The sequence below is a fragment of the Perissodus microlepis genome, chromosome 10 (genome assembly GCF_051167445.1).
Source record: "Perissodus microlepis isolate ML-2025 ecotype Zambia chromosome 10, ASM5116744v1, whole genome shotgun sequence".
Lineage (NCBI taxonomy): Eukaryota > Metazoa > Chordata > Actinopteri > Cichliformes > Cichlidae > Perissodus > Perissodus microlepis.
In genome coordinates, this window is record NC_140470.1 from 15268149 (window position 1) to 15409293 (window position 141145).

Sequence of the window (141145 nt, forward strand, 5' to 3'; positions counted from 1 at the left end):
GTTCTGGGTTCTTTTGTGACCTCCTGGATGTGTCATGGATGCACCCTTGGAGTAATTCTGGTAGGCTGGACACTCTTGGGAATATTCACCATGAATCAGAATCAGAATACGTTATTGATCCCGAAGGAAAAGGCTCTCATTACAGATTGCTGAATTCCTAAAGGGTTAGAAATGGTTTTGTAACCCGTTCTATACTGATTAATGGAAAGTTCCCCAGTTTCTTTCGACCTTGATGTGCTGCTTTCTTGACATCTTTTAGTCTACTTCACTTTGTCAGAAATGTTCTATTTAAGTGATTTCTTAATTCAGCAGGGCTGGCAGTAATCAGGCCTGGGTGTGGTTAGTAAAAGTGAAAAAAAGAGAGAGGGAAAAGTGGTTCATCACAGTTAATTCTTGGTTTAACAAGTATGGAGATGGAATTACTTTTTCGCACAACTCTCTTTCTCTTAAGAAATAAAATCATCATTTAAAAACTGCATTTTGTATTTTCTCACAAACGGAGCACTATATATTGTCATGGGGTGTTGTGCTAGTGAGAAATTTGTTGCACATTTATATCTTGCGAATGCCACGAGAAAAACATGCCCATGCAGGACGCATCGAGTATATAAATATCTGTTCTTCTTGTCATCTTTGTCAAACTGCTCTTGTCTTTGTGACGGCTGCACTTTGTAGCAATTTCTGAACTGTACTGAATTCCTGGGACTAAGCAATTTCCTTCCATTCTTTGTAAGATATTGGTCCATCTCACTGAATCATTATCCCAAAAACCAAGTCTGTCCATTCTACAGCGATTTGTCCACTGGCACTAGCTGTATGTGCTGGAGCAAGCTCCACTTCAACAACAGAAACATATCATGTTAAAACACCTCACCATCCTGTGACGTGAACAAAGACTGCCGGATCTTACAGCAACACGTAGGTGTCTTCGCTTCTCAGTGTCACAAAATAGCCTTGTGTTTTTATGAGAATGCATATGGGCTCCACTTTCAGAGGCCCATCGGACGTGTGGGTCTGAAATGCACTTTTTTTGTTGCATGCGACTGCATTCCAGCTAATTTAACGGTATCAACTAAATTAATGTATGAAGTTAATTGCCTGATCACATAAACACACAGCCACTTAATCATTCCTGAAATGGTGAACAGCAGGAATTCATGATACATCCCGCATTCATTCATGCATATAATCATAACATATTGCTTCAGCACGTGTTTGCCCTTATCGTGAAATGTTACTGATTTATGTACAAATGGTCATTGGCTCGTGTCTCCTTGGCGCAGAACAATGCTGATGAGAGGCCACATTAAGAGCACACTGAGCCGCTGACAGATGGAGAGCGACTAGAAATGACTGGGTGGGTAGAAAATTGTGCAATCCCTGAAAATTGAGAAGAAATCAAGCAGCAAAGTGCGGCTGCTCCCGCCGTAGCTCATGAGCTACAGATGATCCGGGGCCACCTAAGACCAAAACCAACAAGCAAACTGCAGCGAGACATCGGCCTCTTGTCATTGATTCTTGGGAGAATGTCACCAAATGACCCTAATTGATAGCCTGTGAAAGAGGTCACTCTATTTTTTCCCCTCCCACTCTTCTCCTGATTCTGAAACAAGCCAGAGCAAAGGAAGGAAGCAACAAGGGAGGAAGATGCAACACACCACCCTTTAATATTTGAGAAGGAAAATGGCTGTGTACCAGCTCTATCTCTACAATTTGCTCCTTTCATTGAGGAAAAGTACTATTTCATTCATGCCATTTCCGTTCATTCATCAGCTGGGGCCAGCCTAGACTCACAGTGCCATCTCCACACCAACATTCTTATCAATGGAAGTGACGTCAGCACTGCCTGCAGCTGGGGGGTGGCGGTGGGGAGGATCACGTGGTCCGCCGAGGGTATATACAATAAAGTTGCGCTGACCGTGGTGCTGAAAACATTCACTCAATTGTACATTAGCACCAGTGCTGCCGCCATACAAACACCTCACAAATAAATAAAGAGACGTTAGATTATTTTTTGATTGTTATTTTTTTTTTCCTTGATGCTGGTCACAGGCTGAAGAGTGAGAGAGAGAGAGAGAGAGAGAGAAAGAGAAAGGGAGGAAAGCTGAAATTCTCTCAGGTGCTTTCACTATTCATGAAATAATCTTGGCTTTATCCGTGCGTTGCGAGTTTCACCACTTCCCCACCCCCCAGTGGGACTTCAGGTAAGTGGAACGAAATCTGTCTCTGCATCATTCACAAACCATACTAACCAGGTAGATTAGGACAATTTCTGATTGTTATTCAGTTCGTTATAATTCTCTGTTCATAATCACGTTTTTTTTTTTGTTAAAAAAACCGAGAAATAGTTCGCGTTTTTTTTCTTTTAAATTTGCAACTTCATCGTTAGAATTAATCTATGTGCGACTGTTGCTTGTCTGATTATGAAGTAGACGTGAACTGTGGCTGTTTCTATATGGTGCTTAAATTTAGACTAAACTGTGTATGATTTCTATTCTAGGGAATCGAGCAATATATATATATATATATATATATATATATATATATATATATATATATATATATATATATATACAATTTTCTAATTTTCTTTTTTTAAAAAGAATGTTATTATTGTGACATTTACGAACAAACCCAGTTCTTATGAACGTATAGGCATGATAATAATTATTAAATGCAGTGTAAAAAATCCCCAGTAAAATATCTCATTTTGTATTTTGTTTATTTCACTCACTCAGTATAAATTAAGAATGAATCCCCTGCAATGTGAAGACAATAATATTTAATAAACATGTCTAGCTGCCTCTCAGAAGAGCTTGGGAAAATTTTCACGCAAGATTTTTTTTAAAAACCTTTGAAGAATTCGCACATTTGAAAAAATGTGCACATTTTTACGATTTCAGTATTTTTTCTTTTAACAAGCACGATTTAAACAGACGGTTTTCAGCTATTAATTCGAAATAATTTAGAATCCCAACCATTTGTGAGTAGGTAGTTGGCCCTGATAAGTCGAATAATTTCGTTTCTCTTGATTTAATAAAATGAAAAAAAAAAAAAAAATCAAATTGAGTTGTGCTGCCAAAAATTTGCGCTTGTCTGCATTCCACCGCTGCCAGTGAGGAGAAACATGCTCACGCCACACAAGGACAAAGCCCTGCATCCTCACTGGCTGCGCCCTCCTGTCTTTGCGCAAAAAGGCTTTATCCTCTCAAACTTAATGCCCGGTTAATTTACAATTTGGATGGACCACTCAGGAACCGTAGGGTTAAATAACTCAACCGTGGCCACCGGCTTTACGCATGACTTCCCCGAGCTTGCAGCTTTCTGTGCCAGTGTCTTGGTGACATCGCTTTGACGCATGGAATACCAAAATCACAGCAATTACGGACACGCGAGCTCGGACCAGTTTTTGTTCTCAGTATTTCCTTCCTTTCTTTCTTTTTTTTTTTTTAAGAACTAGACGTTAGAAAATGGGAGGTGCGCGCGATTTGGATGGGTTGGCTTGGAGGAAGAGGTGAGGCATTTTTAACATATACCAGAAAAAAGACGCAAATCAGTTACCGGATGCGCATTTTCGTTGCTGTTGCAAACAGTTTGCTCAGTTAAATCTCGTGACACTGACAAAATGCGCCAGGGGATGTATTATTCCAAACCAGGTGATTCGTGCGGCTTAAAGATAATGAGTAGGTAATGAGTGGGTTAACGCGCGACTCGAGACAAAAAAAGGCACGATGTTTAGAATCGAAACGCAGTTTCTTTGTGCAGATTATCCCCCATCCCTTCAAAGAAATGCGCATTTTTTTTTTTTTTCTCTGTTTTTTCTTGCGGTTAATTCAACGAGTCACGACCTGGTTTCTCAGAGCTTCATCTTCATGTTTTCAGTTGTATCCAAGCTGCACAGCAGTGACACAACTGGAGCTGGAAATGTTAGAAACCACTTTTTCTTCAGTCAAAAACGCTCTATATCGAAAATAAAAGAGAGGAGAATTTGTTGCATTTTGCTGCTACGTCTGCCTGCTTTTGTCCTCAATGGTTTCTACAATAACTGGAAAACGTTTTTTTTGTTGTTGTTTTTTTTATATGGTGGCCTCTTTGTGGTAAAAATGTTTTGTTTGAAAAACTGGTCATTTTTCCAGGTACATTTTCTTTGAAACTTTATGGCAGGCTGTGGACTTAATGACATTTTTCTTACCAGTCAGTCCTCTCTACGTTTTGGCTTTTTCACCAAAGCTGTATGTTATTTAAATGACACCAATGCTCACATTGCCACTGGGAGAAAACAATAAAGAAAATAAAGTAACAACAATGCAAAAAAGCAAATTTGTGATTCCAGAGATAAGAAATGATATGTGAATAAATTCTCATCCTTCTTCTGTCTTTCTTTCTCTGCCTTCTCTCCTTCTTCAGGTGCTTAACCTCCCTCCTGCCAGTTCTGCATGGTCATGACCTGTCATCACGCCCCTTCCACAGCCCACCTCATCCTATTGGTCCTGCTCATTGTCATTCCACAGTTAGCTGGCACCGCCCCTGTGTGGGGTGAGGCAGGGGAGGGTGGGGTGGAGGGGCGCACCCGGACAGATCGTAAAGAGGACAACCTTGCCCCCTTTCACTCGCCCCAGCCCCAGAGCCTCTCCAGCCCTGACAACGTGTCCCTAGACTGGGGTCGGGGCCCGGGTCAAGACAGCCAATTAGATAAAGTGACGGACCCTGCGCAGGTGCTTGCGGTTCTGCTTGAGGCCCTGGACCACCTGGGGGACAGTGAAAAACAGGCTAGCAAAAACAGAGACTGGGAAGGGGATCGGAGTCCGGAGCTGCCCTCTGCTGAAGGCTCTGAGGGTGGTGAGATAAGGAGAACAGAGCAGCCACAGGGAGAGAGGGGGGTGGAGGAGGAGAAGGAGGGGCGAGGGGCCGATAAGGCTATTGAACAGCTAAATGTAGGCCATTTGGCAGCTGCTCAGGGGGATGACTTGAAGGAGAGGGAGGGGGAGGAGGATGACAACACAAGGTCGGAGGATCAAGGGTGGTCTGTGAAGAATGTGGGAACAGATAGCGTAAGGGAGGATGAAAAGAAAGACAAAGGAGAGGGGCGGGAGGAGGGAAATTACTCGGAAAGTTTCTTAGATGAGGCCATGCCAGGCTCCACCTCAGAGGGAGATGACCCTTCCCTGCAGCGCAAAATAAGAGGCTACTTCCAGAACATTGACTTGGGTCTCCAAGATAATGAGATCCTGCCTCCTCTGAAGGGCTACAAAGCATACAACACTCAGTTAGCACGTGCAGGAAAGAAGCAGCACTGGCAGGAGAACCCGTCCCGCAACAGACCTGTGAAGGGGGGCAACTTCATGGATGACTTTGAGGATGAAGGGGAGGAGCTGGAGGAGGAGGTTGAGGAAGAAGAGGAGAGCCTCTCCCACATGGAGGAAGAGGCAAGAGCGCGGGCGGAGAAACAGGAGGTGCTCCGGCAGCAGGAGGAGGCCGAGCGAGCCAGAGAGGAAGAGCAGAGGCTGGCAGACATCGCCTCTGACATGTTGCTGCAGTACATGGGGAGGAAGCAGCAGTCCTACATGAAGCCCCGGCAGAAAAGCAGCATGGGGGCCGCCGGCAACACGGCTGAGGACAAACGCTCAGAGGAGGTCCTTCCTGATGAAGATGACCTGGACCAGCAGATGATTGACAGGCTTATTGAGATCAGCAGCAAGCTGCACCTGCCTGCCGATGATGTGATTGAGATTATTAGTGATGTGGAGGAGAAGAAGAAAAAAAGGAAAGAGTTACAACAGTTGCCAACCAACAGCAACCCTGTTGCCCCACGCTTTAGGCCTCTGGTACCTCCTCCTCTGGTTGCCCCGCCTGTTTATCACTACACAGCCTCAAAAAACCCCAAGAAAGCCCCTTATAGGTACAACAAGTCCAACAAGAAATGGCACAAGGATAAAGTCAAGTCATACAAGCAGGACTATTGGTATAAGCCTCAGAAGCAGCTTGACTACTGGTATAAGCCCCAGAAACAGTTTTTAGCCTTCCCCTCTTATCCATATTACCAAAAGCCATATCGAGCATACTACCCTGTTTATTTCCCATATCCCAAACCACAATATTATGGCAAGCCCGTCCCCTCCAGAGACCAGAGCTTCGGCCCCCAGGAACTTGACCTCCAGGCCCCGAGACGCAGACACAGGGGCGGGGGTAAGAACCGCGGACAAGGCTGGAAGCAGCAGCCACCACCACGCCTGCCTCTTACCCCTTATATCTCTAACTATATCCTTCCTCACCCACGGACCTACCAACCCCTGCCCCCTCCCAAACCGATAACCACACCCAGGAGAGGCAGGCGACCCCCCTACTACTATCCACAAATCACACCGGGAGATGACTATGAGGAAGATGGGCTGGTGCCTCAGCTGGACAGTGAGGAGGAACTGGAAAACTTTATTGAGAGGATCTACATGAAGCGCAGAATGTATTGAGAGACTTTTTTGGACACTGTCCGCTCAGAGGGACTCACAGATGTGGGATAGTTATACAGTAGCGGGAGGAAAGCTAAAGCAGAGGTGGGAAAAAAAAAGATTCAGAGAAGGTGTGTTTTGAGCCTGATGAGAAATTTCAGAAGTAAAAAGTTAGATTTATGTTGGTTTAATCACTGTATTTTTGTTGATTTTCTCAGTCAGGGAGAGGATGAAGGTGTCCTAGTTTAAGCTCCCTGTAACCATATTCAGCCTCTTGCTCAGTTTACATTTTGAAACAGAACATACCATGGTGTATGTCTGCCTCCATTCAGGTCAATCTCTGATGTTCTTGCATATTTCAGAGATCTATAGAGGACACACACAAACACACACACTACACACACACACACACACTTACATAGAATCACATTGTGACACATTCACAAGCAGATGTGGCCATTGTAAGAGAATCATGTTTACAACATCACTTTGTATCTTTTGTTTTATATTCTGTACGTCACATTACAAAACTAAAGTAGTTCAATTACTTCTTATCTACACACACACACACACACACACACACACACGCACACACGTCCACAGAGAAAAAGAGAAAGAACACGGATATTGTCAAATGTTGACAGTATACTTTTTGTTGTATTTGATGTGTGTAGTTGCCTTTCTCATTTCTGATTGGATCAACCTTAAACAGCTGCAACTTGCAAAGGTGCCAAATACACACATTTCAGTTCGTTTTTTTTTTTTTTTTTCAAACTCAAGATTCAGATTTTTGCCTTACAAAGCACCATGGTTCTATAAGGGAAATATCATATTGCATAATTCTCTCATCATCCCAATGTAGAAACCCTGTGGACTCCAAAAGCACAAAGTTAAACACTAAACACTTCCAACCTGGTGGACTAAGGGGTTTCAAGCATTCTGGGATCCAGAAGTTATTGTGTCAACATATTTACGGCAGATCCACCGTCGCCACATCCATGCAGCGCTCCGTGACTCTGCAGGAGTGCTTCATGTTTTGGATCATTTTCTCATTGTCCATCTCTAGTTCACATTTACTTTGTTTTACGCACGCGTCATATCTATTGTGTCTATTTTTTCCTTTATTTTTAAAAGAAAAAAAAATACTTGAAATCATGCTATCTGTTCTGCAGCCTTTTTTTTTTAAAAAACAAAAAAACAACTGATTTCCACCAAGAGGCTACAAAACATTTTGTTCATTTTTCAGAAGAAATTCATTGAAAAGTTTCAGGCCGGGGAGTCAGGGATTGTGCTTAAACCGTTAAATGCACGTCTTTCTACTTGCATCTTAAAAAATGAACAAAAAAAAAGAACAAAAAAAGAGGAAAAAAATAAAACAGTATGGAGAATTCAAAATGGTTGTCTTCTCTGAATAAACTGTGAACATAAAAAAAAGAGAAATCTCAAAGGAAGAGGGCCACTGTGTCCACAGTGAAGCCATCTGTCTTGTAAAAGGAGAGTGTTGTTGTTGATGTCACTTTAGCATTGTAAGATGTACAGTGTGAAATAAATATGCCCGTGCAATGTGTAAATAACAGCATGATGATTACTAGTTTTGCTATATGATAAAAAATAAAAGCAATTATTTTATTAAAGTTCAGTTTTTTCATGGCTTTTTGGCGAGTGCTCTGTTGTATTTGTGCCGAAGCAAAAACAGCACGAACACTTGGTTCTTTAGCTTAAAACAAAAAAATAAAACACTAAAGAGAAAGACAGTAAATCTCAGTGACAGCCACATCAATCAAGTAAAGAAAAACCCATAGAGGGACTTTATTCTATCTCAAAAAAATCAAAATGAAGAGTAAAAAAACAGGGAGGGAAAAGGCAACAACAGCCAGACGGGAATGAAAGAGAACTAAAGAAAAGGAAAATTTCAGAAGAAGGCAGGGAAATGGTAACTGCAGTGATTGATGAGTCACATGATTGGTGGATGAGTCATCCATCTGTACACTTTACTGCGCAGGACCACACACACATACACACACACACACACACACACACACACATACATATTCTCTTTGAGCTGTATAGTAATTTAGCTGCTGGCATTTAAGATAAAGATTGAGTCATGTTTGCTTCTGCCTCGAGGCTGCCAGTCGGCCGGTGGAAAGGTGTTTGGTAGATAGGTTTCCTGCCATATCTTGTTTCCACACCTCCCCCTCACTCTCACATCACACAGGCAATATACCCTTCTGGTATAATCCCTTGAAGTGCTTCTGGTCACCCGCTTGTTTGGCATCAAAACAAACTTTATGCATGCTGTCAGCGGCACAAACAGTGACAGTGATTAGCAGGTTGTCAATATGTTTTAATCACGTGTTATCTTGTGAGCTTGCGCTTCGGTTTATTTGAACAGTGCCTTTCATGGTGTTTCTTGGACACCATTTCATGAATCCAGACATTGGGTTACAGCTTGTAGCTTCTATCTAGATATTCACAGAATGATTGCAGGAATTATGTTTTCATTTGTCACTTAGCCACTTGCCTTTAGGCAGCAGTGCTAAAGAGACAAAGACCCTTGGACCCTCGATCCTAGCAGTGAGGTGATTTGGTGATCCCGGTGGTGGCGAGAGCGATGTGGGCATGCTGGTTGGTTGGTTGGGATGATGTGGGAGGATCAGTGAGTCACTTAATTCTTTGGCAAATATGACAATGAGATTGTAAACCAGTATGTTAGACAGGGCCCTCCACCACCACCACCACTACCACCAAAACAGCAGATGAGAAAACATCTGACTCTTAAAGACTGAAAATCAGGAGTCCCGGAGAATCAATGGCGAGGGCAACTGAAACTGTTCAGCACCTCACTAATGGGCTTCATGATGCTTTAAGAATATCAAAAGAATAGTTTGACATTTTGAAGAGTTTATTGCCTTTCTAATTTTGGCTAAACATAAAGAAGAAATCACAGTCACTTTTTATGACGCATTTTACACGCTATATTTTTATTTACGGGTCACGGGGAGTAAAACAAAGCTGTGTGAGGTCTGCTATGTCTCTCACCATTTCAGTCAGTTTCTGTTTAGACACATGTGAAAAACATTATTATAGCGATGCTGGTGAAGAATACAAGGAAAAATGACAGTTTGTTTGTTGAGTGCTCGTTTAAGCAACTTTAAGATGGATTAGTTTTATTTAAATGTAAAATGTGATTTGAATGAGTTTAACTCATAGTTTAAAGAAACATGGAAGGAAGTCTGAGATGGTTTTGACAGGGGGGGCGGGGTAGGCGACAAAGGATGATGAATATGGAGCTGCCAGGCACGAGGAAAAGAGCAAGTCCATCAAAGAAGATTCATGGATGTTGGGAAGGAGGATGGTTGGTATGACATGGTCAGGATAGGATAAGATGGAGACAGCCGAAAGAAGAAGAAGGAGGTAGTTTAAGCAGTAAACTACCTGCTTCTTGGAGGCAGCAGAAACAAACACTAAACACAACCTTCACATATTGTCTTTTAAACTGATATTTCCCTATTTATAAGCCCAGATAAACACAATGCAACACTATTATTCAGTTGATGCTTCTGGCCACCCGGCATTTAAACTGGTTTCTAACCTGAGGGTGTCACAGTTAGCGGAGAAGCCGACTGTGTGGAGAGAGGAGGTGGACCCAAGTGCAGACACACGAAAACTAAACTTGATCTTAAATAAGGGTTATTTTTTACTGGAAAGGACTTTATAATAAAGTAGGATTGAATTGGTTTGGATTGAAACTGTGAGTCGTTTATTGTAGGCTGGTAAAACAGTACAAAAACAAAAGGCAGAGACGAAACGAAACAATAGACTAAACTGGGAGAACGAAGTCTAAACATAAAAAACTCTGGAACGTGAACATAGAAACCTGACGTTTGGCATCAATTCATAGACCTTGAAAGATGGAATCACACAGCAGGATGAAGAGACAAGGAATGAATGAAAACACACAGACTAAATATACACAGGAGGTGATATGGGGAAGTGGAAACACATGAGAAAACAGCTGATTAGAATGAACATAATGACACCACAGGGGAAGTGAAACTAAACACACTAAACATGGAACACCAGACCTCTTCAAAATAAAACAGGAAACATGATGAGATGCAGACATGACAACACAAACTTGACAACATAGGACACGCAGACATGAAACATATAACAGATTGTCTGTGAAGGTTCTCAGTCATCCAGGGCCTTGTAGTCTAAGGAGGTTGGAAAGAAAACCGTCTGGACTTCTTTAAGATTCCTTGAAGACGTTTCACCTCTCATCTGAGAAGCTTCTTCAGTTCTAAGAGCAACTGGTGGAGAATCCCAGATTTAAGCCCTATGGGAGTGTCCCCAAGAGGGTCATGGACCCCCTATTGATCCTCTACCTAATCACATGAGCCAAGGTGTGAAAATGGGTGTGGGTCACAATCAGCCAAGGTTTCAGGTGAACCGATTGTGAAACTTAGCCTCACCTTATCATGTGATTTCCTGAGGTCAAATGGCCCAGGATGTGAGTTGGCGTTAAGGCGTCTGGGAAGGGATCTCAAAACTGGATTATAGATGGCAGACAGTTGGTGTCGTAAACCACCACCTGTGTTCAAAGATGGCCGTTCACAGTGAACATAGATGGCTTCTTTCACTCCTCTTTCAAACCATCTGTCCTCTCTGTTCAATACGTGAACAATGGCATCGTCGAAAGAGTGACCTTTGTCCTTTAGATGCATGTCAAGGTGGCTCTTCTATATATGACAGATTAAGACATGCAGACTTAACATGGCAAACCAACAAGGAACATGCACACTATAAATACATACAGAGGGAAAAGGGGACTGGGGATGAGCCACTGACACAACTAAGCACAAACAGAGCATGATGGCTGGGGGGAAACACACGTGACAGAAGTAATGGGTCACAAAGGGGAAACATGTAAACGAGTAAGAGACAGGATGAAGGGCGAGGGAGACCTAAACACCGAATAAACACTGAACTAAAATGGCAACCTAGGCAAAATAGAATGAGCTGAAGATAACTACATGATCTTAAACATAAACCATAAACATCAAAATATAAGAAAACTCAAAACACTGGGTCAGAGGGCTCTCGCAGGGTCCAGTGGACAAAAACAGTACACAGAAATATGGATGACAGCTGGGCCTGTCTCCCTTCTGCTATTAGATTGCTATTTTCAAATGCTATTTGTCATAATTTTCTTATAACTGCCAGAAGCAGACATCCCGGTTCTACTTTCAAGGGTGATTAGGCTCTCAAAGGAAGACTCCAAAGCTTGTAAGTAGTTTGAAGAAACCCCTAAAAATGTGGCACATGACATCTTAACTAACTCCTTTCAGTCATAAAGCATTTAGGCAATAGAAGTAGGCCCTAAGTGTTTCACTCATACTAATGGGCAGTATATGGGGACTGGCAGGACACATGACACCCCCTCGCTGTAATTTCTCTGCACGGTTACCTAGACCAGCGGTCCCCAACCTTTTTTGCGCCACGGACCGGTTTATGCCCGACAATATTTTCATGGACCGGCCTTTAAGGTGTCGCAGATAAATACAACAAAATAAAACTAGTACCGGTACCGAAAAAAAGAAAATTTATTCATAACACACGTGAAAAGACCAAGGAAAACCGAGTAAACGATAAAAACGATAACAAAATAACGCTGAAAACCGATAAAAACCCTGAAAACTATACATTTCACACCTGAGCCTCAACTCTCGCGGCCCGGTACCAAATGACTCACGGACCGGTACCGGTCCGAGGCCCGGGGGTTGGGGACCGCTGACCTAGACCATGGGCTTGACTGGCCACTGCACTGACTTTGCACCAAGAAGCTGGAGGGGCAAAGTCTGTTTAATATCCCATCTGACTGATTTGGACATTTTAAAAAATGTCGTTTGAATGTGAAAGATGATTGAAAGATGCTCAGAGGCTGTACTGAGGCTGTACTGAGGCCTCAGTGAGATCAGTAAAAAAGGTCAAATTTGCAGTGCAAGTTTGAGGTTTTTTTTAAAATGTTATGTCAAATATTAAATTCAAATACATAAATTTTTCAGTATGATCACTGATGCATGCTGGTCACCTCATAACCAGCACAGTAAGTAAATGAATTCAGAAAGATGACATCATCATGACACTCGGGGTCGATCTGACCCCAGAGCCCTGCCCTTTAAATGATCGATTTGATGACATCTAGCAAAGAACCAAGAGGGATGTCCTGTCCTCTGTATAGTGTTTTTTTTAAGTACATGTTTTTATGGACGGCATTTTAAGATGTCATTAGGACATTTTTAAAAAAACATCAGCATGTAGCATTTTTAAATTGGGAAGTGTGGCCCAAGTCCAGCATGATCGTTCCACAAATCAAATTTAATCTAACCTGATAAAGGCAGCTAATCCTCTCAGTGATTTTCTTCTGTGTTCCCATTTGTTTTACACTGCTCTATCAGAATTCAAGGCTCTGTGAGTTAGCTACGCTACATGTATGGCCTATAATAACTGCCACACATGCTGGCCCGTATTGGAATAATTGCCTAATACAGACAAACAGCTGTATAAAGTCGGTGTGATAATGTATAATTTACAATGTCTGAGTGAATCCAGTTCAGTGTTTCTCAGAACTGACACATGACGACGTGACTAAGCATGACCGCTCTGATCACGCGTTAAGTCTGTGCAGAGGATGCAGCTTATGAAAAAAAGGAAGCTTCCACAAAGTCCTCTTCTCCCACCTTGTTGCCAAGCGGCGGACAAAAAGAGCATTGTTGGGATGTGGCTATTTACATTCCCTCATTCATGTTTCTGTGACATACTACACAATTGCGATTTACATTTTTTTTCCAGCACAAAGGGATAATTGTGTGTCAAGCTTTAGATCACATTACGTCCTTATAGTAATCATTTATATGTTGCCTGGTGGGTGTGCTATAATTAAAATGCTATTTGAATCTTTCAAAAGGCTCCAACTCTCACAGGCACAAAATTTGGTATACATCCAGCTCCTGGCACGGAAGAGTCTGACAGCACAACAATTCATCAGCAATGGCCCCAAGAAGCCCATGCATTCACAGAAGCAGAAATGTGAGGAAAAATGTCAGCCACTGTGGTATAAATATTGAGTAGCCTTCAAAATCTGATTAAATAACGCTCCTGGAATTTCTATAACAGTCGGACTTTGATCCCACCTTTAACTTAAAATGTCAGCGTGGTATTAGCTAAACAGAATTCACAATACGTATGTATGTGAGGTGCAGGGCTTAAACTCTACAGTGTTTTAATGATCAAATCCCCTTTACAACCACTGATATTAAGCTGCTAACAGGACATGGTTTGTGTTTTCTTCTTGGGCCAATTAAATATTTCTATGCCTTATTTTGATGTATTTTTCTTCTCCCGTTGCTCATACTCATACTGGGGCTGTGCTTACAGTGAGGTCCATAATTTGTTAAACAAACACACAGTTGTTTTGTAGTTTTGCCTCTGTACACACCACCAGAAATCAAAAGATCAATGAGTGACTGAAGTGCCGACTTTCAGCTTTAATTCAAGGGGTTTTAATTAACTGTTTAAGAATTACAACAACGGCGGCTCTTTTAGGTATCTAATCTTGCCAAAGTGTTTTTGAGTGTAACCAGTGGTTTGCACCATGTTGTAAAACCATCTGTATTTCTATTCATCGAGATTTCCCTGGATTGTAGAGCTGAAAAAGGACATCTCTAATTCCTTGAGTTGTTTCTCTTAACAAAGGTAATAATTCTATCACCGTGCACTTTAGTTGTTTTCTGTGTTTTTTAGGGTATTTTGGTGTTGCTGAGCTAGCCACTGCATTCCTTCATTTTTAAAAATGTTGTCGATTTTTTAGTCAGCCGTGCCTTAAGTTTGCTTTTGTCTCTCTAATGTGTTTATTTCATTTTATTTAGTCTAATGATGGCCTCCCTCACTTGCACAGACATCTCTTCGGGTCTCATATTTAAAACTACAGTTAAAAAAAAGGCTCTAAAACTCAATTTCAACACTGTGAATCAACTCCATATATTATGTCTGCTTCATTTGACATTAAATAAGGAGGGACCAGACCTAATTATCCAATTAATTCTGAGCCTCTGAAAATGGGGCACTATGTATGAAATTGGCTGCAAATCCAAAAACATCTCATGCAAAAACTTTGTTAAACGCCTTGAATTAAAGCTGAAATTCTGCACTTCCATCACATCTTGATTATCTGATTTAAGAGCCACTGTGGTTGTAGAGAGGCTGAATTATAAAACTATAAACATTTCATTAGCCATCAAACTGTGGCCCTAACTATAAAAAACAAATTAAGGATTTTAACTGATTATATTCCGCTTTGCTAAGTTAAAAGGCACAAAAGCTGCAGGTTGTACCAGCATTCCCATTGAACATCTATTTCACCTTTCTCAATATGACTTCACGTCTTCTTTGGCTCTCGGAGGAGGCGGACGCATCTTTCCCCCCCTCCCTCCCTTATCTTCCCTGCTCCTGCTTCTATGTGTTTGTCTAGTCTCGTCTAACTCTAACCCTCAAAGAATTTCTCAGTCTTCTTCTCTAAAACCTAAAGATTTGATCAACTGGTCCCGTAACGGAATTGACACCCTGCTGGGCTTGGGAAAGCCCGATTGTCCTGCAGAGACGTTTGCTGCCAGACACTCGATGGTCGGTTGCGTCGTGTGTCTGGCGACACTCTCGATGCAGGACATTGAACGACATCTACCAATCTGGAACCACGATAACAGAGTTCGGGCTGATTGGAGCTGGCTTGGACCTTATCGAAGAACAAGAAGCGGCTACAGCTGTTCAAAATCCCATAAGGCTGGCCGACATGATAGACAACTGGCAGGGCTGTGAGTACTCAGACTGTGTTTTGAACACAGTATGGATAAGATCTTGGAGAAGAACAACGGGAATTGCGATAATTGGTGACCAGGGATGGACATTAGACCAACTGTAAAAATTGGATGCAGTTGTTCCACTAAACCCAAACATTCCCCATCTTCACTCATGCGGCCCCCCTGGCGCCAGCTGAAGACCTGCCAAGGTTGAAGCTGACTGGAACAACAAATTCTTCCCATGATAACAGGACTGTTATCAGAACTCTTTGTACCTCCTTCAAGGCCACCTTGGTCCACTGGAGACTGTTGACCTTTGCTTAACCGGGCGTGGTGACACTTTCTCTCAGCTGAACACGGGATACACACACACACACACATGCACACGCACGAAACATGTACACAGATACTGATACGCCCTCACTCCCCCGAATCCAATGCCTCCTCCCATGCTTACCTTCCATCCGATGTGGACACCGGATCAGCTGGAGGCGCAATCGAAGACTGCAGCGGTCCCAGATCAGCTGTACACACTGGAATACTCTCCCATGTGGCTTGTCTGTGTTTTATTGTGTTATGGTGTGTTGATATCTGTGCATTCCTGTATTATCCTTTTGTGTTACACGTTTCGATGTTTTTTTTTTTCCCTTGCTACCTAGCCTGACCTGTGTCCCCAATGTGATGTTTGTGCATTGTATGTACGGTCGGCAAGGTCTGTCATCTCGGTTGTGGGCAACAGCAACTGACAAATAAAGGCTATCTCATCTCTCATCATCATCACATCCGAACATGGGATGATGTGAAATTGCTGGAGGTCTGTGAGCTGCCTCGTGTTGCTTTTTTAAACTCCTATTAAGCTGCTGATTTCCACACCTCTTTTGAAACTGAGAAATGCCACTAATTAGAGTTTATCCTGTTACATGACCCCTTTGTCGCTGCGTTTGTAACTGTGATTTTGAATGGCTGCAGAGTTTGAGAGAACAAAGGCCTAATGGGGTGCCTCTTCTGACCTGGTGAGGTCTGCAGCTTTTTATATTTGACGGGTTGTTACTGAAAACCTGCGCAGCAGCACGAGGGAAATATGGGATGGTGACTCAATCAGGGCATTGCTGCAGAAATGGTACATTTAATGCGTTACCATTAAGCACCTTCTAACAGAACTATAATTATGGTGTGTGTGTGTGTTTTTTTAAAATGTATTGGTTACCACCACACTCACGGATCTGATCATCAACCTGTTGCATTAAATGGTCTCTAGCTGAACATTTACATCACGGAGCTCTAAACATCTTGAGCTTAAAATTCAATAAGCAGGCCTTTTAGGTCCCGAGGATCCGAACACTGCAATAAAAAGCAGAAGAAAAATAAAAAAATATATAAACTTACTGCTATCATAAATTTGCTTAAAATGCTGTGAATACAAATCACCATGCACAATAAATTTTCATGACTTTCATTTGCGTTTGACAGAATTATTTCCAAGTAGGCAAGCTGCCGATAAATAAGTAAAGGTAGGCAGATATTCAGGAAGGCTGCTCAAAGGGTTAACACACTCCTGACCTGGATGCTTTTTCCAAATTAAATCTGAATCTTGTCACTGTGACCCCCTTTTATATTGTTGATTCATCTGTTACTACCTACGCTGAACACAATATGGCCCATCAACAATGCTTTCACCAGCCATTAGGACAACAAAGGCAGAGCTGCCAGTACCTCTCCCGTGAAACGGCATCCTTTGTTTATGATCTTTGCAACCCTAGTCGTTTTTTTTTTTGTTGCTCACTCCTTTCATCTTTTCTTCGCTTCTCTTTGTCCAGCTCTCTACACTCATTTGCCATCTTCTCCCAGTTTTTTTCCTTCAATTATCCCCCCCCTCCCCCAAATCCCCCCTAATGCTTCCTAACACCCAATCTTCCTCTCCTTTTCTTCTTTACCCTCTCTCCATTTCTTGTTTTGTATGCAAGCCCCAAGGGAGAGAAATGGGTGAAAAGCACTCTCTCTGCACCACTGTCACAAAAGACTGGTGAGTCATCTCCACTTATGTTCCTGTCTCCCTCCTCCCACAAACACACACACACACACACAGGAAATACACTCACATTACCTGCCGTGCATTTACAGGAAGACGCGCACAGACACACACACAAAAGTGAGAGTGCTGGCATACAAGAAGCAAAATTGAGAGATACAAGTATGCATACAGGCACACGGACAGACAGACACACACACACACACACACACACACATTCCACAGCTTTACAAAAAGGCCTGAAATTAAAAACCAAGTCACATAATGTAGTTAATAAGGGTGGTTGAAAATGGCTTTCACCCATGTGTGCTGCTTTTTATACCTTACTGGATTACTTTGAATTTCTAAAAAGGAGAATTCATGTCAAATGAAGACGCCAGCCCACAGAATATGAAAGCTAAAAAGACAGAGGCTCATGCAAGAGATACTCCAGGACCGGGGGACACAAAATTAAATATGGATAAAAATGGATAAAATTGAAGGCAAACAAGTGTAGGAGAAATTCCAAGATTTAGTATAATGTGGTTTTGGTCTACCTGTGGTTTATGAACCACAGATGAAATTCTCTTCCTCCATCTGCTGGTGGACTGAGTGATTTACAATGCAGTCATGGTGCTGCTGTGTGAAAATACTTTATTACCAGAATGAATCCTTCTTAATTACTCATGAATGACCAGAGTGGCTGCTTTCAAATGGCATGGGAAAATGTTTCTGTCTGAAATGTGATATTATAGAAGTACAGTACTGTGCAAAATTCTTGAGCCACACTTCATTTTTCTTTATATTTTGCTAGGAAAATATGAAATAGGTACGACAGTTTGTACAATTCTAATGAGCTTTAATGCCAGTATTTGGCATGACCACCTTTATTCTTCAACACAACCTGAACTCTCTTGTAATTTAAGGAATAGTACTCCAAGGCTTCTTGAGGATATTCACAGATCTTCTCTGGATGTTGCTTGTCTTTTTCTCTATCAAGTTGATCCCACACTGCTTAAATAATGATGAGGTCTTGGCTCTGGGGAGGCCAATCCTTGAGTTCGGCCGTATGCTTTTACTGCATTGGCAGTGTGTTTGGGATCACCGAAAAATGCATGGTGTTTCATGGTGGATCCGCGTCTGACGGAACCAAAAATTCCGCCATTGGATTCATCACTCAATAAGTCCTGTTACCACAGATTTTTGATCCAATTCCTGTGGAATTTGGCACACCTCAGTCTCCCCCCCCCCCCCCCCCCCCCCAGTTTTTATTCCTTAATAATGTCTTCTTGAAAGCCATCCTTCCACTGAGGCCATTTCTGATAAAGCTTCATTGAACAGTAGATGGATCAACTGAAGGGTCAGATGCATCTCTCAGATCCTCTGTCAGGTATCTCTCACAGAGGATCTGGATTTTTTAGCATTTCATAAGCACATGTCTTCCAGATACTGTTCATCTGTAGACAGTATATAAGGCCGACCACCTATTTTGATTAGCCCTGCTACAGACTGGCGACCTGTCTGGGGTGTACCCTGCCTCCCGCCCTAAGACAACTGGGATAGGCTCCAGCCCCCCTCCGACCGTGACAAAGATAAGCGGAAGAGAATAGATGGATGGGGACTTTGTCCAGTTCCCTCAAAATTGTTTAGGATACACTGCACTCCATCCTGAGATGTGTCATGTTTTCAGCTAATAGCTCTTCTCTCACCTTGTGGGTGCAGATATACTATTTTATGTCTGTCAAACATATCTTTGACATTTTTCATAGATTCAAACAAATTTCTATATTTTTGCAACAGGCATCCAGTGACAAAGTGCCTATAGATATCATTTAAAATTGGTTATATGCTAAATTGTCTGGTTCATCCCTTGAGTTAAATTCCATTTTTATGCTTGAATGATTCATAGGTCAGTGTTAAGAGACAGGCAATGTCCAAGGGAAAGCTCTGAAATACTTTCAGAAAGCCTGGAGAACTATTGGTCAAGACCACTTTAAAAAGTCTGGCTCCTTGGAAATAAAATATATAAAAAATGAGCAGTTGCTTGAGACTTTTGCACAGTACTGTATAACAGGCTATCATATGGAAGGAACCCAAGTGGATTACAAGTACCTTGCTCAGTAGAAAGTAAGGTAGGGAATGAGCAGTTCATCTCCCAATGATGTTTCCCACTCACCTGCACCATCTTTCTACACGTTCACCAGGTCTCAGTCTAATTAGCCACACGCCAATCTGAAACCTAAATATGTGAATATTTAACCTGATATTTCATCAGCCGTCAACTGTCAAATCTGAGAAGCATAGTGAATAATTTATCAAAGCAGAAATCATACAGACGGACAAAGATCAAATAGCAGCTAATTTATTCATTGATAGTGACCTTATGTTTGAAAATAAACTTATTTTGTATTGCTTACTCGTGGGGAATAGTGGAATTACAATATGATGATGATGTTGGGGCAAAGCCGACTCCAACACTCAGAGAATCACCTGATCATGCTTTACAGAAACCTGCTTGTGAGCTATTCAGACACATCAAATATTGAAAGCCTGGAGTTTCCGTTTCACACACAGTGAGGGAGGGATGAGAGCAGTGAGAGAGCAGGCAGACAGAGCGGTGGAAGAGAGGGAAAAGCTAAAATAAATAAATAAATAAAATAGACCAAGTGGGATTAAGAGGAAAAACCCAGCAGTCACCCTGGGAGGGACACACGTGAGGTGGGATGGAGGGAGAGAATGAGGAAAAGGGCCAGAGCATCGAAAGGTAAGGCGAGGGGAGAATGAATGTTTACGACTAATCAGGTCGCCCTGACTGTAACAATAGAGGCTGATCCCTTGTAAGGCAGCTGGTGACTGATTGGCTGATAACCTTGTAGTCAGGCGGTTAGGAGGGCATGTTTTTTAATTCTTCTGTCTCTCTTTCAAACTTCAGTGGGATAACTTTTACTCAGGCCGAAACAGTGACTCAGAGTTGTGGCAAGGACAGCGATGAGTCACAAAGCCTCCAGGAACCAGATGAGGAAGACCAGACTGACGGAGGACACTATGATGGAGATGGAGAGCCAAGCCAGGTCAGATGAGACAAAACCACATAAATGAAATATAATATAAACAAAACCTCTATCCATCACAGTCAGTGCAACTCATATGAAACAGCAAATGAGCATTTAGCGTGTCATTTTGTTTGTGTGCTTGATAAAGGGTGCAGACGATCAGTGCAGCGGTGCAGAAGTGTTACCAGACAGCACCCTGGTAGCCACAGACACCCAGGACGATACTGGGTGCCTCCCATCGTCCTCCCTGCAGACAGAAGAAGAGTTGTCCCCCATTTCTGTGTTATCTCATCCCTCTAACACACAGAGTAGGTCACACTCCCAGCTGACAGATGCATGGGGCCAGCAGGGTGCATTTATTGAAAGCACTTGCTTGTGTGAGACTATTTAAATGTAAATGGGTTATAGCTAATGCTGCTTAAGTGTTTTTCTTTGCCATTTGTGTTTTTATAGATCACCCACCTGAACCCTGCTGGTACTGCTTGAGGTCTCTTGACTCAGAGTATCGCCCTGAAACTACAAAACAGGTTTTTAAATTCATGACAAAATATATTTTCCATTGGAGGGAGTGTTGAGAAAATGCTTCATGCATTCCCCATTCATTTAGTTTTCTCTAATGTAACACACACATATAAAATAATAGAGGATTTGTTATTGCTGTGCATTTTAAATTTAAGCCTGAAGTCACTGTGCACAGCTCTTTTCTCTACTGTAATGCAGACCTCTGCTTTTCTTGGGCAGCAGGACGACTCTGATTCGTCACCGCTGCCCTCTAGTGGTCAAAAAGTGAGCTACCAAACAGACCCTCGGCCACACTTTGGTGTAGCTTGGTCGTCCCACTCGCCGTGTCACCCACTGTGGGGAAGCGAGGGGCCCTGCTGGGGACAGAGAAACCAGGAAGTGCACTATCAGACACACACCTGTCCACACTGCCATCTGGACTTGCCCCCTGACACACTACGCTGGCATGAGGTTTGGCTAAGCTAAGCCCACGTAGACATAAATAGATCATCACTAAAGATACCGCAGTTTATGCCACTCTGCTTTCTTTCTGTCTGCACAGGCAAAGTGTCTGCTGTTTGAAGATCTGAGGAAGTCAAACAAATAGATGAAGAAAATGTTTCTTTTTTGTTATTAAAAATAGTGTCTGCTGTCTAAATTAGAATATTCTCAGGAAGCCTTTAGCGTGTTATTGTTGTGCAGTATCTGCTTGTGCTAGTAAATATCTATCTATTTACACTTAAGCTTTGTCATCACTATTCCTCACTTATTATTATATTATATATTATTATTTTTACTCAGTGTTGAACTTCTGTGACTTTCACTGAGCAAGGTGAAGTCATCCGCTTCCTTTTCCTGGTCTACATCCCTATGTTAAAATTGACTATGTGCACGTTAGCATATGCTACTTCCGGTGCGGAAACTCCTGTGGGGAGCTTTGTTTCCGGTGTCCTATTCACGCCCTGTTTACGGTTAAGCAAATGAATGAATCAAGCGGCGATTTACATTTCTATAGATGTCTTGGGCATTTACCCAATATATCTGTAAATGATGTTCATCGACTTGTCGATATTTTTTCCCCGTGCCTCAGCGCAAAAGAGAAAAGGGATTCAAATGTTATATTTCTCAGCTGTCCCTCGTTTATCGCGGGTGTTATGTTCTAAAAATAACCAGCGATAGGTGAAATCAAGTAGCCAATTTTATTTTTTGACGGTGCAAAACGTTTCGTGGACATCGTGGACATACAGTATTGCACTTCAGAGTCACACTGCTAGCGATCGATGCAGCGATTCTGTACTGTACAGGAGAGACATCACGAGGAGATCGTCTGCAGCGATCAGGACTCAGGACACAATGTGACGTAAAAAAACGTAAAAAAACGTAAAAAACTTGCACTAAAAAAATCTGTGAAACAACGAGGTGAAAGGTGAACCGCGTTATTAGCGAGGGACCACTGTAATTTTCAAGGTAAGTCACAACATACCCTTCGTAAATACTAATGTATAGAAACCCTTACCAACAATCATTCATTTTTTGTGTGGCTTTTTTCACGGTTTGTTAACATGCTGTGTAGGTGTGTACTTGACTAGCTGATATCGACATAAGGGGAAACATCTGGTTTGACTATTCTTCACCTGTAGTTTGAATGCTGAACATTTGCCTGTTTAAATCATAAGACCAGTCACTATACAGAGATGTGCTTCTGAATGTGGACGATGTGTCTTCTGCTGCAGAAGAGTGATGTAAACAACTGATCGATCTAAACTCTTTAAACGTCAAAATTGATCATTAGATTTTTTATGACACAACAGCGGTGAGTGTCCCCACCTTCTGCTCTTTGTAACTTAACGCAATCTTTCCGTTTTCGAGTTTTGGACATGATTTTGGAGTATATTTTCGCAGTAGCGATTGACCGCAAAGTAAAGCTACCGGAAATGTACAACCCCACATCCGGTCTCAAACCAGGAAGTTAGCATTTTCTCATGCACAGTTTAAATCTTTTAATTGTATTTTTTCAATAAATAATGTTAGAAATGGACTAAATGGCGCAAATATGCACTCACGTTCTTATTTAATTTTATTTTAATTTTAATTTAATTTTTTTTAACTTAAGATCTTTAGGCAGAACATTCTTATTGGATATTCATCAGGGGAATTATCATATACATGTCTTGTCTGTTGGATACACTGGCAATAAATTCACCATTAGCACTGGACAGGTTTAAACGTGACTTAATGAGTTAATAAGTGTTTATAAGTAGGGTATATCTCAGTATGTTCTGTCTTTTCACTTCTCTATTTTTTAAATTTCATCTTTACTACAAATCCCCTTTTGTTTATTTCCCCTAATTCCTTTTTTTCTTTGATTTATCACACTCATTTGAGGTTTTTGACCTCATGCAGTCCAATCTGATGTCAAGGGAGCCTAAAATGTAAAACTGATCAATAACAACCCATAAAAAAGTTTCAAAAACAGCTCAAAATCCCCCCATTGTGAACAAATAACATAGTTTCCGTTTTTCCACATTCAGTTTATCTGCTGTCATGTAAATGCTATATCATAAGTAAAAAACTGCACTGGCTCGGCTCTTCAACTTCCATCTTAGCTCCCTTTTCTTTGTGAACTGCTGTCACAATGTGATCTATTGGCTTGTTTTTTGGTGCAAAGTCCATCTTTTATGCAATTTTATCTTAGTTTACTTTACAAACCAAGACAATAAAGACAAGCTATCTGTGTCAGTCAGCCTGTGACATGGTCCGGTGTGAAATTCAGGCAGATAAGGGAGAGTTAGCCTGCTAAAGTATTATATAAATATGTCAACCCTTTACTATATGTGTGTGGTCAAGTACTACAACCAGACATGGTGCTGTTTTTCCTCTCCAGGATAACATAATATTTGTCACTTATAGCTAATGTCCATCAGGGTACAAGTTGGGGCACAACACAAAGACAGACAATCATTCCTGTTCACATTCATGTCTGCGGTCAGCTTAGAATCACCAATTCTAAATTGACCGCACGTCTTTGGACTGTGGGAGGAAGCCAGAGTACCCGAAGAAAACCCAAGCAAACAGACTCAAGACTCAAGGAGGGGCAGCCATCTGACTGGTTGGTGGGTGAGGAGAGAAAACACAGACTTAGAAAGAGAGGATATAAAGTTTAATGGCATGCTGCAGTGGTATATAAGTGTGGGGAGTGAAAAGAGGCCATATACTAATGTTAAAATGAAAATGAGTCAATTACTATTCATTATAACATGATTAGTTACAATTTATAAACCCTTCATAAAAGCAGCCTGTTTTAAAGGGAGTGAATGGAATGTTTTGAACAGAAAACTGAGCTGGTTCCATGTGATGTCACAATATTCTGTGCCAGATTCTTCTAGAATCTTATTGGCTGTTGGACTCCTTGTGGCTGTAGGTAGTCTCCCTGTCATTCCTTACATATTGATGTAACATTTTTCAATGTTTTCTTTAAACTACAGTGGGATTAGCCTGTGTCCTACACATCTACTTTCACTGAAGTCCACTGTGAGAGTACAAGCTGCAGAAATCTTGTAATCCAAATATTCAAACATGGAAAACCTAGAGGAGAGCATTGGGGAAGAAGAGAATTATGGCATTGATCAGGAATACAGTGATCCAGAGACAGGAGAATATTTCACTGATGACAGCTGTGACTGCATCTTAGACAGGAAAATCATGTGGCTGACACTTCCTCGTCTGTGCTTGGAGCGTGTATTCAGTTTTCTGCCAGACCGGGATCGCAAAACTGCAGCTCTTGTTTGTCATCAGTGGCACAACGTCATGCGCTCACCTTCTCTCTGGCGCCACCGCCATTTTCACTTCAGTGGTCGGATTTCCAAATTCAGGAAGCCAGATTACTCCTCTACCATTGCCTATGTGAGCCATCTGGGCGCCTACCTGGAGAGGTTGGAGGTGACTGTGTGTCCTCCAAGAAAAACCCAGGCAGCCCTGAGACTGAAGGGAGCGATCACTCAACTGTTTTCTGAGCTCATCAGGTAAAAGAGGCCTGTCTGAACCAACTCGTGGTTTTACACAAATTAGGGCCCCACTCTGTTACCCTGTGCAATACAAGTAAAAACTCACACTGCAACCTTATTATCATTGCGACCTCCACAGGGTGAGGGCCCCACTGCGCTCGCTAGCCGTCATGAACCTGGAGTTGGACAGAAGCGCTTGGACTTCAAGCCTCAGAGCCTCATTGGTGGGCTGCCTGATTTCATTCCTCCAGAGAGGCAGCTCAAAACTCAACTCCATTTGTCTGAGCGGGATGCGAAACTGCATCCATCAGGTGACTACAGCACACATCCTAAGATAATGTTTCAGCAGCTATATGTCACCACCCAACTTCCAGCTCTTCACTACAGTGCTAGAGTTATTTAAAACACAGAACAGATCTCATCAGCTGAGAACTGGAGTATTGTGTGTGTCAATTAATCAGTCTTCATATTAAATAGTAACTTAAATTTTGGTGAAAAGTTACTAAAAGATGTTCAAATTCAGCGACATAAGACTACATTACTGAACTGAATTGAAGCTAAGTAGTTTAATATTCTAATTTAAATCAAATATCTTCTTTGTGATGCTTGATTCTTCCCTTAATGTTTTATAATAAATGCCACAATTTTAGTTACCAGTTTGCAGGTCTCCATATAAAGCTGCAGTAAGTTTGTGTTTAAAGCCTCTCCTGCCAGACAATCACAAGCTAGAAATGTTGACTTTTGGGTTCACATCAATCACAAACTCCTAAATATCAAGCCCAGTGGAGCTGTAACACTCCTTATTACTTCCTAAATGGATTTCTGATAGTTTAAAGTCTAAGACCTCTCACTGAGCAATGTTTTCTTTCTAGGCTAGATTGATTATTATACTGATTGTGGTCTTCTTAATCTTTATATGGTTTCTGAACCTTTAACTTCTAGGGTGTGGAGCTGCTTTCTGCCTTGTTACATTATGAGACGCGCTTCTACCCCCGGTGCTATATTTCCTCTTTGGATTTGGAAGCATTCTTTTCTGGTTCGGTGAACGTCTACCTCAACTCCAGCGTGCCCGACAACCTGAGCCAGTTGCAGTGTCTCACCGATCTGAGGCTGAGTTACTCCTGTTTGTCAGATGAGCTGCTAATGGCACTCCAGCAAAGACACGGAGGAGGGAGGCGAAAGTCCAGCAGAGATGGCAACACCCTGCAAACATTTTTACTGCACTGCTGTCTTAAAGAACCACATCAACAGGTAAGCATGAAACAAACCTTTCAAGTGGCCTTATTTTATTATTGTGTGGGGATGTGTGAATGATGTAGCTGTTATCCCCAACAAAAACTGGATTCACTGCTTCTGTGGTTGGACACAATGTAATGGCAGATGTATAGATCCTGGGTAGGAAGACAGGGTTTAAAATACCCCCACAGGTCTAATTTCCATCTCCGCTTCTTTTTGTCTGTCAAGCTGATTTGTGGCAGCTCATGGGCAACTTTGGCATCAAGCTGCCCAGACCTCAAAGTCAAGATTTCAGTGAACCAAGTTGTTAACAATGAACGCCTCGCCAGGATGCTGCTGCCCGAGATTCCCCTGAGTGAATACTGCATGTCTGCTTTCTACTCGCCCAACGAAGACTGGAGTCCCAAGCCTCTCCTCAGCGACATACTGCCTCAGTACAGACACACCCTTCAGGTCAGGGTGCTGAGCAGGCAGCATTACAGAGTTCAGAGTGTAGATATGATATGTTAAAATGAATGCCTGCTCATTACAATCAGCACATTACTGTATGCTATATATATTACATCAGCTCATTTGAATTTGATCTGCAGAGGCTCTGAAGTTGAAATTAACAGACGTTCTCTCAACTTATGTCCACAAGCTTGGTTAGTCACAAGCAATGTCATTACATCTGCAACCAGGAATAACATTGCCTATTGGTCATTGTTTATGGCATTTATTGTGGATTATTGATGGGATTGTTACTAGATTTTTAAACATTCCCCAAGAAGGTTCAAATCCACTGGCTGGCTGGTGCCTTTCTTTGCGAAATCATTTAATGTGATACAACACATGAGTACTGTGTAAATGATGCTTCAAGAAGAGGGAACTGAAGGGCATGTGGCCTCGTCCCACAAACTTTACAAGAGATTGGCTGAGACAGTCTTTAGTAACACACTATGTTTAAAGAACTAAGCGTTGAATTAAAGAACAGCAGTTGCCTGATGGAGAACTGGCTTAACATGAACCTAGTTACTGAATCAAAATCATTATCCTGCAGCATCTAAACCTGGACTTCGGTGCAAACAACTTCGGTGAATCTTTGGATGAGGAGCTGTTGGAGCTGGTTAAAGTGTGTGAGCGTCTGGTGAAGCTGAGCATCTGCGCATTCTTGGAAATCCGAACTGTTGCGAGGCTGCTAGACATGAGTTTAACTCAAAGCTCTCTCAAGGAGATCCACGTAAGACGAAACAGCAATGTCAACCTGACTCTGCACACACAATAAAGATACACACACACTCACAATAATGCTTTTAAACATTTTATCTTGCAGGTAAGAATTCGCAGCTTTAATGAAGGTGCTGGAGAGGAGGAAGAAGCACTGGAGGAAATGCTGTCTTCCTACCTTCATCTTCCTCCTGATCTGTGTTTTTCTGCCATAATTTACCCGTTTGAATAACACTTTCACGGGGATTTGTCGACCAGCAAAGGACAAACAAAAAAAACAAATAAATGAGTGAAGCATAAAAAGCATCTTTTTTTGCAAATAATCAAACCAAAAGAGTAATAACTGGCCATTTTTATGTGGATTGCCCGCCCACTAGCTGTCTCTCACTCCCTCTCTCTGTCTCTTGACTGTTTTTCTCAGGGGTGGTGTGAGTGGCAGTGGGGGGTGTGCATGGAAACGCTGACCTAGTTTCTCAGTGAAGGGTGATGAGGGAAGCAGAGTGTGCACGTGTGTGCATGCATGCATATGTGTGTGTGGGAGAGCTCTATTTAAGGGAACAGGAGTTAAGAGGCAACAGCAACATACCAAACTCTTGCTTACACAGCTCACGCCTAACTGCACATGAAGTCAAGTGTATTGTGGGCTTTCAGTCATATTCGTTTAATTTTTTTCTGTTATTATCATTATCTGTGCCACGACACCTCACCTCATTATTATTACGTATAGAGCTCGTACATAAAAAAGGATGTGGGCTAATGTAACATTTATCTAAATGCTGGGGTATTTTAATTTGGTTACTTGAAACATCAAGCACCATATCTGTATTTATCTGTACAGTAATGTTAATTCACCCCTCTTTCAGATTCTTATATTATATTCAATAATTTATTCAGTAAAGGTTTATAGTCGGATGATATAAATTTATCTCCTCACATCAGGCAAACAGCATCCTGCACCTCATTGGTCGCCAAAAGCCTCCGCCCCCTGTAGATCACGTGACCAAATAATGACATTAGGCAGCGCGGCGGATCAGCCGATGGTCTGTCCAATCACCTGACCGCTGTTTGAATATTGATGCTCTGCCTGCCGCCACATTGCTACGCCTTTCCCATGCTGCTGCTGCTGTTGTTGTTGTCTGATATTGTTTGAGTGGGACCGTCGTAAAATCGAGAAAGAAAAATGTCCTCGCTGCTTAAGCCGTTTTCGGTGTGTGAGGGGCCTTGCGAGAGCTGCGGTGTGAGGAGAGGATGCCAGAGCTCGGCTCCGGATCGGCAGCCTCCATCCCAGCGTCCGGCGGCGGGCCTGGGCGCTGTGCCGGCACACCAGCGGTCGTACGCGGCGAGGAGGAACCTTGCGGCTGCCGCGATCGGAGGGAGGAAAATAACACATCCCGGAAAGGCCATCCTCGCAGGTTGATTTTACGACCTATTCAGCCGGCAGATCCCCACCCCTGCTCTCATAGCCGCTTAGTGCTTGCCACACACAACCAGCGCAGACTAATCTCAATCTGTCGCCCATTAAGGCTGGCCATGCAGAACTGGGTCAAAGCTGCAGTGATGCTACTGCATGATGTAGCTGCACGTTAGTGTTAGTCTTTAATGCACCTCTGAGGTAATCTAAAAACGATGTAAGGGATGCTGAAGGGATTGTGCTGCAGAACCATCTCATCTTTTTGTTTTTTTCTTTCATGCGGAAGTAGAAAATGCTGGCAAGGTCTCCCCCCCCCCTTTGCTGCCCTAAGAACATTCAAGAAGAGTTGTGCACAGTGAGTCAACAAACACCAACAGCAGCGATTCTCCCTCTCCCCTTGTCTCCTCATTCAGGTGGCATCGCAGGAGGAATCGAGATCTGTATCACCTTCCCTACAGAGTATGTCAAGACCCAGCTGCAGCTAGATGCAAGAGTAAACCCGCCGCGATACAGAGGGATTGGTAGGTCACTGGGACATACATGTGAAGTTGGTCTTGTGCTGGTCTACTCACTCGTGGGCATGCTGTGTACTTGCAGGTGACTGCGTGAAGCTGACTGTGCAAGACCATGGGCTCAGGGGGTTGTATAGAGGTCTCAGCTCCCTGCTGTATGGCTCAATACCCAAGTCTGCAGTCAGGTGAAGATGCATGCATCATATAGAGTAGTTTAATATAAAGATATTATGTGGGAACCCCCCCCCCACACACACACACACACACTCGAAACAATTCAAAAGGAAAAAAAGAAGCGCGGCTGTGATAGGGAAGCACTTGGGCCTCTTGCATCCTTTTGTTTTGCAGAATCACAGATGAGCTGGGTTGCAAACTTGAAACGGATGAAGCAGCTGACTGATGTTGAATCAGTGACACAGCATTTCTTAGTACTTAGCTAACCAGCATCTATGTTTTTCAAACTGTTTGGGCTTTTAAACATGAAAAGAGACCATAAAGAAAAAGCAGCAGTGTACACTCACTCTAGATAACGTTTTTGTCCTGTCTCCCCCCTCACCCCCAACCAGTAGCAGCAGATGACTGCCTCTCTCTAATCCTGGTTCTGCCGGATGTTTATTCCTGTTAAAAGAAAGTTTTTCCTTCCCACTGTCACCAAAGTGGTTGCTCACAGGGATCACCTGATAGTTGGGCTTTTCTCTGTAACTGTAGGGTCTTTACCTTACAATATGAAGTGCCTTGAGGCAGCTGTTGTTGTGATTTGGCACTGTATAAATGAAATGGAATTGAACTGAATAGATAAATTGCATTTCAAACCAGCTGCTTTATTTGTTTTGATAACTTTTGCCAGTATTGCTCTGGTGGTGACCCGGTCAATCAACCAATCTTTCTTACAGGTTTGGCATGTTTGAAATGCTCAGCAATCCAATGCGAGATGCGACAGGGCGGCTAGACAACACACGGAGCCTCTTGTGTGGTTTGGGCGCCGGAATAACAGAGGCAATAATAGTGGTCTGCCCCATGGAGACGCTCAAGGTTCGTTGGAGGAGCGTGTGTGCGACTACACGGGTCTGTCGTGTCATCAGTGAGTAAACTGGTCTTATGAAATCTTGCAGGTGAAGCTGATCCACGACCAGTGCTCCCTCCGGCCTCGCTACAGAGGCTTCTTTCACGGAGTCAGCGAAATTATCAGAGAGCAAGGTAAGAGAAGGAAATCTAAAGCAGCCGAGTGGTTGTAACTACAGATGTGCACGTGTGCTTGCGATTCACAATGAGTCAAACTGTTTTAACCCGTTCAGGCGTGAGGGGGACGTATCAAGGCCTAACGGCAACCGTGCTTAAACAAGGAACGAATCAGGCCATCCGATTTTATGTCATGAACGCACTTCGCAATTGGTACAAAGGTGAGAAAGTGTGCTTTGCTCCAATATCATGCAAGCGTACTGCCTGTTAGAGCAGTCACAGTTGACTGATGGGCTTCCCTCCCCATGGTTTGGACATTAATGCATGTTTGGATTTGACCTCTAAGGGGATGATTCCAGGAAAGAAATGCACCCAATCGTCACAGCCATGTTTGGAGCAACAGCGGGAGCGGCTAGCGTTTTTGGAAATACACCTCTGGATGTCGTTAAGACCAGGATGCAGGTAGGGAAGCATAAGTTCTAATGATTTTCTTGCTGTTGTCTGGTTATCTTTTTGAAAACCATTGTTTTACTGGTTTGTAGGGTTTGGAGGCTCACCGCTACAAAAACACAATGGACTGTGCCTTCCAGATCTTGAAACAAGAAGGACCGCAAGCGTCAGTAACTGATATCCTCCTTTTCTAGCTTGTCTTAGTTTTGTTTTTTTTTTTTAATCTTACATCTAACCTCATCTCGCCTTGTTGTCGTCCCCCTGCAGGTTTTATAAAGGGACAGTTCCCAGGCTTGGCCGCGTGTGCTTGGATGTGGCCATAGTCTTCGTCATCTATGAGGAGGTGGTCAAACTGCTTAACAACGTGTGGAAGACCCAGTAGACGGGAGAGGTGGGGGGAGCACAGACCAGTGCCTCATGCTACGCACAACTGAACACCTCTAATCTCGTTCTTGATCAATTTGATGGCCACGAGCAGATGACATGTCGTCTCGGCCAGTCTCCACACTGTTACACATTCTAAATAAATTAAAAGACTCTAAACAAAGTGACTGAAAAGGAAAAGCAGAGACGTTAGTTGCACTAAATAGTTCAATGTCAGACTAACAGGAGATGATTTGATTTTGAAGGGCGAGACGAGGGAGATGAGGGGAGGACGTGTTCGGTGCACCTGACCTAACTTGTAAGCTCGGTTTTGTAAATCTCATCATCACAAACATGATATAACAAATGGAAACGTTTCGACTCAAAGGTCCAAATTTAGAAGGGGAACAAAAGGGAAGAAAACACATGACCACTGTTTTAGCTTTTGATGACTGTTGTTACCTTACATGTTGTAGAGTGAACACTTTGTAACGAAACCATTAATGTGTCTTTTGACTCACTGAGTACTTACTATACTGAGCAGAGAACGACAGAGAGGGCGATGCTTTAACACATCTGTGCAGTGTTTCAACACATCATAGCGTTGCCGTTGCTTACCCTGCTGTGCTTGTGGCATCATCGCACTGTAACATTCACAGGATATCTTTTCTGTGTCTCTATGATGAACTCTGAGATGAACATTTTACAGCCGCTGCTGTGTACAAAGTATTGCTGCATGTATGTTAATGTGGCATCAGTCTAACACACTGACAGTGGCTCGCAGGCTGCTCAAGGCTACACAAACTGGTCTGGAGCCTGTGCCTCTCCAGCGGATCATTTCAGGGTCTCAACCTGTCAGAAGTGATGATTAATCTAGTGATGTAGGAAACAAATCTGTATGTAGCGCAGTCTTTACACGGGGATTTGGTGAGCTTTTGGTTGCTAATCTGGTAAGATTCTTAAAGCTTTGAATTCTCTACAGCAGCACATGAAGGCTTCATTTGGGAATATTTGATCCGTATTGCTTTATTCTGACCCTCAGTCTGAACCATTTTCAAGCAAATGCAGGCGTGAAGCATGGGGGGAAGAAAGGTTGTGCCAAGCTGAAAATAAGCCATATTTCTTTAATAATCTTCAGCTGTTCTGCTTATGGATTCACTCATCAAAAGGACTAATTGGACATTAAGCAATTTTAAGATTCTTTAACTGAAGGTCAAGCATCTCAAAAGCTAAAGATTGCTAAAATTGCTAATTAGCTCCTCTAATTTACTTCAGTACTACGAGTTTTCAAAATATTGGCGCAATTTATAATTTTTAATCTGCAACATGTAGTAAACAGATTTTTTTTTTTCCCATATCACATCTACAGCGCCTGAAACTTCCACAGTACCATGTCAGAAGCTCAATCAATGGGGGAGGCTCAGATTTGATTGACCTGGTGGCACCACAGAAGCCTTTCTGTCCTCTTTGCCAAACTGCTTCAGCAGGATCTCTAGCATAACGTCCTCAATAGCAGAAAATCTTTAAACCAAGAGCAGCAAAATATTGTTTGTTTAGGTCTCTACCACCGTTTTCACTTATTAATGCACTTTTTTTTAAAAAAACTGTTTGGACTTTGTGTTTAAGGTTTACTGCTTTTCATACGTAGGGGAAACAGCATTTGAGATTTGGCAGTCATTGTTGATCCCTGCTGGGCACATTAAAGGTTTGGTGTTTTTGTTGAAAACCATCAATGCTCATGTATGATGCATATAACCAGATATTACTAATAAACTTGTGATTATTATGCCTGAGTGAGTTTGATTACTCTAGTCTACCAAAAAAAAAGAAACGTTTGCTACTGGGAACTTCAGACCAGATCTTCATCTACTTATTTTAAATAATTACAGAAAGTTTGCCCAATTTATGATGTTTCTCGACAGTTCAAAATAGCACAATATCTGGGTTTCAATTTCCCACTAAAGATGCTTTGATCCATTTGTTTTGAAAACAAACCACAAGATGATACCAGAGTCGTGTTTAAGCAGATTTCTGCCGATTTAGCTCAAAATAATATGAGGTCAGAGTGCTAAAACATGTTTGAGGCACTTGCTTTTCCGTTTGTACTGCACATCAATCTCACTTTGCAAGAACCAACAGCAGTTACCCATCATGCTCAGGATTAAAATTTCCCTGATATCAGCTTCCATCACTGTTAGATCTTGATGAAATCTTTGCCCGTGCTGATCACAGAGATTTGGTGGAAAAAGTCGAGAATGTAAAAAGCGCCCCTTCAGTAAACTGGCACTCATTAGCTGATAAGCTTTCAGGATGTTATCCACCAGCTCAGTATAAACCTCTGCTCAGTGATTGCCAAGAAAATTCTGGAAAACCTGCTGCTGATTCAGTTGGCTTTAGTTTCCTTTTGAACTCATCCTCAAACATTTATTCACAGATTTCAGGACCAACAAAAAACACCTTCCTTAAATTTGGCCTCACTTGAGAATAAACATATTTCTTAAATGCTTCTGTCCGGTCATCATTGTCGTCCAATACTTCAATGTGCCACACAAAAATGACTTTCAGATGTGGAGTTGGCACGTGTTAAAGTTCAGGTGAAAGAATCCAAGCAGCAAAATGCTTGTTAACCAGGTTAACATCCTTCACTGCTGAATCCCAACAATATCCAACTGTTTATATTTTTATCAACAGTCATAATGTAAACAGTGAGTCACCAGCACAGTAGTCTGAATAAGTTCAAGTTCCAGCAAACAACCAACAGCCTAATTACATCAGAGGACAGTTTGAAGTGGCTTTAAAACCTGACACAAGGTTCTGTTGAAGGCACAAAACTGCTGCTTTCACTGATTAGAGTTAAAAATATTTATTTATACAGTAAGAACTGCCATTACATATTTCTGGAAATCTTGATTTTATAAACAAATCCGATGATTGGCGGTGGAGTTCATACCTAACAGAGCTCAATAGACTTCCCGGTTAGGTAAATAATGAATATATTTCACATGCTGGTTTCCACCAGTGCTTTTATAATAAACGATCACTTAAAGTGGATGAACACTTTAAGCTGATTCTTGAGTGGGATCAGGAAACTAATATAAACATGCTGATTTATATTTACATTCCTGTAACAAAAATGGTCAACCTGGCATTTCCAGTGCGGGCTGTGACTCAAACAGTTCAGAGTTGGTGACACTTGGCTTCACCACAGAGGCAGAAAAATCAGCAGATTGCAGCTTTGCTGGCAGGAGATTAAAGGCTGAAGGAGCACGGCGAGCACCATCTGCATTTACATCACAGAGGAAGGCTTCACTGCCCCCACCTGATACTCACAGTTTATCTAGTGAGGCCTAAGGTGACAAAGTAGCAAACATGGTCCTGAAAATATGCAGTTCCTTGCTCCAAAATAGGAAACCATAAACATGTGTCAGGATCGGTTTCAATAGATGCACAACCTCGTTTGGCTTTTAACCACATGTGCATGGCAACCGAGCAAGTTTCTGAAGCCATGTCAGAGCGTCTGATCTAAAATTGAATTGTAAACCAAGATGAGACGATAATAGGAGAAGGTATACTACACATTACAATCTACTTGCAATAAGTTTAAGAGGCAGATGATTTTACATTCTGGTTCATCTGATTGCTTTTAAGCTCTTGCACTGTTAATATTCCCACATGGGCATTTGTATTGTGACTGCATTTGCATTCTCTGACACTCCCACTAGTGACAGATACTTATGAAGTCAAATGGGTAATTAGATAAAATCTAGCTGCCCTTGTTCCAGCTGTCAGCTGTTTGGAAGGAAATGATGTGACAATCCTTTGTCAAAGTCCAGAAATAGAAGAGAACTGTGGTTATCTTCTCCATCTAAAGAAAGAAAGAAAGAAACAACGCAAGGTAGATGTTTTAGGTGTGCGGAAATGCTGAAACTCTGATAAACAGATGGATGGATGGACAGGTTTCCTGGAATCATACTCACATTCTGAGACACTTGTCTTTTCCGCCACTGGCCACTCTCTGCCCATCAGGACTCCAGTCCACAGCGTAAACCTGCACAGATAAGACTTAAGGTAATTCAGGAACAGTAATCAGCATTTAGAAGGAAGTATTTATATCAAATTTCCTTCCCCCACCTCATCAGCATGACCTGGCAGGTCCATGTTGAGCTTCCCACTCTTAATATCCCACACTTTAAGCGTGCTGTCACTGCTGCCGCTGACCAGCAGCCTGCTGTCTGCTGACCATGCTATTTGATACACTGATGCCACATGGCCACGCAAGGACATTAAGTACCTGTGGGCAAAAGGACACAAGCAGGTAGAGTCATAATCTCTAAGATGTACATCTTTGGCTGTACAGCACCATCGCCTGGACAAAAGTTGTATTACTTGCAAATTAATTTATTATTCCTTGTGATGGTGATTCTCTTACTTTCCAGTGCGTCCGTCCCAGATTTTAACAGACTTATCGAAGGAGGCAGAGGCAAGAAGCCTGGTGTCTGGGGAGAAGAGCACTTCATTGACCAGAGCGCTGTGGCCCGTCATCCTGGCCAAAGGCTTTTTGTCTTGTGCAGGATTCCACAAGAACAAAGTGAAATCATCTGAGCCAGAAACCAAGCGCTCTGGAGCTGAGCCCTGCAGCAGAAGATAAAGGTCAGGGTGCTAAAACAGGGAGGAAGGACATGTGACTTTTTACAAATCTCAACAAAGGGTACCTACCCTGACTTTATTATATCTCTCTAAGGCTTTCTCCTTCAGCTCTTCCACTGGAGAGAAGAAGAAAAACTTGTTATATGAAAACAACCCCCTTTAACTATGTGAGACCAGAAAGGTGACCGAACACACAGCAGCCATGCTAGCTGTATCTGTGCTGCCAAAACACTCTAATATCACACATTTTTTGCTACTAAAAAAACCTGTCTAAATGGTAAAATGTCAGACCGTGTGGTGCATATGTGACACTTTGTTTTCTGGAGTCAGACCTATTAAAAAGTAAATGCTAAAAAAAACCCAAAACAAAAACAAACAAAACAAAAAAAAAAAAAAACCTCACCATACATGGCAATGATCAATTACTAAAAATCAGAATGTTAAAGAACATGCAAGTGTTTTGGGTCTTACATGATCCAGTGAGATCCTGAGGGTTGACAGTGGCATTTGCGGGTTCAAAAGCTCCTGTACGCAGGACATAGTCAGTGCTGAGAGCCAGGGTGTTGACCCAGTGGGCGTGGCCCTGCAGAGTCCTGCATTGGACACCCTGCATCAAAGAGATGAAACTAAACACACGTTTCATCCAAACACTTCACGGATTTCTCTTTGCTCTTATCCTCATCCTCTCTGTGGCCATTAATATTTTAGTGTCTCAGCCACACATGAACATGCTGTTAATAAGTCTAATCATAAAACCTTTCAACTGACCTGCACAAGGGCTCTCTAAGAGCAACAATTTTTTTTATGTTAACAGTATGTATATACTTGAAATAACCAGCCATTTTGTTAGGTACACATGCTCAACTGCTTGTTACCACAAATATCTCATCAACTTCACAGCAGCAACTCAATCGGTTTAGGCATTTAGATGTGAAGTCATGGCCAGAACGACCTGCTGAAGTTAAAAACAAACATCATAAAGGGGAAGAAAGGTGACTTTGAAGGTGGTCGTTGGCGCCAAATGAGCTGATCTAAGTATTTCAGAAACTGCAGATCTGCTGGGATTTTCCCCACACAGCCGGCAGCAGCAGCTCTCTGGGTGAAAATGCCTTTCTGATGCCATAACATTTGTCTATATTAGCATTATTAGCCTACATTTTTTATGCACAAGGAACAAAAAAAAAAAAAAAAAAACTAAATAAAAACAGTGGATTGGATTACTCATGTTTCATGCACAAGAATACACACCAATATTGTTTAACATATTAATGAAAAAGAAACATACCATATCGCTCTTATAACCCTTTAATACCTTATATTTCACACACACACTTACATCTTTTGCTCTCCACACTTTGACAGTCCTGTCCTGGGACGAAGTGTACAGAAGTCCATCTCCTCCCCATTTCACGCATGTCACTGATTGAGTGTGCCCAGTCAGGATCTTCTCACATCGTCCCAGCACTGTGTCCCAGATACGTATTGAGCCGTCCTTAGAGCTGCTGGCCAAGTACCGACACTCTGGATTACTGAAAGGGATAAGAATAAAAACAACTATAAGACCACAAAGTTTAAGTTAGTCCAACACGATAATCAAATTATAATCAATACCTGCACAGTTGTAATGTAGTGACTTCACATTTAAGGGAAACTAACTTCTTGTGTCTGTAACTTTAAGGCATTTCTGAAACCTTGTGATTTATTTGTTTGCCATACCTACTCTGACAATTACAGCACATTTCCAACACAGTATTGTTTTTCCGGCAGCCTAAAAAACAGACACCCTCTCCATCCTGCTGTTGAATAAGTAGTTTAGATATATCTGAACATATATTGGCTGCCTGACTCAAAGGATGTGCCTCTTCCTGAATAACTTAAGAGTCCAAGGCTGATCTACAATATCGTTTGTATAACTGTAAATTACAAAATGCTTTTAAATTAAGTTTGGCTTCTTATGAAACAGAATTCGTGTGTTACAGTTTCATTTCACAGTGCAATATTTCAGTGGAGTGTTTTTGTAATTGCTATGCAACTAATTGCCATCTCTATAAACACATTTTTACAGATTATCAGGCAAGGGAAGAGATTTTTGGTAGCTTAAGTCGTTTTGCTTTTATTTGTAGTCCAGCTGTAGTTCACAAATCACAGGATTTATCTGCATGCAGATCCATGTGAAGAGCAAAAGACCATTTTTTTCCCTAAAAAACTCAATTTTTAGAAAGGAGTAAAAGTACTGTATATTTTTTAAAGTTTCGTATATAAAATGGGTCTGAATGAGAGGTCTGCAGTCAAATAACAGAGAAATTCAGGGAAGTGAAAAATCGATCGAGTGCTCACAGATGAAGAGGTTCCCAGCAGAGCCAAGTGATCCATTTGGTGTGTCCTGTCAAAGTCCTCCCTATCTGCGCACCCGTCACTGGATCCCACAGACATATCTAGAGAAAGAAAAAAATAGAAAGGTTTAATGAATGCATCTTTGAAACCTAATTATGGATCACGTGTGTTTGTTTTTGAAGCACACCTGACTGTTCTTGCATCCTGAAGCCAGCTTCTTTCCATCAGGTGACCAGGCGATGCTCAATACCCAGTGTGTGTGTCCTAAAATGAACAATGGTGTATTAAAGCAATCAGTCACTTGAAGTTCAATGATTATCAGATCATGCTGCCTTGTAGATGTTATTTTATACCCCTGGATGTGTGGTGGGGCGTCTCAGTTGTCAAGTCCCAGAAGCGCACTGTGGTGTCGCCTGAACCACTGGCCAGATATCTGAAACAAAAACAGACAAATGGATCAATGTTTAAATCTAATTAGAGGTGTGGTGTCACAACATAATTCCATTTTCATATACTGTTACACAACTCCGACCCAGAAGGTACAAGAGATTATGACAAACTGGCAGAGAAAAGCTGACATCTGTTCACTTTGTGTCAAAGGTACCCACTTGCCAGTGGGGCTGAAAGCGACTGAGATGACGGCCTCAGTGTGTCCCTGCAGTGTGCTGGTGCAGCGTGTCACAGCCCGAACCCTGAACAGAGCTTGAGGCTGGTACACCACAGGCAGAACTTGTTCGGTTTCAACCCCAAGAGCCTTAACGCATGTCCCCAGGCTGGACACCACCTCCATCTCCCCTTGCACAAAGAATGCCAGCGGGACTGGCTCCTCCTAGAGTGGATGACAGCAAAAAAAAGAAAAAAAAAAGAAAAAGCATGTTTACTAGATATTCAATTCAACATTGATATCATGACCATCATATTTGATTATTTCAATCTGGGCTATACATTTACACAAAACACTGTATACTTATGTTGTATAATTACCTTCTGAAGCAATGCATTGCAGACGAGCTGTAGTTTGTCTTGGGTAATGTCTAAAGGCACATCGAAAGGTGAACCCAGGATCTCCCCATTCTCGTCCTGAAACTGTATCAAAAGCCGCTCCACGTCCTCACTCGACATGTCTGCTTCAGGTCCACCTGTAAAGAGACCATATTTTAAAAATGTTTAACATTTCTACAAAAATACAATAACATTTCCGAAGAAATAACAAATGCAGATAGACAACGGGCAAACAATGTTTCAAAATGTGGAAGTCTTAGTGGTGCTGAATTACTAACATACACTGATATTGCTGTGCATCGCCCTAAACGTGGTTTAATTACAAAGCACTACTCAGTTTTTCAGCTAGCTAAAGTCAACGAGACAATGTCTAACATCAGTTCATTCAAGTTAATTTAAGCAAATGAAGCAACAGGCAGCATGTTGCAGAGCCATTTTAAAAAGTTATTACGAAAACTTCAACTGAATTGTCCTACCTGAATATTTGCTTTGGTTTACTGTTTTGCTAGCTGACTTCAGTCTGTCATGCTAACCGAGCTAGCTTGCCGTTAGCCAACAGTTTAACAATCTATATCCTTTCATAGCCGAGCCCAGGCCAGTAAGATAACTGTAACTTGTTTGCACAACTGCGTCCGGGTTTATACGACATTATATTATAAAATAACTGTGCTAAATCCTTACCTTTAGAGCGGTAGCGACGAGATTAAGATTCCCACGTGTGTACCACCACAGAGCCTTTAAATGAAAGATATGTAAAGAAGTCGTCGAAGATCACGTCAGTTAACGGGTTGACGCAATGAATTATGGGACGTAGCCGTGCTCCTTCCTTCTCCATAGACGGAGTCCAGTCATCTTTACTTTCATAACGTCTCTGTAAGATCGAGCTTTCTTAAATGTCCTATCTTATGAACTGGACAGGAAACTAACTTTCACAGGGGGGCATTTACTCAAATTTTCTCAAACTTTTTATTCCATATTTTATTCCATATTTATTTAGATATATAAAAAATGGATAGAAAAATATCCATATTTATTCAGTTTAAATAAATAAATGAAAAAATATTCTTGCACTCCCACACCTTATGCATAATTACAACTATACACGTAGTGTAGACTCGGAGAAATGTAGCCAGGATTTGAGACAGTAGAAAAGCATCTGTGTGTTAAACTGCAAATGCAAAGCAGGAGACAAACAGGAGAGACATTATCTCCAGGTGCAGAAGTGGATCAATGAACTCACCACACACTAGGGGAGCTGACTGTAAGTGCAGGATGTCCTCAACAGATTTCCATTTGTTGTGCACTTTTCGAGTAGGCTCATGCTTTTAAAACTAGCTGCACAGTTTGATGAATGACCTCTTTTCAGTTTTGCAAGGCAAGATGGGTACCTCCCAAAATCTGACCTGAATAAGACTATCCGTCCACTCACTGGCCTCCTAAGTAATGCTGGTTTACCATGGCAGTCGAATTGCAGAACCACTAAAGTAAGGTGATCCTAGTAGTTAAACTGAGCGTGCACTGTAATAACTTAAGAGAGATATGGGTGTTTCAGTTTTTCAGTACCAAACTATGTGAATTAGTGTAACTTATAGTTGGAAAAGTGTATCAGTATAATTCAGCTGGTGAGGCACAGTGTTATTATTATTATTATTATTATTATCAACAACAATAATAATAATAATAATAATTAGATTTATGATGTGAATCTTCTGTATCCAAAGTTGTACTGCTGGATTGAGATCTGGTGGCTGTGAAGGCCTTTTGAGTACACTGAACTCATCATCAAGTTCAAGAAACCAGTCTGACTTTCCAATTTTGGTCAGGCTGTGCAAACTGTAGCTTTAGTTTTCCAGTGTGGTTTTCTGCTGCTGTAGCCTGTCTGTTTCAAGATTTGACGTGTGTTCAGAGATGCTATTATGTATACACTGGTTTTAACTAGGGTTTTTGTTTTTTTTTAAATTACTAGTTTCTGGTCATTCTCCTCTGACATCTGCCATAAACAAGACATTTTCACACAAACAATTGCTGCTCACTGGATATTTTCTCTTGTCTGGACCATTTTCTGTAAACCCTAGAGAAGGTTTTGTGGGAAAATTGCACTAGATAAATATTTTTAGACAGACTATCAGCAAGTCTTGCACCAACAATCATGCCACATTCGAAGTCACTTAAATCACCTTTCCTCTCCATTCTGATGATCAGTTTGAAATTCAAAAGGCTATCTTGATTATTTCCACATGCCTAAATGCACTGAGTTGCTGCCTTGTGATTGGCTTATTAGATACTAAGAGAAATAGCTTATCCAATTTTACTACCTATGATGTATATATAAAATCTTTAATGACACTCAGATGGCCATAAATGGGTATCCTACAGTTCTATATGTTATCTATCAATGCAGAGAGTAGACAGTTCCATGTTTTCTTTGGAGTACACTCGGGACAATATCACCATAATCACTGTTGTGCTTATTACTATTGCTTTGTTGGTTAAAGCAAATTTGACTTTGCATATGAGTTAGTGCAAAATAATACGATCACTCTCAGATTACAAGCCTCCAGGCCTTTAATCACTGATAATTAAAGTGACCCACTGCCCATCTTTTTTCACTGATTAGTCACACATCCATATCCTGAAAACATACTGGATCTTTTTAAATAAACAAATTCACAAAAAATATTTAGTTTGTCTTGCAGTATATTTGTAGTGTGCTGATACGATTCATGTACGCAGTGTGGGAGATATAACACATTTTCATCAAGAGGAAAACAGACAACCTGCATTCACATTTTAAAGATAAGCCACTGCGATCACACATACATTTTCCCAGCACCGCCCTGCCACTTGTTCATTTGCACACATCCTACAGGTTGCTGCATCGTTCATTGGATCAACCAGCTGACCGTTGGATGATATTTTTCTGTGTCATGTTCCTCTCTAAGATTCTCATATTCAACAGTTTCTGCAGACAACCCATTGCAAGAAATTTCAGTTGCAGGGTGCATCGTTCTTCACTGAGACAGCACATATAAAACAAAAGAGCACACTCTTCTACACAATGATGTTTTGCACTTTTTGTATTAATCTGCACTGGCTACTATGAGCTGCCAAAACAAACAACTTTGAAACAAAACTCAAATGCAGTTTCTGTTTTCAAGCTGCTGTGCAGTTTGACATGTGTTCTCCGTATATCTGCTCTAACAGGGTCTGTGGATAGACTGAGGCTACTCATTAAAGTTTTTTTTATTAGAGATCTTGTTTCAGCAAGAGTGAGCCTGAACCTTAAAGGCAAAGTAGGAAATAACAAACTGGAGTTAACATGATGACAAATTGTGGGGGCCAACATGAATGACAGAGTCTGCTCATCCAGTAGATTAAGGAGTTAACCTTGGGGCAATTTTATACCCTGATTCAGATCTGTGTGACTTTGCAGCGGAGAGGAATAAGACGTGGCACTGCAGAGAATCTGTTCTTATTTGTTGACTCCATTGATATCCTCGGGAACCAGGCCTTCCATGACAGCACGCTTAGACTCCAGGATCTGTAAGAACCAAAGAGAGAGCAAAATAAAGCACACTGCCATGCTTGCTTCCTTCTCCCAACACAGCATGCACTCAGTAATCTCTTATGTAGGTACACCTGTATTAACAAAATTCTACATTTAAATAGTCTTTCGTGGATGCATTAAATTGTATGTTTAAGAGTTTAAAAAAATATCTAACTATAAAACTACAGATATGATAGTGAAGCAGTTACCTGGAAGCTATCACTGAGGCCAGTGATGCTTTGCATGTTTGTGCTGTAGTACCCCAAAACGTACTGTCCACCTAACAGAGGAATCTGACCTTTATCCACAGAAATCTGCAACAACACATATGTGCATGTTAATGAATAATGCATTCATAAAGAATCTGTTAATATGACATAAATGCTGCACTTCTACTTTACCTGTATGACTTCATTTATCTCTGGCAGTTCATTTTCTCGAACCCAAACAAAGGTTTCATAGTCAGACGCAGTCTTAAATCCCACCTGAAGCGCAAGAAAGTCAGTCCAAATCCACACAATTATAATATATAAGGTTTAAATGATTTATTTATTGATTTTTGTTGTTTTTACATGAGTCCTAGTACCTTGTATAGGCCGATCCAGTCCCACGTAGAAGACATAAAGTCCTCCAGGACAGAGTAGGTCAAAAGTGCATCCTGGCCTGCACTCCATATGCCCACAGGAGACACGCGCACCAGTGGTGTGTCAAAGACTTTTCTCAGCTGTGGGAAAGATAAGAGAAAAGAAAATATTTTTAAAGAACGTTTGAAAAAGCAGAGGTCTATGCAGTGCATCTGCTCTCACCTCCAGGCTGAAGGTTGCAATGACAGGCTTGTGGTCGCTGACTCCATAGCTCATGTCACTGGTGTATTTATCCTGGGTGACCAGGACTGGATACTCATCCTGTTCTTCATCTGTGGAAGTTGATGCCTTCTCATCATCTTCCTCTGATGGCAGGGGCTTGGGTTTGATGCGCCAGAGGATCCGGTCTGTCCATGCCGGCTTCCTCTTCTTTCCACTGAGAATAGAATAGAAGAACAGAATAAAATAGTCCTTTATTGTCATTGTATATCTACATCGAAATTATGGGTGCGCCACGCCGAGCATAATGAACATGGCTGTTGATTATACAACTTCTATCTAAAATGTATTTTTTTTTCTCTATTGCTTACCCTTTAACACATTTACATTTGTCTATCCATACAAATCTACATACTAATTCTTATGAAAAAATAAGTGCTGTTAAAGAATGCAAAACAAACACATACATATGCAGTACAAGGCTATACCTATAGTGTAGCATGCATATGAGAAATGATGTAGGCTACATGCTAAGTAGCAGATAGTACCATTAACAGGGTATTACAGCTTATGCACACACTAATTTGCTGTGAAAAGCAAAATGTGGATTACACCGGAACAAAAAGAGGAAGGAGTGCAAACAGTGGGGTGCTGGGTGCAGAAGGGAGTTCTGGTCTAATGAATATGCAGAACATGTCTGCCATTTATCAGTCATATTATGCTTACAAAACCCATTTGAATCTTGTTGCTTATGCCAGTGTCTCCATACACTTTGTGAATGTGGGTTATATCTAAGTAACCCTCAAGGTGCCTATCCTATACACAGGACCGAGACACCCACCTAGGCAGATCTAGCATCCAGAACCAGGCCCCCAACCATTCAGAGAGGAGCACCCAGGTGAGAGACGTGAGGAGCAAGAAGAGGGTGGTGCCACAGAGCTGCAGGGGCCTGGGTCTGTTTATTGTTAGGGAAGAGCCTCAGTGCTCTGGATATGAGTCGGAGAAAGAGCTGCTACCTTGTTCATCTATAAATCAGGTTTATAGATGCCATGGCTGCTTTGAGCTTCCATTTAGCGTGTCTTGTTTTGCTACAACTAAAGATGTGGTGGCAAAAGCTGATAAAGGAATGTGGGGGATGCAAAACACAAAAGAATTCTTACTTTAAACCCAACCATGTCTTTGGAGTGCTGTGCAAAATTAAAATGGAAACGAGGACACAAATAAGGCTTACAAAATTTGCCAATCATGTGTGTGTAATACAGATTTTTTAGCATGTTACCTGGTGTCATAGGTGTCGGAGTTACGGTCAAACTTGTAGGTGGGTTTAAAATTTAATGGTCCCTCCTCAAATTCCTGCAGGAAAGCTTCCTTCTTCTTCATCATGATGAGCTGCAGGAAAATGAAAATAATGAGCAAGTGTGTGTTATTATGTGTGTGTGTGTCCTCACACTAGTACAATACCTGGTCTTTGCCCCACAGCAAATTTAGCCGGCCGCTGTTGATGGATGAGCGGAGAAAGTGCAAACCGTGATCTGCGATGCGGAAGTTCAGATCACCAAACCAGAACACCACCCTGTGGAAAAGCCGCAGAGCCACATTTTACTTGCACAGCAGCCCATGTTGCGTATATGCATAGTATTTGTGTGCCTCTGTGAAGGAGTCCTGACTTGTGGTCCCGGATTTGTGGGGTGTCATAGATGTCAAAGTCTTGCGTCTCCAGTATGTACTCAAACTCGTCAACGCGCTGCAAAGCGTTGTTCATGTGAGCAGCTAGGTGGCAGTTGAGGAAGCAAATCATGTGTCCATAGAAGGAAAAGCGCACAGACACTCCTCCTTTGTTACCCTAACACAGACACACACAGGAGAACAAATACAGTCTGTGAAGAAGACTAATTATAAAAAAGTATCTCTTTTAACCTGGATTATGGATTAGACACAAGTTTTCTATCCCAGTGTTCTGACTGCTTTCAGTGTTCTTTGTTTGTGATTTCTTTCTGTCAAAGCTACTGCACATTCCACTAAACAAACACAATGGACCTTTCATGGTGCGTTTAAACCCTACAGCATCTGATGCCAATGGGATTCCTGGTGTGCACACAGTGTGGTTGTCTACAAGGTTCAGGGATAACCAGAGCTCCCATTCTAATTTCCTACCCAGTAGCCAAACACGCCGGTCCGAGTGTAGGTGGTCTGGATGTTTCTGATGTAGGGAAGATGAATCTGTTTGGCAAACAGCAGCAACAGCAAACCCTGCATCCTCACTGACGTGACCTAGACACAGATGGAGACAGTAAGATTGTATTAAAGTCAAAGTCAAAGTCCAAATTATTTATATAGCACATTTAAAACAACAACCGTTGACCAAGGTGCTGTACAATTAGGATAATTAAAAGAAATAAAAACATAGGGAGATACGATAAGAGTTAAGAAAAAGAATCATAAAATTATTAAATGTTGTAGATTATGCAGCGTTTCTTTTCTTTTTCTTTTCCTCTTTGAATCTCAAACAGTTTAACTGCAACAGTATAAAAATGTATGTAATAATATATTTTATGTCTCTTTTATGGATGAAAGAAAAATACAGCAGATTAAAGAGACACATAAAGACAAATATTTCTCCTTTTCCTTCTTCTGTCTTCTCCGACCTTGACAAAGCCTCTGGGTGCCAGTGAGTTCATGAAGACATGGCTCCAGGAGTCTTCTGATATCAGATCTGTGATGAACCTCACTGGGGTGGCATTTACCTCCTGAAGGCTAACACACAGAAATACAAAAAGAGACAAGTAATGACAGTCTAATGTCTTTGATTCCACTGCTGTGATTCATTATGAATATATATATATATACACCATAGATTATTAGCAACATTTGAAACTCCACTGTCAAAAATGTTATTTCTTACCCAATCACATAGAGATCTGGAGGCGGCTGGGCATCTAGTTGGAGCAAAGAGGTGGCATCTTCAGAAGGCTCTGCTGTGGCCACATTCCAGGTCACAATGTGGATCCTTGTGAGAAAAAACTCCCAAATATTATTTACAACGCTACAAAGCTATACACTGTGCATGCTCAACAGTTTGTGTCCTCAAACAGAGCAACACTTATACCATAAAAATACAAAAAAACCCTTGATAACATTTACTTTTCCAAAATACACACTTTTGTAATCTTATAAGTTAAGTGGAACCCACTTAGAAGCACAGATATTATTTTCACAAATACCACTTTAAGAGCCTATTGATCATTTCTGCACTTTTTGATATGAACTATATTAGTTGCTATGGTATGCCTGTTTCTTCATGATAAATCAAAGTTTAAAAGTGATTTTTCTTTTACAAGCTTTTTAAAAGCCCAAAGTGTTAAAGTCAACCTGAATGCATCTGTGGGAATGAAGCGTCCACAGAGCTGAAATGCTTCTTCCAGCGTGCGTGACACCTCTTCACTGGCTTCGTCGTCAGAGCTCATGTCCTCGATGCAGGTCAGCAGCTGGGACAAACGCTGGCGAAGAACCGTCTTCGACTTTGAGCCCTGTGATGCCGAGCTGCTCGTGCTGTCCGAGCGCACACGTGGACTGTCTGTTAAAAGTTCCATCTTTGAAGTTATGCCTTAAAAAAGGGTCTTCCCGGAGTATGTGACGTAGTAAAGTTCAGGAGGTTCTTCAGTGCACAGCAGTATTGAAAGTAACTACTTAAAATAAACATAAAGAAAGAGGGAAAATCCTACGGAAGACAGACCTTTGGCTTGACTTCTCCTCAGACTTCTGTGATTGGGATAGTTGTAGCCATCTGATGCGAGAGGCCACCGGTCCCTTTGTCCACTCGACTGAGAGTAATATGAACTGATTCCTAGTTAGTCAAATCTCTCTCTGCATGTGCTTCAGGCAGTTCTTCTTTAAAGTCCTCCAAAATAGCCAAGTTGAACAACTCAAACGCCGAGGGTGAAGGTTGCTGGTGGAGTCCTTTCTCTGGCAGAGTCTTGTGTGATCTGGCTCCGATGGAGCAGCGACTGACAAAGCAGTAGGGTTGACTCGGGAAAGCAGGCAAGAGTGAGTCAGATTTGGAGTATAATCGCAGGCAGGAGACAGGCATGTGAACGTGTGCGTGTGTTTTGCTGTGAGTGTGTGCAGCCAAAGAAAGTGCAAGAGGAGGCTGATCCTCCATCAGTATTGCTGCAAGACCTGGGCAAACCTTTAGCTTTTCTAAGAGGTTTACCACCGCTATTCTTCATCAGCTGAGCACATAGAACAATGCATGTGACCCACAATTACACCCATGCACTGGTGACGAGAGAAAATATCAGCTTTGGCTTCTTCTGGCGTAAATCTGGGCTCTTATTATATAGACGAAAGGTTATCTTTGTAAACCGGATAGAGGTCGGAGAGGAGTTACAAGCAGCTTTAGACTGACACAGTTTTATGACAAAAACGCAAATCATTCTGATTATCAAGTGTTACAGCACACTTAATAGATGTGGGAGCATATTAAGCAATCATTAAGCAATCTGCAGCTGCGGCGCTTTTTGCCTAATACTTAAATGGATTAAAGATTTAAAAACCATAAGTGAAGTGAGATAATTATTTAATTCCTAAAATTTTAACATCTAATTAGCCACTAAAACCCTTTTCTTTGCAAAACGACTCGATTAGAAACCGCTGGATATTTCCTTACACAGGACTTAAAATGATCCTGAACTATACACTGTACTATAAATGACAAACAAGTTTTTACTTTTCTGAAGCTAAAAGTGAAACTCAATTTGCTATTAAATTCTAAAAAATAACGTGCTGATTGTTGTGTGTAACTGAATAAGTGTATGTAGCTGAATGGTTTATTAATGGCTGTAAATCAGAAATATTAAAATATTTGGATGCCTGTGGAAAATACAAAGAAATGGGGACAGGAATAAAGAAAAGTATTTATAATCCTTGGTGTCCCAATCCTCCCTTTCAGTTCATGTAACAGTGTCACATGCAAAGACTTAGGGCAAATTCTTTAGCAAGCAGAGGTGTTAAGTAGATAATCAAGGGGCTCACTGGTCAGAAATGATGAATAGAATACTATTTAAGTTTTCTCCCAGATCTATTAATACTCAGATCCTGCAGCCACAAGTTACTTATAAAGACTATGAAAACTGATTATGAAATGCAAGCTGGGAGGGTTACTTTTTTTTGTTTTTTTGTTTTACTATCTCTACATGTGATCTGTGCTTTCCCTCACATTTATTTCCATCTCTGACTTTGTTCCTACCTACTTCGTATCCTTTCATTTACATTAGGAGACAAAGACAGAATTGTGCTGGTCTTACCTGCACTTGTCTGTTCCACCCCTGCCGGTGTTCATTTTCTCCCCTGTAGGCACACATACACACACAGGCTTGGGCAAAATGTAAGCAAATAGAAATGCCAGGCGCTTTATCCTTACTACATTCAGTTTGCTGGGAGCATAGACCAGAGCCGGGCAAAAATAACTAAACAGACAAAGCCAAACCTGACAGGGATGCCCTGGAGTCATTTCTCAAATTGCTTTTTAATCACGTCTAATCATGGTTAGCCTCAGCCGTGTTAAAGTGACAGTGCCCTGAAGATCACATGTAAACACAGGAAGACTTGAGAGTCATTTTTGGACATATTTTAAATAAAACTTTATCAAAAATGCTGTAGAAATTATTTGACTTTTTAAAGCTAATTATAAATACTGGGGGCAATGCATATTTGTTGCCGTTGGCTGCTCTGGCCTTTGAACTAGTTTTAAAGTAAGTAAAGAAAACAACAACAATGTCCTGGACTTGTGACTAGACTGTAACAGCAACACCTTGTCCTGTTTGTGTCAAAGTTGTCTAATAACTGTGGCTTTGTTATGATAGCTTAGATTATTTGTTTTTCCGTGTTTCTTCCTCACCACCAACCCTTGCTGATGGCTGTGATTGGACACATTAAAATAAAATGTAACTGAATTTCATTTGGCCACTTGGGGGCAACAATGTGCACAACAAGCTGCATGCTAACATATTTGTTATGGCTAACACTCTTAGCAAAGTAGTTGATGGTAGTTCATATAGATATAGATATTAGTCTACTGTTAAACTGGCAATATGACTACCCACATAACATATGTAAGTCCAGTGTCTTTACATTTTATCTCTTTTATTTTTGTTGTGCTCTTAATTTAGATCCACAGCAAAATATGTAATTTCTTACCTAGCTAACTGTTTAGAACATTAGCCAAATTAGCTAGTGAGGTCAATTTCATCGTATATCAGTGTAGATATTAACCACAATAACAACTTGTCACAATATAATAATCGAGGCTATGATAATATGCAAATTTTTATCAAAGAAGAAAAAAATACAATTTAAAAGGCAGAAATTATTTTATTTAGTCTTCTATTCTAGTGTCAACTTTTGTTATCGATATTATTTAATTTTAATTATGCATCAATTAAGTTAGTTGTTTTTCACTGACAAGTTTTTTGTTCTTTATAACAATGTTACTAACTTCTGTTTTCTTTACCCTTATTATAAGCCCCTCCTTGAAAAAGTAACAAAGTCCTAACTTTGGTATTTTAAATTGACCAGTGATTGCAAGAGAAACAGATTGTTGTGCCGTATTCATACTTGCCAACTGCTAGTGTGCTGTAACAAAAACCCAAAAAACAAAAAACCCCAAGCAAACAAGTTACTGAGATCGTTTTGCCTTATGAGAACAAAAGCATCCCTCTGTCTAACTAAACCATTACCTTTGTCTGTGTGTCTGTCTTGTGGTATCCGGAAAAGCAGTAGACCCTGTGTGCACAGATGACAGAGATGTCCAAAGGGAATCTGTTTTCCTGTGGTGAGGCTGGTTTGACTGTTTGATACTGTTTTTGGTTTCCTCACTTTGTTCTCAGCTGCTCCCCTCCTGGGTGCAAATTCCCACACACAGCCCACGCTGGACTTAAGCGTAACATCGGATCAAGCTATTATCCCAGGTTGGTTAACAACCCAGTGAGAAAGTGTTTATGAATAGACATGTCTGTTTATTGACATGCCATTTGTTGCACTAAAGCCTGCTTTGTATGAAACAATCCTTCATTTTCTTAACAGTATGGAATGTGAAAGGTGCTCTGCATTACACATTAAAATGCTACTGTAAAGGATTTTATTGACTGTGTAATGCTTTAATTACGGGGATTCATTCTGTTATTTTTGTGGTCTTGCACTGCAGGATGGTTGTGCATGATATAAAAAGGCCATCTATAGGAAGAAAGAAGAAAGGTTATCAACAGAACAGACACAAAGATTAAAACAAACAAAATCACAACTTAAAACTTGATTAATACTTTCTGATCTTTAGATTCAAGAACCAAAATAAATTTTTCATTCATATTTCTACTAGTAAGCTCAGTTTTCTTTTTACTGATAAGCTAAAATATCCTCAGTGGTTCATTAGTAAATTCAAATATTCCCTCTCAAACACCCATACACCGTGTAGTCTCATCACCATCTAACAAAATATGTAGCAGCTCGCAGCCCCGGCCCATCCTCTGCCTCATAATCAGGATTTAAAGTAATCTTTGCCACAAAAAGCCTGATTCATTTTACCCTGCCTACAGTGTTTGTGTCTGTATGTGTGTGGTGTCTGCTGTCTGTGTTTTATGGGTCCACCAGGGGCACCAAAGAATAATATTCAAAAGTCATACTTTGTAGCTTTAATTAACATTTGATGATTTCAACAACTGTTTTGATTTATTTTGCTAAGGCAAGTCAATGTTCATTTTTTAGCTTATATTTGAACCGTTTTTTGACTGTCTGTCTGTCATTTTTCCCTTGCATTTAGGAAACATACATTGTCTCCCATGTTTAAATAATCTCACACCGATGACATCCATTAAAATCATTTTTAAAAAAAGCATTCACATCAAACTTATGTACAGTTGCTTTGTTTCTTTTTATTTAGTTCTTTATGTCTCCAATGTACAGTAGTGTTATTAGAAGATAAAATGACAAAAAGGCACAAATTCACAATAAAAGAAAGAAAAACAGGAGACGAGTTAACAGGAGTGAGAGAGAGAGAGAAAGTAAGAGAGAGAAAGAGAGATTTAACGATTTAAAAACAGTTTGGGATTATTATGGAATCATTTGGTTTCATACTCTGATTATAAATCGAGGAATCTAACAACAGATAACTATGAGATTGTCTCTGTTAAACCACGTTCTCTCACAAGTTTGTAGGTTCAGACTCTTAAAAACATCGGTATCTGTTCTCAAACAACCACATATTTTTGTCCTTTCTCATGTGTAGCTTTAAGCTCCAACACTCCAGCACCCAGTTGAAGCTGCTCCGAAATGTAGAATAATTTCCCCTCGATTCCCCCACTGCTAACCACAGGAGGGCAAAGTCTAACTCGTGCCCCGGCGTCACGAAGGGCCGACGCCATCAGCTAATTATGTGGATCAATGAAGTGACCCAAGCTGCCGTTCCTTTGCAGAGAGAAGTCAGTGTAGTTCAGAGACTGACAACAGAGGTACAACATTCAGAACAAAAATATATATTTATACACTGTCCTGCCAATGAGACGTGGTACCTGTGAGGGAATAATGAAGGACAGGAAATAGTAAATAGGCTCTTTTTTTATTTTTTCCTCCAAATGTGAAGTGCTGCTTCACTTGAGCAGCCTAAACATCTATAACAATATGTAAGAATGCCTTTTTATGACTACAGTTGACAATATTCCTCAAAATGTCTTATCACTACTAAATTCAGCAACTAGAACTCAACATTTTCTGATTCTGATGGTGTGTAATGCTGAGTAGATAGCGATTAATTAAGAGGATCAAGTGTTAAGAGGTGTGCTGTAGGCTTTGGCAGGACAGTCTGATCTATATATATGTGTTCATCTACAATAATTTATTTACTATTTACAAAGTCAGTACATACAGTACATCCACAAACCTCCATGAATCAGTTGGTAGCCCCATCACAGACACTGAGTGAGACACTTGATGGACACAGAGGTGCAGGGATTGAATATCCAGGGCCAGTGTTTTGGAGTCAAAGAGGAGGCAACAGAAAAATGTTTGCCACGATGGCCTTATTCAAGTAATCTGGCATATGCAAACATAAAAAGATCAAACATTATCCTTTTAAAATTTATAGTTCACAAGGTTGATAATGATCCTCAGAACAGTCCCTTTTAATAATTCATCAGTAATGTGTGTGCACATTAGATTAGGCTCAAAGACAATGCTCAAATGTCTGTCAATCATTTGCTTTACCTTTCTTGTTAATTAGGGTTAGGGCTGAGCCAATTCAGCTCCACGTTTCCCTGTAAACTGAAAACCTGAATCTAACCAGATTCAGCGTAATAGTCCTTTAGATTAATGTAGCTTAACATGAGAGTAACTTCTGGAAGTCTTCTAGAAAACCTTTGCATTTTTAAGAATTTCTGCAAATGACTTATCCTAATTAAAGAGTCAATGGAAGAAATAATTCTTGCAATGCTTGGGACAGACGTCATTTTGACTGATGACAGTACTTGATCGATACCGTTTTTATTTAGTAATTGCAAATGAAAAACCCAATAGTGAAATTGATATTTATACTACAAAATTCAGTAAGTATGCATTATTGTACTTTAGTAATGATTGTGCATAAACTACAAAAAATAGGCTTTATTTATCTGTTATTTTAAAGTTTCTAAATTATTTTACATGAACTAATATTAGCTTGTTAGTGCAAAATGTCCATAATCATTTTCTTGTCTCGTTACCTGTTGCTTTCTCTTTAAGCTTTCCATACTGTTAAAACATGTGCAGGATGTGAAGTAGATGACGGGACGGAAGGAAGGCAAAGGAAGCCAAACAAACACCAGCAAGAAGAAAAACAAAATAGCGCCCGCTGTAGCTTAATTTGTTCCTTGTTTGTAACTAGGATCAACTTTCTACAAAGACACTCACTACCCTGCATGACACATTCACACTCATGCATACACCCAGAAAAATCCCCTCCAAAACAAAACACAAATTTAAATAACAACCTTTAGATCCCACAAGAGAAATCAACCCATGCAAAGACAATAAACATGGAATTTAATGATGAGTAAGCAACTTGAGCCCTCTTGAGTTGAGGCTTGCGCTCCAGTTTACTAAAACTGCAATGACCAAGGAGAGACCAGCGTGTCATGATAGTTATTGCTATTGCTGGATAACACCATTTATCCACTGAAGATGACACAACGGATGACAAGGCAAGACCTGATGCAGAATGACAGCACAGGTCACCAACAGAAGAATAAAAAAAGACACAGGCCTACACTTGTTTATGACTGTTCCAGTTGTCTGCTCTATATTTTTTATTTTGCAGGGTGACACATTTTACCAGTACCCCTCTCAGCTATTGCTCTCTCTGTATTTCTATTTATATGCATTACTGTATACTTGTATTCAGACACAATCTTCAATTACGGCAATTTCGAGCACCCCGAACAGCCAAATGAAACTGGGGAGGATCTGCTGAAAGAGGCATGAAAAATACAGCTGAAAAACTTGGTGACCTAGCAATGTTACAAAGACACACACCACTAAGCCCTGCCACAACCACACACACACATATATATATATGCAAACACACATTCACAAAGCAGCAGAAAAGCTAATGAACTTGTCAACATATTTACGGGGGCAAAAATCGTATCTGTTAGGTCAGATTTATAGCAGAGATAACACAAAACTCTTAGCACAATCCCAACCTTGCAGCTGGGATTTGTAGATTTGCAAATCGATTTCAATAAGAAAGGGAAACACTGCATGACACAAATGGAGAAAAGGAGATACAATGGCAAAAAAAGAAGAAATTAAAGGATCAAACAAGCAACACAGCACTGAGCATACAGCTTGGCTTGATCTGGAAAAAAATAAACATCCACTCACAAAATGTACTGAATCATTTTAAAAATCTTGTTTTTTTAATATATATATATATATATATATATATATGTATATACACATATATATGTACTTCAGTACAATTATTCAACTCTCCGATATACTTTATATATACACTACTGGGATATCCTAAATAGAAATAAATCCTAAATTGCAGAGATATATGACACTATTCTCTGTAGTTTAGAACAATTTAGACAGAAAGAGAGGACTGACTGACAAGATCTATAATTTTGCTACTGGAGGCCTCAGAGCAATTAACATGGGGACACTAGATCAAAAAAATAAACCAAAAGTACAGATGAGTGTGAGAGGAGGGAAGGACGGAGAACATCAGCTGAAAACTGGAAGTTTACTGGGTCCAGGTCCCTGAAACCAAATTGGACTGCAAGGGGTGGGTTTTGGACCGGCCGGTCGGATGTTGCGTCGGTTGAGACAAAAGGAGGATGTGAATCCGCTGGTGTCTGGATATTCTGATCTAAAAGAGAAGACAGAAAGACAGTCATCACTTACATTGTCTGCTTTTTTTAATTGCCTAATAAACAATTAATTTCCTTTATTGCAGAGGTGGGACCAAGTCATTGTTTTGCAAGTCTCAAGTAAGTCTCAAGTCTTTATCCTCAAGTCACAAGTCAAGTCTCAAGTAATGTCAGGCAAGTCAGAGTCAAGTCTCAAGTCACTGGTGTAAAAGTCCGAGTAAAGTCACAAGTCTGAAACTTTGAATTTCAAGTCCTTTAGAGTCTATATATGCTTTATATGCAGTTATATGCTAAATGTAAATATTAGACCATGTGATTTTTAAATCTGTGTTTTTCTCAACACATGACGAAATAGTGAACTTAGAAAATATACACAAATTGTGAAATTGCACCTCTATAAAATGCAGCTCAATTAAACTTAGCTCCAAGAATAATTTTCAACGACAATTCTGAGATAAGCTGCATGTTATTCTTGGATGCGCTTGTAGGACCGGCTTTAAAATAGCATGACAAAAATATCATACACATTAAAGTTATTTGACATCACAAAGTTAGATGAAGTCAGCTATCTCATCGTAGCAAAAGAGAAGCACCACCTACCGTTCTTTATGCAACTTCAACTGTCGGACAAAGTTGGAAGTTGTTCCATCTCTGTCTGTGATTCTGTGATTCTCTTCTTGCATGTTTTGCATATTGCATTTCGGTTTTTTGTTGACTACTTCATAGTTTATGTACCTGAAAAAAATAACTCCTTGCAGCATTTTTGAGCGTTTTTTTTTCTTCTTCTTAAAAAAAAATCTGGTTAATTTGATTGGCTGTGCTACAGCTCACGCACACATACGTACGGAGTGTGGTTTGAATAAATGAATGAATGAATTGAATTAATGGCGCACACTTTCTACATAATATACATGTTAAATTTTAGATTTGGGGTGAAATATCAAGTCTTTTCAAGTAAACCGGTTCAAGTCCAATTCAAGTCCCAGGTCATTGGTGTAAAAGTCCAAGTCAAGTCACAAGTCTTAGAACATTTTTTCAAGTCAAGTCTAAAGTCATAAAAGTAATGACTCGAGTCTGACTCGACTCCAAGTCATGTGACTCGAGTCCACACCTCTGCTTTATTGTTTATTGCATGCTAATTAAATTGCATGCAGTTAGTGGCATGCTAAAAGCATACTATTTAGTTAGCATGTAACTAAATATATATGTAAATTTAGTTGGATGCTTTTCTCAAATGTACTCAGATTTCAAGCCTGCCTGCTCTTGTGAACCTCATTTCCAGCAACAACATGCACGTGAACTAGCCGATAATCACAGCGAAGAATTTAGCAGCAAAAAAGCCTGTTGAATGTGTTAATTGGCGACTTATTAAGGTCACATTCTGCTGTTTTAGATTCAATAATCCAACATTTGTGACCCCTAATAACCATATAACTTCATTTACTGGCTGCAATTTCTTGTTACTTATACACTGTAACTGATATCTGAGATCATTTAAAGGGCTCTTGGACACTAAGGTTTAGCTTAAAACAAGACAAAGGTTTTGCTAATTGATTAATTTCTTAACTACGGAAGAAAAAAAAACACTGAGGTTTCTGGTCAAACAACGCAAACAATTTGAACACATCACCTTGGATTTGGGAAGTTACAATGAGCAGCTAGACTGGGGAAAAAATCCAGTATTCCAACAAACATGTCATGGCACAAATTTACGATCACACAAAGGACAAAAATAATTTCACCTGATGAGCAGCAGCATTCACGGTCCAATACAGCCTCAGTCCTCTAGAGCGACCATCCCTTTCACAGGGTCCTTCACTCTCATCTGACAAAAGAGAAAAATCACACAAGAAATTTTTAATTGTTTGCTTTAGTGTCTAGTAATCACAACATTTCAAGGCAACGAAATATGTGTGTGAAATACGTAGAAGTTGAGCTGCTGCATATGAAAGAACTGCATCTTCCAAGCAGACAGAAGTAGTATAATAAAGTATGTCTGTCTGCTCCACGGCTGTCTGTGTGTGTGTCTGCAAAGGACTACAATCATAGCCTTACTTATAACAAGGTGTTTACATGGTGTTGGCTTCATCAAACTGTGGCATGGCCTTGACCTGGTCTGTACTAAGTGTTAAATAGCAGGGAATAAGCACTTTTAAGTCTGAGGTCATGGTTTTCAGCCTGAAAAGATTGGGTTTCCTGTTCTAGATTGGGATTAAGGTGTCATCTTAAGTGGAGGGGTTCAAGTACCTCTTGGGCTTGTTCATGAGTGAGACAGAATGACAGGCAAATCTGGTACAGCACCAGTACAGCAGCTGAGTGCTGTACAGGTCTGTTGTTTTGATGACGGATGCAAAGCTACATATCTACTGGTTGATCCTGGTCAAAAGAATAATACACAAGCAGCATAAACTAGCTTGCTTTAAGGGGTGTCTGTGATCATCCTATGAGGAACTCTACATCGAAAAGAGACAGTCAAGGTCTTTTCCCAATTAGAAGAAAACTGTGCAGCAGACCCAGAACACGCCGGATTGACCATGTCTCACAGCTGCCCTAAGAATGCTTCTGTGTCCCCACAAAAGAATTGCAGGAGGTGATAGGGGAAAGCCAACTGTCGGTGTGTGCTAGAAAACATTAAAAGATACACTGTATCAAGTTCAATTTAATCTTGCCTGGCTTACCTCATCCAGCTCCCTACGCGTCTGCTCCTCCATGCGACGTATGTCTTCCATGTTCAGTTCAATCCATTTGTCAATCCAGCAGAACAGCTGGCGGTGAAAATTAGTGAACAAACGCTTCTCTTGCTGTGAGACAACAGAAACAATAAAGCGAAAAGTTATGGATTAGTTAAAGGAGCTGGATTTCTTAACGTAAGAGATGTGTAATTTCATCCTGTTTCCAATCTTTTACCCCGTTTATCGCGGAGAGGCTGGCAGCATACATGTGGAACATGATAGTTAGTCCCAAAAGGTTGATTCTGTTCATCTGGATGTAGAGTTTTCATTGGGAGAAACATTTCATCACTCATTCAAGTGACTTCTTCAGTCTGAGCTGACTGCAGGTTTCCCTGATCTTATAAACAGTACATTTGCATAACGACTGAAACCAGCACCACTGAAGGAACAATGGGCTGTGAGGTCAGTTTCTTGATCATTAATAAGCAAATTGTAATGACCATTGATCAACAACCACTGATCAAATTCCACTGATCAATGACCATGGATCAATGGTCATAAGTACAATTCAAGGAGTACCATTCCTCCCACTAAAAATGCTTCATCGAGGTGAACAGAATCAGTCTTTTGGTATTTATTTACCTGGATGAATGAGCATGCGTCAAGACATGATAGTGAGTGGTGCCTTTTTCCATTACTACCTCAAGCGGTCAGGATTTACTGTATGTGTGCAAAGGATAACACACCGTGGTGCAACAGCCATTAACAGATATTGTCAAGGAAGGAAAAAAAGGATATGTCCCGCAGGATAAACAATGTAAATGACTTTTTTTTATCAATAAACCCTCCTCAGTAGCAGGCCATGACCTGTAGCTTCCTGGTTGTGTCAAACTGATAATAAGGTAAAAAGCAAATAAAACAAAAAACCTCTCAACAAACCTTTTGAATGAAATTCTCCACTTTATTTTGCAGGCCCCACCACTTGAATTTGACAGTGACCAGCTTGTAGGCACACATGTGTGGGCAGTCTTTCTTGTTAGGAAGTTCCTTCTGCAAGTAGATAAACACATTTTTTTTTATGTTACCAAATGTTCCTCAGGCATAACACATCTGTATGTCTGGACCTTTGCCTCTATTCAACTAATATTTAATCAATAAAGATACACTGAGGGCTATAAATAATGTTTTAGAAATCCAGAGGTCATCACTTCTCCTGATTTTCTCCAACACCTTTTGACAATAATAAAAAGGCTCTAAAACTAAAAGTATTGATTAAAAAATCCACTATAATATATACTAACTGTAAATAAGGGCTGGCTTCTAAAACCATTCAACTGAATAAAACCACTCAGGAAAAACTGATAAAAGACAGGACCCTAGTGTCCTTAGAAGCAGCTATGGCTACATTATATTGCTGTGTTATGACCAAATTTTGTTCTGCACAGATCAGGCATCACTGGCTAAACATCATAGTTGCTAAGCAACAAGTATCAGTGCAAATATATTTTGTATTTTGCACATCAGTGATTAACATTAAAGTGGTTGAAAAATGTGCCTCTGCCTACTGAGATGTTTACAACAAAAAAGCTGCACCTTCCAGTCTGGTCCTAGAGGTCCTCGTCCTGTCTTCACTGACTTGAACTTGCAAGGATCTTCTTCAGGCTTGTAGTCCTGAAGAAAAATGGCAAAAGCCCCCCAACAAACCCCCCCCCCACAATAAACAACATGTATAAGGTGACACGTAAGTATGAAAGCTAGATGCTGTGATGGTCTCTGCATTGATTTTAAGGTGATGTTTTCACCTTTGGTTCCACTTGGCTTCTGTCTGCAATATCAATATAGACTACATCCACTTTCTTCCAGGTTTCGGCATCCAAACCGTGTACCTGAAACAGAGACAGAGAGAACAAAACTAGATACTGTGTCTGAAGGCAAGTTTCCCCAGGCAATAAAATAGTGTTTTAATAACATAACATTTACATTTATGCATGTATAGTAACACTGTCCCAGTAATTATGAGCACCTACAAAAGGGAGATGCAATTTGGATTTCAAATAAGAATTATGAAGCAGATTTTGATTAGGAAACCACTAAACAACAGAAAACACAACCACAAGTAGAGGAAAATAGACTACAAACCTCACCATCGATAAATTAAACATTTTGTAAAAAAAAAACCCCAACCACCTTTGTGCCATCTGCATTGTTTCCACTCAAAATATGGACATTCAACTTGCTGCATGTAGCACCAAAGGTCATTATTGCCATTAATAATTACATTTTCAAGGTGTCCCATGTCAGGTTTGTGCCATGTCTCAATCTTGATCAAGAAGTTATCTTTCATATACTCGTTCTGCAGAGAAAACACAAGTAAAATTGAGTGAAACAGGAAGAGTAATTCTTCATGAAAATATGTAAGCAAGCAAAGGATCTTAAAATATCACCTAACTCCTGTTCTCATATACACACACACCAGCGCATACAGCTGTGTATCCAGGACTTAAGAGGACATTACATTAACTTACTGTAACCCTAATCACCTTAATCATAATTAAACATTTCTAAACTTAACCTTAACAAAAATGTCCTCATCAAAGTTTTTAATGATTTCTGTAATAGGGAGCCCCCCCCGCCCCAATAGAAAAACACATCTCCATATTGTGTGAACAGATTTAGGTCCCCATAGCTTGAGTAATACATGAAGCACACACAAAGTAATGGTGTCTGACTACGCCTGCTGCTTCGCCACTGAAATAGATCACATTTCTTTCTCAACTTTCAGGTTAACTCGCTCGCTTTCTCTCAGCATCAAGGTTTGAGGTGTCTTTTGTGTCAACGCACACGATTTCCAAAGTAAACACGCATACTTACAGTGATGACTGCAGAGCCCGATGGCAGACAGCGCAGGAGCAGACAGAGAGAAACACAAGAATAGTTGAGTTGAGGAACATTTGAAAACACTACGAAACACTACCAATACGCATTAACAGTATTGGACAATGTACAGATGTCACGAGGAATTGTTAAACACCAGTTGTCAGTGTGTGTGTGTAGGTACAGGTTGTGCCTTTGCCTGTTCTGTGTGTTTGTGTGACAGATGGCTGTCTGGCAACTGGCAGGCTGTGTGTGATCTCAGCCTGAAAGGCTCGAGTGATTGCACGGCTCTTCTCTCTGGGCATACAGTAAATTATTCAGCTACTCTTTCAAGGTGACAAAGACCCAGAGACACACAGTTAGCAAGAGTGTGCGGTTGAATGTGTACCGCCATTATTTAAATCAGTTATCTTAAACCCCTATTAAACAAAAAAAAAAAGATATATTTCTTTTACAAATAAAATCCACTGAGCGAGGCATCCCTGAGCTACAAAAACACGTGATTCTGATAAATGTCACAAATCAAATCTGTATTTTATGTGATGAATATTACCAAAAACACACGTGTTTGCACAGAGATTAAGCGTTTTGTGTGCTGGTATAAAGTGTCTCTGCGTGTATGTGTGTCGTACCTGTGCGACAGTATGGGTACGCGTTCCAGGCTTTCTCGTGGATATTGAGAGCTGAAGCTGGAGCCAACATTCTGACGAATGATGGCACTTTACTGCAGGGCAGAGGAGTGAAGAGAAAACAAGCCTAGTTAATTTTAAAGCTTTTTTATTTCAGTTATTTAACTTTATTATAGGTTCTCATATTGGAGGTCTTAAGCATCACAGCAAAACCTTCCTTTGCCTGACCAAGTCCTTTATATTAAACTTTAGATTTAGCTTTGCAATGTAAACATAAATAGCTATAATACATATGAATGCCCACTATAAAGATCTAAAGCAACAAAAGCACTAAAACCTCGATAGGCAGAAACTACATGTGGTTGCTTCTGGTAGCTTACTTACATGCATCAGTGTGCTATCAGCATATTTAGATCTTTGTAGGTGAGCAAACAGTCCAGAACCTTAACCTTACTATCAGGTTTTCCTAAAAGCTTCTTGGAAAGCCTTCAGCTGATCCAAAACACTGCAGTGACAGTGCTAACATGGACTGGAATGAGAGATCAAATTTCTCCTTCTCTTTTTGCTTTGCTGCTAAAGGATAAACAAACTAAGTTCCGAATGATCATGCCAAATGTTAAAGACCTCATAGTAAAACATTATCCCAGTAAAGCATCCCACTGTCAGAGTACAGGCTTACTATGGTAGAATAAGAAGCAGAGCCTTCAGCTATCAGGCTTCTCTCCTGTGAAACCAGCTCCCACTTGGGATTCACGAGAAATATTCTCTGGGGTGGGAAGTGCTAAGTGTTGCTATAATTTACTGATTATGTCTCCACTGCCCAAGTGTTTATTTGCCAGTTTGCATGCTATGCTGTGTTACTATTTTATGTACTCTCTTTCCCCTCCAATCGATACCTAAGTTTGGTTCTGCCAGACAGCTCTTCCTTCTAAAAGGGAATTTTTCCTCTCCACTGTCACCAAGAGTTTTCTCATAGGGGATCATCAGATTATTAGGGCTCTTGATGGTGTCCTTGTTGTTAACTGCTGCTTTATATAATGAAGCTGAAGTAAATATAATTAAGACTTTGAAGTAACGGGATGATAGACTTACAAATATATGAAATAGAAAAATGAATGCAATATTGTTCTGCATCGTCTAACACTGCAAACCTGTTGTACAAATACTTACCTCTGCAAATGGTATATTTTGTGTGTGTACTGTCCCTTCTCTCCATCTTTCTCATAGGGTTCATTTTTTAGCACCTCCACTCCTTCTCCTCCACCCGTCTCATTCTTACTGGCCTCAGCCACAGAGTACAGCTGGCCAACCTGGTACTGGAAAAAACAAAAATACATAAAAATAGTTGGATTGATGTAAAAACATGGCTTAAAGGGACAAATAAAAAGCTTCTTCCTCTCAAGCCTACCTTAAAAGAACACATGCTGAAGTTACAATGTATTATTACCCAGATGAGTGCGCTCAGGTATATTTTTTCATGTGCATTTCATCTTTTTCTTTGGATCTTGTTCTTGATTGCTCCATATTCCTCTCCTTCTTCCTGAATTCTCATAATCTCCCATATACTTATGCTTGCTCTCCACATTTTATTTTCATCCTGTCTACTTTTATGTCGCACCCGACTGTTTTTCTCTTTCACGACTTCTCAGTCTCACACCTCTGTCTTCATCTCATCCCCCTCTCCCTGATCCCAAGTGTGCATGTGATTGTTTAAGCACAGGACAATGGCTCTTTCATTTCTTAATCACCTCTAATCCACATATAACCTCTGCACAAAGCTGGACCAGAACGCAGACACGCTTACAACATCGCAACGATGGGACAAGTTGATTTATTATGTATTCTGACCTTTTAACAGGAGACATATAAAAGTTATTCTTTGTATTCAGACGTTGCCGGGTATGACTTCCTGCACTTCTGTGTCATTCACTAAAATCAAATGATGAAAACGCTGATTATGTGTTTACACACAATGCAAGTTTCTCTTGCGGTCAGCAAAACCTGGCAAGCAGGAAACAAAGAGGATTTGACAATCTTCAGTAATCTCAACAAAAACTCATGCTTAGGCTGAAGAAATATGCTGTGCCTGCCACGGCACGTTTGTATACATATACATACATTTATAGCGCACAGAAATAACTAAGCTCGACAGAACATCTCACGATGGAGTCAAGTGGTAATCTAATGCTCTCCTGCCCCTCCATGAACCTTAAGTGAGCATGGTAGACAAGATCTCACTTCACTTTCAGGCAGTGAATGTTGGTATACAGTAAATCAACAGCAAAATTCCTGCCTCTGCCTGCCTGGCTCTAAAGCTAGTAAATAGTAAATTTAGTAAATTGACTTTTTAACATTAAAACATTGCACTTTATATTACATTTTTATGTAGTCAACAACTTTCAGTTTTCTCCCTTATCAAATGATTTGTCTGTCTTCGGTACATTTTGTAGCTCAAAGATGAGCCTTCTCTGAAATTTGGTGTTGGTAGTCCAGTGAGAGGCCTTAGGCAAGTCATGACTTAGGTAGTAATTTTAGATACCTCGTATAATTAGAGCAGGAGCTATGAAATTAATGGGGATGGTGAATTGAAGCCAAATGTTTAAAGATAAGTTTGGTTCATCTCGCAGCACTAGTTCTGCTGAGTGTAACTAGACCAGTATGTGGGGGGTGGATTCATCTTTAGGTACCCACAGATCACTCTGTTCAGTGCAAAAACATAGTGATGAGTTGTGACTGCCAGATGTTTTAGATTTGAGAAAGTTGGTTTTGTTCATCTGGAAAAAAAGGATTACTCTGCAACAGCAGCAGCAATAAAAAAAAGATGAAATGAGCCACAGAGGTTTAATTGACCTTCTTGAAATATGCAAACTATTACATTTTCTAAATAAGCAGTGAGTGTGACCATGATTGCTTCTTAGAGTTTATTCAATGACTAGACACATCTGCTGAGAAAAAAACAAACAAACCAAAAAAACTGGAAAGCCAAATGGACACTGGAGACGGTTCCCTCTGAACAGGCATGGATACTGTAGCTACCCACTGAAAAAACGGGATGCAGGAACAGCAAAGCCTCCTGGGTAACAGCATTGGACAATTATAGCTCGACCTTGCCTTGTGGGATCAGTCTTTGTCCAGTTATGCCAGAACTTTCTACTTTTCATGCAAATAAAGTACTGATAAGCTTTATCTTAAACGGTGGCCCTTGGCAAGAAGTTAGCAGACAGGAAATTCAATTTCAGCAAAACTCTTCAGGGAGGTTTTACCACCACCAGGCTCTGACAGTCAGTACAGTCTCACTGAAAAAAAACACTGTTTCACTCAGTGAAATGGCAAATAACTGAAGACTGCTGCTTCAGAGAGTCTGAATTTAGAGAAGGAAACAGACATGCTCGAGGGATGTGATTCAGGGGACTGTTGGTTAACTCTCTTTAGGATTAGGTTTGTCAAATTTAACTCAAATATTTCCTTTTCAGTACTTTTTCAGCATCTGTTTGTGACACAGTGTCCACTTCTTGTGCTTTAGAGGAAATCTGCCTGATTATTAAGAGATATAATTGGAGATAATAAGATAATGTCTACAAACAGACACAGTTAAGAGAAGAAACATTTAAATTTGAAAACGCCTTCGGAGGAAATCAGTATTACTTATTTCTCACTCCACTGCTTCGTGGTTTTGATTTTAAACGAAAATATGAAACAGTATGATTTGGTCAAGTCTCCGATTTGAATTCTTGAATTCCTGTGACTGATCTGGCGTTTATGTGGCACACTGCAGCGTCTGAGCACGCACTGGTGCTTCACACCGATGCTTTAAGCTACAGTAAGATTAAGTGATTTAAATGTATTTAAATATTTTGTAATAAATGCGCAGTATTAGTCATAGGTCTCTACCAAAAGTAGATTAGACTGCTTTAATTTTCCAAAAATATAAAGGCAAAGGAAAAAGGAGGTGGGGGGTAAGCGTGATGTCATGGAAGCAGTTTCAGGTGACTCATTTACAATGCAGGCCTGAATAGACAGGCAGACTGCAATGGAAGTGATGACAAGACACGACAGATGGACGCAGACACAGAGTGTAAGGACAGTGAAATACTGTGTGGATTCAATGGTCTATCTAAGATAAGAGATTCTCTTAAGCTGGATTTTCCTATGCAGGCTGGATGTGTGTGGATATATGAAAAATGTGTTAGAACATGTGGGCATCAAAAATGTAAACACACAAAACAATCCAAAGGAGAGGAGCTTTACTGATACAGCTTCTGAGGAAACAGAGCTAAAAAAAAAAAAAAAAAAAAAATCAGATAACACAGGCTGAGCCTTGAGCAAATCTCGCTAACACACAGAGACACTTACACACATTGAAATATACTGAGATAGCACTTACCTCTTCCACGGAAATAGGAAGAATCACTCGACTGGAAAAGAGGGAAGAATATGTGAAATTACTCAAAATGTTACACTAAAACTCCTGAACTCGTGCTTGTAATGTATACTGAACAATGGGCAGACATGCAGCACAGTTCCATTCACACCAAATATGATGAACAAAAAAAGACATAAAAATCCAGATGATTCTGTTTAAACTGTTTAAGATGCTTCCATTAATGCGCTAAAAACTCAAAATGTTTTTGGTTGTGATGTAACAGTTGAAGTTTAAGTCTCCAACATGCCCCTGACAGACTCAGGGGCATGTTGGAGACTTGGGCTCTTTCTTTTAAAAGTGAGTTCTTCCTCCCCACTGTCACCACAGGTTTCCTCATAGGGTTTTCTCATAGGAAATGGACAATTTTGCTATTGTGAAGTCAGATCTTTTGCTATTTTCATGCTACAATGGAACAATTCAAGTTTCTCAGAATCTCTATGTTGAGTTTTTTTAACTGCCCTTGTAAAGCACACTGAACTTGTCTGAGCACAAATCCCCAGAAAGGTGTTTTCTTATGCCTTTGGCGGGAAATGAACTTCCTCTGTGAAAATGTCAAGCTGACAACATGAGAAGCCATGTTTAACTATTCAGCTTAATATTTATTGGAATACCAATTTTTCTCAAATACACACCCTTTTTGCTGTGCCGTGTGAGCAAAGGATAATAGTCTTTATCTGGATGTGCAGTATTGAACTATACAAAGTATGTGACAGCAGCTAAACTTCAATTCATCGTATAACACAAGTTGTTCAGAGGTTATTCTTTAAGATGAAGTAAATGACAAATCTAACAAATCTATCCTTGTGTGCATGGATATGAGACATTTGGAAAAAAATAAAATATTAAAAGTCCCATTTAGTATAAATTTAATGTATTTAAATGTGACCCTCGTATCACTGAACCATTAAAAAACAATGCATGATCTTTTTGCTGTTGCTTAGTTACAAATAAATCCTTGAATGTTTATACGGGCTATGTGAATGAAAACAGTCAAATTCACTTGCATAAACAGACATCATATTTCTCTCATACAAGCAGCATTTGTTGGTTCATCTGCTGTTTTTGTTTTGCCTTTTCCAATAACTGCTGTGTCTAATTTTTTTCTGTTGTATCACTGTGTTTTAAAACAAGCACTGGGGAAATGCAGAAGCCCAACACACGGCCACATACACACATCACCAACAAACTTGTCCTGCAAAATCTGCATTTCACTCATATTTGATAAAATGACATATTAAAAAATAATGATAAGAGATCCAACTAGGAGTGCTGAGATAGCATGTTGCATTATACAAACTACAATAATATTTGTATACATACAAATATTATACTGCAAAAATCTACTATTTTTATTATAGTAATCTATTAATGAGTTCATAGTTTTATGCTAATTTATTAATCAATATGTAACTTTGCAATGTTGTTTTGATTAAATAACCCCATTCTTGGATTTTATATTGATTTTTTAAAAAAAGATCGCATACAATGAAGAATAATGAATAAAGTCACAATTAGAGAACTCTGGCACATCGATGTGTATGGAAAAATAAAACTTTACAGTCCATCAACGCTAACAGTTACACAGATGCCCACACACATTCAGAATTCAACATCTTAGCAAAAACTCATTTTGCACAAACATGCAAGCACACACACACAACATCTGGGCTCTGTTACATTGCACACAATAAAGCAGCAGCTTAAACATGCTGCACCGCCTCCTGCATCCCAGACCACAGAATGCACATGTACAGTATGCAGCTTTGTTGATTGTTCTGCGAGTGTGTGAGGTATGCCCAAATTCACTTAATCCTACATCCCATTCGCCACTGAGTGTAATCTGGCTCTGAGTCCCAGCCAAACACTGACCGGTAGACCAGATGCTGCAAAGAAGGCAGGGACTGGCCCTAATGTCAAATGACAACATTTGAGATTTGAATTTACCAATATAAGTTCTGTTTTTGTTTACAAGGGTTGCAGTTACATTGTTTTGTTTTTTTCTGATGTATTAAAATTATTACTGCTCATCTCTTTTTAAATGGTGAAAGAAATATCTGCGTGCCTAAGGCAAATATTAAAATTTAACCGTCAGTGTAAAAAACTGAAAATGTAGTTGTCATAATGCTTGTTCTACACTCACTGACCATTTTGTTAGATACACCTCTTCAGCTGTTTGTTAATGCAAATATCTCATCACCCAGGCACAGGGCGATTACTCAATGCATTTAAGCACGTGGACGCATTCAAGGCGACCTGTTGAAGATCAAATTTAAAGGTAAAGAAGTAAGTTAGAATGTGGCGTTGTTGTTAGTGTCAGAGGGGCTGGTCCGAGTATTTCAGAAAGTACTATATACTGGGAATTTGCCCTACTACCATCTCCTGGGCTTTACAGAGAGTAGTCCAAAGAAGAGAAAATATGCAGTGAGCAGCAGTAGTTCTCTGTGGGGGGGGGGGGGGGGGGGGGGGGGGGGGGGGGGGGTAGTAATGCCAGAGGTCAAAGGAATATGGCCAGACTGCTTTGAGCTGATGGGAAGGCAACACTAACTCAAATAACCATTTGTTATTTGTCGCTCATGTCTAATACTAAAGGGCTACAGCCACTCAAATTAAGAAAAATTCACACAGGCTAATCAAAATTGGACAATATAAGCTTGGAAAAATGTTGCCTGGTCTAATGAATCTCAATTTCTGCTGCAACATTTGGATGGGATGGTCAGAATTTGGCGTAAACAAAATGATAGCATGGATCCATCCATCTAATGCTTCAAACGAGTGGTGTAATGTTGTGAGGGATGTTTTATTAGCACATTTGAATACAATCTGAACATTATTCAAACACCACAGCCAACCAGACCATCTGACAAATCTCCAGCAACTCTATGATGCTATTACAGGCTGGACTCACCAGACACCCCATAGTACAATATTGTCAAAATACTTCACTTGCAACAAGATATAACTGTGATTTTTAACATTTTGCGATACGCTGAGTATCCCAATAACATATGCCATGATTTATCACCTTTTTAAATGCAAATTATGTCCTCAAAGTTAAACCTTGTCAACATCTGTTTTATCCAGTAAGATAAGCTTATCTCTCTTCAGTTATGTTTTTCTGCAAAATGAGACTGTCAAGCACATCAACACTGTCACTAAAACCGACCATAATATGGAGTCAGTCTGCTACCAGTCATAGATTGAATGGAGACAAGTTGGCAACTAAATTCAATTTGATTCTGACAATACAGCAATTAGGTGTGATAAATAATAGAAGGTCACATATCTGTTGATATTTATATTTAAAAATTCACATTTAACTCACTCTATTTGCTCTCAGCAGCCTTCATGTTCTACAGAACAATAACCAGAATACAACCAGCTGATATCTAGTTGAGTCGATTCCCCTTAAGTTATACTCACTGACATTCAGACTGATGGCAACATGCTGTAAATCTGTCTGCATTTATAATTTAGAAAGCAACTATTTGCATACCTTCAGCAATCTCTCTGAGAGTGGTTGCAGTTAATCTACTGTAAATTAGACCGTAACTGTTTGTGGAAAAGCTGCCTCCAATTAGGCAACCTCTGCAATCTCTTTGCAATCAGTAGTGATCATGAGTGCAACAATTTACACACCTGGATAACTATTTAGTTACTACAAGCTGCAATTGGTCACAAGATGTTTAAAAATTCAATACAATCACCAAACAGCCATTAATTTTTTTCGTAGACACAAAGAGATTACTGTCTTATATTTACTTGTGTGACTGAGCCTTTAGCTTGCTCTGAATTAGGAGTTTCCAGTGTTGGATAGTTTTTTGGTTGAGTGGGTTTAATGCAAGTTTGCTTGTTATGTTATGTTTCTGTATTCGGTGACTGTTGTAACGTATTAAAATATAAATATTTGGTGTCCCTGTATTGAGTACTGCAGTACTCTAATGTATCGATTTTCCCTAGATGCTAGCTTGTCCATTTGGACCAAATATCTGAGAAAATTTTCTAGCACCTTGATCTAACAGCAAAAAGGGAGTCCAGCCTGGTACTAGCAATGTGTACCTAACAAAATGGCCGGTGAGTGTATATTTCTCTTACTCTCTGCAAGTCTCCTTGGTCTAATGGTCTTGACAGGAAGATCAGGTGTCACTTTGTTGCTTTAGAAAACAAACACCCATCCTGCATTGCTCGTCTTTTCTTCTTTTCCTCTTTATCTTTTTTCCCTCCGTCTTCCTCTTTTTCCTGCTTCTATTCCTTTGATCAAATCAGGTTTTTAAAATCTAAAGCAGGTCCTACATGCATGTACACCTGCCAAAGTGCTTAAGCTGAAGAAAAGTGGATCATGAGTGATGTAGGTCAGTGGTTCAGGTGAGGAGCACTGAGTCTACAGAAACTGGACATGGATCTGTTCTTTTTCTCCTGACCCTCATGATGGTATCTTGGCGTGCGTAACTCTGTGTGTGGATGTGCGTGTACAAGCATCTTTGAGTGTTGACAGTGCGTAAATACATTTAGAATTTAATCGTGACTGATTTAATTAATTTCCAGGCTGGCTGCTGAGGCCCAGAGTCTCCCTAATCACTTCAGATCTTTAGGATGCCATCACTCTGATCCTGTGCTTTTTGTGCTGGGCCATTTATTGATTAAATGTAGAGGATGTGATGGCAAATCAAGACAATAACCAGTGACAGAGAGACTCTGATCAGAATTTTTTTTTAGATATTTCTGCCACACAGTTCAGGTCTGACCTTGCCACAAAATTGCAACAAACATGCTTATAATAAAAAATATGAAAAAGCCCAAATGTATTTGGATTTTTTTTTTTTATTTAAAAGGTGATGCATATCATTGAAACTACTAAAACACAGAACACCTAAAGGAAGCACACATCGTTCTTTTTTGTGTCTTTTTTTTTTTTTTTTTTTTTTAAAAAACAGGTGAACATCAGCTTCCTGGAACAAAAAACCTAATATACACACTGCACACTGACACCAGCAAAGAAATAAAGGAACAATATCCTGTCTGCGTGACAATGATGATTAAAACGTGCAGGATTTTCTCCATTTGAAGGACAATATCAGCCCAGTTCATCTGCCATTCATCGGCCTTGCCCTTATTTTAACCACCAGCTAAGAGTGAGCAGGCCTCAGTCAGTTACACAGAGGCCCGCAAAAACGCATTCAAACAATTTGTCAATTTATTTACTTTTTCCCATTTCAAGCCACAAAACCACACTGTGTGCCATTGCATCCTTTCGGCCCAGCAGCCAAATTCTCTAACATCTAACTGGTGCATTAAAACCTCGCCATTTGCCCTTTTCTCCCCCAAGCTTTGCGCCCACCTCCTCTACCTGCCCACTCCCACCGCTCCTGCTTCTTAATCAACCATCCACCCTGGGTCATTCTCCATCTCACTGTCTCCATTCCTCTAGATGCAAATGCTGGAATGCTCCATCGGTCGTTTCACCTTCACCGCGCATCAATAACATGGCCACAGCGGCTAACAGGGATGGACGCTGGCACGACGCGGCTTACGCCAGCCATTTGTCCCTCAGCTCCTCTCGAGCATCCGTCATTTTAGCACTACAGCGGAGGGAATTACTCTGTTCGCCACCACAGTGAAAGCCTCCCGATTTCAGCTGATGGCTTGTGATGCAGGATGTGAAGGGCACAGCCACGCCGGCTGCTGATGCAACTACAGCTGCCGCTAAATTTCCCTCTCAGTTTATTCCGCGAATACTTCAGGGTGGCGAGAGTGTTGCATGCATGAAAAATGATCACGGACACCGAGCAGGTGCGGGGTTTCGACATCACCCTGGCCGCACTATTGCAATTTCCCGGTCGGGCGACTGGCCACAATGTCAGCGGTGCGAAAGGAGACGGGGGAGACAGGCAAACGCGCACACGTTATCTTTTCGAACACTCTCTCACTTGCACACACACCTACTTACTATTCCTTTATAAGCATTTTTTGTGTGCAGTATATCCCGGGTTAACAGCCCAATACAGGTCCAGAAAGCGGGTCGATTCTTCCCTCTGTTAGTCGCTTCTTTTTCCGCTTGCTTCTCTTCCACCTCCCGCTCCCTATGTCATTCTACCTCCACAGTCGCTTATTTTCTTCAAATTCACTTCCTGATCGGGGCCGCGGAGCGGCGTTGCTGTTACGCGCAGAGCACCGAGGCCTGTGCAGAGAACACAACACACAGAAAGCGATGGTTCGTCATGGGAGTGGTCTGCGGTGGTGCCACAGAGCCACAACTCCACAGAACACATGTCACAGACACCAACATATTATAGGGTAGTGTTTGAAACAAAAAAACACAAAAGTAAGTCAACCCTCAGGAAACCAGCTGCACGGTAATTTAAGCGGACTAAAAACCATAAAACGTCGCTCATTAAACGTTTAGAGACTTTTTCAACAAATATTATTAACAAACATCACGCGGGACCCGTGCCAAGTTTATTCACACAAACCAGTAAAGCATCACTGACCTCTGAGTAGGGTTTTGACTGGTGTCCCCAGAAGACAACATGCCCCACCCCTCACACCTGTCTTTATTCGGCTCTCCTCCCTGTCCTGTAAGTGCGCACTGCACAAACAGCGGAAATTCACCAGGTGCGAGTCGTTACGTATGTGTGAGTAAAATAACACATATTCGACTTTATTGGGTGGAAATGTGTTTTGTGCTAGCAACCAAGGCAGCAGACCCCAAAGCAGTTAATGAAATTATGACAAATCCAATCAAGAATTGCATAAGACACGGTAAAAGAAGATATACTGTAGATTAAATGCAATAATAATAGCAATGAAAAAACAAAACGAATAACAAATAACAAAAATGAAAAACCCTCATGTTGGCATTCGGGCAAAATGAGGTTCCCTGAACCGTTTTTCTAAAGAGTGTGCAACACTCTGCGTCATCGTGACAGCGATGACGTAGAAGCGTAGTTATTCACCATCATCAGAGTATGACACGGAGATCACCGCTGGCACAGACGCACGGTGCGTCAGCTCTAAACCCTTTCCAACAGAGTCCTTGCATCTGATGTGATTATCCTCTTCCACACCCACTCGATGACAACTCACATGAATTACAGGCTGATCTGTAATTCACTCAAGGACCCCGGAGGCGTTCGGACCACACGTTTCAAGCAAGGCATTACAGATCCCTAATCCATGCAGTCCCTCATCCCGAAGATCGGGATGTGATTGCGAATGTGTGAGTCTAAAATTATGTAACGATGGAGTCTGTATTTATGGCGCATCTGTAACAGTCTGCCAGCATCCACTCATTCCTGTGTCATCTTGGGATTGCCTTTACCTCCTGTAATATCTATCTATCTATCTATCTATCTATCTATCTATCTATCTGGGAGTCCACCGCCTTTTTTTACACCGAGTTCCCAGATGTGAGTGACGTGCAGGTGACGAGAGGAGCTAAGGTGTCAAGTGACAACCATCTGCTAGAGTGTAGTATCAGGTGGCAGAGCAGAGTGCTGCCAGGCCTGGTTAAGGGAAACATTTAGTGAGAGTATGCTGGGAACATCTGGTGAGAAAACTGCTCAGAACTCCTCTCAGTAAGATGTGAAAATTATTCAGTGTTTGGAAATGTTTGGGCACTTTTCTGCACAAAGACTTATTTAAAACATTATGTCACCTGCTTTGTGGAACTGTATCTATGTTTCGATTTGGATTAAATATTTAAGATAGTCTATTTACTTTTAAATCTTAGGCTGTATATCCAAATTTAATACAACATAACTGTAATTAAGGGTTTATAAGGACTATGAGCCGAAATCTACCCAGCCTTCTTCCTCTGGTGCTGGCTCCAGTGCAGGAATATGCTCCTAATGCTGACCCCTGCTGGCTGGTTGCAGAACAATCAAAAACCAATCTCCAACCAGTCTCAATAAATATTTTCTGGAATAGCAATTGATTGCAAGGCTGTACGTTTGATGAAAGGTGCTGATGAAAGTACTTCATCAGATGACTTTCATCTTGCATTTAAAGATTCCACAAACCAAACAAACAAACAAATTGCCTCAGAAAAAAATCCCAAAATTAATCACAGTGGTCATTTAATTTCTCATCCTTAATGTGGATGGAACAGATTTCAAGGTAGAAAAGAACACTTTTGCAACTTGATGAGAATTACATGCAGACACTGAGTGCAGTCTGATAAAAAGTGAAAAAAGCAAGAGTCTTTATTAACCTCGGCAGATTTTTTCATATTAAACAAACTTGCACAACAAAACATCCCTACATTGTGACAGGAGGAGCTCTATGCCAACAGCACAGTATACAATCAGACACAGAAGTAGTTGTCAGCAGAGAGCAACTTAAATATGGCAAGAAATTTGAGTGTAAAATAAAATAAATAGAAATAAGAAGGCAGAAAAATTTAAGGCTAAGCAGAACTATTGCTGAAGAGATGAAGGGGAACTGTCAAACTGAGCTTTTTTTGTGTGAAAGAAGGGTAAAAGTGCTGTATTTCTCTCAAGAGTAGGCGGACAGACTGGACCAAATACTGACTTTAAGGTAAGGCATCTGAACTGTAAGTAATTTACTCGTTTTTTTATTTGTATTGACATCGATGTGTAAATGGTAATGTGAAAAGCTGTTTTCACTGATATGTGTGATGAACCTTCAGTTAGATTCGACATCAAAATGCACCCTAAATTTAAATTATAAATAGAAAAACTAAAGTCAAAGAGTAAAATAAATAGTCTACAAACACACCACAGAGTGGCTCATGTTCTAATGGATTACAACCTTCAAAATGCTGACATTCATCAATACTACACGATGCGCTAAGCTACAGTTGTACTGTAATCAGATGTTAGCTTTAAGAAAAAAAAAATCCACCTCTGTAATTACTGTCCTGACTGTCTTTACTACTCGCTTGAGAAACATCAGCAAAAAGGCTCTTCTCCCCTTTCTGTTTCTCCTTAACAGCACTGAAACAAAATCTACTGTACAGCAAAAATCCAGCAGGTGAACAGAAAGGTGGTACTTTGCTGATTTTAAGTCAAAGTATGACAAAAACAAAAGAAAAGAAAAACAGATTCTGGTTTTCTGAATGACATGTGGGCTTCACAGAGGAAGAATCATCCTTTTTAATGTCGTGGGAGAAATACTGAAAGCAGTCTTAGGAGTGAGCTGCACTAGCGTGCGGCTCATTGGGGAGGGGATACAAAAAGACGTCAGAGGAGGATTTGGGGGAATACAGAGGCTGTTGCCTCTTTCCTTTCACAGTCTTTTCTCTCTCTTGTTCTTCTTTTCGCCCTCTGTGTTTATACCCTTAGGTTTATTTATCTTTGTAGCATTTGGAAAATGGGCATATAGGTCCGTTGGTTTGTGTAATGTATAGAGAAGTACAAAAACATTATGTTTCATTGTGATATTTAACATTTCAGTTTTCCTTTTACAACCAATTCCTTGTGTTCACGTGATTGCCCATGTTTCTCAAAATCTTCTTCATCCCTTCTTTTGTTTTCCTATGTTTGCTTTTCTCTAGACAAAGGCCTCTGGGATTTCAGAGGCATTGATTTTGATGTAGATCTTAGCATTGTCATCCTTCAGCTGCTGCTCTTTGTAGAGAGTCCGTCGGTACCAGATCAGGTAGAGAGGCAGCAAGAAGCCCAGCATGCTTAGTACAAGGAGTCCAACATTGACCTGGAGGACAGAACAAGAATTAGCCACGCCCGAGGGCCTAATCTCTGATTGTGTTCATGTGTATGCATATCCATACCCAGAGTGGATCTCCACCCAGTGGTCCCATCATAGCCAAAAACAGTGGCTGCTGCAGCAGAGCAAACACAGCACTGACCAGAGACTGCATCCCTGTTAGACTTCCAAACAGTGACGAGGGATACCTGAGGACACACGAGACACGGGAGGTATCTTTAGCGTCTTAGTGTGAAGCTGCATCCACATATAGAAGACTAAGATAATATGTGTGTGTGTATGCATGTGTGAGACTTACACAGCAGCATAAAGGCCACCAACAGCAGAGTGGATGAATCCTCTCACAACCGTGTGTAAGATAAATGACACAATCTAGGGAAAGATAAAAGTATAAGAAATTATTATTCATTATCATTTCAGAAGATCAATCATCAAGTTTATTAGATTAAAAGATTAGCTACTCTTATCTATTTACTCTTAATTAGCTAACAGCTAAGACTGGTTAATCTTAGCTGTTAGCTAGTCTTAGTTATTAACACTTAGCTAACAACTAAGTATGGCTGATCTTGGCTAGCTGGTCTCAGCTATTAAAAATCAAATTAGCAGCTATGGAATAGCTGCTAATTTGATTTTATCATTCAGGATAACTTTTCCATCTATTTCTAGAATTTCTGCTAAGCTACGCAAAACAGTAAAAGTGTTTTGTTTTCACTTTGTTTTGCAAGAAAGTAAACATAAACACCTAAAAGTCTAACTGTACTGTGCAGTGTAGTATAAACTGCAGTCAACGGAGATTGCAATTTACATCTAATGTTAAGTGTGAAAAATGTTGGTAAACTCAAGCTGGACTACTCACCTGCAGGGGGAGATTAGGCACTAAGCACGTAATCCCAAATCCAACCAAAAGCAAGTTTGTGAGCAAGAATGCTCGCAGTGCATTGGTCACCTTCTGAATCTTTCTGTCTCTGCGTTTGGTCTTTGTTTCTCCTCTTTAGGTTTGAAACAGAAAGAAGGAGAGGTCATTTTTCAGTCACTGATGTCACAATAACCTTTTATTTTTGGCTATATTAATCACATTCTGTGTCTAGAAATGTTGAGAATTTAACAAAGTGGGTTTGTCCTGCATTGCAAAGGATTACTAATATTTGACATACTTGTTTAAGGGTTCCTTGTCTTCCTGTCCGTCATCACAGTCCTTCAGCTTCCAGTCCATAATCTGACCAATCACAGGGGTGGTCATCAGGCAAAGTAGCTGCAGCACCCCGAAGATGGAAGAGTACAAACTCACTGAAAAAGAGATCAGGGTGAACATACAATATAAAAGGATAAGGAGAAAGTTTAAAATACAGTGACAGTGTTTGAAAGAATATACCTATACTGACTTGGTTAATAGGACAGTATAGTTAATATTTAGCACCTAGTATTAGTGCTATATTGAGTGGAACAATGGTTGATGCAGGGAAATGTCAATTTTAAAAAAAAGTCAGTAAAATGTTATTATTAGGAGGGGGTGAGGTTGTGTGGGTTATTTCTATGGGCTAAGGGAGTAATGATACACGGAAACTGCATCACGTGAAACTGCTCATATGGTGTGCACCCTTTGCTGCTAACGGGCAAAGTTAGTTAATAAGTATAGTAAATGGTCATTCCATGCAGATTAAAGCAGAATGAAAGATCAAAACAACAGCCAAGGTCAACTGATGAAATAAAATAACTAGCTATTAAAAAAGGTGCTATTCAATGCTGTGAATAGTACTATTCACAGCATTGAATAGTACTAATCACTGCTGTGATGCGTTTCTAAATTGTAAGTGTTTTCACCTTGAAATGTAACAGTCGAATGATTTAGTAATCTACTGATACAGAAGACTTCTTATCTTACCAACTTCCATTCTTTCCACTGAAAATCCAATTAAAACAAGTAAGCCAAACTGCTTTCAAGTTATGATTCATATTTGTTGAGAAAGAAACAGCAAAAGCATTCATGTTTATGTATGCGTGCAAACTTCAAGCAAAGAAAAGTCGAGAAACTGACCTGTGTTGAGGTCTCCATCGGTGAGTGACTCCAGGACGCTGTTCATGGCTCCCATGTAGAACAAAAGACGAAGCTGAGTCATAGACATGGTCACTAGACTGAGCAGGAAAACTGGAGTGATGATAGTTTTAAAGAATGACTGGGCTGCAGAGGAGAAACGAAAAACGAAGAAGGGTAAATTCAGTGGATTTAAGTAAAAAGTGCATACATGGGTTCAGGTTTATAATACTGCAGTCTTACATTCTTCTTGTGGCTTGCACTCCATTTCCAGGTCCATGGTAGAGAGACAAAGATTGTTTCCATCTTTGGTAGTCAGCTCCTTTTGCTTTGTGTTGGTGCCCACGCTCAGACGACGGCCCACTGTGGTCACTTGCTTGTAGAACTGCTGACCTGTGATTTTATGGTCGAAGCCAAGCCAGCTGAACTTGATCTTCACACTGAGGAAGCAAAGGATGAGAGAGGGATTAGAAAACTGGATAACAAGAATGGGAGTAGAGGGGATTATGCTAAGGGTAACAGAGAAAAGTGGAAAGAGATGGGACCATGGGGGAATTGAACAATTAAAAAAACTAACTGTTGGTGTGAATTGGCGCTATATAAATAAAATTGTTTTAATCAATTTGCATGTGCGTTACTAACGTGTAGTCCATATCTTCTGGGCCTGGGAATGGTTCCAGTGGCCAGTTGAAGAAGCAGTTCGTGAAGACCAGTCCTGCACAGGCGGCCCACACCACCAGAATAGTGATGAATGGTACGCCAAAGTCATAGATCACCTGTGTCCAAAACAAGGGCCAATAAATACAAAGTACAGTGCAAAAAAAGACATAGAGAAGACAGTTATATTCACAGTTCTTGGACTAAACCTGTCTGGGAATTCTAAGTTCTCACATGATTCTTATGGTGCACTTTGTTAATTGGGTTAGACAAAATCAAAGTTATCCTGTACTAATTGGCAGGAAAACCCACTCCTTGCATTTAACCCATCCTGAGAATTAGAACCAGTTCTCCTAATACTTCTGATAATCCATCTGTGGACCAGTTCTAGATTTTGGCAAGTGCCTTGATTGCCAAGATTAAGGTGCCAGGAGAAAATACGTAGCCTTCAGTGTTTGTTACCTTGACGCCGGGAAAAGTGACAGCAGAGGATGCGTAGGAGCCGATCATCAGGGCGATGAAGGTTGAACGGAGGTCCCCAAACATGTTTGGTAGCTAAAAGAAAAACGAATGAAGAAACAGGGAAAGAGGCCGTGAGCTTTACAGTGTTTTTGTTCTCTAGATTTTTGCATTAGATTGCACAGCAACTGAGATTAGATATATTCAGTTATCTAAAGGAAAAAATGGGGAGGTCAACTGTTGTGCAGCTGCACTTAGTTTAGTTTGGGAGGGGGTGGAGGTAGGGGGTGTGGGTGCAGATTGGGGCACTATGAGGCTGGTACCTACTGACAATGGGGTCACAGTTTACAGTAAGACCCAATTAGTAAGCAGACTTGGCACCACGGCGCGAACATCAGAGAAAACAAAAATGCAACAGAGTGACATGAAACCAGCCCACCTCGGTGTATGTAAATATAAAACAGCATCACATAACACACACAGCTGTCCAACATACGACACTACTGATGAGTTCTTTACAGCTGAAACAATCGGACGGGTCGGCTGAGGCGAGGTGACATTTGAGGACATAAAGATGTCTTTAATATACTTTTCTTTAAGAAGAAAAATGGATTTGGAAGCCAAAACGGGAGACAGCGGGTGACAACAAAACATCCGAATACAAAGGCATTCACAAGCTGTTCTGTTTTCAGGAGACTGAACAACAACAAGCTCATTCAATTACATAAGAGCGAGGAAAGCTAAGGAGGAGGTATGCGGTAGTGTTTGAGTGCTAAATTGAGAAGGCATGTGCACCCAGGTTACCAGGATTTCCCAACACTTTAATCAGGAATAACTTGAAAACTCATCTCATTGAGTTTAAATGACTAAAGGTGCTGTGCACAAGCAACTGCTGGATGAAACCTAGAACGCGGAAGGTGAGCTGACATTGGCACTGAGCCAGTAGTGGCCACTGAGGGCAGCTGAGTGTTACCCAACATCCCTCAGCTGAGAATGAGTGCTTTAAGGTCTGCGGAGAAGTCACGGACAAGCAGTCAAGGAACAGGGTTGTGTCTAATGATTAACCCGACACTGAGGCTTTCTTGTAAATTGAGCTGCTGAGGAGATGAAGTGAAACTTGGTGCGAGGGAAACACATCTTTTTATGTACCACCTCTGGAGACTGACAGTAAAGGGAGCAAACAATTCTTTAAATCAAGGTTTTACTATAACACTGATATGAATGGCCATGGCAGCAAGTAATGAGAGATACGACAAATACAACAGGAGAAATAAAGGATGTAACAGCAAGAGTCAGTGCTGGTATAGAATCGGGATGTTTCACTGGGAGATTTAGTGGAGCAGAGGCCCTCTCCAGTGAACAGCATCACCATGGTAGAGAACTGGACTCCCATGTGAGTCACTGCAGGCTGAACTGATGTCAAGGCCAGAGAAGAAGCGGGGTGGATAATTGCAGGACAAGAATGCAAATAAATGATGCTCTTTAGACTGTTTATCTCAGCTTTTGTATCCTTGCCTGTAGGGCTGATTACATTTAAACTGTTTCAGGTATAAAGGCTTTTTCTTTGCTCCAAAGAATCTGTGAAATTTGATGAACTGCATCGAAGGATATGACTTCAGGAATTAGGCTCTTAACTGAAGTTTTAGACTTCCAAGAGTGATGCTGCTTATTTTTTTTAAAGTGGGAATTTCTGTGTTTAGGGTCTGTGCAGCAAGTCCATTAAGTCTTTGCAAGAACAGAGAAAGACGAGGGATAAGTAGGAGAAATTCTTGATTCCTCCGTCATGTCCTTTGTGAAGCACAATAATATCCCTCTAATCAACTCCCTTACCTGCTATCTGACACTTGGCAGGGTAATCCCTAGGAACGTGTAGTTCAACATTAGAAAAAAGGCAAAGTTAAAAAAAAGGAAATTAAACAGGAGACAGGGTGGAACGTCAGACAAGAAGGGAGGGAGAAGGCGAGCAGGCAGGGAGCCAACAGGCTATTATAACAGAGCGAGTGAGACAAAGAGCTGTGTAGATAGCAAAATACATCTGGACAAACATATTGCAGCAGGTGCAAGGACTCTATGGAACAAGGATTATAAAGCACACATCAGTGTGCACACTTACTGTGAGAGAGGTGAAGGTCATGCACATGCCCCCGAAGCCATTGAAAGTAAGAGCAATGAAGATAAGGACGGAGAGTTCTGGAAAAAAAAAAAACTATATATAAATATATATAAAAGTCAAAATCCATACAGTGCTCCAAATGTTACAGTGCAAAAAAGACTTTTGTTCATATGAACTCACCATTTGGTTTGTAGGCTCCATAAGCAATGAGTAGACAGGACAATCCAAAGCAGGTGCTGAAAATATATGATTGTGTCACACTTCTGATAACAAGCTAACTAAAGCTGTTCTTTTTAAAACTCTATTTATGACTACATGTGTATTTTTCTCCATATGTTACATCACAGTAAGTCTGGATAATTTCTTCCCTTCTTTGCTTACCTTCCCAGCAGTCTCAGTTTGCGAGGCCCATATTTATCCATGACAATCCCCAATGGCAGCGTGATGGCTGAGAGGAGGAAGGAGCCCACTGTGAAAGCCAAGTTCAGCATCTCATCCTGTTCTTTACAGATCAGCCAGCCGTTCATCTTCAGGGGCCCATCCATAGGGACCAGGGGCCTCATCTCGACACCGTCTCCCAAACCCACCACACCAGCCTCACTTTCATAGTCATAAGTGTACTCATCAGACGCCTGTGCTGAATGAGACTGGGACAGATTGTAGTTGGAGCTGTTACCTAAGGACCGAGATAAAAGTTGGTAGAATATAAGAAGTTTTATAGGAATTATGCAAGTGGAAGATATTCAATAAGTTTGGATGTTTCAGGCTGACTTAATGTGCCCTTTTCACTTAGAAGTTTTTTTTTTTTATAATGCTGCGAAAAACAAACACCACCCAACTAAGATGCAGTGTTGTGGATAATCAGGAATTTTTTAGGTTCTCTTCTGTGGCTGAAGAATATAGCTCTGAATAGTTTACTGATATCTCTAATACATCAATACATACCAATCAAATGTGCACAGCCAGTTAGATTAATTGTGAACCTCAGCATGAAATAAAAAAAGTGCCCCTAAAGATTATAATATGGAATGCAATTTGGATTTTATTGCTACTTTGGAATGATATGAACAAAATGTGATAAGCTAGCACTTGCAATAAACTTCACATCATTATCAGGACCTGCAAGGAGATAATGTGAACAAGTGCAAAAGTCCAGAAGACGTCCAGGTGATGAAGTGAGGGGAGCTGCAGCTTTGGACCTTCTTAGCATTAGCTTTCCAGATCACGCTCTTCCAGTGCTATCAGCCACCGGTTATCTCTGGGAGGAAAAACGTGTGTGTGTGGCATCCCAACGTGAAACACTGTGACGCACTTCATGACCAAGTGCCAAAGTCTTCCCCAAGAAGACAGATCAGCATCTCATACCCTTTGAATCACTGGGACACAATGCTGACGGGAGCAGCTGAATGGCAAACTATATTGCTGAACGTGCAGTTAATACCCAACACTGTGTCCCTGTAGCATGTATAGCAAAATGTTTGACTGGGCATCCTGGTGCAAAATGACTTACAAAGGCTAGAAAAGGCATTAAGATGTTGGCACCAAGCTAATGCTGAACCCTGCACTAACACTGCACACAAAACGAGAAAAGGCAGCTTACAAATGCATCGATATCTTTTGCTTTATTTCATTTGAAGTGATCTGGTATTTCATAATTAAAATTCATAAAATGTTTATTACGAAACACAAAGCACAAAGTGCAGTCTATATATTTTAAATGCCAAATATGTGCTTCTTGTGCCGGTCTATGCTGGACCATTATCTTTCCATTTCGCCATTCTAGTTTTTACTGTTTCCTGGTTTGATTTCTACTACTCATCACTTTAGCTATCTCACTCTCTCTGCCCTTTGTCACTGAACTTTAAACTCACTTATTACCAGCTATAAATGCTTCCTGCTGATTACTTTGTTCCTCAATCACGTCACATGTTTGAAAAAAAGCTGAGCTGGTGCTTGCTGCTGTTCTCTTTTTTTCCTTCTCTTATGGCATCAGAACAAGATAAGATGACTGTGGCAGTTCTCCAGGAAGTTATTGCTCAACTTTTACTTGACTGGTGAGTGTGCACAGCTTCACAGCTAAAACATTTGCACTACCCTATAAAATGTTGTTCCTTTGCAGGTAAATGTGTATGGGACAGCTGTCAGCCTTTATAAGTTTTTATTGCTGAATGTTAATATTAGCCACTGGTGCAGAGGTGAGTAAAACATCCTGCTGCATGTTATAAATGCTCCAGGACTTAGTGTGGATACTAACATGTTTACCTCTTTCAGGCCATGGGACGCCACACAGTATCACCTGGGGTCCTCCTTTACGTTCCCCTTGTTTATTCTCTTTTAAAAGACCACACCGGGGTCACTTAGGCTGAGTGCATCAATCCAACCTTTGTTCTTAACGACACAAAGTACCTGGTGTAACTTTTGTCATAGTGTGGGACTCTTGACATAAAGAGAACAAGCTTTAAACAATACAGACTCAGGTAAAAGGATCAGCCGATCAGTCCATCATTGGTCTATCAGTTGACTCTCAACAAGTCTACTGCACCATAAAACCTTTTATACTTTCACTTTAGACCAACTGACCTACCTGTTACACTGCTCTTTATTTCATTTGCCTGCTCAGATTTAATTTCCTGAGTCCTTAAAACAGGTTATGACACTTGTACAGAAAAAACCCTCATTCTCCCTAAAGAATGGAAGAGGCCAGAACACAGTAGTGTCGTATTACATCTGTTGAATAAAACCTGCTCCTAACTTAAGATCACCATTGCTGTCTATCACTTAATCCTTATTTTATTGGGATATTTCAGCGTACAAAAAGAAAAAATGCTTTCCAAAAACTAAGTCAAAAAACCAATTGTCCTTTCTTTCTTTCTTTCTTTCTTTCTTTCCAAGGCATCATCATAACTATTTTGGTAATTATAAAACACAAGAGTTTCGACTTACTCGCCTCGCTGCAAAGGTACGAGTAGAAGCCCTCTGACTTGAGCATGATGAGGAGCGATCCCCATCCCAGCAGCACAGCGGAGAAGAGCAGATTCTCAATGATAGCAGTCACTGCCATCCACCAGCGCCTGGCAAATGCTGTGGCCAGGGTTGGAGCCATGGTTGATTGGAAAAAAAGGTTAAAGACAGAAGCAAAAAGCAAGAGGAGAGAGATTTAGGGGACAAAGAAAGAGAGAGGGAGAAAGAAGATGTAGTTGGAAGTGCAGAAAGAACCTCCCTGACTGACACTCAGGATGAAGGATCACAGCTCACTTATCTGTGAAGAGAAAAGAGCAAGAGGAGGGGGGAGGTCTTACAGTTAGCCTATCACTGTGACAGACAGATAGAAAGGCTCACTTCTTTTTATAGGATTACAAGATCAATCACTCAACTTTGAACCCAGCAGAGGAAGGCTGGCTGCACTGCACGGAAATCTGTGCTGTTTGTTGGTGGCACTTTTCTGATTAATTTAAAGTGTCTGTGTTAGTTAGATACAGAGAAGACGCTAAGCTCTACACCAACTAACATTAAGTGGTGAATGATTAACTTTTGTCATTGTAGGAAGATTATGACATCATGAGACAAAGACCTTGCATTACATTACAGGCCCTTATAATACATGCACCCATAGTGGACTTTCTGCTGATTTCTGGAAAAAGCAAACTGGTCTAAACTGGACATGCACAGAAAATGGGATTCTCTCACTGCCCATGGCCCCTCATGCCCATCCAACCGCAGCTTTTCTCTGCAATTAGTGTGGCACATCCACAGCCAGACAAACAATAAACAAATCAACGGGAACAGCCAGGCTTTCTCTCTGTCACACACACACACACACACACACACACACACACACACACACACACACACACACACACAGTCTGTTCAGCTAGTAGAATAAAAGTAGTTGCAGAGCTGCAGAGTTAGTTGTACGCCTCAATAAAAATGACCAAATCAAACGAGAATACACTCCTGGAAATCATTTAATTGTAGGAGCTGATGTTGTTGAATGCTTCATTTAATTAAAAAAAAAAAATGAAATCACTTTCCCACTCCTGTTTCAGTCATCCACTCTCCATAGCACACTTCAAAGCAAATTACAGATCTGCTTTGACATGTTCAGTGAGTCTTAATTTCTTACCACTGCGGCTCAGAGCTGCTCCTTCCAGCTTCAAAGTGATGCCTTCTGGTAGGCTTTGAGTAACCTGGTTTCTGTGAAAATCCACTTTTATATACCAGCGTCGCCCGCACATAGCGCCCCCTATGGACATTACCATGCAGTATGTCTGGACTCCAACCAGCCTTTATTTTGTTGACACTTTTATCACCAGATAGTTATATAATTTAATAATTGTGGGTCTAAAGCCATTATTTTACTTTAATTAAATGTGGTGAACTATGAAGAAAAAAGAAAATAACCTGTGTCTAATTAAACAGATTTTACAGGTAATGACAGGAAATATGACGGTTGTGTGTATCAGTTGGTAAAGAATAAGAGCAGACTTCCCCTATTTCAGTATTTACACCACCTGTTTACTTATGTTAATCTGAGAAATTAGAGAAAATAAAACATCAAAAAAGAATACTGCATTGAAGTCTTTGTTAAAATTCAGCAACAGTAAAAGTCTTAAATCTTTAAAGTTGATTTAACTAAAGCTTCAGCATAACTGACCAAAACCCTCTTGAGCAACTCTTGTATTGAGTGTTTTTGTACACATAAGACTTTAAATGAGCTGCAGTTTTTATTTCCTGTACAGGATTCGCCCCTTCTTAATTTTTATTATTGGTTTTGTTTCTTAGTTTAATTCTAAGCACACTGTTAAATGAAAGAAACTGATCTGGTTAAAGCAAGTTAACACACATTTACACTGAAATGTCAGAGTTATATCAGCAAACTTGTTTTTCAGGTTGGACACTTGAGTTTGTCCCCCTGCAGTGGACTGTGATTCAGCTCTAATCAATTGGCCACTCAATGATTCAGTGACCACTGTGACCATATCTGCATAAACACTGATGTGCTGCTTTGTGTTGTTACATTCTTCAGTATCTCACACTGAGAGCACTCTTTTAACCTTTCAACAGCAAAACAGTTAAACTAATGGGATCTCTCATCTCTAATTTTCAGCTCTAATCAGTCTGTTTGAATATCAGCAGGCCCATCACAAGGTGGAGGTACCCAGCCTTACTTCACAGTTATTGACAAACTCTTTACAGTCACATCAAGTACATTTAATCACTAGTGCACTGTTTTTCCAAGCCTTATCAAAACCATTTATTGACCTGCTTGCTTCTCACACCTTACATTTGTGTCAAATAGTCTAATCATTTAGATATTGTTTACTGTCTCAACAAGGGGCCAAATCTGTATGTTTAACTGTTAATCTTAAGGTAAAAACCAAAACAATATTGGGTATCTTTTAAATTGTGGCACACACAATGAGAACTTGCTGTTTTTTAATAGAATTAACGCCACCTTGTGGCTTTTAGTGATCCTGGCACAGGCATCCAGGTTCATGGCCCATATGCAAAGCTCAAGCTCAGCTAAAAAACAGTAAAATGAGTCAAATTTGGGGAATTTGTTCAATTTTTTCACCTTTCAGGTTCACAAAAATGCTGCTATTTTAAAACAGATAAATGTATTGTGACTGCTTTGCTTAACACTTTTACTCGTCTGTGGTATGTACCATGAGTACTGTTTATTCTCCAATAAATCTTTACTCTCTCTGAAATTTCTACTCATTAGTACTCATTAGTACTCATTTCTAAGCATAAATAAGTCTAGCTTGTCTTAAAAATATACTCTCCTCAAGTGTTCACATCTAGAAAAGAAATCTGTGGGTGTCTAGTGGGACAGATTGTTCCACATCCAAACCCAGCACTGTTGTGCTAGCACAAGAAAATGAATTACTCACACTGACGCATGCCACAGTGCAGCTGAAATTTTTTTTTATTGCACATTCATACTTGAAATCCAGTATTTGGTAGCAGAAGTAAAAAAATAAAAAAAATAAAAATAAAAGCCAACATAGTGCAATATGACAGAAAGCAGCAACAGAAACAAATCCCAACTGTGAAATGCTTTGTTTCCTTCATTCTAGTGCATAAAGTCATCTTCAACATTATACATGACTGTAAAGTGGTATATATAATTTAACTGGCCTGGGCCGTGCTTGATATTTATGTACATGATCTCAATCAAACACATAAGTGACAGCAACTCCGTGTTTTATAAGTGCATCAGTGACCACTGTTATAATCCACACATATAATCTGTTGTCAGGGTCCCTCATCATTAACCTATAGCCAGTAGAACAAACAGCGAGAGCAGCATCTTTATGGAGCTTTTAGTTCCTGGTGGTGTAAAAGGAAAAGAAATATAAGTGAGAGATAAGGGAAGCCAGAAAAAGCATTACAACATTACCCAAAAATCTATGAATCTTTCCTGTGATGGGCTGCAGGTAACAGTTTTCTAGAAATGCATATGTTTGATCTTTGAAAAAGGGAACACTAAATGTAACACCCGCCTTATCAACATTTATGCTTAGTCAAAAATTCCTTAGCAGCACTGCATCAACAGTGTCACAAGGACACCTGACGCAAATGACTGTTTTCTATACCCAATACAAACAGAGCAAAGACAGATAAACTTTAAAAACATTCCCCATCAATTACATAACAGTACTGAGGAAATGCTTTGTCCTGCAGTACTTGTGACCGATGGTGTGCCGCAGAGGAGAGATGAATGGTATGCTGTGGTAGTAACCACACCAAATAAAAAAGACCACTGCTCTTGAAGAAATATTCCAGTGTTTATGCATGTTTGGTTACTGAAAAGCATGCCTCCAAACATTTTGTATGTATTTCCAGGCACAGGATACGGAATCAGGAATATATTCAGACACATAATACATAAAAAAAACAATCTACAATCTTTAAAAGTATAAATAGCAACCCAGTGTGTTAAAGTGTATTTTTGTGACAATGACATCATAGTTATTGTAATGCAATGCAGTCCTTTGAAACAGTATTAGTGACATAATACAAAAGTTGTTAAAGAAATTCAATACTCTGTGTGAAATTTATTTTTCAATCATGTATCCTACAAAATTAAGTTGCATTACTTTTAGGCTCTATTTGATATAAAGTTAAAGTGACAGAATACTGAAATTTTCCACCCAGTGACGCCCAGTAACAATTTTTACGTGAAAAAAACAGATCTTACCATGCGAGGAGTTTTCTGGAACTGAAAAAAACAAACAAGCGAAATGTTAAACTCATTTCTAATTAATAGGTGACAGTGTATTAACATGAGAGACTGCCCCGCAGATCCTTTACACTGACCAACCTTTGATGGTGAAAGTGGTCTCCATGCCAGCATGGATATGGTCAGTCACATGACAGTGGAGCAACCATGTGCCTGGGTTTCCAGCCACCATCTCCACAGTCTGGAAGGTCCCAGGGAACAGATCAAAGACGTCTGCACGGTGCACAAGGTCCGTCTGACACACATAAGAGTGGTGCAAAAAAGGGGGAACAGCGAAGAGGAAATATAAATGGAGATATGATTCTTTCGGTGCGAAAGAAAGAATGGTCTTCCCGCTGCGAGTGACCACTAACAAAGCACAAACAAACCTTGTAAGTAAAGGTCTCTGCATGAAAGTGAACAGTGTGCATGTCTATTTCGTTGCCCATTCCGATGAGATACCAGTCAACTTTCTGGCCCTGAGTCATCTCCAATCCATGGAGGTTCCCATATAGCTTCCCATTGATCCCTGCAGCAGACACATTCACACACAGAATCAGAGACATGGTGCACAAGAGAAACAGGAAATGTGAAAGCAAACACACTTCAGCACACTCATCAAAAGCAAGCTGAGGAATAAAGGTCTGATTTTGTATCCAGTACAGGACTTTATTTAATTTAACCTCACTTTCTACTGTCTGATAAAGAGAAGTGGAATGTTCCTGCTTCCTGCTGGATCAACTTTAGATGATGTACATTGATGTTTGTAGGCTGAATTTGGGGATTTGCTTGTTATTATGTGTTATATGTAATTTATTTTATCTTATATAATTTGCATTTGAAACTTTTTGTGTTGTTTAACTCTCCTCAGAATTTTATTGGCACTTCTACACTGTGCCCTAACTTTACCCAGATTTGCCTATTTTATGATACAGCCAGGGGTTAAAGTGGGCCAGAAGAGGAATCCAGCAAAGATCCAAAACATCATTCAAGCACCGTCATTTAATGAGTAAGTAGACAGGTTAATGCATGTTACTGCTGGATGAGTTTATTTTTCACGAGCTGCAGGCTGGCATGCCCTTCAGTGGCAGCATGGAGATACTTCCTCAGTAACAAGAAAACAATCCCTACGATGCCTTCATGGTACAGATATAAATTTGCAGTTGCCGAACTTAAGCATCTAGCTGCAGAAGAGGAGGGAGCATAAATGGAGTAACGTCAGGTCATTTCAGATGCAAGTTTTCAGACAGCTCAACAGACACGAAATAAACTGTTTCTTTCACAAAATGTGTCTCTGACTAAACATCAGATTTAAATATTGATTAATTCCATCTTAAATCAACACAAGCCTGCTTGATCTCTGATCTGCTCGAGTTCCAATTTGCCTAAAAATTTTATGGGCAAAAGTTTGAACATGTATAATGAGTGCTGTGAAATTTTAGCTTCATATACCAAATGCCTTTCAAGATCATTTTTAAAAAAATGGTCAGTCGACCTGCTTTTTGCACGTTGAAGATTGTTACGGCCCTGGGCCGGCTGTGTACTTTTGCTGTGCTCTGTCTTTAAGACTCCACAGGTCCTTCCCGATTGGAGACCAATCAGCCGCCGCCAGCTCTCCAATCGGGAAGGACCTGTGGAGTCTTAAAGACAGAGCACAACAAAAGTACACAGCCGGCCCAGGGCCGTAACAAAGATATTCATGTTTGAACATGAATATCTCAAAAACTGTTTAATATAAAAGCATTCAAAAGTTCTTCCACAAAAGTAAAACTATTTTAGACAGTCCTGTCCAAATAGAACGGAGTTTCCAGATGGTGCTGTAGTTATAAGTTAGAAATTAATTTTGTTAAATTTGTGCATATTTTCTATTTTCGAGATCTGGGTCATTCCATTTCAAATCATCAAGTTTTTTTTTTTATATTTTCTGCTCAACCATCTCTGATTTGCTGTCCTGATTCATTGTGGTGACAACAAAAACGATTACATTTATACTAGGTTACATCAAGATCAACAGACATCAATTTATGTTTATCTTCTCTGGATATAATAGGTGAATATGTTTACTAAATCTAAAGTTTAATTCTTTGGCCAATAAGGTTGTTTTTCTTTCTGTGGCCCCGTTCACTCTTCTTACCGTGCATCTTGTTACTCTCCTCAAACTCTTCATCTGGAGTGAAGTTCTCAGGGTTGAGACCAAGGTACGTTCTGATGTTGTCTCCCAAATACCAGGACTTGTTTTCATCATGCACCATAAAGAGCAGTGCAAACTCCCTCTCCACGTCACTCCTCTCCCTATCAGGACCCTTCCCATGCTTCAGAGTCCCAGGCCTGCATATCACCAGAGGCCCCAGAAGGCCGCTGTACAGATCCTGAACATAAACAAACACCTTATCAGAATAAAATCTAATACTTCAACTCCTGCTTAAATATTCAAGTTGCCCTGTAAATGATGTGCTTCTATTTTTACCATAACAAAGTCAACAGTGGAGTAGTAGATATAAGAGATACAGTTAGGATCCGTGACCCCTGGACCAGAGCTTTCAGGAACATCCCAAGTTACTTCAATAAAGTTGCCTGAAGGTTCAGAGAACATAAAAAGTATGAATCCTACTGCTTCTTAAAAAAGCCAGCATTTTTTATCCCCGTTTAAAAATTCATTTCTCACCGGGTTTGACAGGAATGTGTCCACCGCTGGCCCTAACGCCATGTGTGGTTATTGAGTATGGTCGGGTGGCATTGTTCTTGAATATAATCACGATCTGCTCTCCTACTTCTGCTTTGATTATTGGCCCTACAGGAGAAAATAAAACTCGTGTCATCTTCATTCTTCTCTTAGTAAAAATAACATAAAGAACTGTTAAGCTTACCTAGAATTTCCAAATGCTGCTGGTTGGGCTGCCTTTTCTTCTGAACACTGAAGGTGTCATCAGTATATTCTCTATACACCACCTTCTTATAGCGTGAGCCAATTCTGTTCTTTCCTTTTCCCACAAATATGCTGCCTGGACTGGGAGACAAGTAGCAATTTGCTTCTATTAACAAACAGTAATAAGTTATGGCATGAATTACAGGTTGTGGCTTCAACAATGAAACGTATCATCCTGCAATTATCTTACTCACACACCTGTCCTTTGGTGTGCTATGGTGTTTCTCCAGTTCCCAGTCTCTCTTAGGTGAATAGTCCCACTCTATTTCCTCAGCACTGATGAAATATCGCACAGTCTTGTTCAGCTTTGTGTATTTGTGATTTACTTTTTTTCCTGGGCACTCATTAACTTTATACCACTGCCTCATGCCACCTGAGTAGTGGTCTATTACTGTGCAGCTCACCTCATACACACCTGTTTGGAGAAACAACAAACAAGAAAAGGTTAAGGATTTGGACACATTCATGTGCCTTAAAAACAGGGCCCCATGTGAAAAAGGCAAACTTAATAACTGATTGCGTCGCTCTTCGCAGAATGAACTGCAATCAAATGTTTGCAATAACTGACAATAAGTCTCTCACATCACTGTGCAGGAATTTCAGCCCACTCTTCTTTGCAGAAGATTTTTAATTCAGCTACATCGGACGGTTTTCAAGCATGAACAGTATGTTTAAGGTCAAGTCAAAGCATCTCGACCCGATTTAAGTCACTTAATTGGTCACTTCAACTTGCTGGTGTGTTTTGGATTGCCGCATAAGTCGAGTGAGCTTGAGCTCAGGGGAACGGACTGATGGCCGGGCATTGCCCTTGTGGATTTTTGGTAGAGAGCAGAATTCATGTTTCCATGGTTCAATTATGACAAGACGCCCAGGTCTGGAAGCAGAAAAGCAGCTCCAGACCATCGCACTACCAAGAGCATATTTGACTGTTGGTGTGAAGTCATTTTGTCTCATCAGTCCACAGAATACTTTCCCCAAAGTCTTTGGGATGATCAGGATGTTTTCTGACAAATGTGAAATGTGTGACATCCTGGAAAAGCCATCGAGGAGTAACTCCTGGAGTAATTTTTCAGAAGGTTCCCCACTGTTCCAGGTTTTCTCTCACAGTGGTTCACGAGAATACTAAAGACTTTATATTTACATTGCTTTATAACCTGTTCCAGACCGACAGACCTCAATGATTTTGTCTCTCAGCTTTTTTCTTTACATTGGGGCTTTAAGTGTTACTTTTTGAGATCTTTTAGCCTACTTCACTTGTGCAGACAGGTTCTGTGTACGTGATTCCTTGATTCAACAGGTCTTGCAGTAATCAGGCCTGAGTGTAACATGTGAAAATGAACTAAGCTTTAACTCAGGGATAATTACTTTCTACACAGGGCTATAGGTTTGGATAACTTTTCTCAATCAATTAATGAAATCATCATTGAAAAACTGAAATATTATATTTACTCGAGTTATTATTATTTATTTATTTATTTAACTAATTATTAAAATATGTTTGATGAAATGCGAAAAAATAAGAAACCAGGAAGGGGGAAAAGTACTTTTTCATGGCATGGTAGATATAAACGCACAGAGTACAAAAAACCTTTGATTTCATGTTTATTTCAAATGGCACCTAGCTCATGTTTCCTGTCAGTTTGACTGCATGTTTTTTGAGTCAAGCTGAAGAAAAGCATGTGACAAAACAATGCAATAATAAACTGTCAGTGATTACCACTGCAGGAAAAAAGATGTTGTTTGCACCTTTTTTGCAAAGCTTAGCTTCCTTGGGGTTTTCCTTGTTTTGCAAATGTCTGCGCAATACGAGCAAACAGATGCTGTATATTTTGTGAATCTGGATCTTTGCTTTGTTTTTTTTTTGATGAGTGAAATTCTAATATTCTATTTTTATGATACATACCACAATTTAGATCTATAGTGCTAACTTAGCTACCTATCCATACTCCCCCTTTTCACTGCAGGAACAACCATATAGCATTTTTATGAACTGTGAAATTTCCAGTTCCATAAATTTTATATATATATATATATATATATATGTGTGTGTGTACAAAAAATCTAGTGCGGAACAAAGTAAATGGCATAGCTAAACATCATTCATTGTGGTATTTCCCTTTAGCAGAACTCAGATAAGAGCCTCAAACATACATAAGGACAATGTGAACCAGATTCTCTGGATAATTTCCTGTTTGTACTGTATAAGCATTAGTGTATGCATCACAGGAGGCATTCACACAAACTTATGTAAACATGTTTATAGAGGATAATTTTAACTGCCAAACAAAATCTGAATGACAGATTATGTGTGTGGGAAAAGATGAAGTGTGTTGTTTTTGTCAGTGTGTGTGTGTGTGTGTGTGTGTGTGTGTGTGTGTGTGTGTATGTGTGTGTGAGACTAACCAGGAGTGTCAGGCTTCATGTCGACAGCTACAGTGGTGTGAGGGAAAATGTTGAGAGTGTCCCGGGTGGTGCTTTGTTTGCTGAAAGTGTTTCCCTCAAAATACACGCCATGGATGTCCACCTCTGTACCTAACCCAAAGGTGTACCACCTGACTTTGTCCCCTGAACACATCTCCAGTCCAAGAAGGTTCCCATACATGCGCCCATTTACAGCTGAAATGAAAAGGAAGATATAAAAATATGAAAAAAATACAAAGACACACCTGAACCGGGTCTCAAATATAACAAAATCTGAGTTACAATCAACGCTGATTCAATAGCTTTTCAGATAAATAGGTAAGGTAATATCTATTCAGCTGATTCACCAAACAGACTGATTACCATGCATCATGTTGCTCTCCTGAAAGTCCTCGTGCTCTTGATCAGTCTCACTGCTGCCAAACTTCTCAATGTTCTCATCTAAATACCAGCTCATGTTTTCATCCATGACAGAAAAAAGAAGGAAGAACTCCTTATCTACATCCTTCTGTTAGACAATAGAGACAAAATTACAGAATCAGTAAGGCTCTTAAAGTGCTGCTAATTCGATTTTAAGGTAACATCACACAGAATTTAAAAAGCACTTAAAAATTACACTTAAAATTTTCATCATAAATCATTTTGTCCTTATCTTAGCCATCTTGTATTGTTAAAGTTCTAATACATTTGATAATCCCCAGCAGCTTGTTAAACAAAAGGCAAGTGCTATTTTGATTTTAGCTATTTAAAAGTGTATACACTCAGAGGTTCCTTAAGGTTTTGTTTTTTTTTTTAACCATGAGAACGTGTCTGAATACATAACCAAAGCAGCACCTGTCTGCCGTCGTCCCCAAGCGCTCCTCTCTTGCATACAAGAAGAGGTCCAACTAGTCCAGAATTAGTGTCTTTGGCAGGATCGGTGGCAGAGTAGTAGAGATAAGGGATGCAGGAAGAATCAGATGATGATGGGCCTTCCAGGACCTGCCAGGTGTAAGTAAAGTTCTCACCTGGACCAACATGGGAGCCTGGCTTTTCAACACCTGCAGTGTTGCAGACAAAGAAGTACAAACAATTTGGTTTACTATAACTTGCTGTCAGTACAGACAGCAGTCAAAAGGCACTGCGATCCTCTTTTCACTATGCTTAACACCTTAATATAATATCATATGTATTAGTCAAACAATGTGCACTTTGAGCATGAACAAGTTCATGTACAGCTTTTATTTCTTACTTTGTGTGATTAATTACCTTTTTAAATTTGTAGAGATATACTCATTTATTTCTTTGCAGTAACTCTTTTTAAAATATCAGTAATGCAAATGTATGCTTTGGTCAGTCTGAACAGTTAATCATTAGTTTCAGCTTGTGTTTTTAGAGAATAAGTAGCGTCCCCTAAGAATTACAGGATATCCCAGCTCCTTGACTTGCTGAGTTAACTGTGCCAGTATTATTTGTGTTTGTATCGTTGCTTCCTCACCATCCTCATAGCTGCTTCCCTGGAAGTGTTTATCATAATGAAGGCCATGAGGCTGGATGCTGTAGTTTCTATCAGCCTTATTGAGGAATGTCACTCTGAGAGTGTCACCCTCCTCTGCCCTCAGGACTGGACCTGTATGAATAGAAAAGGAACACTGTAATCAGATAAGAGATCTTGAGACTTAGTGAACTTGATGAATTTGGTGAATTGTTTCAGGAAACATATAACAAAAGAGAAAAGGTGACTTTTATTCAGAACATGGTGAAGAAAGGGAGGACTTACCCAATAGTCCTAAATGTCCAAGATCAGCTGATTTCTCAGTAGTGAAAGTATCATCTGTGTACTCTTTGTATATCACTTTTATGTATTGACCACCGAGCCTTCCATCATCTCTGCCAAAAAACACATCTGATGGACTACAAAAGAAAGAGATGGGATAGTTGGAGGAAGAAAATGAAGCAAAAACTGTAAATGTGGGTTGTAGTAAATATGTGACCTAGATGTAAAAGCGATGAGAAATGTCTTACTTGGACCTTAGTTACTTACTTAGAACGAAAACTGGTATCAGATCAGCAATAAATACCAGATAATGGTAGATGGGTTGCTGCATGATCATCTAGACTGTTGAATCTTTACAAGCTATTCCCAAACTTGAGAATTCTATTATCTGATTTGAAATCTTTGAAAGTCTGCCACCTGCCCGCACCTTTACACACAACTCTGACTCTCTATTAAAAGATTTCATTTTGTCACCAAGGAGCCGTCACTACATTTCAACTCTCCATGCAAGTTATGAAAGATGGCGTGCTTTTCAGTGCATAAATAAGTGTAAAAATTGATTATATATAAATTGTTTTGATACTTTCAAATTTCATTACAAGGTTTTAAACTTTTTTTTTTTACTTGTTGCACACAGAATCACATTGTTCACCTGCATTACTGTCATGCTCCACCTGGGGGCTGTGACCCATGCTCTGGAATTGGTCGCTCAAACCAGACCACACAGCCTGAATGAGCATCACATGTACTGTATAATCAGCCCCTTCCAGGGGGCATGCACACAGAAAGTCAAGCCCCATTTTAGAGTTAGGAGTACTGACAGAGATAGAGAGACAAGATCAACCCATAAAGGTATCATGAGTGTGTTTTGGGGGAAACCTGGCATGAAACTATGTTGGTTTGACTGATGGTGTGTTTGGTTTAAGTCTCCTCTTGAGTTTTTTGGGCTAAATAATAAATCAACTTTTATTTTGAGGTACACGTAAACCATTATTTAGACTGTCTTGATGCATGCTCAATCATCCAGGTAAGTAAATCCCCAAAAGTTGATTCTGTTCATCTGGACGTAGCGTTGTCTAGAGCAGCGGTCCCCAACCTTTTTTGCGCCACGGACCGGTTTATGCCCGACATTATTTTCACGGACCGGCCTTTAAGGTGTCGCGGATAAATACAACAAAATAAAACTAGTACCGGTACCGAAAAACAGAAGATTTATTCATAACACACGTGAAAAGACCCAGGAAAACCGAGTTAACGATAAAAACGATAACAAAATAACGCTGAAAACCGATAAAAACCGGGGCCCGGGGGTTGGGGACCGCTGGTCTAGAGAACAGAATAAACTTTTGGGGCATTATTTAGACTGCATTTTGCAATATGTTGCTCACCTATCTGCTTCAGTAAGGGATACGTTGCTGATCAAATCCCTTCCTGAGGGAGCATAGTTCCACAGGACTTTCTCTGCCGCCAGGTAGTAATTCCTTACAACTCCACCTGTCAGCATGGATCCAGCCTCATTGTTACACGACCTCACTTCATAAAAGACCTGCATCCCAGCTGGAAGAGCACACACACACACACACACACACGTACAAACCATAATTTAGATAAGTAAAAACTCACTGAGATGTAGACCTTTGAGCAGGGGTTCGGGCTACAGTAACTGTCTATAAAATGATAAAAACATTCCAGAGTTCATTTTAAATGTTTAACTTGCTTATCTTTAAGGAAATTGGATTTACTCTCAAAATCTGAGCAGATCTACAACATGTAAAGCTGTCAGTTGTGTGATTTGCAGCCTAAATAGGTTTATAAAACAGTAATGTTACTTTTTTTTTCAAAGGGTCAGGAACAAGTGAGAGCCATTACAAAAGGCACAGCCTTATAAAAAGTAATAGTTCTTCACAAGAATTAGCGGTAGTCGTTGTATGACTCTCTCAATGTTATGTTCACTAGATTTTGGGCAGCCTGAAAATAATAACAAATAATAAAATGTCTGCTCATACCCTTCAGCTTTTAAATTCAGCTGAGTTCTAGAAAGTGTTTTACAAGTCCAGGCAGGCTCAGAGTAGAAATACTAATCTCTGCTGTGGGAATGCTCAGGCTTTGACAAAACAGCACCACCCCCATGAAAAGGGTATTTTCTTTGTCAGCAAAGTGCTGTAGCAGAAGGTCAAAGGTGACACATAGGTTAAAGGTCAAGTATCCTACCCTGCAAGTGGTCATTAACCTGGCAGGCCAGCAGCCACTTTCCATTTGCTTTTGGGACCATCTCGGCTGTTGCGAACGTGGCTGGGAACAGGCTAAGGACGTCAGTGCGGTGACCACGGTCCAGCAGGGTATTCCCATGGAAAAATGCAGAATGAATATCTACCTCATTACCCATCCCAAACAAATGCCAGGCTACTGCGCGGTGCTGACATAACTCGATTCCAGGCAGGTTACCAAACATGTACCCATTAATAGCTGTCACACAGAGAAAAACACACACAATCAGAGGACAATGAGACATTTAGCCATCAAAAACCTCTCCTACAGCCTTTGTTGTCAGAATTAGAAATGTGAATCAAATTCACCGTGAACACATTTTAAACTATATGATGCAGATTGCTGAGTTGCATCAGCTGGTTTGGCCCGACTGAATGTGTGCAGTTAGTCCAGTATTAAATGATCCTAAAAAGACTTTAAATATCTATCTCTCACCGTGCATAAGGTTGGACTCTTTAAAGTCTGGGTCTTCTGGGTCAACTGTTTCTGGATCAAAACATCTCTGAATGTTGTTTTTCAAGTACCAACTCATGTTTTCGTCCACCACACTGAACATTAAGAAAACATCCTGGTCGACATCACTGCGGGCGGACTTTACGACAGAGTCTCCCTCGGCTGCATTTAGTTCATTAGTCTCCTTCAAGGCTCCTGCACTCAAAGAAAAGGAGCATACGTAATCTTTGTTTCCTTCTGGTGTCCCACTGTGTGCGATTTTCACGGCAATCCTTCGTTGGCAGTTTTTCAAGTAAAGCAACTTTTTCATGTTATTTTTACAAAGGCTGTTTCTGAATGAGACTACTGGTTTAGGATGTAGAAATACATTTGATTTAACATACAACTTGTGCATACAGAAAGCTGCATACAGCAGGCAAAACACTGTATGAAATATGAAACATACAATCAAATATATTTGCCAAATATATTTGTACCTTTCTTGCATGTGAGTAACGCCCCAATAAGTCCTGAGGAGATGTCCCTGGGGGCGTCAATATGAGAGTGGTAGACCCAGGTCAAGCAGTTGGCATCATCATCTGTGGGGCCAAACTCAGGTTTGACCTCCCAGCGGTAGGTATAGCTGCCTCCTGGAGGGACACAGTCATCTTTCTTCAACTTGCCTGATGTCCCGTCTGGATAGAGTGCACCTGGTACACGAAGGGAAAATGTTTGCAAAGAGATCACTCTGTTCAGAAAGCAGCAGAGCAGAGATATTATAGTTTATAGTCTCAATAAGAATTTTGTAGAAAATATTAGAAAAGATTTACAAGGATGTTATTTAAAGCAGGTTTCAAAAGTCAAGGTAGTATTCATTTTCTTTGTTGTTTTTTTTCTACTTTCTGGCAGCCTTTAGTTTCTATGGCAGTGTGTATGAAAACAAAGCATAAATGAGAAGTCACGAGAACACTGATCTTTGATACAGTGTGAATGTCGGGACAAGGTTTAACAGAATTAATAATAATAATGGATTGAATTTATATAGCGCTTTTCAAGGCACCCAAAGCACTTTACAATGCCACTATTCATTCACTCTCGCATTCACACACTGGTGGAGGCAAGCTACGGTTGTAGCCACAGCTGCCCTGGGGCAGACTGACAGAAGCGAGGCTGCCATATCGCGCCATCGGCCCCTCTGGCCAACAGCAGTAGGCGGTAGGGTAAAGTGTCTTGCCCAAGGACACAACGACCAGGACAGAGAGCCCGGGGATCGAACCGGCGACCTTCCGGTTACAGATACGCTTCCCAACCCCCTGAGCCACGGTCGCCCCATAGAATTAACTGCTTTCTCAGTTCTCAGTTCTCAGTGTGCTGACACCACTGACATGTGATCTCATTATCCTTCTGCTCAAGTTCCAGTTTAAGCAAAAAGATGCCACTTAACGTTCCTTATGTTTAATAAAATTGACGATTTTAAACCATGACACAAAGCATAACAATAACCATTCTCTATTTTAAGTAGGAAAGGACTGCAGCTGTAGTCTCAATTTCCACAAGGCTCTCAAGTGTACTCCGGCAGGATGTCCCCTTCACAAGATTGGGGTGGGGGTGGGTGGTGTACGAGCTTCTTGCATAACAGAGAGCTGTAAAGTTCAGAAAACCTAAGAGACATATCTTTATAAAACATCTGCCATAGCAGTCACTCGTTTTCTGGAATTGTGGTGTGCTACTTTTTCTTCTGTTTCTACAATTTCTCATGTGTAAGCTGAGTCACTCTGTGTACATTACACTTATGCCTACTTTTTTTTTTAATGTTCCCCAGTGTCTTCTGGTCAAATGCATTTTGTCATTGGATAATATAAAAAAATACTACAATGGTGTTGATGATACTGTTTGTCCATTTAAAGGAAATGCTTTAGGAGAACAGTACCACGCCTTCTTGGAACTTCATAAACAATGTTAGCTGTTTCATGTAACTGCAAGCCCTTTTGGATTTTTAAAAAGTTATATTATTCAGTTCTTATTACAAATTTTGAACACGGCAACAATCGGTATCATTCAGTATGAATAAATTACACTTTGTAACCCTCACTGACAGCTCTTTGTTCTCGTAGGTGTGCCTCTGTGTGCAAAAGCACCATGAATTTTTCTGTCTATATCCAGTAGTATGGAACATTTTACCTTCTGTATCCTTCTCATAGAAAACCCCATGGGGATGCATAGAGTAGTTCCTGGTTGCAAAGTTCTTTAAGTGGACAACAATAGTTTCATCAACCTCAGCACGCAGTATGGGTCCCAGGAAGCCCAGCCAATCAGGTCGAGGAGACAGGCGACTGTATGAAGCATCTGTATATTCTCTGAACACAGCTTTCTTGTAAATACTTCCAATTCGATGGGGCCCTCCCAGTAGGAATATTGATGCATGCCTGAGAAAGTTTGAAAAGGAAACAACAAGAATGTGAGACACATACAGACACACGCGATTATACAGAATTCCGAGAGTGTGTAGGAGGCAGACAAGAAAAATACTTTTTTTTCTTCTTGCATTTGTATTTGTTAGGGTCAACGTCAAGTTCCACGCTGCAACACCAGCATTCAATCAAACTTGTACAAATATAGCAAAAGTAAGTTCATTGCCTTTCTAGGTTTTCACAAAAGGCTATGATAGATCTTTTAGTTTATACAATTTTGATTATTGTCTAACGGCTAGAATTTCATTGTAGACCAAACAAGAACTAGATCTTACCTGGTGTAAGAATAGATGTAAAGCCACTGAACAAATTGCATGTGGTTGCAGGTCTTTAACAATTAGACATATCATTATTTTAATAACATGTTTTGGGGAGCTAATAACAGGTTGTTGAAACTGTAGCTGATGCACTTTTGGAAGTAAGATTATCTTAAATAGATTCTCAAATGATTTTGACTGAAAACCTTGATGCCTGTCTGATTACCGCTGTTTCAGTCAGAACCCGAACAAAGCAAAATAATGCTAACATTGCTCCAACACTGCTTATTCGTTTCCCCTTCTCTGTCTTATAATACGACATATGGCTTTATTAATCTAATGCCATGCAAACGCATTGCAAGTTGATTTGACGCAATTCCACATTTTAAATGATAGGATACAAATGGCAGGAAGAAACATCTTAAAGCTTCTTGTGAATTCAGTTTGCCATGAAATGGGAGTGAAAAGACAATATGATATCTAACAAAGATAAACATGCCCTGCAGTGATTAAACAGCTTGAGCTTGAGACAGTTTAAGTACAGCCTGTACACTTTGAGAACGTTATTAGCAAGTCCAGAGGTTCAGTTAAATTTAGGAATGTCATGTATTGTGTAAGAATGAAGCAATTCCCTTATGCTTCACAATTATTTATTTCTCTGACAGGAAGGACAAAATTGTCTCAATCATTGCGCAACACCCATGAGCATTCCTTCATTTCATGAAAAATGTGCAAATGTGTCCAGTCTAATGTCCTCTTTTTTAATATAAGAAAGGGATTTTTGATTATTAGGTATTGGTTCCTGAACTATAACAGCAGAAACACAGACAAATGTTGTGAGTTGTCAATGCTTACATGTGATGTAAGTACAAGCCGCATTAACAGTATTATTTTATATGTTTTTTCTAGAAATTGAAAACTGTGAAATGCAAGGGTCACACAGTCTCATTGTCACATCTCTCATTGAATTCCTAACCATGGTGTGATACAAATGCTTCTGTCAGACAGGATCTCTGTGCGTCCCTTTTGGTGATTGGCTGCACATAAAGACACATGGCAGATAGATACACAGTAAAGGAAGCCTCTAATCTAATGAGAGGAGACAGTAATTCGCTGTTAGTCATTGTCATCTTTCCTGCACATCCGTTAGACTGCCAGCAAAGCACACAAAGTCTAGACACTGTCACACCCCGAGCACGCGACATAATCCACAAGTTTTGCACTAAAACTTTTTTGTATCTCTAAACTGTCTTTTCTTTCGCGGTCTATTTTTATTCCCACATGAGTTATAGTGACTTTCTACTTGTGAGTGATCTCAGACATTATATAAAGGCGCTAAAAATAAAAATGAATATTTACAAGCAATTAGTGCCGCCACTATCTGCGCATACTTTTCCGAATGTCAACTCACTCATCGTCTTCGATGTCTTTCCCGTTAAGCAGGTTTTTTCCACTTGGTGCGTAATCCCAGAAGTCCTCAATGATCCCCACATAATAAACTCTCTCCCTGCCGCGCTCCCCGTTCGCGCCCAATGAAAGAAGAAAAATCAGCAAACAAGTTGCAAACAACCCCAAAGTCCGTGCCATATTCAGCTGATCGCAGTCTTAAAGGCTGGCCAACGTGATCAGCGGGTTTTGCTGGTACAGGAACAAGTGGTAACCTTCTTTCACTCTTCCATGTGAGTGCGAATGTCCGTCTGGACCGCAGCGCTTACGAAACTCAAAGCAAAAACAGTCAGGCTATTCAGTCAGAGGCTACGCCTCCAGTAGTATCTGATGTGCAGGGATAAGAACCAGTAAGTATTCCCACGTCAATTATTTTTTTCTGGATTTAATTGAAGCGGTCTGCTGGGAAATTAGGTTAGTTAGATCCACTACGCAAAAGAGGCAGTGCCAAGCACTGTGGATCTCTAATTTGACTTTTCAGCTTCACAAAAAGCACTTTTGATGTATGTTTACAGTTTTATTTGTTTCTGATTTTAGATTGATCCTACAGTAGACTGATGAAATAGCAGCACATACAAAGAACTCAATTTTTTACCTTATCTTCCTTTCACGGTTCTAGGTGTTGCCACCAGTGGCGGTTCCAGAATTTTTAAACATAGGGCGGCACAGTGAGGGGCCAAGAACAAGGCAGGAGAGCCCAGAGGAAATAAGAATTTTCATGAATGTCAGTGTAGAGAATATTGGGCATGATTTTAGACTCATGTGCAGCTCTGTTTTCTGATACAGATTTATGAAAAGCCAGCTGCAAGAATCCAAAAATCATTTTATAACCATAGCTTCTTTACTTTAAGATTACTAAGTTTTAGCGAAATATTATTTAAGTTACTTAATAGTACACAAGTTATATGTCAAGCTACAAATAATATGATGCTGGACTTTAAGCATAGTATAAAGTATTTAAAATAAGCACCACCTTAAACATATGCAGCAGTAATATTAATCCATTTAATGATGATGGGGAACTTTTTTTCTGCAGAGTAATTGTAGATGTAGATGATAAAAATACTATTTTATGCCTGTTAAGCTGTGTTATCACTAAAATGTTTGACAGATTTAGTTAAAATAGGAACAAACTATGGTTTTTTGCAAAAAAACCACTGTTTCATCCGTTTTTTGCTCGATGATTCATAGGTCAGTGTTAAGTGCATTAAAAACAAAACAAACAAAATAATAATAAAAAAGTCCTCTTAAAATAGTCTTGAATGGTTTTTAACAAGTGGAAATTCTTAAAACCAGCTCATACTGAGCTCATTCCCTTCAACACAACCTTACATTCTCTAACTTTAAATTTTGTGTCGTAATTTAGGAGGCAAGGGTGACACCTGCTGACCTAGTCGGGACAGTACAAGAATATACATGAAGCTTGGTGAACTATATGACGTATCTATATGTAGAGGCCAGACTTTAAAACTAACAAGTTTTAGATGATGTGTGGTATTAGTGTTCTATTTAATTTTGTTTTTAAACAAAGAATATCTGCTCTGTAAAATTTGCATCACTCTCCATACTGTACACAGTGCAGTGAGATGCTGTCGATTTGCTGACTGTCATGGGACAGGGAACCACGTGATATAAGAGCATGAGTTTAATGGAGGAGATAGAAAAGAGAAAAAAAGTTGTTATACTGGATATTTTCAGGTATCTCATATTTCTGAAAAGATAAAGATTCAGTTTCCAGTTCATTTGGGGTTTTTTTGTTGTTGTTGGGTTTTTTTGGGGGTTTTTTTTTTGGAAAGACTAATAGCAACATGGAATTTCCACAACAATGAAAGTTTGAGCATTTCCACTGTGATTATATTGGGATTAATGTTCAGAATGTAAAACAGTCATAAATATATGACAGTTTCTTGCATAAATCTGTAAAACATGAGTACTTTTCTATCAAGATATAAGTTTTGATTGATTTTCATAAAAATTTTCCAGACCGTGTTGATCCAAAGTCCATAGGTGCACAAAGTTGTGCCTCTGTTGGAAAAAAGCTGGCACTTAAAGGAGCAAAAGCATATCTCTGCAGTAATTCCATTCTGTGCTTCTAATTTGAAATAGGGTCAAATCTTAATAAAGCTGAATTGAAAATTGAACCATAGCTTGTGTGTTTACACTGACGGAAACAAAGAAATTATTCGGCATATCTGGGTTAGTCGCTGGATGCAAGACTTGCTTGTAACAGGCAACCTATAAAAATGTCGCAGCTGTTATTGCACCTGTGTAAAGAGGACTCTTCTCCTAACCTTATTGATCAGCACCGGGCGCGTGCACAGCTCATCCTCGTGACCGCGCCCCTTTCAGGGAACGCGCACGGCAGCCTACCACCTTCCTGCTGTCACTGTGCACAGACATGGCTGCTCTCAGCAAAATACCGCATAACTGCTACGAAATCGGCCACACTTGGAGCCCGTCGTGTGTGCAGTCTGCTGCCGATGTGACTAGGAGTGCTCTGGAGGTGTCCTTTAAAATATACGCGCCTCTTTACCTGGTAAGACGTTTGACCTGAAATATAACTGTAGACTTTGAGGCTAGCTAAATAGCTAAAGTTAGCGAGCTAACTAAAGTAAAATGGCTTAGTAGTTCGCAGAAAACCTCTAAAGATAGGCTGGCACGTCGCTAGTGTTGCACTTAGGTACGAAGTCCAAGTTGTACATGTGGCCGATCAGATAAAGGAGCAAAAACATGTCATGCAACTTCAGCCAGGTTCCCCTTTGTAAATTTCATTGCCCTCTGGGCACTCGTCACGACTGTAAGTGTAAACTTTAGCAGAGTTGGAACTGTATTTGTCTTGCATCTCCAGTGTGCAGTAACGCACTGTGCTTTGCAGATAGCAGCAGTTCTAAGGAGAAGGAAGAAGGATTACTACTTAAAAAGGCTTATCCCAGAGATCTTTTGGTCTACCTCTTTCCTGACTACCAATGGGGGTCTCTTCATCGTTTTCTTCTGCATTCTCAGGTCAGTGAACCCATGTCGAGAGACTAAGCTGCACTGTCATTATGTTTATCAATGAAAACGAAAGTGAAATGTATACAGTATGATATATGGATAAACTGAGCATGAACGGTCATGTTCTGTGAACCACACCTGCTGAAGCTGAAGCCACTTTAGCTTCTTCCACGTGTGCCTCCTTTCCTTTAACCTGTCAGCATCTGAGTGTGTCAGCTTCATGTCCTGGCCACTGTGGTCATGTTTGCATTAGGGTCACCCTCTGTGGACATCTGTGATAAAATAAACCCACTATTAACTTTATGGTCTTGTTTGCTAGTTTAAGAAAACATTTTTTTTTTTTTAAATAATAATTTTGTAAATTTGTGTCCCATTTAGAGTAAAGTAAAGGTGGCTCTATAGTGTCATGGGTTGACTAATAAGGAAAAGGTCCCTGGACCTTCCAGGAGTAGATACAAATCCCTTGGGTGTTACGTCAGGAAGGCCAATCAAACATGCAGAGATATCTGCTTATTCATAAGGAGCTGGCACTGCTGTGGCAACCCCTTGTGGATAAGGGAATTGCAGAAAGTAGTGTGTGACTACAGTATCAGCTTGGATGTCTCTGTCTATCGTTTCAATAAGTGCACATTTTAAATACTTGGATAATACTTTTCTTATCGTGCAAAAATGGAAGACAGAAGAGCTGACAAAATCTCGTGCTGACAGTGTGCGATTGTCTTCACTGAAACGTTCCAGCTGGGGGAAAAAAGGAAGTGAAATAATGCAGTGTATTTTAACTGCAGGAGACTTTTGGGAGGCTTCTACTCCTGGTCTGTTGGGTTTGGCTCAGCACTGCCAGCCTCTTATATTGCCATCCTGCTGGAGCGCAAGAGCAGGTGAGATACCCGTCTGTTACGTTTCAGTATGTTTTTTCTCTCCTCTCCTAGATTCAAACATGTTTCATTCACATAGTTTACTTTTTGGGTTCTATCAAGCATGTCTTTGTTGAAAACCCGCCTCTTTCTTTTTCATCCTCACAGGAGAGGGCTGCTGACAATATACATGGCAAATCTTGTAAGGGCTGCTTCTTTCGAATATTAGTAGTTGTATGTGAACCTTGCTATGTGTCTGCATTTTTAATAGCGTAATGTTGTTCTCAGGCCACTGAGACTTTGTTTCGCATGGCAGTGACACGAGGCGTCGTCAAACCCATTAAACATGGCGAGGTAAGGTCAAAGGGTGGGGCTATGAGCTTGTTATCAGGGTTAGGTTTAGATCATGTAAATTACTGCCAACCTAATTTTTTTTAAGACTCTCTCTTGTTTTTGTTGTTGGATTATGAGTCTAATAAGGGAACTCCAGTTGTGAAAACTGAACAGACTTCAGTAAAAAGTATCAACTGATCCAAAAAGAAGCATTTATGACTTACTTTATAGTTCTGACGAGACTGCACAGTGGTGAAATGAGTCATGTGTTTGATTCTTTTTCTCTCTCTGCTTCCCATTAGGTGCTGTTGTTCTGCATTACTTCATCACTCTTTATGTTCTTCTTCAGGTTAGAGCAGCACAGTGAACACATTGTTGCAAGTGTTAATGTTTTAAGTTTAAGCTGAATTTTGTTTTATACTATAGAAGTAAAGATGGTCTCAAAGGCTTTGCATTCTCCGCATTGAAGTAAGTTGTTCCCGTTTCTATTGATGCCTTCATTTTCACTGCTGATGAAAAAGGTTTATAGAGAAAAGTTTATAGAAGTGGTGTGTGTTTTCTGTCTTAGATTCATCATTGGGAAAGAAGAGATCCCAACACACTCTGTGCTGGCTGATGATTCACAGCCATCAGCAGAAAGGCCTGACTCTAGAAGAAAGACTCTTCTATCCTCCACCAGGAAACTGCTCGAATCGATGTGAGAGAAAACACACCCGACAACATGGCAGTGTGTTGGATTGTGGCTTACATGAACTATTTTTCTTTTTCTTTTTTTCAAATCCAGATGCAAACGGGGACCAAGACACAGATGTTGCAAACATTATAATGACAACTGCATATCCTACTGTGTCAAAGTAAGTCTCCCTCTTCCCAAGAAGTTAGTTTTTGTGCGATCCCAATCCTTTGTGATGTTCTCATAATGCTTATTCATTTACATCTTAAATAATGATACTTGATTAAGATTTGTTATCATTTGTCACCGTAGGGTTTTGTCAGGATGTTCAGTGTTGGCTACGTGATTCAGTGTTTACTTAAAGTGCCATCAGCATTCAGACAGATGTTTTCGAAACCCTCCCGGCTTCCCTCCCTCTTCTACAACAAAGAGAACTTCCAACTCGGGGTTTTTCTAGGCTCCTTCGTCAGTATCTATAAGGTAGATGTGCTGTTTTGTTTTCTATTAGTATCTTTATTATGTTCCTTTCCTGCTTACACATTTGATTTCCTGTCTTTTTCTTGTCTAACCTTGCCACGTTGTTGTATATTGTGCTTTTCTTTCACTCAGGGAACAAGCTGCTTGCTGCGCTGGATGCGTAACATTGATGATGAACTCCATGCGCTTATAGCTGGTGAGACAGGATGGTGTAACCTGTCACATAAAATCCCTGCAGAATGATCCTCCTCGGGATTCTGTTGTTGTGATTAACTTCTTTTCTCATATGTTTCTCCATCTCTCTTTTTCCTGAAGGCTTCCTGGCTGGAGTTTCAATGTTCTTCTACAAAAGCACAACAATATCCATGTATCTCTTTTCTAAGCTGGTGGAGGTAAAAACAAACACAAAAATCATAGAAATAAAAAAAAGGTCCTCATACTGATATATTGTCTTTGAACTAAAGTGTAAATGTAATAATAAACTTGTATCAATATAAAAAAACAGAATTAATGCTTTATTGATAAATACCACATTTTTATCATTATTCAGGTATCTCTGCCTGGTTTTATGTAGTAATCACTGACATGTGCAGCCACGTAAACATGTTTCAGAAACTGCAACAAATACACTTAACATATACAACATGCTAGTAGTATGTTATACATGTCTGGCATATGTATCCCTCTCTTTAGACTATCTACTTCAAGGGCATTGAGGCTGGCCGGTTGCCTTACATTCCACATGCAGACACAATCATATATGCCATCTCCACTGCGATCTGCTTCCATGCTGTAAGTAAACATGCTTTCTTACTCACATACATATGCTTCACACATTTTTTTTTTTCTTTTTTAAAGCTGAGCAAGGATATAATGCTTGATGTACGGCTTCTACACAGGCTGTGATGGAAGTGCAGAACCTCAGGCCAGCATACTGGAAGTTCCTGCTGCGTTTAACTCAGGGCAGGTATGGATGTATGGACATTGTAAATGTCATCTTACTTTGAACCTCTGACCGCTTCTTCAAGGTCAAATAAGGTCATACTTAAAGTGTCTTTAAAAATATGCTTACAATTTTACTGAATTCGTTTGTATTGGCAACATTTCAGAAATGATACTGGTGTGTGGGGATTCTAAATATCACATTACAGTTTGCATCCAAATATCATGTCACATTTGACCTCTGACCTCACTTTTATATTTCTCATTTGCCTTTCTTTCAAGTTGACCCCAGTATGAGACGCATGAGATGCATGCAAAGAATTGTGGAGAGAAAGAGAATGAGCTGGCCTGTTAGTTAGAAATGTAATGTAGTGTAATAATAAATAATAAACTCAAGTTATTCATGTCCAGTTATTTACCAATCAATTCCTGTTATCCATTACCTACTCCTGCAAAATGTTTGTATATTTAAAGTAAACCTTTGTCATGCTACCCTTATCTGATTTTTGCTGCACTACAAACTTCTCAAAGTACGTTTAAAAATACCAATGAAAACAAAATGAATATATGAAAATGACAGTACTACTACCCTTAAGAGTAAATAGTGCCCAGAGATTGAGCTGCCTTGCAGAGGCCTGTGTACTTGGAGTGCTTGTTGTTAATCAGGCTTTGATCCAAACCATACAAGAAGATATCAAAGTTACTTTGCAGGAATCTCATATAAACGAACAATATTTTAGATAAGTTGTCACTTTTATTCAACATCAGCTTTGTTCGTGTTGTCTTCAATAAAACTGTACAGGGCCTTTTCTCTCTCTGATTTTCTAGGTTTGCTCTGATGAACCGACAGGTGCTAGACATGTTTGGGACTCAGGCTTCCAGAGACTTTAAAGGCTTTGTGCCCAAACTGGACCCCCGTTACACCACGGTGCCCAGCAAGACAGTGCTTCTACCGGGAGGTGACATCCAACTTGGATGATTTGGGACCAACAGATTGACTTTGGGGTTACCTCAACATGAAACTAACAGCCTGGTTGTTCTCTCTGAGGAACTTAAGGGTTTTTTTTTTTTTTTTAAAGGTGTGATGCTGCAGAAGTAGTGATGTGTTATGAAAAAGATATGCTTTGGATTGCACCCAAGTTCAAAACAGGGTTTCTTGAGGGTTAATTGTTGAGCTGTAGAAGCTCACTTACTGACAAAGACTGAACTTTACAGGTCACTTGTTTGAAAAAAGTGAAACGTACAATTTCATTTTAGCTCTGTCATTTTTGTCAAAATTGACATGGACATTAATAAAAAGATTTGTTAGTCTTAATGAAAATGGAAAAACAACGTAAATGATCTGAAGGAACAACAGATTTTGCTAGATTGTCAGTTTGTATTTGACACGACGTAGTGATCTAGCAGCTGGGACAGTTCCTTCAATAACAAAATGCTTTTGAAAATAAAAATGATTGCGTGCGTTTCAACCACATTCTTTTTATCCTTTAAACATAATCTGGATTTTGGCAAGTTACCTTTCAGTTTGCTCTGATTTTTGTGCTGTTCGAGTGGTTGTATTCACAGAGATTAAACCTCACAACTCCTGTTGGAGTAGCCACAACGATGTGTTTTGACACTGATTTAAAAGCAGGAAGAATGCGGGAAGAATTTTACACCCTGATCTTTTCTGAATGTGTGTTTAAAGGCAGGGAGACATATAATAATGTAGCCTTATTCAATCAGTTATCCATAGTAGCAGTGGGAGTTTTATGTAGATCCTCCAATACAAAACACAGAGGTACCATTTTAGCCAGATGGTTAAACTACAGTAGATAGTATTTATTTCAATTAATTTATCCACCTTAAGAGATACTTGGCAATTTTAGGAGTTATTTGTGGTCAAATTGATGTAGTAATAAATCTCACTGCAATTGACATTTACTAAAAGTCACAGGTGGAAAATAAATCCATTCACACTGACAGCGTTAATTGATGCTGAGTAAGTTCACTTGTGAATCGCACTGAGACTCTTTGCTTGCACGTAAGAAACCAAATTATTAGTTCAGTTGTTGTAGGGAGGGAAATGAACACATGCAATGTGATCACTTTAAACTTGTTTGGAATGTGAAAATTGTCTATGAACACACCTCTGCCTCATATTTTAAAAGGTGGGGTTATTTAAATGTATTGAATGTTACATGTAATTATGCTACAGTCTAAAGAGATTATTTGTTCAGTGCACTGACTATTGCAGTTAGCTTTGCAGTGAAGTTTGACTCGGTTTAATAAGTTTGGGTACTTGGATTTACATCCTCAGGCTCTGCATTGAGAATTTTAATCTAAATTTACTGGAAATTCCAAGTTGAACACTGTCACTAAAATTCCACTTTGATCAACTGTGTAAACTGATGAATTTGGAGCATTTCCTTAAGGCTGCTGTGTTCTGTGAATAAAAAGAAACACTCAGCTCAATTTGGTTTTGGTTTTGATTTATGTATTTATTATTGTTTTTGGAAAGATATAATGTGTCTGCAGGAAAAGATTGTCGTTTACTAAAGAGTGGCATTTGGATGTTTTACTGATAAATGAACACATGTTTTACAGTTAATGAAATTCTGAGTTTAAGGATACTACGTAAAGTTGTGAGTGTCCAACACAAATTACATCATATCAGTATCAGAGTAAATACTTTACAGTATATTTTAACAGTAATCAGAAAAAATGTCATACCAGTGCAGTGTATCACATCCCAATTTACATTTATCAAATCTAGCAAGCAGACAATATAAAAATTTCCAAATATCATGCAGGGGACATTTAAATTAGCTTTTCTCTTGCAGCATCCTCGTCTAAAATTCGAAAACCACTGTTTACTTGCACAGTCTGCGCTTTGTCTGTGGAGGGCAGCAAAGATGCCCGCCGTGTTTCAGCTTAAGAAGAAGAAAGAATTAACGGAAGCAAGCACAAGCGATTTCAAGTTTTTTGAGAATGTGACTGCTACTGCTGTTATGTGTGTAGCAGTGTTTTAAAATATAAATTAAAATTTGTTTAACATTAATTCCCAAACGATGTCGCATGATAAGTGCAAACTTAAAATATTTTAAGTGCTGCCTCTTGGCCAGGACTCCCTTGAAAAAGAGGTTTTTGATCTCAACGGGACATTCCTGGTTAAATAAAGGTTAAATAAAAAAAAAAGAATCCAAGCAAACCTACTGTATGACTTTATACTAATATATATATATATATATATATATATATATATATATATATATATATATATATATATAATAACATTAAGATTATATACAAGCTAGTACATGCATATTATTTCTTAATTAAAAAAACATTTTTAGAACAACAAAACACCACAATCATCACCATGGTTTTGTTAATACACTCACAAAACCAAAGAAGAGTAAAAATCTATGATAGCAACAAGAAGTCTACACATGACCCATGATTACGTAGTGGCTATAGTAAAATGCTCCAAGATCTAACCCCATACTTACATTTTCTGTTTTCAGAAAGAATTCTTATCTGGGGTTTAAATTCATAACAACAATGGACATATCTGAGGGAAATGTCAGTCTTATCTTTGCAAATTCCTGCAATTAGTTTGTCACAATGCATATTTCAAGTACTTATTATCTATTGACTACAAAAATGCAAAGAGTCTGTGACTACAAAAATGCAAAGAGTCTGTGACAACGAGCACTGATAATAGTCTTCGTTAGAAAAGCCAGTACCGATAGTTATCACCAAAACCCCAAAAGGCAGAATTATAAAACTTTGACACGGGCGCTTTACTTTGAAAGATGTAAACAGGAAGTCCAGACTTCCGGAACACGAGCGTGACCACTCGCGTTAGGTCTGTGTAATGAAATGCTGTCAGCTTTAGTAACTACAGAGTTATCATAGGAAATATACACTTTAAAGATTAATACATAGCCATGGGGGGTAAGAATAAACAGCGAACTAAAGGAAATGTTCGGGTGAGTTGCTCCCACTGTCTGTAAGGCAGAGTGTTAAAGACAAAAGCTAAAATTGCTAACAACAAAGCCGAAAACGAGCTAATATAAACTTCTGATTATCACAACGCGTGACATAGCTGTGATGTTTAATAGATGTAGCTAACCACACTTCGTTTTTTTTTTCTTTCCCGCCACTAGCCGTCCAGCAGCGGCCGAGCTGCTGAGGTCCTGACCCGGGAAGGTGGCGTAATCCCGGCGTTTGTTGGCTTCGGTTCGACTGTCGCCTCGGAGCTGAGTTACGTTCCAGCTGTCCACGGCGCGGAAGACATAGACAACCTGGTAGATGCAGATTTCCGCCTGGTGCTCAGAAAATTGTCGAAGAGGGATGTTGTCACCAGACTTAAGGTGAGTTTAAACCCCAGCTGTAAGTTTAACTGTTATTCTGCTTGATGCCAGATACACAAACCCCGATATGATTTCACTGTAAATAAGTCATATTACGCAAAACATATGCTGGGAGTTTAGCATATGTTTATATATGCATATGAAACACTGAGAGTTTCAGTGAACAGCCATCAAATAAAAGTTTAACACTTAGAGTGAACTCCAAATCTCCATGCTGATGAAACTTTCCTCACCCAGCCAGGAAACTACTTGTCAGTCAATTGTCCAATTACATTTGAGTCGTCTCTGAAAATAGTTGATCTGTATGTAAACATTGTTACCTTTTTAAACAGTGAATTCTGTACTTTTGATTAGCCTTTTGAATTAAAGCAGCAAGTTTGTTTCAATCATGTCTTGGTTGTTTGAGTTAAACTCCACTTTGCTGTGTACAGAGGTCACTTACAAAAACTTCACATTTGTTGAAATCTAACTGAAACACAAATTGTAGCAGCTTACTCTCAACAGGAAAGAAACGACGTGATGACATTACACCTGTATTAGCCTCCTTAAACTGGCTTGCACTACATATAAGGATTCACTTTTCAGGATCTAAGTTTAAAAGAGTCTCAGTGGTTTTGATGCCATCTTACTTAGCTTTTCAGTCATGGCTTGTGACCTTTGAAAGAACTTATCTTTTCACATAAGAGCTGCCCTGTCTGAACAGACTGATTAAAAACCTACCTATTCTCACTTGCTTTCAGTTCTAGTTGAGCAGGGTACACTGTCTTTTTTTATAATGCAAGCACAGTCTTACTCACTTTGTTTAATTTGATTGTTTTTAGTGCATATTTGTTGTTGATTTAGTGACTGTTGTGTATAGTGTATATTTTGTATAACAGCTGACATTGTTTGACATGTGCTATAGAAATAAACTTTTGACTTTAGTTGACTTGACATAATTGCTATGTAAAAAGTTAAAAAAGCACACATACCCACACATATGTTACAAACAGTACCATAAAATACTGTGTGGACATGACTGTTAGATACGTTGTTTTTTTGTCCAAATTTGTCTGGTGATTATGTGTAATCTTCTCAGGCTGTGCAGGATTTTGGGTCCATGTGTCAGGAACGGGATGCCGATGTTGTCAAAGGGATCCTACCATACTGGCCAAGGATTTACTGCAAAATATCAGTGGTGAGCTAGTCATTTATTGGGAAATCATGATTAGTTTTCATATTATTTCTATTGTTATTATTGTTACTATTAATTTCAACTATTCTGGAAAAATAAATGACATTTAGTGCATAACAAACCACTCCAACCAGCTCAACAATTGTAGATTTTCCGCTACTTCAGATTTCATATCAATCCATTTTTACCAATGTGTAATTATAAAAATGTGTAAAAGTATTTCTCACTAAGTGGCTGCCTAAAACTACACTAGAAGAACATTTTATATTTTAAAAAAATAAAGTTAAAAAAAGTTTTCTCTTCATAATGTCTGTCAGGATCACGATCGACGCATTAGGGAGGCTACCCAGCAGGCTTTTGAGCAGCTGGTGCTAAAAGTACGTCGCAGTTTGGCCCCATTTCTGAAAAGCTTGATGGGTCACTGGATTCTGTCCCAGTGTGACACCCACACACCTGCAGCCTCAGCTGCGTTCCAGGCCTTCCAGGCTGCTTTCTCACCCGCAAAACAGCCTGAAGCTATCAGCTTCTGCAAGGATGAAATCCTTAATGTGAGTAGAAGCGGTGGCATCATTGTGGACGTGGTGAATTTTTTTGCTTTAGCTGAATTTAACATGCAATTGTTGTTTTTACATTGCAGGTACTTCAAGATGTTTTGTTGAAGGAAACGGCCGACACACTGAGCGATTCCCAGTATGCTAAGATTTCATCTCATTGTAGCGCCTCTGTTCGTCCTTCTCACTGTGCGCCACGATTATAATGTATTCTGTCTTTGCTGAGGCACTGATTTTTCCTTGTTCTCTAGAAGTTTGACGGAGGAGGAGAGGGAAGCCAAATATGTGCGCATGCTGACCAGTTCTCTGTTGGGGGTGAAGAGACTTCTCTCCCTGCTGCTCCAGGATGACAGGGCGGCCCTGGAGACAGGACTAGCACATCTTGTTAATTCTGGAAAGTTTTGGAAATATGGCAAACACAAGATTCCACAGGTACTAGCTGATTAGGCCTGATTTGAATGGTATTTGTAGTGTGCAAAAAACAAACCCTCAAAACAAACAAACAAAGTGTTTTTGCTGGGCTGTCACCTGCCAACAGAAAGCTTTAAATGCACCATGACATTAATTTCTGTTACTGTTTGTTTGCACGTTTTGGCTAAATCTGAACTGAATGAGCAACTATGACAAGTTGCATCAGACCTGTTTGTGCTGCTAGAAACCACATATTACATGTCTAATATACTGTTGTAAAAATTACAACTGCAGGTGAGGGGGGCGTTTTTTGAGATGGTGTGTGCTCTGTGTGAGTTCACACCAGGACTGGTCCAGGCTGAAGCAGTGCGTCTCTGTCCCGCTGTCCTCCTCAGTATCGACGACACGGATCCTGTAGTGCTGCCCCCCGTGTGGGAGGCTGTTCTCCACGTTGTGTCTACAATCCATGTAAGCTCATGTTTAAAACATGACCATGCAATAATGATAATACAGCTGGATTTCTGATATTAAAATGAAGTGAAAAAGTAGTGCAAGAAGACATTATGTTAAGCAACAACAAGTAGATGTGTTTTATTTTGTTGTTGTTTTGTCTGTGTGTGGTTTAGGATTGCTGGACACACGTGAATGCCAAGAAAGGCTTCTTGCCCAAACTTTGGGCTCTGTTAAAAGAGGGCGGCAAAGGCATGGCTAAAGCTTTACACCCGAATCTGATGCCGCTTCTTAGTAAACTGCCCCCAGAGGTCACTGATCCAAAGATGGACTTCTTCACCATGTTCTTCACTACATTCGCACAAGGGTAATTAGTTTATGTGTATATTTCTATCTGTTTTTTAAAATGTATGCATGTATTATGCTGAATGAGAAAATTGTACAGGTCAAATTAATACACTCAGAAAGTAAATGTATTATTTGAATTCTTTAGCAAGTCATTTGATGAATAATATTCTTATTACTCTTCATGTAACTTAATAATCTTTTGCACTATATAACCTCAATTGTGTGATTGTGTCAGTCTTTCTAGTGAGCGTGCAGTAACGAGCCCATCAGAAAGTGCGGCGATAGTGACATCTTTTGTTGAGTGCTTGAGATACTGCGTATTACAAAATGCAGAGGATGTGGATGACCAGGGGAAAATAAGGACCATGCTGAATTCACAGCAGGTGGAGTCACTCAGTCATGCATGCTTTTCCCATAATGGTAAATCTAGCGAGGTTGGCATCTTTCTTACATTTGCTTTTGTCTTTTTGTAGCTTCTACCCCTACTTGAAAATGCTCTAAGAAATCCTTCCCTTCAGAATGGTCCTCTCTTCCTTTCGGTCACTGAAATGCTCATTTCCTGGGAGAAGAGGGTAGGTTTACAAAGGGAAGGTGAAGCCAGTGACAGCAAAGATGTCTTTCAAAGACTTCTGACAGACTTCTGGGAGGAACTTGGTCTTCTCTGTGTGAGTTATGTTGACAACGAGGAGGCAGATCCACAGGCTTTGGAAGGGATAGCCACCTTGCTACATGTAAGCTTACTTTTGAAAAGTCTCTTGCTCAAATGTATTCTCCACAGAAATGGCAATTTTGGCACTGAGGATGCAGGAGATCAATATGACTGTCAGAGCAATTTATGTCAAAAAAAGAAAAGGAAAAAAGGTCATTAGGTAACAGATAAAGTGGCGCCAAAACAAATCTATTCTCTCCTGTGTTTCTCCAGGTGATGCGTTATCCTGAGAGGGTAAACAAAAAGCAAACACAGAAGAAGAAATCTGTCAGGTTGTGTTTTTCTAAACCAGAAGAAAATGAGAAAACTGGAGTTGAGGGGGATGGCGCTGAGAAGCTTGCGCAGGCGGTGTCAGAGCTTGTGAATGAGAAAGCATTTGGGTCCCTACAGACGCAGCATTTTGAAGATGTAGTGTGCCAGCTGGCACAGCTGTGCCTGGTGCATGTGAATGAGAAAAACTCAGAGAGACATCTTGTTTTCCTCTCTCATCTTATGCGGTCTTTCCACACCCCCAGAGTTTTCAGTGTAAGTCATTTGTTTTTTAATTTTTAATTTTAATTGCAGAGAATTGTATTTTAATGCCAATCATTTATTCCTTCCTTTGATTTTTAGTGGTTGTGTTCTGCTAATCTTCTTCTTTTTTTTTTTTTTACACCCCATGAATTTGTCTTCTTAATTGCAAAATCTGTGAAAACATTGTTTTTACAAATAGGTGTCATGATTTGCAAAACTGCCGACTGTAACGTTAATTATCTGTAATTTTAATGAAGTCTTAAATGTGAAAGAACCCTTGTATGACCCTTTGGATTCAATAGTGAAAATTATTTCATCCTTACCAGCTCTTATAGCTCATTGAAGGTTTCATTTTTTTCACCCGAACTGTGCTTCTCTTAGACATTGGTTGAATTGGATGACAAAATGACAAAAGACGAGATGCAGAGGGACGAGGGGATTATGAAAAATCCAGCAGTGCAGTTCCTGTTGGAGCGGGTGGTGGTGTGGCTGGCTGAAAAGGGGCGCACAGACACCGAACACCTGGTGGAGATGGTCTTCAGCTCGCTTCACTGCTGCAGTGGGCAGGAGATCAACCGCATCCTCAACCATATCACCACGGTGAGATGCAGATGTGAAACTTGATGTCGAGTCTTCACTATCATCAGGATCCCCACATTTGCTGGAGATTCATCTCAAACTTTTTTCCTGTGCTAATATTTTCACTCTTCACTCTGGTTTCTAGATGGGTCTGTCATGGGGAATTATCCTGCAGATTATTCAGAGGGTATGTGCTACTCACTCACTCATTTCTTTTTTCTTTTCTTCAGCTTGTTCCCTACATATATATCAAATTTATGATGCTGGAACTGTCTGTGCTGCTCTGCTATCTTTCCTGTCAGGCATGTATGGATCCGGAGACTCTGAAGAGCTGCAGTGATTGGCTAAAAGGTTCGGTTCTGGGTGAACAACTCCTGGGATTGACTGAGGAGCTCTGCAAGGTGGGGAGCAGCTCTTGCGACTCCATCTCTTCTACAAGCGGCCACAGTTGGACGCTTATCAGCCTGGTCCTCTCTCAGCATCACAACAATGGTGAACACAAAATCAAACATTTTTACAAAAAAAAAAAAGAAGACGACTTTTTTTGTTTGCTTGTTTTACTCAAAAATCACGTGTTCTGTCTGTTTTACATATGCAGAGTCTCTGATCGGAGAGGTGTACATGGAGAAAATCTTGGAGAAACTCCACGCCACTCTGTCTGAGACCAAAAGCCTATCAGATAAAGGCAACATGGAGCCACTCATCTCCTTCATTTGTGATGTGGCTTCCACGTTCTTCTCTTCTGTACAAGACTGCCTTCTTCTCGTCTCCGCTGAGGAGCTCTTGCTCACCGTCTTCCAGCTCACTGCTCAAGATCAGGCGCACACTCACTTATCTGGTGGGTATTTGCACAGTGCACAAGCCTCATGCATACTTGACAGGTATGATTTAAAAACAAACAAAACAAAACTCATTTGTCGTGATATTGTTTTGATAGACTCACTTTTACATAAAATGAGGAAAGTGTGCGTGGCTGGGGTCCAGTCATTGGTCCAACACTGTGAATATGAGGTCAAAGAAGGCGGCTTCCTGCACAGTGCAGCTGTTTGGGTGAGGAAGCAGCTGCTTGCCACACCGCTGGATATGAAAGGGTAAGGAAATGCTTCTTTAAAAAATAAATTGGTCTGTAATTGAACTAATTCTGACCTGTTTATTGCATGTGATGCATACTTGAAGAATCTTTTCCTGTCTTGTTGCAATTAAGATTTCCGGCTGTTATTTTGTTACAGCATACAGGTTCTAGTTTTGGCCGTACAAAGCGTGGTGGAGTCGATCATCTCTGTCTGTGATCAGGCGTCCCCCATCATCATCCAGTTCTTTACCCTCCTGATGCCCAGCCAGACAGAGTGGACAAGAATCAGGCAGGCCTTACCTCCTCAGGTCGGTAACCTTAATGCGCATCAATTTTATTAAAGGGATCATTTGGGCGTTGGTAAACAATGGGCAAATATTTTAAACGGAAGAATTTTTTTAAAATTAAATCTTGCAATTAAATATTTGATACTAATCCATAGTTCTACTCCTATTCTCTGTGTCTTCAGTGGATCAAAAGCCCTTTACTGTCTAGCCGTTTGCGAGATGTTTGTGAAAAACCCTCCATGGACATGTGGAAGTTCAGGGAGTTGAACAAGCTGCCAGCCCACCTGTGTGCCTGTGCTCTTTTAGGGAAGGTGGCACACAGTGCTGCATTCACACATGGTGGCCAGAGTGTGGCAGAAAGTCCTTCACTTCAACAAAACCTTACATACACAGGTAGACAAATTGAACAGAACATGAGCTACAGTTTTCCCTCAACTTAGTTTTTTTTGTTTTTATTCCGAGACTACATGATGTATTTTTTATTTGACAGACTATAATGCTTAATCCATTTTTTGGTGCCCTTTTGTTCATTAGTTTCAGAACTACTTTACGCTCTGCAGTGGTGTAAGGAGTTAAACTACAGCCCTACGATGGTGTCGACATATCACAACATGCTGACTGACTGGGGCCTCTCAGAAGGGCTTAATGGACAGGTTCCAATGAAACCCCTGCTGGAGACTCTCTACACGAGGTGATATTTACTCACTAATTCCTGACAAAGACCAGATTTATTTAGCGCTTGGCAAGACCAACCTGTGTCGTAAAATTCTGTATAAACAGAAGCTTTTATACATATTGAAGGCATGGGTAACATTGATTTATTGAGTTTTTAGCTCTACTGGAAATATCTCATTTATGTTTTTTGCTCTGTCTTTGATTCACATCTCACTTTCTAGGCAGTAATTTAAAACACCATTCAGTGATTTATTTATTTATTTTTTTAAATTGTCTTGTTGCCATTTAGGTCAGTGACAGAGGGAGGTCTGTGGTCTCTGACTCTAGAAAACTACATCCACAGCAACAGCTTGGAAGGCGCAGCAGTGAGGAAGCTTTATGGTAGTGCAAACAGGTCAGCAATTGATCAGTTAAAATAGTTTAAATTCACGGATTTCACACTCGGAGCTGTCATGTGGCTGCTTTTGTAGCTGTGTTGCATATTCATAATTTTCTGTGTTTGACCAGTTTGTTCCCAGTGTCTCAAAGCAAACTGAACACACTCCAGGTACTCTGCCCCAGTATGAGCAATGAAGACAGGGAGAGTCTTGTAGCTTTGGCTACTGCTGGATTAGTCAACTGGCAGGAGGATGAAAGTAAGAACACACATATGAATATACACACAAATTTTTACAAATGCACACATGCTTATTTTGTGCTTGAAGAAGTGAATAATAATTGTGCCTGTGTGTCTCAGATGTGTATGGGTGTCTGGCAGTGCTGCTGTGCTGTCTGAATGCCAGCACACAAGTAGAGGACAAGGTTGTGCAGGCTATCCTGGCCACTGTGATGGAATGGAGGAACAGCAGGGAGGACTGGTTCCTCGTTAGCTGGTAATGTAACTGCATAAGCTGTTTATTAATCTCTCGAAACACAAAGTTTGTGTACACTGATTAGGCACAATATCAAAACCCTCGACAGCTGAAGTTTATAACATTGGTTATAACATCTCGATAACATTGGTTATCGTATTCCAGGGGTCACGGGATAAAGTAAGAAGCAAATGAGCAGTTCCAAAATGCTAAAGTCTTATAGGGGGTTCTTGGTAAAATGTGACTTGTACCTACTAAACGAGATCATTCACATGAATGTTAATTTGACACATACCCCTTGCACCACTGGCATCTGTAAAATATGCTGGAAAACAAGTCCTACTATAAGATAAGGTAAGATTAAATTAGCTATACTTTATCCCAGATTTGGTCAGTTCTTTTAAAGAATGGTATATTCTTCAATAAAGTTAAAAACGGCTACAATTGGTTAAATTGTGTGACTCACTGGTATATTTTCTACTGGTTTTGACTGCTTTTTCTATTTCACATGTTTTAGTGACCTGTCCAAAGCAACTTCAGAGCAGTTGAACCTTAGTGTGGAGATCATGCGGTTCCTGTCCTGGCTGGTGATTCGCTGTCCAGCAATTCTAGGGGGAAGCCAGTGGGACTTCCTGCTGTGCTCTATGTTGGCATGGTTGGAGGTGAGATGTATCTCATAGATGAGCCTTTTTCCACATATACACCGCAGTCAAAAATCGTTCTAAACTTTAGCCCGCTGAGCGTCATGCGAAAACAGAAACGTCCAAATCGGTATGATGAGGCATTAAACGGATTATCCTCCAGCTGTCTTCGCACTGCAGAGTCCCAAACATTGTTTGGAGTTTATCTGTGAAAACGGCTGTTTTTTTTTGTTGTCACTGTATTTAAATTGTTAGTCTTTGTTGTGATACTCTGCTACTCCCAGAATGTTTATTTCTCACAGTCTTCGACTTTATTTTCTTGCTTCAATCTCAGACTGCCAGTGAGAATGTTGGAAGTCTATGGAACCCATGGGTGCAGCTGTTTGTGTGCGAGAACGCTGGATTGATAGTGAAGCTGAATGAGTTCTTCACAACATTATCTTCGTCCAATATAGCAGACAAGCTGCCACCAGAACTGGCTGGCGAATGGACAGATTTCTTTGTAGAGGGAATCTACAACCTGCTGTTACCGCTGCCTGTCAGTATCACAGGTATGTGTGGATATGATGGTTTTTTTTCCAATTTTGCTAAACATTAGATAGCACATATCCTCTGTGTAACTGAATAGTACATTTTTGATCCAGAGATTCAGTCGGAAATTGTGGAAGAAAGTTGATACCTCAGTCACGCCTCTAAAGTTGAAAGTGGACAAACATTATCAGCAAGAGCAGAGAGTGGTGTGAAAGTGTTTGACCCTCTTCCTGAGTTCCTCTTCTTTTATATGTATGTCACATTTAAATGTTTCAGATTATCAAACACATTTAACCTCCTAGGACCTGGCGTCCACATATGTGGACATCACATTTTGGGTTATTTAGACCAAAATACTCAATTTTGCTCTTCAAGGGCCTGATATCCACTTACGAGGACATTATACTGCTACTGTTCTGTCAAAATATTAAACGAAAATCCTCATATGTGGCTCTGATTTTTCATAAAAACAAAAATAAGGTAAAAAAAAAAATCTGGTAATTCTTTGTTTTTACATTTATCGGGCCCCAATATGCCCAAATATCAAAGAGAAATTAAAATTGCATGCCGTGGAAGAGTTCGGGTCTTAGGAGGTTAAATATTAGACAAAGATAACACAAGTAAACACAAAGTGCAGTTTCTAAATTAAGGTATTTATTGTTAAGGGGAAACAAATCCAAACTTACATGGCCCTTTGTGAATAAATGATCTGATTAAACCTAATAACTGGTTGGGCCACCCTTAGCAGCAACAACTGTAATCAAGCTTTTGTGATAACTGGCAACGAGTCTTTTACAGCGCTGTGGAGGAATTTTGACCCACTCGTCTTTGCAGAATTGTTGTAATTCAGAAACATTGGAGGGTTTTCGAGCATGAACTGCCTTTTTAAGGTCGTTGATTTTGTCTAGGCCGCTCCAAAGTCTTTATTTTGTTTTTCTTAAGCCATTCTGAGGTGGACTTGCTGGTGTGTTTCGGATCATAGTCCTGTTATAAGAACCAAGTGCGCTTTAGCTTGAGGTCACAAACAGATGGCCGGATGTTCTCCTTTAGGATGTTTTGGTAGACAGCAGAATTGATGGTTCCATTTACCACAGAAAGTCTTTCAGGTCCTCAGGCAGCAAAACAGCCCCAGACCATCACACTACCACCACCATTTTTTACTGTTGGTGTGATGTCTTTTTCTGCAATGCTGTGTTACTTTTACACCAGATGTAATGGGACACACACCTTCCAGAAAGTTTCTTTTGCTCAGCAGTAGGTTTTGTCTTGAAACTGCCATTCTTTCCCAGTCTCTGTCTTATGGTGGAGTCATGAACACTCACCTTAACTGAGGCGAGTGAGGCCTGCAGTTCTTTGGATGTTGTTCTGGGGTCTTTTGTGACCTTTTGGACGAGTCGTCGCTGTGCTCTTCGGGTAATTGTGGTCAGCCAGCCACCCTTGAGAAAGTTCACAGCTGTCCATGTTTTTGCCATTATAATGGCTCTCACTGTGGTCTCACATGATGTCTAGCTTTTGAGGATCTTTTGGTATGCTCCACTTCGTCAGGTAGGTCTCATTTAAGTGATTTCTTGATTGAGAACAGGTGTTGCAGTAATCAACCCCACCCCACCAATAATAAACACCTTTACTTAGAAACTGCATTTTGTGTTTACTCATGTTGTCTTTGTCTAATATTAAATTTGTTTGATGAACTGAAGCGTTTAACTGGGACAAGCATACAAAAAATAGGATATCAGGAAGTGGGCAAACACTTTTTCAAACCATTATACTTCACTCTCAGAATTAAATTTAGAACAAATCTCTGTTTCTTTCTGTCCCACAAGCACTTTTATTTGAAAATTATTTTTTTCAAAGTAAAGGTGAAATGCAGATATGTCATAACTAGTCTCACTGCAAACCACCAAACTTTTTAAATCAATAGGAATGCAAAGAGTGGAACCCTACTTGTCATGTGTGAAGTTTAAAGTAAAAACATGTGGCAGACAGTGTGCAATATGAATCTCCAGAGGTTTTTTTAATCTCCTCAGCGGCTTCATGGTGTATTAGTTAACAGTTTGCCTAATGTGTGAAAGATCCCTGGTTTGAGACCTGGAGCAGACACGAGTCCCTCAGAGGGTTTCATCTGAAGAGGCAAAATCTGTGCCAAATCAAATAAAGTGGATTGGTTGAAGAAGAAGACAGATGTTTTAGCTCCTGACAGTAAAGGACTTCAAATTTAGTGGAATTAACTTACTGTCATTAGATTCATTTATATGTAGATGTTTTAATTTCTGTATACCATTTAATATATCTGTGGATGCAGTATTATAGCATGTATGATATTTAATGTCAGTTATTTACATATGCACAAGTGCATAATGAGTGTAAGTAATTGTTTTTTTTAATACCCCCAAAAAACGTATCTCTCTATTATATGGTTTAGGAAGATGATGTACATGTTAAAACATTACGTAGTCCTGTATGTAGTACTCTAATCATTCTCTTTGTTATGTTATTCAGAGGCCTTTGCTGAACCAGATGACCCCGTGTTCCCTTTGGCAGTACTGCAGTCAGTCGGTGTTGCACTGACGCATGTACCTGTGCAGCAGCTAACCCAAAACTCGCTGCCACCGCGCTTCATAGCGGACCAGAAGACGAACCTGCCAGAGCCTCTTCAAACACTCCTCAACACTTTCTGTCCTCTGCTCCTGTTTAAGGCCAGACCTCTTCAGATCGCCGTCTACCACATATTGGAAAAGTGAGGATTTTGAATATACAGTGTTATATTTGTCCTGAAAACTTGAGCGCCTGCAGGCATTTGCACATAGTCCCCTCACGTATACGGTAAGGTATAAAAAATGAATGTACTTTCTTCTTGTCATTGCAGGGTCATGCCTCAGCTGCCCGAGTGTGATGGAGAAGGCGACAACAATAAATCTGACGACGACAGAGATGAGCCATGCCTGTAAGTCATTTGGGATCGTCTTGTTGCACAGATGCAATGGTTTCTTTTCCACTTTCTTTGTTTTGTCATATACAAAATATTGTCAGGTTTTGTTATAGGTAATTTTTTTAAGCGATTCTTACAGTTAGATCTTGTGTTCAGGTCTCCTCCAGCGTCTCTGATGGCCATCCTGTCAACCTGTGAAGAGCTGTGTGATAACATCCTGTCAGGCATTCAGGTGGGAGAGTTTGCAGTGGTCCAGCCTCTCAGCGTGGAGTACTCCTGCATACTAGGATACTTGCTGTCCTGGAAGCTGCTTCTCACTTTTTTTAAATCCTCACCGTCGCATGTGAGTCACAAGATGGAATTTTAAATTTAATTGTATGACAGAATATGAGCAAGCCATATTAGTTCTGTGGTGAGAATGAGATTTGATGAGGGTATTTTTCAAAATATTAACTTGTCTTAATAATTTGTGCAGCTGCGTGCCAATTATGCCCAGTACCTCAAGAGAAGCTGCTCCCTTAACAAACTCCTTCTCCACGTCTTCAAACTGATGCCCGAGAACCCGGCCTATCCAGGCCAGGAGGCAGAGGCGAGGGAGACCAAAACCTTCTTCACAGAGAGCCTGAATCTGGCTGTTGACAGTAAGCAACATATACACACCTACAGTTACGACAGAAAGTTTAACCCATTAGATTACCAAGATTTCAGCGCTGGTTCACAAGTGAATGTGTTCACCAGTGACTGTCAGTAAACCGTTGTTTCCACAGTATCTCCCATCGGTTAATTCAGTGGCCATTGAATAACAAGGGTTAGGGTTGTTCATAACGGGTAAATCAGCACCTTTGCCTTTGCGCCTTGCTCTCTGTTTACCATGATACACTGGTATTGTATCACCAAAGCCAGTTTGTGTATCGATTTCTCACTTCCCTCATCCCTATCGTAACCTCGGCTTATAAATGTGGTGTTTCCAAGGAGTTCTCAACCTTTCTCTTGAGCGCATATGTAGCCTTTTTTTGTACTTAAACATCAGATTTAAATATCGCCTCCTGTTCTTCTTCCCTGTAGAGTGTGACAGTGTTGAGTGGGAGCTCCCTCACCTGGCTTGCAGTGTGTACTACAGCACAGTGCAAGACCTGCCTGCCATGGTTCGACTGTGGTGGAATAGCCAGGAGAAGAGAGTGAGCGCAGCCGTGGAGAAGTTCACGATTAAATACATCAGTCCTGTTCTCTCAGCCCAGGAGATCTCATCTGTCCACACCAGCACTCAAATATTTGACAGCATGACTGTAAGTTTACTTAGTTATTACTTAGTTAAAGAGCTTAAAATTTCCAAGTTAGTTTGAGCACCAAATCTGTTGTCTTGTTGGTACAGATTTCTTTTTTTTATTCAAGTTACAATCTGAAACCTTTTGCAATTAATTGGTATTAAAAAACTATTGCAGAATTCTCATATAATTCTAATATGCCGTTTCAGCTTTTTATAAATTGTGTCATTTAAAATGCAATAATAGCATACGATGAGTGTTTCCTCCACTACTCCGTCTACTTTGTTCATTTTTAAGCTTTCATTATTCACATCCTCACTGCCAAAAACACACCGAGACCTCTTCTCTTCATTTTGAATGGCTTTTATGAAGCTGCTGTTGACACACTGTTTCTCATGTTTTCAATTTTTTAACATCACAAAGTTAACATGAAGTGGAATCATAGAAATCAGAATCAATGAAACTCAGCCACACAGCCTGGAACCGAGTATATGAGCTGAACACTCTAGTGTAGCTGAAATAGCCGACTCGTCTTACATTTTAAATAGGAAAATGTATTCACACATAATAACTTTCTTTTAGATTGTTCTCTGGCATTTTCAGAAAATTACAAAAAAATAATGAAACAATAACCAGCAGCTCCCTTGGGTCGCAACCCTACTTTGGGAAGAGGCGTAGTAAACAATGGCATTTCTGCAGTTTACAGTCCAGATGTTTAACTTTTCTGAGCTGGCCTCTGGGCTTTTTTTTTTTCTTTTCTTTTACTATGTGAAATTCCTCATCTTCTCTGCACTGAACCGTTTGCAGTTACTTACGCGATCTTGTCGAAATCTGCAGATGCCTTCTTCTTAGCCTCTGGTAAAAGGTTTTTGTAGTAATAAACACTGAAGATGAATAAATCCTGCAGTGCTACACCTGCCTCACATTTGCAGTATAATGATGCACAAGCAATAGTTTCTGTTAAATCGAATTTAATGAACCCTCACTTGACAATAATGCATTCAGTTCATTAAGTAGGATCCTGGCATTTAATTATATAGCAGGTGGCTGATTGTTTAACTGAAAGACCCCCAGTGAAAACGGTGAAAATGTGCTTTTTTTTCTCTCTTTTCTTTGTGCCCCAGGTCAAGGCCCGCTCAGCAGCACGGGAGGTGATTGCCACCTATTCTGTGGATGATATCTTCATTGAGTTGGTGATTCAGCTTCCACAGAATTACCCTTTGGGTTCTATCGCTGTGGAGAGTGGGAGGCGTGTGGGTGTTGCCGTGCAGCAGTGGAGGAACTGGATGTTACAGCTGAGCACCTACCTAACACATCAGGTACACAAAAAGAAACAAACAAAAAGTATATATGCAAGAAGCTGCTGTAATAAGTTGGGGTGTTGTTTTTCAACCCTTGTTGTTTGTATTATATCCTGGTAAAGTAAAGTTTGTTGAGTAGAAAGGCCAGTGCTGGCACTACAGGGCTGTGCAGATACTTTCTTTTCAGATAACGGCTAAGAAAAAGAATACAAAACCACTGAGAAAATGTAATTATATGTGCTCTTTTAGAATGGCAGTATAATGGAGGGTCTGGCTCTGTGGAAGAACAATGTGGATAAGCGTTTTGAGGGAATAGAGGACTGCATGATCTGCTTCTCCGTCATCCACGGATCCAACTACTCTCTGCCAAAGAAGGCTTGCCGCACATGCAAAAAGAAGTTCCACTCTGCGTGTTTGGTGAGATATTGATATATTTTATAAATATTCATTTATCTTTTATCGGTCTTTATAGAGATCATGGACCATGAACTGCAGCCTGTCTATCAGTAACAATATTTTTTTTCCTCTTCTTGCTATAGTACAAATGGTTCACTTCCAGCAACAAGTCCACCTGTCCACTCTGCAGAGAGACCTTTTTTTAAACGCAGTCTGATGACCTTGGCTGAAAAGACGACTGTTCTTTTAATGAACCGCAGCTGGATTGACATTGATTACGTGAAGGTTATTACAAAACTCAAACTTAAGGTCGAACTTATTAGATCAGTGAAATGAACGGCCTCATTTGGATCAAAAAATAATGCAGAAATCGAAAGTAAAATCCACCAGAATCTAGTTCTAATTGTAATTTCAGAACGTTTCTGTCTGTATTCACAGTACAGTTGGTTCATTTGCTTTGTTTATCCCAGTGCATTACTGTACTGTATATATCCAGCATCAGCTGCTCCCTGCTGGTGTTGCGCTGATTTTTTTTCTGTAGTCTGATTTGTTCCATCTTTAAAAATGCACAGGTGTGCAACAAAAAAAAGTTGCAAAGTTGAAAAATGAGAGCTGGTCGTGCTTCAATCATTAAGAAGCAGCTGTTTTAATTAGTAGGTCTGTAAACTTAAAAAATAAAGAGAGATTTAGTTGAAGGATTACAATGGCTAGGATGATTTTCACCAATATTTCCTAATATTTAGGAGTGTACAAAGATGATGTGTGATTTAGTTTCATGCATTTCATCTTTGAAACGCATGAACGAGCGCTTCATTGAGGTGGTTTTTAATATGAACGCGATTACTCTAAAATATAGCGCAACTTAATGTTATGTGTCCACCCTGTGCCTGCAGAAAGCTGTAAATGGTGACTGAAAGTAAATAAAATACAATTTGATTAATGCGTGTCTTCGATTCAATGCAGCAGAGCTGAACAAAGAATAGATGCAGGAAAAAAAAACTCTTAAGCTGTGTTCCACAGAAAATTATGTTGTTTTTACTGTCAAAAGTTTATGCTCGTTACCATCAATAGTCGTCACGGTGATGTATACCGTATAGCAAGTTGCTTTTGTATAGGAACACAAAAGGCTGGCCTTGAAGTCTCCCAGGATGTTACAGACAAAGACCAGGTGGAGAATGATAAATAAATATATCAGTTTTTCTGATGACTGAGTCATGCAATAGAGGAGAGTGCATATGCGGGGATTCATAAAGGTAAAAAAAAAGACTTCCCTTGTATTTCTTCACCTTTTGCATGCACAGACTTTTACTCTCGAATCTACAAAGTTTTATACCTCTGGTGTATTGTTGCAGTCATCATCTATAAAATCACTTTTCTTGTTAGCTAGGAAAGTGCAGAGCCCAGGGCTTGATTCTGTAACTAAAGACAATATGTTCACAGGAGGAACAAACTGTAAAAACGTATGGCTTAAAGGATAAACCCGTGACTTAACATATGGTAAGAGATGTGATACTGACTTGGGCCACTACCTGCTAAAGAGAAGTGTCTGTATAAAAGTATATAGGTTAACGAGGGTGATATTTATGGCATGCATCACCTGAAAACCTTATTTAAAGTCAGCTTAAATGACGCATGTGTGCTTCCATGAACTGTTTGGTGAACCTTAGCTTCTAGTTACACTTGTATAGTATTTTATATCCATGCATTTATAACTGTAAGTAACCTGTGCTAGTTTCCCAGAAAAGATTGTAATTAGCCTCAGCCTGCGACTGCTGCACAAGTCTCCCAAGCTCATTTATCTTGGGCCCACCTCCTCCTCATGTTGAATAATTTATCTGTTTAATGGAGGCTTGCTCTCATCACAGTTGTTCCTATGGAATTAATTATGACAGATTAAGCATGATCAATGAATTAATCCCTATCATTTGGTCTGTTGTCTATGCGTGTGCGCAGGCATGTGTGGATTTGTAATTCATTATAGCAGCCAGAATTTATCGATAACCTACAGCCAGCATCCATCATCATCTGCCCTTGACCTTTTTAATAGCTATTGATCTGTTTGCCATGGATAAATATTTATACCACACACCCCTCTCCCTCCTGAGTTTTGACAGAAACACTCACACCAACAGCCTCAAATCTTATTGCTCATTATCTGGTTGATTAAGCAGTGGTGCAAATGTTATGAGCTACAATACAGTTCTGTTTGAAGCTTGTTCAAACCAGAACCACGTCAATCCTCACCGGAAGATGGCAGTATTATCACAAAGACCGGCTGACGTCCTGTGACTTAAGAGGTGCTATTTGAGGAAATGTGGCCATATTAACCTAGAAGAAAAGGGATTATTGTTCTGGGTCTGTCTAGGGAGATTAAATTACCTATGAAGGATCAAATTTCTGTTGTAAAATGTTCTGTCTGAAGTTACTTTTCAAACAAATAGTTTTTCATTTCATCCAAATAATTAATGTGAAATTTAAAAGGGAAATTAAAAAGAGATCACAGAGGGATTATTACCCTACTATCTTTAATTACTCTAATGAATTTGATTCATATTTTAAGTCACAATGCTAGCAGCTTTTGAATAGGACAGTTGCAGAGGTTAATTATTTCTAATCTGCTTCTACATATTATTGGGAGACTGTAGATCGAGACAATAGATCAGATGTCACATGCATCTCTCGTCTAAACACTAAAAGAGCTTTTGATGCCATCCATCCATTCGTTTGCTGTCCTCGTACACTGACCCACTTGCATGAAACTGCTGTACTAGTGCAAGCTAATTAGAAGAAACCCTGTCTACAACAAGTCAGTCCAGTGGCCTCTCTGGCCTTCGAGCTTGATCAATGTAGACTTGGTTACTTCATAATTAGCCAGGCCTAGTTAGCTCTCATTTAGCTCTCTCTGACCCATTTTTGAGACTATTAGCATTCCAAACCATTTGTAGGAGGCTTGACCCATCACAGTCACACCACTCCGCAACACTGCAGGCAACTGCTCAGCTCTGGAAATGGCTTTGAATTACTCTGTGTGTGTGTGTGTGTGTGTGTGTGTGTGTGTGTGTGTGTGTGTGTGTGTGTGTGTGTGTGTGTGTGTGTGTGTGTCTTACACGTACACATATCACAGTCAGTATGACTCTGCTCATATTAGTTTTATTGAAATTAATCCCAAATAGTCATTTCATTGGCATCTGCATGTCCTCTCTGTGTAGCTCTCTCCCATGTTCCCCATCGTACAGCAAATTATATATGTTTGGACGTAATCCTGGGAATTTCTGGAGTTCGTTTAGGCTGAACCAAAGTGGTTTGCCTTAACATTTTGTGTTCATATAATGAAGTTTAAAAAAGCAATGATTATTGACCTCAGTCTATTGGCTCATAGACATGCATTTGTATTAGTCATTATGCCTGGGAGAGGCTTGCCTGTTCTGCCACAGTTTAAATCTACTGTTATTACTCTGTCATCGCGCACAGGCCTTTTATAGTTTTCTATTACTGCTGCCATGTTATAGCAGCAGTGGAGGACACCAAAGACCGGGTGACTGAAATTGCTGTTTTCAAAAGACTGGCTGTGATCCAGAAGCACCGTGAGTAGATTTAAAACGAATCTATGTCTGGAGACTAAACTGATAAGAGAAAAGGTAAAGAATTACAGAGACATGCAATATATCATGACATGATATTGTTTTACGAGGAAAAAATATATATAACTGGTTTCGATCGTTGTGCCTGGATAATCTATTTGTATGACTACTGAAAACATATTTGCTATTCTTATCTTTCCCATGATCACTCTGATAAGCACTGACATTCACAGTCAAGAAGCACATGTGCGCCAACAAATACAACCGCCTGTGTGCTGTTTGCCCCATAAGTAAACCTTCTACATGCAGCTTCAGTCAACCAACCACAAAGTAGGGCCCCGAGTTTACAAGTAACAGCCCAAGAGAACCCTAAAAGGAATGTGAGCATGGCCAAATCCTCTTAGATGCAACTAGGACAAACGCATGAGTGGTACTTCTTGAATATTTTAGGTTGCATGTGTTAACTCCTGCACACGAGCTAAATGGGCACTTCTGCAGCGCTATTGTTTTCTTAAGCAGTAGGTTAGGGATGGATCTACTCTGCTCTTTGTGACTCGGTGCAAAGGAAGCAATTAAGCAGCAAAAATTCACCTACCGATCTCTATATTGAGAGAAACCCACAGGCATGTCCATATATTGTACAAATGTTCTATATATAGTGATGGGGGGTAAGAAAATAGGCTTCCATTCCCTCTGGCAAAATTTGATTTAGTGTTCTATTTAAATGGCCACACTTTTTTAAAGAGAGGCTGGTGTTTCCATAGCTGAGCCCAAGGCATTTAGATAGATCATGCTGCAGAGTAACAAGACATTTACCATACCCCACAGACAGTGCACCAGAAAACACAGAAAACTCCAAAATGTAGTTCTGCATTTAAATCCCACAATTAGCGCCTGTTTTAATCATCCAGACTGAGGAGGGCAGTGTTGGCAGGGGATCTGCAGCTTAGTTCCAGACTCAAATTTCTATGGGATCCATTTGCATGAAATTTTCAACAGACATCCATAGCCAACAGATGTGAATCTTAAGGACTTGTAGAGGTCCCAGGAATTTTTTTCCTCTAGTGTCACCATAAGCTGCTATTTTTACTGAAAACCTGCAGTTCTCCAGCTCCTGGATTATATGAAATTTGATGCTGGCACCTTAAAGTATTTTAACAGCTTAAAAAAAAAAAATACAGATATTTCCACCAGCCCTAACTCCTCCTTGTGTTAAGATAAGATGGTGAACATGATCAATATTTACCTGATGAGCCCTCAGCTAATCACCTGCTGCTATATTGTCATCGTAGCCTTCTGACATTAGGAATTCGCTCAAAGCAGCCCTGAACTAAAGTAGCCTCCGGCCTCAGAGTGCTGCCATTTCATTTTCAGCTCAGAAGACAGATCTCCGCTGTTACTCGTCGAAACTCAAACAAAAGTTTGAGCTCACCTTGGCATTGGTTGTCCTGATACAATTCAGAGATAGAGTCATGAGTTTACCTTTTTTTAGTTACAGCACTACCTGTCCCCGTCTGCCTCAGCTGTGGCATTTACTGCCGTGAGTATATCACAATTTGATCCCGGCTAGTTGTTCTCGTCTCTATAAATCATCAGAATGGCCCGGCCAATAAACAAGTACACAGTGTGATATAACCTGATGCACTGCCGCAAACTGAGTGAGAAAGCATCAAATTCTTGACTTTTTTTTTTTTTAACAATTAAGTAAATCCTAATTGGCAATTACTTTGATTTGTAATCCTAGGTGTATTTAATGAGTTCATTTAGTGGTGCCATGGAGCATGATGGGGTATGGTAATTGGTTTTTATAAGACGCATATAAGGTGTGCTTGTGAGTTAGATGGTGCTACTAATTCAGCAAGCCATTATGGGACATTAAAGCAAAATTTTGTACAAAAGAAGTTAAGAAAAAAACATCTCGAATCCCCCAACCCTCACCTCCAGCTGCGCTCCTTTGGATATAAATAGATGGAGTTTTGAAGTGAGATGTTTTGGTGCTTGCAGCCCCTTTCTTAATGATCCCTCCGATGATGATGTGTTTATGTGCAGCTATCTTCCAGTGTAAAACTGGAAGGTATAGAAGGAAAAAAGTAATAGTGCAGCTTTTTACAGCTGTAAAAGTGGACATCTTACTCTTCAGTTCTTTCAAGGTCAGAGCTGTCAGAAAAGAGTGAAGCCAGGAAGCTAATATAATCAGGCCAGGAGGAAGAGTCATCCCTCATACACACAGCAGACGAGAGACCAGAGGAAAGAGAGGGAGGAGAGAGGAACAGTGCGAGATGGAGAAAGGCATGGAGATGAGTGAGCAGAAGGGCGGAGTGGGAGATTAGGACAAGACAGACAGGGAAGACAGAGAGAAGAAGCTACAAGATAATGGAGAACTGGAGCAGGGAGTCGGGGATAAAGAGTGGAGAGGAAGAGAGAGAAGCTGGTTGCCTTGCCCTAAAGCAGTGCTGATATGACAGTTGTCTGAGGCCAATCCATTCCACTGATAAATGCCTCTGGCTTTAACAACCTTTACTCTGAAGGATGCACGCACACCACTGTAGCTCTTGTTTTCTCTGTCTGAGAGAAATGGTTAATTTGTAACACTTGAGTCTTAGATGTGTATTCCTGAACTATCATTATTAAGATAATTGTTGATCTGAAACATAATTTATCCCTCTTGTGTTTTATTGCACAACCTTTGTCTTCGTGACGTTAGCATAGCTGAGTCCTGTTGGCATCAGTCAGCAGCAGTCATGCACACTCATACACCCGGCTTATCAATTTTCTGCTGCACTGGCTGTATTGAGCTAATGGCTAATAAATAAAACGAATTATGCTTATGATAATGCAATGATAATTTGACATCAATTACTCATTCACTGCACAACTAGCACACTTTGGTGTTTCACTGACAGACTGGAGAGCACGGAGAGAAGAGAGAAAGAGATACCTGAAAGCAGCGCTGCCTATGGGCTAATACTCACATTATGTCTACATTATCTTGCTGTGCAATGGAGCCTTATCAAGGCTAGCAAAAATAACAAGGTAATCAATTAAGCGAACCATGCAATTAACTTAATTAATTGGTTGTATGCCCAGGAGTTTCCCGGGGCTTGTGCTGTGGACCACATTACTACACTGGCCAATGATTAGATTACAGAGTTAGTAATGCCATTTGAGTCTCAAGTGTGAGAGCTGCAAAGTGGAGTCCTGCTGGTTGCTGTACGGGATCTATCTCCAAATGAACAGTCTTATACCTCTGCCTGCATCAGCAGCATAAATACGGAAGCGATATCTAGAGTGGAGCAACCTGCTGTAAAAACACAGAGACCTTTGTAGCGAACAGTAAAGTACAAGCAAACTCTTTGAAAATATTACCAGCAAGCTACTAGCTGTTTTCTTATGTTCCAAATTTTATTTACGGTTGATCAACTTGTGTTTGTGTCTGTGATGAGGTTTTCAGTGTTTGTGTGATCAAGAACAGGGTTAAAAATGTGAGTCATGTTGCGATGAGCAGCGATTAAACACATTCATCGATTAGCATAACTGCTCACATGCTGAATGCAGCAGCAATCTAATTATGTGGTGCAAAGAGTATGGAGCATTGCAATAAAGCTAGAGCTAAAACATAACAACAACAGCCTAAAAACCATAAGACAAAACTGCTTACTAAAACCGCAGTTATATACTGTTAACCTTATATTCACTACAGCACAGCACTGTTGCAGTTGATGAGCCATACGGAAAAATAACATTTTCATTTTGGAAAGTTGAGTACTTAAGGTAACAATCCAATAGATTAAAATATTTTATGTAATCCATTATAACAGAGGGTTAAATCTTTCTTTTTAAAGACATAGCAAGGAGTAAATAATCCAAAGGTCTTTTGGCACGGCACAGACAAGGTCATTAAATGCTTCCTTACAGTGCACAGTTTACCAGCTGATAGGACCGACGCAGTGAGGGTTCACGTCCTACAGAGCCAAGACGTATCAATACCAAGGTATAGTTCGTTTTATTTACAATTCTCTGTGAGCTGTGGGCTTTTTGTATTTGCTGCACTGCAACAGCATGAAGAACTCAATCGTGTATATCACCATATTACCATAATACTGAGCTACCGTGGATAAAACAATGCAATGGACATTGTTAACACCAGGCTTTAGCACCATGACAAAAACAAAATTGAATATTTTGATCAAAAAACATTTGACTTTGTATGGATTTTGCATAAATTGTCAGTAACATAAAAAATACTAATTAAAACTCTTCTTTTCTCCTTTAGTTCAGCTGACTAAACACAAAGAGGCCATGCTGTTTTGAAGGCTAACTGTCAACCATTACTTAGTGAAACGAAAAAAGCATAGCATGACACTTACCAGTGTTTTATATGGATTTTGTGCAGCCTTCATGTAAAACAGTCAACCAACACTATTATGATTACGTTTAGCTTCACATGGTCTAGAAAAGAGTCAAAATTTTGTTTGGACCGTGCAAAAACACACATCCGCACAAGGCAACATGGGGAATTAATTTGTAGTTATTCAGATTTTTCCCTCCTCTGTTTGACTGCCAGTAATCATGTGCCGTTTCTCTGTGCAATATTGAAGATAAGAAACCCTGTCATTACTGTAATGTGCTGTATTTAAGCAACCATGCTACTACACCAGGTTGGATTTTACCAGAACAGAGTGTGTCCCTGTCCCTCCATCCCATTTTCTCTGGTATTATAATGAACATGCTGACAGTCGAATTAACATGGTGCCACTGTGGCAGTATGCTCCAGTGACATGGCTTCACAGCTGTCCCACTGTGATAGCACACCACACACTGTTAAGGGATCATAGTATAACCAATAAAGCATGTGGGATGGTATGGGATGGTGAAACAGGCTTACTGCACCTTTTTTGGATTCAACTGTGGTACCTTTGGAGTCTTATTCAGTTTTAGAAATTTCTAAGGGCATCATTCAAAACAAGAATATGGCAATGCATCACGTCTGGTTAGAAATACTTGATTGATTTGCAAACTTAAATTACATTAAACTTTAAATCTTAATGGTGAAATGTAGTTATTATAATGTGACCATATACCACTAAGCCAGTGTGAGTAATACAAGTACACTGAAACACATACCCCTTCACACAAATGCCATGCTTGAAGGCAGCACCTGAGTCCTCGTACTGTGGGTTAGGGAAGTGGGGAAAAAAAATTGCTCATTTTAATTGAGTCCCCCTGAGTGAGCCGGGGAAGTTCACCCATCACTCTAACACATGGCTCCTATTTTTAAACACACACAGCCACGCTGGAGAGGTCTACTCTTAATAGGCTCCCCTGGGTTATAATGTTATTGTTGATTTCCATGCAGAAGACACAAAGACGTACATCATCAGATTCACATGTACGCACGCACAGACAAACTCTGCATGAAGGAATGCATGAACACTGGCTGAAGCGGATACTCCTCGCTCTTACTTTATCTCCTTTCACTCTCATTATATGAAAACATACACACAGTACGTAGAATAACAACACCTTTCTTACATTATAGCTATATTATGAACCAAAGTCTGAGTAATTTTTAGCACTCTAGGTGGAGTCTATCCAACAGAGCGAGCACACTGAGAGTATTTAAAGTGCAACTTCATAATTCTTCTTTTTCTAATCCTGTCAGAATTATATCAGTTAATTTCGACTTGATTAGATTTTGATTAGATTAGATGAATGTTTGTAAAAGGTGTTGAATTTGTCCATATTGGACTTTTGTACATGAACATGAGGGCCATCCATCAATGATTTTTCAAATTTCCATTGATCTGTAGTTGTCTGGGTGAAAATGCCTTTGTTGACGTCAGAGGTCCCAGGAGAATAGCCGTACTGTTTTGAGCTGATACAAAGTCCGTAGGAACTAAAACTAAAACCACCTGTTACAAACAAGATATGCAGAAGAGCATTTCTGAATGCACAAAATGCACAAACCTTGTAGGATATCTGCTACAGCAGCAGAATACCCCACCCGGTGCCACACCTATCACCTAAGAACAGGAAACTGAGGATACAAGCAAAAAAAAAAAAAAATTGCCTCTCTGATGATTTCTTCTGCAACATTCAGATGGTAGGGTCGGAATTTGTAAACAACACGAAAGCATGGATCCATCAAGCCTTGCATTAGTTGCCCAGGCTACAGATCTCAAGTTCTGGTCTCAAGGTATTTCTGAAAGCCAAAAGTGGTCCAACCAGATACTAGCAAGGTGTACCTGGTAAAATGAGTGTATTCAGGATTTGCAACTCTGGGAGTAGAAATCAGGTTTGCACATGTGTCCACGTTCACAGTGACTGAGATTTATAAAACCGTATAAGGTGCAAATACGGCTTTATAATTCGGATGAAAAGCATATGCATGCTCCTGCTTGTAATCACTTGCTATATTACCTGTTTTAGTTTTAGTTTCCTCTTTCCGTCTCGATTTTAGAAGATATACTCCTATAAATGTGTTGTTTTTGAAATGTCAGCATTGCATGATTCAGCCCCCTGAACTACTGTTTAATGGAGCTGAAACAGTCAAAACCCGATACAGACTTTATCTAGCGACTTAAACAAGAAATGACCTGAGGTGACTGTGGTTCTGCTCTAAGCTTGAAACTTGACTCAAAGAATAGGCATGAGATGTTTTTATAGACGTGACGAGGGCACAATTTCCTTCACTTCACTCTTGTACAATGTTTTGACCCCCTCCTGTGACCTTCCTTTGACCACTCTAATTTGCATGTCCCTCAGACAGATGGAGAATGAGGTAATCATTTTTTCTCTTCGACTACTTTTACAGGCATCGGGAGGGCTATAAAACACATCTAAGGCTTGCCTGCAGTCTCATCATTAGTATTCATCATGCTGAAAGATTGAAAGAAGTTTGATCTGGACATTAAAATTACCTCCCAGCCTTACCCCCCCCACCCACCCACACACACACATATATTTTTTAAAAGTGTCTGGAGTAAAGATACCCTGGAGCACGATCCAGTCGGCAGCCATGCAAAGGTGAGTGTTCCAGGTGAGTAGGGGGTCAACTGATTTTACTATGTAGCAAACACTTAGAAAACACCGGTAAAAGTAATGCATCCTTGTATAGTATCTCTTATTGCTAGCACAGTCAAATGAGCAAACGCATGTTTGATGCTTCAGTTCCGTTCAGTTATAGAAACATTCCCCTTTCCCCCCTAAGTGCGTAAATTACATTTATAGCACAAATCAAACAAATAGCAAACAAATTTGTTCTCATTTCTAAATATGATATAATGGTATCTGCTTACAACACTGAGAGAATGAAAGCAGCCAGTGTGTTGATTAGTTAATTGCTTGACTGCACAGAAAATCAAGCTCACTTTGAAGAATTTTCACCCATTCGTTGATACGTTGCCAGATTTCCAGAAAAAGAAGAACAGGGCGGCAAACTCCCCGCTAATTTAACCATATGGCAGTTCAAACCTCATGCATTACAGTCTCGCAGTTAAAAACGCTCAAGTTGTGCAGGAGACAGGACATCTTGCAGGTCCTTTCGATTATATTTGGTACTTATTTTATATGCAGTTTTCCACGTAGCCCGGAGATATGTCTAATGCCATGCCCTTTTGATCTCTATTGATTTTAAGTAATGTTCTATGCTTTTTGATTTACATTTAGGTTTTACTCGGGTTGCATATTCATTTGCATTTGGATACCTCCCCTGCACTGTGCATAATGTGTATTGATGTGCAGATTATACAGAAATCATCTACCTGCTACTTTGAGTTCTTTTTTTTGTACTTTTAAACCTTCTCCTCCCAAAACAGTGGAATCTATGATATCAGAGTTGCTGCAGATGCTGAAAATTTCAGTTTAAAAAATAAATAAATAAATCTATTTTTTCCTCGCAGTGGACACAGAACTACATTTTTTTCAAATAATTTTAACATCCACGGTAGTCTGTGTAACCTAATCAGGGTTGAGCTGAAAATTGTAGCTTATAAACGCACTGTTGGCACACAATACATGCAACGCGCACAGGCACAAGGGTGCAAAGGCAAACTGAAACATACTTTCGCTTTGGCAGCTGGTCTAAAGTGGGCCAGGCTGGGCCTTGGAGGGAGAATGAAGCAGGACAGAAAGTGCAGCAGCCAAATGGAGATGTGATGTGTTGTGAGTGGGGAAAGGCAAGAAACAGGCAAAAAAGTGAAGAGAGGGGAAAGAAGGAAAGAGGACAAAGATGGTACAGCCCATAAAAATACATTGGTGTAAAGTATCTCTGTCATATCAGTCATTCAGATATTTAGGCATTTACAGTATTCCCCTGAAGCTTTGTTTGAAGTAACAATTTACAGAAATACAGTTTTAAATTTAAGGTAACTGGTCTTTAGTCTCATCAGGAGAAATTATGAATCATTAATCAGTGTCTGAACACAGTAGTAGTAAAATGCATTGTTAAATTATTTAAAAAGATTTCAAGTTGTATTTTTTATCTAGAATTTATGTTGAGTCTCCCATTTTAAATAAAGTCTAAAAGTGTTTATATTCAAACCATTCTGGAATTACAGTACATCCTCTAACTATTTGTCTATGAACTTTCTTGTACTACTTCTAAATCCAACATTGCTTTGTCTGCTCACATTGTTTCAGGATTTTGAAAAATGTTACACTGAAGGGAGCCGTGTCCAGGCTTATTGCTGCAAGGGTTTCCAAATGATTTCCATGATGCTGGAGCATGGTTGCTCCCTTATAGCGTTTGCGGTTTGGCTTCTAGGCTAGAAATATGTTACAAAAGTTAAACAAAAGGTGTTTGCTTACAGTCTGGCGCAGGTCCTTTTTGGCACATCTTAATGGTACATCTTTAATAAATATTTATAGGGGGCACTGGGGGGGATATTAAAAAACATGACATGCTAAGATGGCCTTTTTTTCCCCAAAATAGATACAGATCTATGTAGAGTTAGTAGAGGAAGAGAGGTGGATGAAGGCAAAGCAGTCATTTGTTTGGATGTGACTTTTGCAAGGACATGTTTGATGGGTATCTGTTTCACAGTCTTTGTAAGCAATACATGCGAGACTTCTAAGAATAATACAAGACGTGCCGCTTCACATGGAAGAACATTAAAGGAAGAACAGATTTTGCAAAGTTTAATGTGGCTTTACAAGCCTTACATATAAATAATCCCCTCAGGTTTGCAGTGGTATTGCTTTTAACAAGTTGTAGAACCAGTTCACAACCTAAGGCAAAGGATGCATGCATGTTCATTATGTAAGCACAAGGCTTGTTCCCCTCATACATTTGTATTGGGAACTGAGATATATGAGTCTGTAGTCACATATATATTTAAAATATGTGACAATACATATTGCATACGTTAAGAAGTATTACTGCAGATGAGTAGCAACTCTTGATTCTTTTAAATCAAGACTAAAGACTTTTCTTATTTCAACTCCCTTTTATTAAACTAGATAATTACATTTTAAAATTTAAATTTAAATTAAATTAAATCGAAATAACTATTTTTAATTTATGTCCAAATGGTTTTGAAATTCTGTTGCTTCACTGCTTTTATATTTTTCACTGATTTTGTCACGGCAGGGATCAGCAGTGTGTTTACGAAGCGGACCCAAAAGCGGACACGGGAGAAAAGAACTGATGTTTAAACAAAAAACGAGCTTTTTTTATGGCTGATACAAAAAACGGAAAAACGAGGCAAGGCGAAAACACAAGCGTAACTAAACTAAAAGCTCGACTGGGAAAACTAATACTAACTATGAAAACGATGACAAAAGACAAGAACATGAAACTGAACGGGAACATGCAAAAATGTAACTGTGAAAAAAATCAGAGCATGGGCCCGAACAGTTGGAAGCAGAAATTCTAACTCAATATTATTGAGTTCTTGTCATCAAAAATACAAAATAAGCTTTTACGTTTTATGTTAATCATTTTGAATCTGTTTTTATTACTAAAATAATCTTGCTCTACTGCTTAAACCCTCAACTCAAATCTGAGACTCTTAAAATCCAGCACGTGCTACACATTACTAGAATGTACTTATTCATGCAGTCATGTCGTACATGAAAACGTGGCAATAGCATTAGTGCACACAATAATGATATTGTTAGATTTCAGCTATACACAAAACATGCTGATATACTTTGCTGTCATTTTTACAGTCAACTAGCAGTAAATTTTCAATAAACTAACAAATAAGCCATTTATTTGCAGCTAGTTGCTATAATGTACATTAAACTCGGTATTGAACTCACAGTAAGAAATTGCTCTAATTTGCTGTTTTATTAGCAGTGGTACAACAGTAGTTTGCCTGTAAGATAGGGTTGCAGGGTTAGTGGAGGACTACCACAAGAAATCTTTCTCCAGCATTTGAAGATAAGTGAGTTTATGTTTACGGCTTAGCAACACTTGCTTTTAACTAAATTGTGTTTTCACTGGCCCTATTTGAAAAATACAGACAACTATGCCAAGGCCTCACAAGTTACCACTAATAAAGGAGGTGCATGGTTTTCTGAATTAACGTTTCCACTGAAAATG

General features: G+C 40.1%; 11 protein-coding genes across 19 annotated transcripts; 6 read left to right on the forward strand and 5 right to left on the reverse strand.

The window, feature by feature from the left end:
• The first annotated feature begins 1920 nt into the window (after positions 1-1920).
• On the forward strand, positions 1921-8080 carry LOC146379101 (uncharacterized). Of its 2 annotated transcripts, none has more exons than XM_084942396.1 (2): positions 1921-2204; positions 4408-8080. In XM_084942396.1, exon 2 carries the CDS (start codon positions 4437-4439, stop codon positions 6465-6467), a length of 2031 nt encoding a protein of 676 aa, XP_084798522.1. In that variant the 5' UTR covers positions 1921-2204; positions 4408-4436; the 3' UTR covers positions 6468-8080. The 2 variants fall into 2 exon arrangements, with proteins under 2 accessions (XP_084798522.1, XP_084798523.1); XM_084942397.1 differs by lacking the exon at positions 1921-2204 and adding an exon at positions 3088-3514.
• Positions 8081-19905: 11825 nt separating this feature from the next.
• LOC146379102 (uncharacterized) lies at positions 19906-21612 on the forward strand. 2 transcript variants are annotated; one of them, XM_084941319.1, is made up of 6 exons: positions 19906-20079; positions 20248-20386; positions 20517-20676; positions 20822-20895; positions 21110-21340; positions 21432-21612. In XM_084941319.1, the coding sequence occupies exons 1-6, from the start codon at positions 20039-20041 to the stop codon at positions 21474-21476; spliced, it is 690 nt and encodes a 229-aa protein (XP_084797445.1). In that variant the 5' UTR covers positions 19906-20038; the 3' UTR covers positions 21477-21612. The 2 variants fall into 2 exon arrangements, with proteins under 2 accessions (XP_084797445.1, XP_084797446.1); XM_084941320.1 differs by having other exon boundaries at positions 21113-21340.
• Positions 21613-22274: 662 nt separating this feature from the next.
• On the forward strand, positions 22275-28062 carry LOC146379103 (F-box only protein 39-like). The gene is made up of 6 exons (XM_084942398.1): positions 22275-24891; positions 25013-25184; positions 25816-26124; positions 26338-26562; positions 27149-27328; positions 27422-28062. The coding sequence occupies exons 1-6, from the start codon at positions 24446-24448 to the stop codon at positions 27545-27547; spliced, it is 1458 nt and encodes a 485-aa protein (XP_084798524.1). The 5' UTR covers positions 22275-24445; the 3' UTR covers positions 27548-28062.
• A 258-nt stretch (positions 28063-28320) lies between these two features.
• Positions 28321-33016, forward strand: slc25a1a (solute carrier family 25 member 1a). Its single transcript, XM_084942400.1, has 9 exons — positions 28321-28727; positions 29140-29247; positions 29324-29423; positions 30132-30270; positions 30351-30435; positions 30534-30638; positions 30764-30879; positions 30960-31033; positions 31135-33016. The coding sequence occupies exons 1-9, from the start codon at positions 28496-28498 to the stop codon at positions 31247-31249; spliced, it is 1074 nt and encodes a 357-aa protein (XP_084798526.1). The 5' UTR covers positions 28321-28495; the 3' UTR covers positions 31250-33016.
• Positions 33017-34077: 1061 nt separating this feature from the next.
• nle1 (notchless homolog 1 (Drosophila)) lies at positions 34078-39980 on the reverse strand. The gene is made up of 13 exons (XM_084942399.1): positions 39895-39980; positions 39196-39350; positions 38820-39040; positions 38565-38644; positions 38399-38475; positions 38215-38312; positions 37214-37406; positions 36349-36484; positions 35947-35993; positions 35660-35862; positions 35362-35521; positions 35208-35278; positions 34078-35095 (listed from the first exon to the last, which is right to left on the reverse strand). The coding sequence occupies exons 2-13, from the start codon at positions 39331-39333 to the stop codon at positions 35083-35085; spliced, it is 1437 nt and encodes a 478-aa protein (XP_084798525.1). The 5' UTR covers positions 39334-39350; positions 39895-39980; the 3' UTR covers positions 34078-35082.
• Positions 39981-41755: 1775 nt separating this feature from the next.
• Positions 41756-51372, reverse strand: inpp5kb (inositol polyphosphate-5-phosphatase Kb). Of its 5 annotated transcripts, none has more exons than XM_084942404.1 (14): positions 50298-51372; positions 48867-48909; positions 46466-46570; positions 46209-46317; positions 45718-45834; positions 45231-45406; positions 45025-45136; positions 44843-44952; positions 44724-44750; positions 43567-43780; positions 43347-43484; positions 43162-43245; positions 42970-43074; positions 41756-42754 (listed from the first exon to the last, which is right to left on the reverse strand). In XM_084942404.1, the coding sequence occupies exons 2-14, from the start codon at positions 48899-48901 to the stop codon at positions 42686-42688; spliced, it is 1401 nt and encodes a 466-aa protein (XP_084798530.1). In that variant the 5' UTR covers positions 48902-48909; positions 50298-51372; the 3' UTR covers positions 41756-42685. The 5 variants fall into 5 exon arrangements, with proteins under 5 accessions (XP_084798530.1, XP_084798531.1, XP_084798528.1 ...); XM_084942405.1 differs by adding an exon at positions 44405-44512 and having other exon boundaries at positions 46933-51372; XM_084942402.1 differs by having other exon boundaries at positions 48867-51372.
• A 91-nt stretch (positions 51373-51463) lies between these two features.
• pitpnab (phosphatidylinositol transfer protein, alpha b) lies at positions 51464-71757 on the reverse strand. Its single transcript, XM_084942406.1, has 12 exons — positions 71505-71757; positions 65522-65552; positions 62308-62453; positions 61141-61232; positions 60506-60513; positions 59913-59987; positions 59437-59520; positions 59228-59305; positions 58574-58684; positions 57641-57763; positions 56705-56787; positions 51464-54961 (listed from the first exon to the last, which is right to left on the reverse strand). The coding sequence occupies exons 1-11, from the start codon at positions 71519-71521 to the stop codon at positions 56740-56742; spliced, it is 813 nt and encodes a 270-aa protein (XP_084798532.1). The 5' UTR covers positions 71522-71757; the 3' UTR covers positions 51464-54961; positions 56705-56739.
• Positions 71758-73733: 1976 nt separating this feature from the next.
• On the reverse strand, positions 73734-84677 carry slc43a2b (solute carrier family 43 member 2b). 3 transcript variants are annotated; one of them, XM_084942409.1, is made up of 15 exons: positions 84626-84677; positions 83446-83761; positions 80884-81178; positions 80683-80738; positions 80503-80579; positions 78393-78485; positions 77916-78049; positions 77517-77713; positions 77277-77420; positions 77124-77141; positions 76396-76528; positions 76098-76230; positions 75540-75613; positions 75306-75429; positions 73734-75229 (listed from the first exon to the last, which is right to left on the reverse strand). In XM_084942409.1, the coding sequence occupies exons 2-15, from the start codon at positions 83603-83605 to the stop codon at positions 75068-75070; spliced, it is 1800 nt and encodes a 599-aa protein (XP_084798535.1). In that variant the 5' UTR covers positions 83606-83761; positions 84626-84677; the 3' UTR covers positions 73734-75067. The 3 variants fall into 3 exon arrangements, with proteins under 3 accessions (XP_084798535.1, XP_084798534.1, XP_084798536.1); XM_084942408.1 differs by lacking the exon at positions 84626-84677 and having other exon boundaries at positions 83446-84491; XM_084942410.1 differs by lacking the exons at positions 77124-77141; positions 84626-84677 and having other exon boundaries at positions 83446-84491.
• A 1736-nt stretch (positions 84678-86413) lies between these two features.
• hephl1b (hephaestin-like 1b) lies at positions 86414-101997 on the reverse strand. The gene is made up of 20 exons (XM_084942411.1): positions 101670-101997; positions 99712-99956; positions 98028-98240; positions 97534-97746; positions 97042-97296; positions 96219-96387; positions 94834-94967; positions 94552-94683; positions 93909-94114; positions 93438-93582; positions 93057-93269; positions 90852-91068; positions 90595-90734; positions 90393-90518; positions 90195-90301; positions 89862-90096; positions 88117-88256; positions 87830-87983; positions 87707-87727; positions 86414-86835 (listed from the first exon to the last, which is right to left on the reverse strand). The coding sequence occupies exons 1-20, from the start codon at positions 101843-101845 to the stop codon at positions 86777-86779; spliced, it is 3300 nt and encodes a 1099-aa protein (XP_084798537.1). The 5' UTR covers positions 101846-101997; the 3' UTR covers positions 86414-86776.
• A 2047-nt stretch (positions 101998-104044) lies between these two features.
• tmem135 (transmembrane protein 135) lies at positions 104045-110431 on the forward strand. The gene is made up of 15 exons (XM_084942412.1): positions 104045-104240; positions 104580-104707; positions 105484-105576; positions 105721-105754; positions 105841-105906; positions 106188-106234; positions 106312-106353; positions 106454-106582; positions 106670-106739; positions 106871-107038; positions 107168-107231; positions 107351-107427; positions 107729-107827; positions 107935-108002; positions 108806-110431. Exons 1-15 carry the CDS (start codon positions 104103-104105, stop codon positions 108954-108956), a joined length of 1374 nt encoding a protein of 457 aa, XP_084798538.1. The 5' UTR covers positions 104045-104102; the 3' UTR covers positions 108957-110431.
• Positions 110432-111800: 1369 nt separating this feature from the next.
• ltn1 (listerin E3 ubiquitin protein ligase 1) lies at positions 111801-127958 on the forward strand. Its single transcript, XM_084942413.1, has 32 exons — positions 111801-111951; positions 112129-112335; positions 113414-113512; positions 113827-114057; positions 114147-114199; positions 114312-114492; positions 114766-114939; positions 115098-115288; positions 115505-115652; positions 115743-116000; positions 116192-116503; positions 116873-117091; positions 117216-117257; positions 117373-117562; positions 117669-117908; positions 118008-118161; positions 118300-118450; positions 118612-118822; positions 118964-119120; positions 119394-119498; positions 119612-119739; positions 119841-119976; positions 120473-120617; positions 120931-121147; positions 123627-123864; positions 123994-124071; positions 124213-124399; positions 124532-124697; positions 125122-125342; positions 126446-126640; positions 126872-127039; positions 127162-127958. Exons 1-32 carry the CDS (start codon positions 111910-111912, stop codon positions 127222-127224), a joined length of 5307 nt encoding a protein of 1768 aa, XP_084798539.1. The 5' UTR covers positions 111801-111909; the 3' UTR covers positions 127225-127958.
• The last annotated feature ends 13187 nt before the right edge of the window (positions 127959-141145 follow it).

Bases quoted from the DNA above. Each gene is read 5' to 3' on its own strand.
- LOC146379101 (XM_084942396.1), top strand. From the start codon at position 4,437: ATGGTCATGACCTGTCATCACGCCCCTTCCACAGCCCACCTCATCCTA.
- LOC146379102 (XM_084941319.1), top strand. From the start codon at position 20,039: ATGGAGGGAGAGAATGAGGAAAAGGGCCAGAGCATCGAAAG. The intron at 20,677-20,821 runs GTAGGTCACACT...GTGTTTTTATAG, and splicing joins TCATCCCTCTAACACACAGA to ATCACCCACCTGAACCCTGC. The intron at 21,341-21,431 runs GTTTGGCTAAGC...CTGTCTGCACAG, and splicing joins ACACACTACGCTGGCATGAG to GCAAAGTGTCTGCTGTTTGA.
- LOC146379103 (XM_084942398.1), top strand. From the start codon at position 24,446: ATGGAAAACCTAGAGGAGAGCATTGGGGAAGAAGAGAATTATGGCATT. The intron at 26,125-26,337 runs GTAAGCATGAAA...TTGTCTGTCAAG, and splicing joins TTAAAGAACCACATCAACAG to CTGATTTGTGGCAGCTCATG. The intron at 27,329-27,421 runs GTAAGACGAAAC...TTTATCTTGCAG, and splicing joins GCTCTCTCAAGGAGATCCAC to GTAAGAATTCGCAGCTTTAA.
- slc25a1a (XM_084942400.1), top strand. From the start codon at position 28,496: ATGTCCTCGCTGCTTAAGCCGTTTTCGGTGTGTGAGGGGCCTTGCGAG. The intron at 30,436-30,533 runs GTAAGAGAAGGA...TAACCCGTTCAG, and splicing joins CGAAATTATCAGAGAGCAAG to GCGTGAGGGGGACGTATCAA. The intron at 31,034-31,134 runs GTCAGTAACTGA...GTCCCCCTGCAG, and splicing joins AAACAAGAAGGACCGCAAGC to GTTTTATAAAGGGACAGTTC.
- nle1 (XM_084942399.1), bottom strand. From the start codon at position 39,333: ATGTCGAGTGAGGACGTGGAGCGGCTTTTGATACAGTTTCAGGACGAG. The intron at 38,476-38,564 runs GTATAAAATAAC...TGTTCATTTTAG, and splicing joins GCCCCACCACACATCCAGGG to GACACACACACTGGGTATTG. The intron at 35,994-36,348 runs GTAAGACCCAAA...TCTTCTCTCCAG, and splicing joins TCAGGATCTCACTGGATCAT to TGGAAGAGCTGAAGGAGAAA.
- inpp5kb (XM_084942405.1), bottom strand. From the start codon at position 47,153: ATGGAACTTTTAACAGACAGTCCACGTGTGCGCTCGGACAGCACGAGC. The intron at 44,751-44,842 runs GTAACATGCTAA...AATTTTGCACAG, and splicing joins TCCGACACCTATGACACCAG to CACTCCAAAGACATGGTTGG. The intron at 44,513-44,723 runs GTAAGAATTCTT...AAACAGACCCAG, and splicing joins AAGACATGGTTGGGTTTAAA to GCCCCTGCAGCTCTGTGGCA.
- pitpnab (XM_084942406.1), bottom strand. The intron at 61,233-62,307 runs GTAAGTATTTGT...TCTGCCCTGCAG, and splicing joins AAAATATACCATTTGCAGAG to TAAAGTGCCATCATTCGTCA. The intron at 59,306-59,436 runs GTGAAAACATCA...ATTTTTCTTCAG, and splicing joins GAAGCCAAGTGGAACCAAAG to GACTACAAGCCTGAAGAAGA.
- slc43a2b (XM_084942409.1), bottom strand. From the start codon at position 83,605: ATGGCTCCAACCCTGGCCACAGCATTTGCCAGGCGCTGGTGGATGGCA. The intron at 80,580-80,682 runs GTGAGTTCATAT...TTTTTTTTCCAG, and splicing joins TGGAGCCTACAAACCAAATG to AACTCTCCGTCCTTATCTTC. The intron at 78,050-78,392 runs GTAACAAACACT...TTTTGGACACAG, and splicing joins TCACTTTTCCCGGCGTCAAG to GTGATCTATGACTTTGGCGT.
- hephl1b (XM_084942411.1), bottom strand. From the start codon at position 101,845: ATGGCACGGACTTTGGGGTTGTTTGCAACTTGTTTGCTGATTTTTCTT. The intron at 91,069-93,056 runs GTTAGTCTCACA...TTCTCCAAACAG, and splicing joins CATGAAGCCTGACACTCCTG to GTGTGTATGAGGTGAGCTGC. The intron at 87,984-88,116 runs GTTTGTTTGTGC...TATGTGTGTCAG, and splicing joins CAGAGACCTTTACTTACAAG to ACGGACCTTGTGCACCGTGC.
- tmem135 (XM_084942412.1), top strand. From the start codon at position 104,103: ATGGCTGCTCTCAGCAAAATACCGCATAACTGCTACGAAATCGGCCAC. The intron at 106,235-106,311 runs GTTAGAGCAGCA...TTTATACTATAG, and splicing joins CTCTTTATGTTCTTCTTCAG to AAGTAAAGATGGTCTCAAAG. The intron at 107,828-107,934 runs GTAAGTAAACAT...GCTTCTACACAG, and splicing joins CTGCGATCTGCTTCCATGCT to GCTGTGATGGAAGTGCAGAA.
- ltn1 (XM_084942413.1), top strand. From the start codon at position 111,910: ATGGGGGGTAAGAATAAACAGCGAACTAAAGGAAATGTTCGG. The intron at 117,909-118,007 runs GTGGGTATTTGC...TTGTTTTGATAG, and splicing joins GGCGCACACTCACTTATCTG to ACTCACTTTTACATAAAATG. The intron at 120,618-120,930 runs GTGAGATGTATC...CTTCAATCTCAG, and splicing joins CTATGTTGGCATGGTTGGAG to ACTGCCAGTGAGAATGTTGG.